The following is a 144,179-nucleotide window of genomic DNA, read 5'->3' on the forward strand; positions in this document are numbered from 1 at the left end:
TAGCTGTCCCAGAGCTTGTTCTGTAGACCAGGCTGGCCTCAAACTCACAGAGATCCACTTGCCTCTGCCTCCTGAGTGCTGGGATTAAAGGTGCAGGGGCATGTACCACCACTACCTGGTGAGAATCATATGTGCATGTGCACATGCCCACACACACACACACACACACACACACACAAATGTAATAAAAAGTTAAATATTTTTGTGCAAAGGATAGAGAAGAAAACTTTTAACTGGACAAAATATTAGTAAACTATCCTGTTTGATAATAATCTAATATCTGAATATATGAACAAGTCTTATAATTCAGTAGCAAAAGAGACACCCCCTATTTAAAAATGGTCAGTGTGGAGACATTTAAGAGAAAAGCTACAGATAAGAAACAGAAGATATGCAAAATTATTAGTTATTAAGGAAATAAAAATCCCAACAGTCATGAACCCACTTCACACCAACTAGGACGGCCATAAGACAGTAGAAATCAGAATTCATTGACGAGGCTGCAGAGAAACAGGAGCCCAGATGCTACTGGCAGCATGGTAATTTGAAGAACAGAATCACCACATATCTCAGCAGTGTTTGTGTATACTCTCAAAAGATTGTGAAACAAGGCATTAAACAAGTGTGTACACAATCCCAAAAAAGTGGAAACAACCCACTCTTAAGAATTACTTTCTATGAACAGTATGGTGTATATATAACATATATGTGTATGGACAGGTGAATGCCCATACACATATATGTAAAATTCAGTTATAAAAAGGAATACCTGACATGTACATGGATGAACCTTGAAAATCATGTTAAATGAAAGAAATCCAACATAAGTCATAATTGCAGTGGTGTAAGATATCGAGAGTAGGCAAATCCAGATGAAAGGGGTTAGTGATTTCTGGGGGCTAGGTAGAAGAGTAATGGAAAATAACAGCTCCATAATGGGTACTGAGCTTCTTCTGTGATGATGAAAATGTCCTGAAACTACACAGTGATGATAACTGCACAACAGTGAATACACTAAAAGTCCCAGTTGGATATTTCTAAATGGTTAGTACGGTAAATTTTACCACAATAGAAAATTAAAACTAGAAAGTTAAGAGAGATGTTATTACAGGAATTAGAGGGTAAAAAGATGGTTTTATAGCTTGCAAAAGTATTAAGTTCTAATGTGTCTAACAGCATACATTCTTATTTTCTATAGAAAAATCTTATAAAATATGTTGGGTTTTACTGTGCTAGACATTACTTCTAAATAGTAGCTCTAAGTGGACAATGTGTCCATTCAAAAGAAGTAATATACTTTATTCTAATAGTAGGAAGAAAAAAATACTTTAACAAAGTGTAATATTTGAACCAGATAACTATTCCAATGTAAAACAGGGGGATTGCTTTTTTCTGTTTTTTTTAAAACAGTATTTCTCTATGCAGCCCTGGCTGGCCTGGAACTGACAAAGAAATCACCTGCCTCTGCCTTCCAAGTGCTGGGATTACTGGTGGGCGTCACCTACACTTGATCTAAACCAAGGTTTTTGTAAGCAACTGGCAAAAATTCTTTAGTGAAGCATTAGAAAAGGACGTTTTATAAAGTATAATTACACAAAGTTCCATTACCTTTGGGTCCTTCTTAAACGGTTTTGGCAGTTTTATGTAAATGAGACAATGAAATATGCAGCATTTTTGTCATGTGCAATATTAAACAATGTGGTCATTAAAACAGACAAATACAACTAAAGATGTGTGAAACAAGACACAGTAGTCCACAGCTGTAATCTCAGCACTTAAGAGCCCAAGACATGAAGATCATAAATTAAAGGCCAGCCTGGGAAATGCAGGAAGACTGTCTCAAAAAAGAGAGAAAAAAAAGATTTATGGCTACTAGGATAGAAAATAAACTTGTCAATCCTTTACATATACATGACTACAAGAATAAACTGTACAAACACACATGTAATAGGAATTTCAAGTCTATGGAAAGATGGCATGTTAAGACCATTCAGCAGACTCAGGAACTGAGTTAGGAAAATACTGAGTAATATCTGTGATATGTTGTTCAGAACAGAAATGATAAAAAAATATCAAGCACCGTAACAAAGTACCATCTCTTCTTCTCCTTCCAAGTCCCACCTAAACTACCTTCATACTGACATTATGAAACTGCTCACTTTGACAGTTTGACTGAAAAAAAAAATGTTTATATTTGTGCTTGATTGGTGCCAATCAATGCCACTAGTGTAATTGACTACTTTAAGAATGCTGGAAATTGTACTATCCTTTGACTATAACCTCCTCCATAGTATCTCAAAACTACCAACAAAACAACAAAGAGAAAGTATAAAAATAATTGAATGTGAACCGTCAAATGTGAATTAAGGAAGTCTTTAGGAAGACTTTGTTTTCTAGCTTTCTATTTTCTCAATATTTGGAGTTTAAAAATCTTCCCTCAGAAACTTTTTTTAAATAAAAGTTTTATTGGAGAAAAATAGAACCACCACATACACGGGGGGGGGGGAAGCACAAAAATTCAAGTGATACAGAACAACTGAAATTCACAATTATCCAACGTAGTTTGCCATCACTTTTCAGTGTTTTAACCAGCTTCCCTTAATAGTCTGGCTAGTTTTTCTGCTGAGACAGCATCAAATTCTCAAAGAATTAAGAACCTCAGAAAAGGGACCCACCTTCAAGATAATGAAGATGGTTATCAAGAGCCTCCTAGTAGAAACAACTCCACCTAAAAATTCGGTAACTAGTGAGTGGTGTAATAGTCTCCATACCCCAGAGACCAACAGGCATGAATTACAACACTGATGTTGATGGTCCAGTAAACAGAACAGCCACATTTCCTTGTCAGAAGAGCTCCTGTAAGGAAATCAGGGAGGAGCTGAATAAAAATATACGAAATAGCTGCTCAAAAAGGAATTGGGAAGTTAATTCTAAATACTATATATAGTCATACAGTGTGCAAGTTGATGCATTAAAGAGAAATGGGCAACTTAAAGTACAGACAGCTGGCCACAGGTCTCTGAGAATTCAAGAAAACCATCAATAGTAGACATAAGATCTTGGTTCATAAGATCTGAACCAAGTTGAAGGTTCAGATCTAAGCAGCTCCCCAATGGCTCCAGAAAGACAAGGACATATGCTTGTGAATGAAGCACTGAAGAAGTTCTGATTTAAAAGCAAACACTAAAACTGTCTGCTTCTCTCCAGTACTCAATTCCCTTCATAGAAATAGAAACCAGAAGGAAAAGCAAAACCCTCTGGTAATGAAGTCTCACATTTTGAATTTGAAGAACAATACTTTTGTTATTTTTTGTGTATGAACAATTTGGGGACATTTCCCTGAAAAGCAGGTGTCTAGTGGCTATGAGAACTTTTAAATTCAAGCAATTAAAAAAAAGAATCCAGGACTTGACATTTTCAAATAGGGAGTGTATAAGGGAGACAAGGGAGAAGCATATGCAGAGTTTCTGCAAGTCAGGAGGTGGATGAAAGTTAAAGCTTTGTTTACCAACAGAGAAGAGATGCTTCCAAAAAAATTCCCACTTCAGTAGAAAAAACTGGAATGCAAATCCTAGGAAGCCTCTAATAACTGACAATTGGCCCAAGTTAAAGACAAATGATCCAAACAACATTTAAAGACTGAAGCATGATGAAAAGTAGCTGGTGATTTTTGTTCCTGTAATCTACAAAACAGGTTGATTTCGGTCTCCTGTGATTTTCATACTGTATTCATTTTTAATAAAAAGAACTGGATTCCCCCCTCTTACTATGTTCTTCTAGTGCAAGGTGGTCAGCAATTTTTCTATTTCATCTATTTAATAAGTACCTGTTAATCAACTCAGTAAATTTGGGGCTAAGTCATGTGTACACATCCCACACTCATAAATGGAAACCTTTAGGATGTGACTATATAAGGTATTATGGAAGTAACTGTCACCCTACTTGAAAAATTTGTTTCCAAATAAGGATTCTTAACCAATCCCTTCAGTGTAACAGAATGCCAACAGCAATAACAACTTATTTTTCTTTTCAAGGGAAACCACAAAATGGGTGAACAAACAAGTTCAGGGTGGTTTTTCTATTTGATAAATACATCCAGAACTCTGTACAGTAAATAAAGTTTGCATGCAGTTTAAGTATCTTTAAGTGACTTTTAAGCAAATAAACCTTTTGTTTCATTGATGATGTTTAAGAATCCCCCTCCCCCCTTTTAATGGCCATAGGGGTCTCTTCCCCAGTTCCAAAAGGAATCATGAAGACCAGGAACTTTCTTAAAGAGTTTTCTGCACATCATACTAAATAACATGCAAAGAGTTCAACAACATTCTTCTTAAAGATTAAGTATTACTCTTTAAAATGGGCATGTTAACCACTGAGAAAAGTCCACGCAACTATTTCCATTACACTGCTTCATTTGGTCATTGGAAGTATAAAAAAAGTCAAATAACATGAGATTCAACAAGTTAGTTTATCCAATGGCTACGGCATATGACAACAAATGTTCCAAGGCCAACATTCTATGCAATATAGTTGTACTGGTTTGGGTTTTCTTTATCTCTTTCCATGTAGTCCCGATCGATTAGGGATTCTATTCTCTTCTTTAGATCTGCAGGCTGTAAGAGAAAATATATTTTCAATGCAAAGCTCATAATCACCAGTATAAGCCCATCTACCAACATCCCATCAAAATAGAGAACAAAGGCTAGGAGTAATTGAACAGAGGCAGGCAGATTGCTGTGAGTTTGAGGCCAGTCTGGTCTACATAGCAAGTTCTAAGACAGCCAGAGCTACACAGAGAAACATGATCTTTAAAAAAATGAGGGGGAGCAAGAACAAAAGCAGGTATGGTGACACCTGCCTATAACCCTGCTCAGGAGGCTGAGGCAGGAGAGTCACAAGCTTGAGGGTGGTCTGGAGCTTGTCAGTCAGCTCCTGTCTTAATCCCCCACCAAGATATCTATTTACACACTATATAAATATTATAATATCATAGTTCTATCATATCATTATATAATATTTCCTACTAATTTATTTTTACTACGTTTTTAGATTTACTTTTATGTTTTGCTTGCATGTTTGTCTATGCACAGCATGTGTGCAGTATCCATGGAAGCCAGAAGAGGGTGTCAGATCCTCTGAAGATGGAGTTCAAAAAGATATATTAGCCACCATGCATACTAGAAATCAAACCCAGGTGCTCTGAAAGTACAATCAGTGCTCTTTCTTCCTTCCTTCCTTTTTTTTTTTTTCTCCGAGACAGCATTTCTCTGTGTAAGAGCCCTAGCTGTCCTGGAACTTGCTCCGTAGACCAGGCTGGCCTCAAACTCACAGAAATCTGCCTGTTTTTGTCTCCCGAGTGCTGGGACTAAAGGTACGCTTGGCAGTCGAATGTGCTTTACTGCTGAATCACCTCTCCCAGTCCTACTTTTATTGAACTATCTCCAGCCCCTACTTTTATTTTAAAAATATATTCTGAGAACCAGATAATTTCTATAATAAATACAAAAAACTCAACTCATAATTTCACACAGGAACACATTTTAAGTTAGAGAAACAACATTATTCAGTTCAATAAAGATACCTTGAAATGGCAAGTACATCATTATTAACTCAAGGTAAAAGCTAGTTCTCCAGTTTTTATTTTTATAAATTGAAGTTTAAAACAATACTAAGCTGGGAGTGGTGGTACACTTTAAGTCCAAGAACTCAGGAGGCAAACAAAGGCAGACAGATGTGTGTGAGCCTAAGGCCAGCCTGGTCTACATAGTGAGTTCTAGGCCAGCCAGAGTATCATAGCAAGATCCAAATTAAGAACTAAGTCTCACAATAAACTGACATGGTTCATGTCAAAAAAAAAAAAGAACTAAGTCTCAAATTAAGTTAAATTTAATTAAATGCAGCTGGAGCACTGTTATGTACTTCTATAATCCCAGCAAGTGGGAAGCCAGAAGCAACAGGAGTAAGACCTGCTTGGGGTATACAGTAAGACACTGTCTCAAACAGACAAACAAGAAAAACACCTGAAATTAAGTAACTAAACAATACAAACAAATTTAAAAATGTATAAGAGAATCTATTACATAAACTAAATGAAATATTAGACCTACTGAGAAATAAAGACTGTGAGTTCAAGAAGGTTGGCAAAAACAAAACAAAAGTGGAGGTGGATGAGACTTTTTCTTGATGGTATAGCACTTGTCTAGCATATGCAAGGGTCCTACGTTACATTCCCCAGCACCAAACATCCATATAACTACATGAAATTTGATAAAATATCACATTAACTCACACCTATATATTTTTGGCTAACTACAAATTTTAACTACATATACAAGTGATTTGGATTTCTGAATCTTGTAGTTAATTTAAAATTTATGACAATTTAGAGCTGGGCACGATAGAGCATGCCTATATTCCTAGCCTCAGCTACAAAGGGAATTCGAGTCTCACCTGGGATGTACCAAATTTTCTCACAAACAACAACAGCAACAATAAAATTATAGGGCTAGAGAAATGGTTGCAGGGAATATTAGTGTACACTATTCTTGAAGAGGTCCCAAGTTTGGTTCCAGCACCCACGCCAGGTGGTTCACAACTGCCTGTAACTCCAGCTCCAAGTGGAGCAGACACTTCTGTAACAAGTAAACACCCACACAGACACATAATTGAAAATAAAATCCTTTTAAAAAATTATAACCATGCATTGATAATTATACTCATCACTTGAATAAAAAAGCTACTGGTGTGTGTATGTGTGTGTGTGTGGCATTCTTTCGTATGAACAGGTAACTGACTGGTTCTAGAATCCTGACATACCCAAATTTACTAATGTTCAGTATTTGCATATAACTTACTGCTATCATCCAGCACAATTGACAGTGCTTTCAGCCAGCTGTACTGACACATACATACAATCCCAGCACTGGAGAAGTTGAGGTAAGAGAATTATGTGTTTTGAGGTCAGCCTGAGTTATAGTCAGACCCTGATATAAACACACAAATATTTTCACATCACTTACAATATCCAAGATTCAATATAAACATATAGAATTTTCTTATACTGTTTTAGTTCAAATATTGAAAAGGAAAAAAATGAATATTCAATATCGATGCAATTTTTTCTTAAGATGAGAATCATATTACATTACTGAGGCTGATCTCAAACTCCTGGGCTCAAGTTATACTCATAGCTGGTAGCTATGAGTACACACCACTGCACACAGCTAATGCATCTGTTTGGCTTTTGGTTTTGTATGTTTTTTTTGAGACAGGGTCGCTCTTTGTAATTTTTGCTGTCCTGGAACTCACTCACTCTGTAAACCAGGCTGGCCTCAAACTCAGAGATCTGCCTGTCTTTACCTTCTCAGTGCTGGTATTAAAGGTATTCACACTACTATAACCAGCCAGCTAATGTATTCTTTTGTTTGTTTTGACTTTTCAAGACAGGGCTTTTCTATATAACAGTCCTGATTGTCCTGGAACAAGCTGGTCTCGAACTCACAGATATTCACCTGCCTCTGTCTCCCGAGTGCTGGGATTAAAGGTGTGCACCACTACCACTTGGCTTAGCTAATGCATTCTTTTTTTTTTTTTTTTTTTTTTTATAGTAAAACTAATGCATTCTTAAAGGATGTTTTTAACATTTGATTTGTTGAAGTCACAGATATAGAATTGATGGGTGTGAAGGGCTGATTTCCAAGTCAGCCTTGGAACACAGTAAGACCCTAACTCAAGAACAAAACAAAATAGAAAGCAAATGAGAAAAATAGGTACGTAAAATTCCATTTAGTAACACCAAGATTTAAATATCAAATGGTTTTGGCTTAGTTATGACCTAAGTTATAGAGTAAATGATTTCCTCCATTCTAGTATCAGTAAGTGCTCTTGCTGGAGGTAAAATGATTAGGTGAGCATGTAAGTGTACTAATGAAGCGACAGTTTGAGGTTTGAAGCAGCATCCTACCTTCTTAGAAGTAATAGCTACTACATACCTACATGCATACCAAACTTAATACTGACAGTTTTATACTTTCCATCCCATTTAAGTTCAAAATAATAGTAAGAGTTAAGTTTAATTATCAATTGCAAACAAGTTCAGCAATAGTAAATGACCTAAGTTGTTAGGAATCTTAATAGCCAGGAGCCTATTATTATTACAAAAGTTTAGAAATGTTTTTTATTTTGCTTTTTGATACAGGGTTTCTCTGTAGCTTTGGAGTCTTTCCTGGAACTTGCTCTGTAGACCAGGCTGACCTCAAACTCACAGAGATCCTGTCTCTTGCCTCCTGAGTGTTGGGGTTAAAAGCCTGCACCACCACCACCCAATCTAGAAATCTTTCAAAATTTGTAAAAAAGTACAACACCTCATTGTCTAAACACCTTTATTACTACTGGACATTTGCATTGGAACATACCAATGCACAGACTAACTTCAGCTTACTAGAAATATTATTAGACATTTTCAAAAGACACTAAAAGTATTTTACCACTAAGATACACCCAGGAGCTTCTTACAAACTTGAGAAAACATTTATATAAGGTAAACTAAACAAGATAAAACTCAATCTAATAACCAAATATGTCAAATGCCAAGGTATCTTCAAAAAAGAAGATTCATAAGATAGGTAATAAATAAACTTCAAAACTTTCAAAGACACATTTACTCACTAAACTTTCAAGTACAGGGGGAGTTATAAATTGTTTCCCCCAATTTATCAGTTGCATACATATACCAACAAAAGTTCTTTTGTGAATCACATGCATGGTTATAGGAAATAAATACCTGTCATTCCAAATGGCTTTAAGCTTTTCATCTATATTTGCAAGATTAGGGTCTAGAATCAAATGTATTCTCTTTCATTTATAACAAGTCCAGTATGGAGAAAGAGAAACACCTACTTTTACTGGAAATTTTAGCTGATTGTAGACTTCTGAAACAAGAAGATTGTGGCTAAGTGTTTTCCTCATCTTCATAATTCGGACAATCGCAGCATCAATTTGGTATTGTCTATCTTGAAATACTCTTTCTGTAGTGCTTGCCTGTTCTTCAACCTAAAAAAATTATCAAATGAAGTCAAACTTAATTATTCACACAAAATGTACATTAGGAACATAACAGTGTTTCTGTTCTAAAGGTACTGACTTATCTAAGTGGGACCTTATAAATACAGATGCAAGAGGAAAAAAAAAACTTGACAAATATAGCTCCCTTCTGTTCTAATCATATTGCCCTGTACCAATAAAGCAAAGCCTATACAGATTAAGATTAAGAGAAAAATACCACCTTGGACTGTGGTGATAAGACTCGGTTGGTCAAGTACCTGCCTACAAGCATGAGGACCTGATTTTTAAATTTAGATTTTCATGAACTCATGTAAAACCAGTTCCTTGAACTCAATACCTAGCTGGCCTAGCCTAATTAGTGAGTTACAGGCAAAGAGACTACCACAAGAAACAACAAAGATAGTTCCTAAGGAATGATACTGGAAGTTATTCTCTGGCCTATCCTAAAATTTAAAATATTCATACCCATTGGGCCAAAAAATTTACTTCCATAAATTCATCTGAAGAAAAAGATGAAAACGAAAACAAACAAACAAACAAACAAAAGTCAGGTGGTGGTGGCACACACCTTTAATTCCAGCATTTGGGAGGCAAAGGCAGGCAGATCTCTGTGAGTTTGAGGCCAGCCTGGTCTACAAGAGCTAGCTCCAGGACAGGCTCCAAAGCTACAGAGAAACTGTCTTGAAAAACCAAAGCAAACCAAACAAAAACCAACCAAACAACTATATTGACTGCCAACCCTATTATATTGATTCCTCAATAAAAAGAAACATAAAATCAAATACTGAAAAGTATTACCTTAGTTAAGAGTAATGGCAGCATTAGAAAATTAAACTGTGGGACTGAGATGACTCAGAGGTTAAGAGCACTGGCCTTAACCATATGGTGGCTCACAATCACTATAAAAAGATCTGGTGCCTTTTTCTGGTGCACAGGCAGAACACTGTACACATAATAAATAATCTTTAAAAAATTAAACTGTAAATTTTGGGGCTGGAAACATGATTCAAGCAGTTAAGAGGGCCTGCAGCATAAAATTCTCAGCACCATTCACAGTTATTCCAGCTCTAGTGGATCCAATGCCCTCTTCTGACAGATGGGGCCCAGGCCTGATGTGATGCAGACACACAGGCAGGTAAAACACTCAAGCATATAATTTTTTAATCTGTAAATTTCTTCTATAAACAAACATAAACCTAATACAGTAGGATGAGAGCACAAAAGGTTTACCGTTTCTTTCATTTGGATTTGATTGATCTTAATCCTGAATAGTTTGTGTTTGAAATCGTCATTACAAATGAATTTGTCACCATCTTCGATATCTTTGCCCTTTGGATTTTTAGCCAGAACTCTAGCTTTGCCACAGGCTAGTGACTGCAGTGTTCTCCTTAATTCTCCATCCTCTGAAGAAATAATGGTTAGTCATTTATTTGTTAGTAGCATGTAGAACACTAGATTCAACATCAATTTAATTTTTACACATTATTAAACTGTCTCCCTCCCCCAAGGTCATCAAAAGCTGCTCTTTGTGCTATCCAATAACATGTTTTCTAGTTGTCTTCTAAAAGCATTTATTGTCACCCTATGAGGACAACTACCACAACTTGTGATGCAACATTTCCCTTCTCTCAGGTCAATGACTAAAATGACACACCACTTGGCTACTATATTATCACTCCAGTATGTTGTATTCTCCATTAACCCTCTGGTTTCATTGCTAATGATACTACTACTAACCTAATCCAGTGAAAACCCTAGAATCATCTTTTAAGTCATCCTTCTCCTTCATTTCGCTATGGTTCTAGTAATTTCATTTCTGTTAGAATCATTCTAACAGAAGCCCCTTAGGATTGTATGCCAGAATTATCTCTATAGTTTCTAAACAAGACTTTTTTCTGTTCCAGATGGCTGGCCCTATCAATTCCAGGTAAGTTGCCCAAATAATTTATTTCCTTTAAGTCATATACTTTGAGTCACTACAGCATAGGCTTTAGCTATATTCATCAGTCTATCTATACATCTTACCTACTGAGTTTTAGAGCTCACCATTCTAAGCTACAAACTTTTCATGCTCCCTACCTACAATGCCCAAGTCTTTCGTACACTATTTCCTTTATTTCATGTCTTCCCTCCAACCAAAATTTGAAGGCCCAACTCAAGTCCCACTCCGTTCCACAATCTTGTTTCTCTTAATACATTTTTTGTTAGCACTACATACTGATACTTACTGGTTTTGAAATTATCAATACAGAGGAGGGAGCTGTAGAGACATCACACTGTTGAAGAGTACTTTCTGGTCTTTCAGAAGACCAGATAGATGTCAGCTCCCAGCACCAACGCGGTGACTCACAACCACCTAATTCAAATTCCAGGAGATACAATGCCCCCTTCTGGCCTCAACAGACTCCTGCACATGTGTATTATAGATATACTCACACAGGCTCACAATACACACATAAATGAATGAATCATTTTAAAAAGGTCTACAGGAGAGGATTATTTCCTGGTATGTATCTGAGCTCTGAACAAACACAGTGACTACAACACAGAGCAGAGAACTACAATTGCTTGCTACTTGACAGATGCAATACAAACCTATTCCGGTAGCTTGCTTGATCTCTTCTAAACTGAACTCCTCCCCTTCATTAAACATTAGCAGCACCAGGGTTTGAAAAAGAGAGACCTGAAGTTCTTTTTTGCCCTGTTAAAAGACAGAAGTTAGCCTATTCATCAAAAAATCTTATAGGAAAAGCATTTTTAAGATTTATTTAATTTTTTTTTCATTTTATATACTAAGCACAGCTCTCCCTCCCTCCTCTCCTCCCCTTTTCTCACCACCTTGCCCCACCAAACTCCCATCCACTCCTCAGAAAGGGCAAGGCCACCCATGGGGAGTCAACAGGAAAAGCATTTTTAATTATTGAGTTAAGAAGCACAGATTAACAGTACCAAAACCCTGCTTCAGGTAGCAATAAATTGTGCACTTTGAGGTTTAGGTTTGATTCCACAGAAAACAAGGTGAAGGATTAGTTTGCCTATTAATAGTTTTTTTTAATAATCCTTATTAAAAGCAAACAAAGTAATGAAAATAACTCAGTCCTCTGTGTATCATTATAAATATTCACGATAAGCAGTAAGGAATTACTATTCTAAATGCATTTGTGAGACAGGGTTTCATGCAGCCCAGGCTAGACTTAATTGCTTTTTAAACAAATATGTGTTTGAACTCTCAATCTTCCTGCTTCTATCTCCCAAAGATTACAGCCCTGTGCCACTATGCTCCACTTTCAAATGGATTTTGACTTGGCTAAGATCAATAATGTACAGCTGTAGGAATTTTTATTTAAAGATGGACATTGTTTGCCTTAATCTCCCACTCTGTTCTCCAGTAACATAATTTCTGACAAGATAACGTGTTCTGCATCCACAGCAAGAGAAATTATTGCTTTTAATTTTAGACAAGAGCCAACTCAATTATTGAAAAGGTGATCATTTTAAAAAACACACAAAGTTATAACAAACTGTCACTGTTGCCATGTGGTGTCAAAGTCACATTTATAAAACAGCAGCCTGAACCTTCCAAACAAGGGACATGACTTCCATATTAAAGATGAAGGCAGAAATTAAGCTTTGGGAATATCCACTTACCTCTTTAAATTCAGCTTTTAGCACACAGTGTCCCAAAGTTGACTGCCACTGGAGTTTCCTGCCACTGTGTTTGCCTAAGTAAAATGTCTTGAAAATTTCTTGAAGCTTTACCATCTAAAGCAAATAAAAGTAAGTGTTTCTTTAAGCTGCATCTGCAATACCACCTTCAGTACTTTTTAAAATTTATTTATTATTGCCATGATCATGAAGGTCAGAAGACAACTTTCAGGAGTCATTTCCCTATTTCACTTTGTAAGTCCTGAGGATTGAACTACAGAGCTGAAGCTTTGGTGGCAAGTAGTGTCTTCACCCCTGGGCAACTTCAATGACATTCCTCTCACCTCTCTTAACCCCATCTGACATAACTTCTGAGAGCTTTCATGATTATCCAGTAAGTATCAATCACTTTAAGGTAAAAATCTACCCAATGTAACAGGGCTTAGCAATCTTTACACTCTTTTAGCTTTCTGCTCTATTGAATCATTCCTTCACTTCTGGTGACTTTGGCTTCTATTGATTCTACTGTTTCGCTTCTCTCACTGCTGCTTCTGCCCAAGTTTCTTTTGTAAGACCTCTTCTTACTATCTGTTAAATGTGAGCCTTTCTAAAGTTCAAGTTCTGACCTTTCTCTTCATCTTCACCATATTCTTCCCTTATTAAGGGAAATCTACTCTCTGGGCCGTCCAAGATACTTTCATAGAGGACTCTCGGTATCTTTCTCTATTCAACATTCTAGGTTTTGGTCCTGAGTGGGACTGTTTCCAAGGCATTAGGGGATACCTAATTATCCATCATATTCACCAGTCCTGACTTAAGGTGAAATATATGGGCAACATTTTTTTTGACAGCTAGGAAGATTAAGGGGTCATAATCTAAGAAATAGATGAATTGGGGGAAAATAACACTAAATTTGGAAACGTACCTTCATTAATAATGTGCTCAAATGAACTTGGAAATTGAAGTAAAAGAATAAATTATTAACATTCATTCTGTTGATATGTTTGCTAACGTAAGTCTTTAAAAGGCACATATTTTCAAATGAAAAGCAGAAAAAAAGTGTGATTTCTATACCTATAGCTAAGGTCTGAAACAGTTAATCTTACCTCTGGTGGCAAATGGACCTCCATAGGTACATAAGTTGGCCAGTAACCCATTGTCAGGATATTCACAGTTAATTCAATATTGCCAGGTACATTCTGGTTCTGCATATACTATAAAAAGATCAATATATACACTGAGATCAACATATATACCGAGAAGTATACATGTCATACCATAATATTGACTTTTTTTTTTATTTGTTTTTTTCGAGACAGGGTTTCTTTGTAGCTTTGAAGCTTGTCCTGGAACTCACAACACAGATTAGCCTGTCCTTGAACTCAGAGTTCTCTGCCTCCCAAGTGCTGGGATTAAAGGCATGTGCCACCACTGCTCAGTTTGATTCATTTAAGAATTTGTTTATTCTAAAAATATGTGTGAATACTAACCATATTCACACATATATGTGAATATGAAAATAAAGTCAATTAACTATTAAGACTTGAAGATTATACAAAATGGAGTAAAAAAATATACTCTGATATACTGGCATGCAAAAATCCCATGAAAACATCCTAGGCATTATTAACTCAATTTCTCACATATAGCTAGGCTGTTACAGAATCTCTTCTCCATTCTTTTCCCCCAATGCTACCTGGAGTCTCCCCCTTTGGGAACCCCTACATGGATTGGAACACCTTGCACCAACTCCCACTCCTCACCCCACCAGCCAGCCCAAGTGTTTGGTTTTTCAACTGCTCCGTTCCCTGTTCGAAGGTGGTGACATGAAGTGGGAAAGGAAGAAAAGGAAAGGACAAGGCAGATAATCCTATTCGGCAGTTACTATAAGATCCATGATCCTACTGACTGAACTTTCTTGAGTCCTTCAGCTTTATTTACTACCTTCAATACAGTGATCAAGAAGCCATGACCAGAAACTCTGAGAGTCTAAAATCTAATTTTCATCACTATTACCTAGTTGTTGCTACTGCTGCTGTCTGAGACAGGGTCTCACTCTGTTGCCCATATCCATTTCAGCATTCAAAGCAGCCAAAACTGCAGTTATAGAAACTACATCTAGCTATGTTCTTATAATATTTTAAAATAACCTTCTATCAATTCAATGTCTTCAAAAACTATAGCTTCAGTTTCTCACCCCAAATGTCCCCAGAGATATTATACACCACCCCCACCTTTTATCACCTCACCTCTCTCACATTACAAGCTCTGAACATGCAAATCCTCCAACTGATTAGACATCAAAAAAAAAAAGCCCAATCTTATAGTGTAGCTATAGTTCTTCTTATGCTAACTTTAGTCTAATACATTTTACTTGTATTTCTGTCTTATTCTGGGTGTTTCCTAACATTTTTTGTGGTTTTTCGAGACAGGGTTTCTCTGTAGGCCAGGCTGACCTTGAACTCACAAAGCTCCGTGTGCCTCTGCCTCCCTAGTGGTGGAATTAAAGGCATGTGCCTCCACTGCCTGGCACTCTAGATATTTATTAAGACTAAATCCTGACTTAGGTCAAATGTACTTACATTTTATTAATGATCTTTTTCTTCTACTGTATCGTTTAAGCTGCTATGAAGTTATTTGTAAAAAATATATGTTTCTATTTATCCTCTTCAATATGGAGTGCCACGAAAACTTAACTCAAATATCCTTAAATTCAAGGAATCAAGATTTTTAACTCACTTTACCTGTTTGAACTGAATCATGATGTCTTTTGAAAGTTCCATGTCTTTAAACATCCCTTCAAGCTTGCTGGTGAATGCAGCTCCACATTCTATTGAAGATATTTGTATAGTTACATTTCAAGGTAGTACAAACAAAGAATTTAAAAATTAGGAAAGAAAATGAAAATCTTACTCGGGCATAAAATATGACCTTTAACTTTTGGTAAGAATGAAAAGAAATTCTTATCCCCAGTGTGTGCCCTAATTCAGAGGCAAACTCTTTAATCCTATAGTAAGCAACCTTATCCACTTTCAGGTATTTCAGGAACATTTTATACACATATACAGAAGAATAACTTCTTATTTTTTAAAAAAGTCAACAATTTTAGACATTAACAAGAGGCTAGGATCCTTATAAGCTCACTTAAAATTTATGGGTTTGTGTGTGTGTGAGGGTCAGGGATGTGTATACAGGTGCAGGCACTCATTCATGCACCAGAGGACTGGCTGTCCTGCTCTACCACACTCTACCTTATTCCTTTGAAACTGAATCTCTCGTTGTATCTAGGAGCTAGGTTGGTATCCAAGAAGCCCCAGTGATCCTCTTGTCTCCCATTCTCACCTAACTCCTAGTCACTGGGGTTACACATATACACATGGCCTTTTTACCTGGGTGCTGGGGAATTATTTATTTATTTATTTCCCAGACAGGGTTTCTCTGTATAATAGTCCTAGCTGTCTTGGAACGAGCTCTTATAGACCAAGCTACTCTCAAACTCAGAGATTCATCTGTAAAGGTGTGCGCCACTACCACCAGGCCTGCTGGGATTTAAACTCAGGTCCTCACACTTGTGCAGAAAGTGCTCTTACCCACTGAGCCACTCTCCCCCACCCCCTTAGTTTGTTTTCATCATGTGTATATAAATTGATTAACAAGAAAGCAATCAATGAAAATAGTACAATCAATCCAGCATTTCTCTCAACTATTAAAGGAAAACTGAAATAATAAAAAGGAAAGAGAATGGCAAACATACCATGTTTCAGTTTAGACAGCATTGATTTTTCAGCATCTACAGATGCACTCTTGCCAACTAATAGGCGTTTGGCTAAATCTTTCTTATAGAAGGCCTCAAAAACATCTTTGCCTATTAAATAAAAATATAACACTCATGATAAGCCAAGTAAGGTTCAACAAATGGGCTTCAAAAATCTTAATCACAGTACCTTGAGTTATTTTACTTTATACATTTCATTCAAGTTTAGTAAACTTAAGAACACTAGAGGTCTATGCCAGACATTTCAAAAGTTATTTACTGTAAAACTATTAATAAAAATATTAACTTTTCTTCAGAAAAAAAAAAACTTTAGTACACTGGTACTGGTTAGCACCAAAATTCAAGAGATTTAAAACAAGCAGCAAAATCCCAGCTTCTTAATAGTGCAAAGATCAAAGCACAAGGTAATTAAGTCACATTCTTCAACTATTTTTTTTTCCTCAGTTTTTCGAGACAGGGTTTCTCCATGTAACATGGCTGTCCTGGAACTCGCTCTATAGATCAGGCTGGCCTTGAACTCAAGAGATCTGCCTGCCTCTGCCTCCAGTGAGATGGTTTCCTCAACTCTTGTTAAAGGAATTAAAGATATGCAATTAATGAAATGCAACCTCCAGCCCCTAACAATCTCTCCAGGTTATATAAACGTTTCTAGATCCTCTAGGAATGCTTTGTTTTTTTTTTTCATTTGTTTTGAAACAAAGCCTTGCTATGTTGCCCCAGTGGCCCTGATTCTCACTATGTAATCTATACAGCAATGCTGCCTCAGCTTTCTGAATTCTGAACTACAAGTATCTACCACTATGTAGCTCAGAGAGCTTTGTTTTAAAAGAAAATCATGAAAGCAGTAATAGCCAACACTTACCATAGATAAATCTAAATATAATCATAATTTTATCCAGCATTTTTTCAAGCTCTTCATCTGTAGCTTCTTTATTGCCAGCACGAAGTTTTGAATCTACATACTTAGCTAAAAACGGAGAAACAACATTGCTGTTTAGTGACCATGGGTGTCTAAAAGCTGCTGACCACTACAATACCAAACAGGACTATAAAATACTCTTCAGCATTTCTGCTACATGTACATGCATTTTATAAGTCTCCTATATAAGAAAGATCAAGTTAACTATCAATATCATGGGGATAATAAATACCACAACCTAATAGCATTAAGTCTGACTACAGACAGAGTATACTTTCTGATATATCAAAATGGGGTATTGAAGGACTACATAATGTAGCTCTATGGTAGAGTACTTGCCTATCATGTACAGGACTCTGGGTTCAGACCCAAGTACTTCAGAGAAGAGAAGAGGGGAGGGGAGGGGAGGGGAGGGGGGAGGGGGGGGAGGGGAGGGGAGAGGAGAGGAGAGGAGAGGAGAGGAGAGGAGAGGAGAGGAGAGGAGAGGAGAGGAGAGGAGAGGAGAGGAGAGGAGAGGAGAGGAGAGAAGAAGAGGAGGGTAAGGGGGAGGGGAGAGAGAGAGAAAAGAAAAAGAAATTTTACACAGATGGTCAGCATTCTTAAACATTACTTAAATTTCAAGAGGCCCGTTTCCTGTAGCTGTAACTAGAGACCTTTAGAAAATAGTACTCTGTCCTATTTATAAATCACTATAGGCTTGGAAAGCACAGAATCAAGCTTACTCACTAAAAGTAAACAGGGTCCAATGTTCTATCTCACAAAGAAAATATATCTTGTTTAACACGAAGGCTTTGAGAATCTATTTAGCTTGAAGGAATTTATATCTTACACCCATGTCCTTAGAGACAATTTCAGACTTGGTATTACTACCTAAGCAACATCAAATATGTAAGATATACGTATAATATGGTTTTACTTCAGAGTAGATGTTCTTTTATAAACTATCAATAAAAGAACATCATACAACCAGAAAAGACTGTGAAACATACCTATCAGTTCAGCTGGTTTATTTGGTCTTTTATTAATGAATGTTTCAAATGCTTCTTTCATTGCATTGATAAATTTTTCATTTTTCAGAAAGCAGGTATCAATTATATGGTCAACTTTATCTTTAAAGTCCAACAATTCTTGAACCATGGTTTTATCTTTTTCAGGATTAATAACAATAGTACTTCCAAAAGCCTGAAAATGAAAATGGAATGAGAATAACCATCAAATCATGTTCTAAGTTGGCACATATATTTAACAATCTTAAAAAGGTACAGCTGTCTTTGAGGGAAAAACACCTAAACAGGCAATATTCACTTATAAACACAAAAGTGAATAACCATTGGGTACACATGATATCCTAATGGGGTGTCATCACAAAACTCTAGAAGCTTTTTCTTATTGTTAAGGAAGTCAGATCTGTACTTTTAAAAATAGGAATGTGATGAGGAAGGGAGGGAATAAAGATGAGTGGTTCAAACTTATTAGGCCCTAGACTTCATTCTAACCAGAGTGCTAACTGCAGAATGCTATCAATCCCTTAATTTCCCATATTCACTGATTTAATTCTTAGAGCTAGAAATCCCAACCAATATCACTCAAGTTTTATTGCTGATATGTCACACAGCTACATTCTCAGGCTGGTATTTCAAATTTTTTATTTTTTAAAATTCCTTCCTTAAAACTGAATAGAAGACCCTGATATCAATCCACACATCTTCAAGCACCTGATCTTTGATAAAGAAGCAAAAAATATCAAATGGAAAAAAGAAAGCATATTTAACAAGTGGTGCTGGCATAACTGGATATCAACATGCAGAAGAATGAAACTTGACCCATATCTATCACCATGCACAAAACTCAAGTCCAAATGGATCAAAGATCTTAACATAAAGCCAGCCACACTGAACCTGATAGAACAGAAAGTGGGAAGTACGCTTAAATGCATTGGCACAGGAGACCACTTCCTAAATAATAACCCCAGCAGCACAGACACTGAGAGAAACAATTAATAAATGGGACCTCCTGAAACTGAAAAGCTTCTGTAAAGCAAAGGACACGGTCAAGAAGCCTACAGAATGAGAAAAGATCTTCTCACTAAGCCCACATCTGACAGAGGTCTGATCTCCAAAATATACAAAGAACTCAAGAAATTGGACACCAAAAGATTCCAATAAAAAAATGGAGTACAGACCTAAACAAAGAACTCTTAAGAGAGGAATCTAAAATGGCTGAAAGACATTAAGGAAACATTCAACCTCCTTAATCATCAGAGAAATGCAAATCAAAACAACTCTGAGATTCCATCTTACACCTGTAAGAATGGCCAAGATCAAAAACACTGATGACAATTTATGCTGGAGAGGTTGTGGGGAAAGGGGAAAACTTTTGCATTGCTGGTGGGAATGCAAGGTGGTACAACCCCTTTGGATGTCAGTGTGGTGATTTCTCAGAAAATTAAGAAACAACCTTCCTCAAGAGCCAGTAATACCACTTTTGGATATATATCCAAAGAATGCTCAATTGTTCCACAAGGATATGAGCTCAACTATGTTCACAGCAGCTTTATTTGTCATAGCCAGAACCTGGAAACAACATAAATACCCCTCAATCGAAGAATGGATAAGAAAAATGTGGCACATTTACACAATGGAGTACTAGACAGCAGAAAAAAATAAAGACAGCTTGAATTTTGTGGGCAAACGGATGGAGCCAGAAAACATTATTTTGAGTGAGGTAACCCAGACACAGAAAGACAATTATCACATGTACTCACTCATAGGTGGTTTTTAAACATAAAGCAAAAAAAAAAAGCCAGCCTACAAACCACAATCCCAGAGTACTTAGACAACAATGAGGACACTAAGAGAGACTTACATAGATCTAATCTACACAGGAAGTAGAAAGTAGAAAAAGACAAATTCCCTGAGTAAATTGGCATGGGGACCTTGGGGAAGGGTTGAAGGGGGGGAGAGGCCAAGAGGGGGCAGAGAAAAATGTAGAGCTCAATAAACATCAATAAAAAAAAAACTCTTCCTCTCCAAGAAACTACCAACTGTCAATAACACATCAGATAGAGGTGGCCTTCATGAGCCTCTTTGAACAAATAAAGAAAAGAAAAAAAAAGAAAAGAAATTTTTCCTTAAAAATGCATTTAACAAGAAGTACTGATATTCTTGGTATATAGATTACAAAATATTCAAGAGAAAGCTCAACAGGTCAACGGTTAATACCTTGATATACTCAATCCACTGCTGTAAGAGAACCTGAACTCCACCTCGAACTCTACTGAAGAGCTGATACAGAAGAGACAGATCTTGAATTCGATTTTCATCAAGAAGGTTATTTAAACCTGGTTTGAAACATTTTGGCATTAAAATAAGAGAATCAAAAAGTGAATAAAATTGTCATGCATTTTAATAAAATGTAAGTTGAAATTACTATTGTGATATACTGGTCAAAACTATATTAAGTTTATCCTGTAAGAACACTAAGTTTTAAAAGTTCTTGGCTCTACAATGCTAAGAAACACCACACACACACACACACACACACACACACACACACACACACACACAGAGAGAGTTTGAAATGCAAGGAATACCTTCCTTTACTGTATTCTTACATGTCCAAATTGCCACTGTTTCTCCTTTTGCTTTGCAGTACTTTGGATGAACTCAGGGCAACTCACATACACTAAAATGTTTTATCACTGACTCACTCCACCCAGCTCAATTTCTTGACTGGTGTTAGTTAGCAGAACTCTCTTCTCAGTTCCACTTTCAGTCAGGAAACTGGCAACAACAGAAAGTTTAGGACAATGAACAGGGGAAAGACTCATCAGTCTTCAGAAACGCATTACATGCTTATCAAGTTCTAGGTTTTTCATTAAATTCAAACTTTTGGTCAAGCTGTTTTCATAAAATGATTTTGAACACTAATAACTTAAAACTGCTATACAAAAAACAATTCACAAAAATTCTCCTTTCCTTCTGATGCTTAGTTATTAATAAGCAGTTTTTACTAATAATGGTCAACTGAGACAAACAGTTCTGAGACCATTCTTCCACCACTGATTAAGACTAGGGAGGCAGAGGCAGGTGGATCTCTAAGTTGGAGGCCAGCATGGCCTACAAAGTGAGTTCTAGGACAGACAGGGCTACACAGAGAAAGCCTGTCTCAGAGAAAAAAAAGACTAGGATGGCACATGTTAGGGATAATAATCGTTTGAACTTTCTGAGCAGACTTGATGATGACCTTATCTAGTTTTTTCATTTAGATTTTAATTTTTTATTTTTTGTATGTTAGAGTTATGCGTTATTTCTTATGTTTTGCCTGAATGTATGTGCAGTGGGAATGCTTGGTGCATAGAGGACAGAAGAGAGTATTGGATCCCCTGAAAACTGGAATTTTCGAGGGTTATGAGCTGCCATATGGGTACTGAGAACTGCTAGAGTCCTTTGCAAAAGCAACAAATGCCCCTATCCACTGTGCTATCTCTCCAGCCCTAGTAATCTTCTACAAATTGTCAATTACCTTTCTGAAGTATTGCTGTTAAATGTTCACCTAGAAGTTGTTTCTCAACAGAAGCAATTAGTGACTTCCTAAAAGGAGGAAAACAGAATTATTGAGATAGGATCGTCCTGAAACTTCAAAGCTTCTAGAGAAAAGAAGCCAAATATTTCATTTTACATTAATTTTGTCATTTCTATTGTATGTGTCAAGTTAATAGTGCTGAAGATTTATTTTGCATTATGCCTAGAGGAAGAAAAGTAATGCGTATTTCAGGATTTGCTCAAAGTTATGTTTTTCAAGGTCTTCCTGTGTCTAGCTTTTTACTAAGGTAAAACAGTTATCTATGCTGCTTAATGGAACTACTTGGTTAGTAAGACTGAAAAGTACAGAAGCAGTTTCTCTCTGAATGCCCACTTACTGAGTTTTAATCATTAAAAAGATTTTAAAAGCCGGGCATGGTGGTGCATGCCTGTAATCCCAGAACTTGGGAGCTGGCATGGAGTAGTGTTCTAGGGCAGCCTGGGTTTTAGTGAAACTCTGCATCAAAAACACCAAAAATTTTAAAGATCAACCTCTAATACTATTTTGAAATTACATACTAAACACATCCAACCAATAATCAAACCCTTAATTAAGTCTAATTAGTTAAGGTAGATAATAACTTGAAGTTTGCATTATAAAAACAATTGTTAAAGACTAAGTCAGACCTGGAAATTATTACTAACATGTTTAAGATGCTTAAAGTGTTTTACCAACAGTTTTAAGACTAAGCATGTAATACTTACTGGGTGGTCTGATCTAAGTAAGTAATAAGTCTGTCTGCTTCTTCTTCTAGGCGTTTATTAACATGATGAAGATACTCAGGAACCTACAAAGACAGTTTTTTTATATTATTGTTTTCCTCCCCTTAAATCACTCAGAAAATGTCAAGTCCAAAAGATCCAGGGATCAGCCCCGTCAAATGTGACAGGGTAGAATCATATGTAAAATTAGAGGTAGAGTTTATGATCCAGAATTCTGGCCTTTAAGAAGAGAGAAAAGAAAGGAACACCTAAGTGAGAGAAGAGCATTACAATGTTGGGAATATAAATACAAAGGGAAGTTTGTGTTCTACAATGTAATATCTATTGTAAGAGGTGGTGGATTTATTAATCATGATTTTTAAGTACCTCTCTTTCTTGCATTAACTTTTGACCTTCAGCTGCATAAAGCCGGTTAGTTTCTTCCAAAAATCGTTGTTCAAAAGAGTCTTGGTAAATCTAGGAGGGAAAAAAACCAAAAGTATTTTTTTAGTCATTAAATATGTACTGAATGTCTTCCATCTGAACTCTATTTGAAAAGCACTCTGACTGTGAATTTCAAACATCAAATTAGGAATAGGAATAGGAATAAGATTCGTAGGCAGCACAGTGAGTGCTAAGTGTAACTTACTTGCAAATCAGACAGCATACTTAAAAGGCTTCGAAGTAAACTTCTATCAATTGCTTCACCATTCCGCTCTCTCTCAATCAAGAGAAGGATGCCATCGATTGTTTTTGTCTGAACTTTTTGATCACTTATAATATGAGCCCTAAATAACTCTAATCCCATGTCCCTAAAATTAGAAGAAAAAAACATCATCTAAACTGGCAATACAATGTCTGAACAGGCTTAGTTAACTTATCTCATGTTAACTAGAGCCCCAGACTTCGAAGCAGTGATTATAAAAGAACAAAATCCACATTTAATTTTGAGTAACATTATGAAAGCGTACAGGAAACTCATTTTGTCTTTAATGGGAACTGAAACTGAATCCCTGGCTTCCTCCATAACTATTTTTAGTGTCTTATTTCCTCTGGTGGCTACCTTTTCTTAGTCAAATCAAAGATAAAACTAGTTCAAAGACATAAAATAATTTTCACTCTACTGGATTTGAGTAATTTATTTGGTCATTTATTATCTGGCTTCAGAACTTGAAAGTCAGTGAATTTCAATCATTACTGTAGGTATATGCAAAACACCTGATAAGGGACCAATTCATCATATTATTTTATTTTCATGAACAAACACACTTTTCAGTATATATTCACAAGTAAAAAGAAACCTTAAATGATCAGCAATAACAAGATTTAGGCACAGAAATTCTATAGTAAACTTTCATCTTCATACATTACATAGAAATTTCTTCATACACTATGACTAAAAGTTAGCTTTCTACCATATTAGAACAGGCAAAAAAGCTAAAACTTAAATGTGAAATTTTAGGAGAATATTCTGAATACATCTTGATCTCTTTCATCATAATAGTGTTATATAATATATAACAATTTTTTCATAATAATTCTCTGGCATCCTTACCAAATGGAGGGTAGCATGGAATTCTGAAGAACATAAGTTCTATCCAGAAACAAAAAAATGCTCCTGATCATTATCTGTCAAAAAAAAAATCAAGCAATTTTTGAAATTTTGAAACTGTAGCTCTTAATGAGAATTGAAAGATTTTTATACTAAACAGACTATTAGCATCCAACATTCAAATAAATACATCTAGCTGAGAATCTCTCATATACTTATCTTTAAACTATTGTATCAATCTAGACAACAGAGAATTAAGATGGCCCTCTGATGTCTTTGCTACTTAAGAAGTAACTGAAAAGGGAAACAAGAGGGAGTACTGGGGTGCATGCCTACAAATCCAGCCCTCAAGAGGCTAAGGCAGGAAGATCTTGAGTTTCAGGCCAGCATGGGCTAAACAGTGAGAGTCCATCTCAGGAAAAAAAAAAAAGAAGGAATCCAAGGTACACTTAGTCCTTCCTTAGCAGCAGTGCTAGGAGGTAAAACTGTCTTAAACTGTACCCATGGCATTTAGGGAGTAGGAAGTGAACTTAAAGACTTCTATTTACATTAATAGAGTAATACCAGACTAGGGAGAATGAAGAAATGCATCATCTAAATAAACTAAAATACCAACTTTTATAAGTAGCCAAATAATCTATGGGGATATTACCAATAAGACTAATAGGGGAAGATGCAACTTTAATGAGAAATAATTTGGGGTCAATAATTCAGAAAAAAAGAAAGAAGTCGGGTGTGATGACTGATGCACATAATTCCCAGCACTTAAGACATTGAGGCAGCAGGCTTTGCCATGAATGTGAGACAGTGAGTTTGAACTAGTCCGGTTACAGAGCAAGACCCAACCTCAACACAAAACTACTATCAACAACAAAGACTCTAGAATGGAAATCATTCTGAAATGTTAGTTTACCTATAATTTGCAGTTTTAAAGTAAAAATCTAACCAAAATAAGCTTCCAATTTAGAAAAAGAACAATTATAGAGCGCCTCCCGGTTCCAAAGGTTTTTTATTCACCAATTTTTTTGCAACGTCTTACCATGTAGCCCAAACTGGCCTAGAATGTATAATGTTTCTGTCTCAGCCTCCCAAGTGTTGGAACTCCAATTGTGTGCTGACACACCTGCCTATAAAGGCTTTTTTCTATCACTATATAATGCTCAGGATATATGCCAGGGTCAGGCTAAGCCAGTGCTTTACCACTCAGCTACATGGTAATTCCTTCAACAAAATTGTCAAAACATTCTAGCACTTGAATTTGTTTGCAATGAATTATGTAGTACAACTTACCATTTGCCTACAATGATTTTGCCAGCATTTATCAATCTTTTTTAGAAAAAGAACACTATCCAATGAATCCCTGAGACATATGTTAAGGATATTTTAAAGTGTTTCATACAAGCAATATGTATATCTTTTGTCTTATTTATTTTAAATATATAATACCCATAGAACAAATGAAATTAAATAAATCATAGAACATAATTCTATTTCTTAAACTGCAGAAAATTAGATCCCACTTAGCCTGCCTTTAAATCTAGTCTTTTTAAAAAAAAAAAAAAGATTAATTACGTATACACTGTCCTGCCTGCATGTATGCCTACAGGTCAGAAGAGGGCACCAATCTAATTAGGGATGGTTGTGAGCCACCATGTGTGTACTGGGAATTGAACTCAGGACCTCTGGAAGAGCAGTCAGTGCTCTTAACCACTGAGCCATTTCTCCAGCCCGCTAAATCTAATCTTTTTTTTTTTTAAAAAAAAAAACCTTCTATAGTTATGGACTTTTATTTAAGATTTATTCATTTATTATGTATACAGTATTCTCAGTGCTCTGCCTGCAGGCCAGAAGAGGGCACCAGATCTCATTACAGATGGTTGGGAGCCACCATGTGGTTGCTGGGGATTGAACTCAGGACCTTTGGACGAGCAGGTGGTGCTCTTAACCACTGAGCCATCTCTCCAGTCCCCTGCTAAATCTAATCTTAAACATAATTGAACATTATGTTTTCTGTTTAAGATTTCCCTCAATGGAAATCTGCCAGAACAAAAGGTTAACAACAGGAAATTTTTACTTAAATAAATACCACACATGTAGATATTGACCCTAATTAAAACTGAAATTTCAAAACTTTGTTTTTTCTTTTAGAAATAACAGAAAAATAGTCTATAGGCATTCCACGTCTAAACAGAGATATTCAAGAATAAAGAAATTTAAGATATTCTGTTTTGAAAAGGATATTCTCTGAATTGATGAATCTGTGCTTTGATGTGATCTTCACAGATCTGTCTCAGCTGCATATACAAATTTGCAGAAATCTTGTAAGAGCAAAGATTTTCTACAGCCTGTAAGATAGAATACATAATTCATTACGACAGGATAGAGTAGGGGAAGGGGTCTCAATAATCACATGAAGGCATTATTTTGTTATATGCTACATCAGCTCATTGAAACTCTTGTCCTTTGTTTTTTTTTTTTAAAAAAAGTATAATATTAACCCAGGAGGCTGAGGCAGGAGGATCAGAAGTTTGAGGCTAGCCTGAAAAACCTTAGTCACATATACACACACAAACACATACCCCCTCCAAAATAGATACAAAGTAAAACAAGAAAATATACTAATGTGGGTAAAAAACCTTTTCAATACCAATGTACTACCCCTAAATGTCCACATTTGTATGCTTACAATTGTTATACCAAAAGTTAAGGATGAAGGAAATCAAGTCAAGTTCTACTCTGTGAGGATATCCAATTCAGAGCAACTACTACATATAAATGTTCTTATTACAAATGACAGTAGCTTTTATAAGCTGAGTTATCACTAAAATTTAAAAATAATTTTGCCTGTTGTTTATGTATGAGATGGGCCAGAAACAACTACTACAACTCAATTAAAACTTACTTATACTTCCCTGGATTTTCCTGAATATAGTAAAGTAGAAATTATTGCTAGCAGGATTAAAATTAGTATGATATAAATACTATGAAATTTTCTCCAGTGTTTCAATTTACAAAACGTTTCAATATAGGGGCTACAAATTGGGCTTAGTGGTTGAACACCTGCCTACTCAGTTTGAGGTCCAAGAATTCATACTTTGAACGACAACAAAAAGAACATATTTTTCCTTCATTAGAGTACTTGAATTTATCCTCAAATCTTAACAGGACACGTTCAGATTCTGTGTTTCTTATTATGTGTATCAAATCATAAACCTTTCAAGTTTAAAACAACAGGTATGTTAACTCTCATGATAATCCATAATTGGTAATGCTCAAGAGTAACACCAAGATTCCTTTCTCAGTATAACAGAAGACAAAATCCCATATTAAAAGGGACTTGGAGGGTCCAAGTTCTATTGGTCTGAGGGGAATTTTGTAGCTAAACGTCATATCGGTAGAATTCAAGTCCAGTAAACAAGAAAAAAAAAAGAAAAGAAGGAGAAGGAGGAGGAGGAGGAGGAGGAGGAGGAAGAGGAAGAGGAAGAGGAAGAGGAAGAGGAAGAAGAAGAAGAAGAAGAAGAAGAAGAAGAAGAAGAAGAAGAAGAAGAAGAAGAAGAAGAAGAAGAAGAAGAAATAGAAGATTGTGCAGTGTTGGTGCACATCTTTAAATTCCAGCATTTAGGAGGCAGAGGCAAGCAGATCTCTTGAGTTAAAGGCCAGCCTGGTCTACAAAGAAAATTCCAGGATAGCCAGAGTTACACAGAAATCCTGTCTCAAAAAACAACAAAACTTATTCCACTAGAGGGAAATCAGTAAGCCTCAGGAGGAGAGGGTAGACCCATCAGATTTAACAGCTAAGGAGAAACAGGAAAGTTGAGTCTTCCTTGAGAACGACTAGGTACAGTCAATGTAAACCTAGGGTTAGGTCACAAATGCCTAAGGGTGCACTTGCTTTTTTCCTGTGTTCCTCTATTCACACTGGTCCTAGATGGGGTGGGTTGTCCTCCTTCTTCCTTTATAGTACTTCTTAAGGTATTTAAGCTCTTTATGAATGACTGACTCATTTTCTCAAGCATTTCTCATTCCCTACTTAGGTTGTCAATACGACATAATATATACTTCATCTTTTCTACTTTCCCTACTTCTGTTACTTTAATAAGTCCTATTTATCCCACTTCCTTTTGTGTTCTTTTATCTCATAAAACAGTTCTTGACACCTTCATTTAACTTCTCACATAAGATACCACATTCTCTGTTACTATTCAACTGGGTACTGCTTCTTCAAAATAAGGTTATTCCTTTCACTGCCACAGATTTGCCTAATGCTTCTATCCATCACCCTACACTGACCTGTCACGAAATCAATAACTTTCTTTTTAAGTGTATACCCGTCTCCTTGACTTTACTTATCACAGAGTGATCACAGAGTCATAAGTTATTTAATAATTTGAGTTTCAAAGTATGTGTATGTGTGTATTTGAGAGAGATTACAACAATACAAATACATCCTGCATATTAGAAGGGACATGATCAAAAAACTTTAGTGTGAGCTAAGTGTTGTTACAAGAATAATCAGAGATAAGACTCTCTACCACAGTCTTTAGGAGAGAGACATGAAGAAGTCTCCAGGGCAGAATCTCAACCACCCAGAGAGAAAAGGATAGAGCACTTGTGAGAATAATCAGAATCAGAAAAACGAAGCTGAGCTTTACATGCTGTCTAATTTATGATTAGCTGAAAGGTGGTAAAGTTTCAAGTGGGCTAGGGTAGTATAGCTCAGTGGTAGATTGTTTGCTTAGTATTCATGAGGTCCCAGGTTCACAACCTAGCAACTTAAAAGATGAGGGTGGAGGGTGTAAACACAGGGTCTTTGAAGGTAGTCAGGCATAAAATACAAACATTTAGCAAGCTTTTAACCCTTATTCCTCTAGCCCCTATCCTCCCAAACCCACATACCAAATTAAAAGCACAAAATAACCCACTCCAAACACTTGCTTGAAAATAATATATAAACACAGAAAATGAAATGTGCTTCATAAACAAAGACTGTAAGAAAGATAAAGAATTCCCACCAAGGTGCTGAACTCTTGCCATAGGCCTGTTAAGTATTATTTTTCAAACTTTTATATTTAAAGAAAGGAAAACAATTGGCTGGTGAGGTGGCTCAAGCCTATGATCATCACTTCCACTGATGAACTGACAAAGCTATCCTCTGACCTCTACAAGCATTCTGTGACATGTTCCTCCTCCTACACCATCATATATAGAGGCATAAACAAATTAAAAATTAAAGTTTTCTTTAAAAAAAGGCCTTATTGTGGTAAATAAAGTTTTTGAAAAAGACACCAGGTTGTGGTGACACATACCATATATCTAAGTTCAATAAAACAAGTGACAGCTAGCTCATGCTGGTGTGGATGTGGAGTAAGGGGACAAGTATGTAGGAGGCAGAGGCATGTAGATCTCTAGGAGCTCATGGATAGCCTAATCTATATAGTAAGTTCCAGGCCACCTAAGGCTATACAGTGTGACCTTGTCTCAAAAAAAAAATTAGAAAAAGAGAAGAAACTAGGTATGGTAACATATACTTGAAGGTCAGCACTCAGGAGCCTGAGGCAGGAAAATCTCAAGTCTGAGCATGAGTACAGCTTGGGTACAGAGTACAGAGTAAGATTTTGCCTCAAAAAAAAAAGAAAGAAAGAAAGAAAGAAAGAAAGAAAGAAAGGAAGAAAGAAAGAAAGAAAGAAAGAAAGAGAAATAACACTGTAAAAGTTTAGCAATATACAGCAATAAAATGCAAATTATCTTTTACATTTGGTAAAAAAGAGTAAGATACAGAACAAAGTACTAAGAATTTGCAGGAAGGAAATCAACCATAAAATGAAACTTAAGATTGTTTTTGTTTAATCCTTTTTACATTGTTGCCTAAGTTTTCCCCATTCCATCCTGCAGGAAGCTCCTTTAAGCAGAAGGGTAAAAAACTCAAAATAGCTTCTGGAAGTCCCTGAAACTGACCCAATTTACTAGGCCCCTCCCTGACAAAGTGTACAATAAAAGCGGAGTCTAAGACAGAAGGAAGCTGGGCTGCAAAAGATTCTGAGACCAGATCAGCTGCGATTTACACCAATAGAGGTTTCTGGTAAGGACTCTGCAGGCTGTGAAGTGTGCTCCAGGCTCCCAGCTTTGTGAGCTGTCTGTCACCCATGCTGGGCTGGGCTTTGGTGATACAGCTATCTTTGCTCCTGTAAGTAACCCCAATGAAACTCACTGGTTCACCAAGCTGGTCTTTGGTGGTATACTTTTTCTGGGGTGAGTAGACCTATGTATTTCCTGGCTCTCCCAGGAAAGTTTTGTCACACAACAGGATGTAGCAAACAGTGCTTCAATAAAATCAAAAATTTTCAAGGACTTTCATTTTGTGACTGCACATTTTAAAAATGATCAGTGACTACTAATGATTCATTAAAAGATGGGAGAAAAGGCCAGACAGTGGTGGAGCATACCTTTGATCCCAGCACTCAGGAGGCAGAATCAGGCAGATCTCTGAGTTGGAGACCAACCTGGTCTACAAGAGTAAACTCCAGGACAGTCAAGGCTACACAGAGAAACCCTGTCTCCAAATACAAAAATATCCAAGGAGAAATATGTAACAGAGTACGATCTTAAAAGTCATTAAAGGAGCAAGTCAGATATGGTGCTAATGCCTGTAATCCTACACTGAAGCAAAAAAGATAATCATGAGTTAAAGATCATAGTGGGCTATGGAGTTCTGTCATCCTGGGTTAGAGGGAGTCCCTATCTCAAAAAATCCAAACAGGGCTGGAGAGATGGTTCAGTGGTAAAGAGCACTTGTTCTTGCAGAGGACCCAAGTTCCATTTTCAGCACTCACAAGGCAGCTCACAACTGTCTACAACTCCAGTTCCAAGAGGATCAAATGTCTGCTTCTGGCCTCCAAGGACACTGTAGACATGTGGTACACAGGTAATCAAGAAGACAAAATGCCCATATATATTAAATTAAATCTTAAAATACAAAAAAATAAACAAACAGGTGACAGCAATTAAATTTTGAAAAACAAATAGCTAGCTATCAAAACTATTAAGAAATTTAAGTTTTCTTAGTTTCTAAAATAAAAAAAAATTCTCCTATAATATTGACTGCTTGAAACAACCGAATTTTACAACTAATTATAATCTATACTGAGAGATGCATAATTTGCTTCAAGTCTTGTGGTCCATCTATCTATAAACAGAATAGAAAGGAACATTATTTAAGGTCTTTTTCACAAAAAGTTCACCAGAATTCTTATTAATGTCAGATAAAATAATCTTCATCAGAAATGAAGAATAGACTAAGTCAACCTGATCAAACAGTAAGACCCTAACTAACAGTGGGATTCTGTCTCAAACAACAACCAATCTTTACTCAAAAACAGGCTAATCAACCCAAACTAGTGCATTTAAACATAGCCCTATTTATAATAAACCAAGATCAAACAATCAAACAAAAATCTTACCCAAAGTATGAAGCATAGCTTCACTCTCCAAGGATTTCAAGATTGTTAAGAAAGGTAATTTTAAAATTCAGGGATAATTATCATTTAAAGTACTACTTTAAAAATATAACAGGCAAAAAAAAATATACAATAGGCTAGGAATGTGTTAATCCCAGCATTTGGGGGGCAGAGTTAGGTGGATCTCAGTGAGACCAGCCTGGTCTACAAAGTAAGTGTCAAGATAGCCAGGTATTTGTCAAATAGTGAGATCCTGTCTTAAAAAATTTAAAATAAAAAGCCCTGTGTGGTGGTACACACCTTTAATCCCAGCCACCTAACTCTTCATAGTGAGTTAGTTCCAGGACAGTCAGGGCTGTCTCAAAAAAATAAATAAAAAAATAAATAGTAAGTTAAAAAACAAGAAGAGAATATGTGTTTACTGAAAACAGAATGGAAACATTGTGTTAAAAATTAAACGGTATCTCTGAATAATCTAAAGAACAGTCACAAAATAAAAACTTAAAAATTTTATTTTGAGGCAAGGTCTCCCTATATAAATCAGTCTTCCTTGCACTCAAAATCCTCCTGCCTTAGCCTCTGAAGTGCTGAGATTACAGGCATGTCCTACTATTACTATGTACTTGTAACTTTAGGACAAAGAAATGCAACAGCAAGTAAAATTAAATACAGGAAAGCAAAAATAGGGGCTGGAGAGATGGCTCAGAGGTGAAGAACACTGATTGTTCTTCCAGAAGTCCTGAGTTCAATTCCCAGCAACCACATGGTGGCTCACAACCATCTGTAATGAGATCTGGTGCCCTCTTCTGGCCTGCAGGTATACACGCAGACAGAACACTGCAAATAAAATAAATAAATAAGTCTTAAAAAAAGAAAACAAAAATACACACAAAAAATTTAGGTATGTTCTTTAAGCACGCAAGGAATTAAAAATCAACATATCAAAGAAGATATCATCAAATCAAAAACTCAGGGAAAATATTTAAGGTTAATAGGGCTCATTAATATCTACAATGAATACATGTCATGAATTGAAATATACAAATATCTTACTGCAATTACACTGGCTGTGCACCAGCATACCCAAATAAAGACTACATATACAAATGGAAACACGGGGCAGCTGTTCTGATAGTTTTTTTCCCCTAAAGCTGCTTTGAACACTGTTGTACAGTGGGTATTTAAGGTGCTGTGGTGTTATTAGTGAAGCAGCACAGTAGTAGAAAATCAATTGGAGTTAAGAATAAAACATCTTAGATTAACTTTCCCTGTTCAGCCAATAAGTAACTTTGGGGGGGGTTATTTAAATTCTGAGACTCAGTCTCCTTGTTGTTAAAATGGTGATAAAAAACTATTGTTTTATAGATTTAAGAGTAGAATGCTTTAAATGAACTACTAGAAAATGGATCTGCTTTGCAGGTTTTATCATACACAGTAAAGTTTGACTCTTTAAGAACTTTCTGACTCTAATTTCTTAATTCTACTTTTGTTATTTTACAGTTCAGGAGGCAAGTCTAAAATATGCCAAGAGTCAAATGAGGAGGACTTACCCTACCGTCACCACCAGCTGACATTTATACAGCATCTCTACCTGCTGATGACTGCTGTGTTGGGCGTACACTGACTAATTTAATTTTCACAGCAACAGAAACCAACAATCTCAATTTAACATAATGTAGATTTAAAAAAAGGTATATTGTGGTTTGTAAAAAATATGACTATAACTAACATCAGCTCAATTTGTATATCATAGTGCTTCATTAAGGTGTTGTTTTCTTTTACAAAATATCTTATTTGATTATTAGATTAGTGACCCAGAGAAAAAGACAAGGCAGGTAGTAGTTTGCCTGTTTTATAGTGGAGGAAAGTAAAGCTGAGGGTGTTTACTGTTGTGTCCAAGATTAGAAAGGCAGTCATCGTGATAATTAGATCCAAATATTGCCTCTAACTCCTGTGCCAGAGTTTGTCATCAACAGACTCACACTCTACAACTAAAACACAAAAAATACAAATACTGAGATATTGAACACTAATTTCTTACAAGTTTACTAAACAGAAGTTATTTTTAAATACAAATGGCTGATGATGTAAGTAAGGAAAAACAGCTTCTTAAATTAGTTGTGTCAAAACTGCAGTGAGGAAAACTCTTGGAAAATCAGGAAAAACAAATAAGAACCTCAAGTTAAGGTATTGGACTATATATACTCGCTGCTCATTCTGGAGAAGACTGACAGATGGAAAAAACTCAAAAAAGTACAAAAAGTTATTATTAAGAAAGAATGAGACTGGGTAGTGATGGCACACGCCTTTAATCCCAGCACTTGGGAGGCAGAGGCAGGCGAAACTCTGTGAGTCCGAGGCCAGCCTGGTCTACAAACTGAGTTCCAGGACAGACTCCAAAGCTACAGAGAAACTGTCTTGAAAACAACAACAACAATAATGATTATAAAGAAAGAAAGAAAGAGGCCCCAGGCAGTGGCATCAGACACGTTTAATCCTAGCACTCAAGAGGCAGAGGCAGGAAGATCTCTGTGAGTTCAAGGCCAACCTAGTCTATAGAATGGGTTCTAGGACAGCCAAAGCTACACAGAAAAGTTTTGTCTGGAAAAAAAGAATCAGATAGGACCAAGGAGATGGCTTATCAGGTAAAGGTGCTTACCACCAAACCTGCCTACCTGAGTCTGATACCTAGGACGCCCATGGTAGAAGGGTTTAATTTCTTCAAGTTGTCCTCTGACTTCCACATGTGTTGTGACGCAGATGTGAACTAAAACACACACTCTCTCTCATATACAGACAATTTTTCTTTAAATTAAGTTCTTTTTAAAAAAGATTTATTTACTTATTATGTATACAGTATTTTGTCTGCATGTATACCTATGGCCAGAAGAGGGCACCAGATCTTATTATGGATGGTAGTGAGTCACCATATGGTTGCTAGGAATTGAACTCAGGAAACTCGGGACCTCTGGAAGAACACAGCCACTGCTCTTAACAACTAAGCCATCTCTCCAGCCCTAAATTAAGTTCTTTAAAAGAGGTGAGGGGTGGCAAGATGGCTCAGTAGGTAAAGGCACTTACCATCAAGCCTAATGACTTGCATTCAATCCCTAGGACCCACAGGGCAGAAGGAAAAAACTGAATCCCCTAAGTTGTCCTCTGACTTCCATACATGGTTTACCCACACACATATACACACAGAATAAATGTATTTTTTTTTAAAAAAAAGAATAAGTCAGAACAAAGGATGTGAGAATGTGATGAGCTGCATGTCTTGAGGCCGTTCTTATAGGTGGGTAGCAGAACTAAGCAAGAATGCCACAACAGAAATGACATCCTACAGAAAAAACTTTAGGATCTCTGTTATAGCATTATAGTCTAGCTCATACTTCTACTATATCAAAATGTAACTGAATTCTTATCAGAACTGCCCAATTACGTATCCCCAGTTTAAGTAAGGCTATGTGCTGTGACCATAAAATGAAAGGTACCAATTAACTAGTAATGAACCAAAGAATCTACTATAGAACATATTTCAGAAAGTTAAAACACAAGGCTATGGAGAATGGATCAGCAGTTAAGAGCACTCCTCCATGACCCAAGTTTGATTCCCAGCACCCACTTGTCAGGTAGCTCACAACCACTTAATTCCAGCTCTAGAGGCATCCTAAGCCTCTGGTCATCATGGGTATCTGCACTCACACCCGCGCATGCTTCAGCATGGACACACGAACACACACGCAAATCTTTATAAAGAAGGAAGAAAATACAAATGCATGCCATCTTGACTAATATTAGTCAAATCTGGTTTTATACACTAATACATACCTGGTAGAGTTCTTCTAAATTGTACTTAATTGAAGTACTATTCTGAATAGCTTCCACTGCTTCTTTCAGCTTCTGCCATGTCTCATCTGTATAGTTTTCTGGTAATTTAGGCTTATCTAAATAATATGCAAAAAATTATTAGAAAAATATTCAGGATACAGTAACTAAACAACCATAAAATAGAACAGCATTGCTATTTTAGGATCTTTATTATACCTTAATATTAAAGTAATATTGAGTATTTTTTATAACTCAATATTAAAAATTCAGTATAGGCAAAATTTAAGATGCCAAAATACTAAGTCATTTTGACTCACCTATGAAAACTAAAGATAAAGGCTTTTTTTCTCCTATTGATTGTATTGCTTCAAAAAAAATTCAAGAATGACAGATAAAAATAGCAGTCCTGATCTCATTTTAGCATGTGTAAAACTGAAGCAGACATGAATCTTGTGGTGAAGATTTAAAATATTGAGTATGTAATATATGAAAAGTATTTTAGAAACTTCTTAGAAATTCTCCCAATAAAATGCCCACAGTGAATATTAACACCTCTATTTTACAACTTAAGGAACTGAGTCCCGAACTTATTTGGCCACCATAGCTAGTCAATGGCAAAGTTGGGATTCCAATCTAGGTCTGTTTGACTCCCTAATTATGCAGCAATCACAGAAAAGGAGGTAACTGAATGAAAATTTAAAAACGAACCAGCACCCAAATGACTCCAGAACCAATAAGGTATTTTCAGACTGAAAAGAAATCTTAATCTAGACTTTAAACTTTATTCACCAGTTAAACTTTATTTAACTTTCACAAATTAAAGTTTCCAAATGCCTTAATGCCTTCAGGAGAAAGAAAAATAAAGTCGCTGAAATTAATTTGCAAATGCAGTTAAGATCAAAGCTCATTTCTTGAAAAAAATCCTTCCCTATTAAATCATTTATCTTTAAGTGAAATAATGAATGAATTTGTAGATACAGCTCATATTCACTTTAGAAAGCTTTACTGGTAAATCAGAAAGAATGTAACTCGAGAGCCTGAGGATGGAAAGAGTATAATACAAAAAGAGAAAGAGTTAAAAACAGACAATACTTTAAGTCCCTTCGCGGGACTTAATGTTGCTCTTTTCCACAGTAACATTTCAAACACAGGCAACAGAGTAACCAATTCACCCCATGCTAATACTTAGGAACAGGACACTTTCTGGTAAAACCTAAGTTCATTCATTCACTTCCCCATCTTTAAGAAACATCCTAGCACCTATTACGTGCTAGCAGCGGATGGTGAAAAAAAAATCAGAAAAACAGAAATACATTCAACAGATAAGAACTTAGCTCAATACATTTTAAATGCTAACTTTATGTATTTTCACTGGTGCCTACACCACACTCCCAATCAGTAATCTCAAACAAGGCATGCTCCAATTTCCTAATAGCTGCAGGTCAACCCTTGAAACGCACGTTTTCGTGAGGAAAGATGTAGTTAACTATTTCTAGCTTTCGTGGTCGAGTCCCTGCTGCTGTGTATACATAGCCGTTTTCACTCAGACTTTACCTTTGGGAAGAAATACAGAAAAAAAAAAACCAAAGATTTTTCACCAAATACTCCTCCCACAGTGAGTTTCACAAACACAGTACTCTATACTAAGAACCTAACTATAAATCTCATTCGAACATAAAACTCTCAACCTTGTACCTGCATTTTTAGGGGCTGGAGTATGTGGCCTATAAAAATAAAAATCTCAGTAGTACCAAGACTCGCTATGCACCTAAAATGTTCCTCTTTCGACAAGTTTTTCACCTGTAAAATCCACACCATACTGTGTTTTAAGGAACAACAGATAAGATATAATGGATTGAAACAGACCTCAAAAACACTGCACGGAAACATTAAAGAGTGTGCTTCAGAGCAAGGACACAAACACCCCAGAAAAGGAACCCGCTACCAAAAATAGGGCCTCCCTTCCACTAACTGATTATGCATAAAACATTAGGCGACCTCTATACCGTTTAATATATTAACATAAACAGCGCACGTGACTGCTCAAGTGTCAAATTTTTAGCAAGTGATTATGAATTTTGGCCTTGGTTACCTTTAAAGTTCTTGATCACTAACTTCTTAGCTGAGCCAGGCTTGCTGTTAGCAAAGCTAGAGACCGTGGTAGATGATTTAGACAGGCCGTTTGCATGGTGCACTGAAGCCACAGAAGAAATTAATATACTCTTATTTTTAAGTTGCTGCTGCTGCTGCTGCTGCTGTGAGGCTGCAGCAGTGGGCGATGATGAGGAAGATGAGGAGGAAGATTCCTCAGCCATTTTCGTTTCAAACCCTACAAACTCCAGGGTGTCTTCAAAACGCAGCTTCTTCTGTATCGGTACGTGGCTGGAAGTGGCCACTGGAACCCCGAGGCAGCAGGACGAGGTTGAAGGGGACGCCGAATCTCTAGGTTGTGGAGGGGTGGAGGAGGAAGAGGTGGAATCAAAGTCTTCTCTCTCGTTACTACTGTTACTGCTGCTACTGCTGCTGCTGTTTAACTTTCTCTTCTTGGCAGAGGTGGGCGGAGTGGTGCTGGTATTACCATCAGTGGCTGATCTGACCTCCTGAGCAGCAGCAGAAGCAGCAGAGGGATTGGGGGAAGAAAAACCTGTTGGAAACATGAAAATAGCGGGGTCAACAGGCAGAGGAGCATCAAAAACCTACGTTTATGTGCCTGCGTGCGTGGAGGAGAGGTGGCAATGCTGGAGGGGGAAGGGAAGAAAGAGGAGAAACACAGAGGAGAAGGAAAGTGGGGGGGGGCACACCGGGGGGAATGAGAGGGCTTGGGAAGGCAGATAGGCTGACACCGGCAGTGAGAACGAGGCGGGGGAGGGAAGCGAAGGAGGCAGACAGGTAAATGACCGTGCCGTGCCCCCTCCCCTGCTTGTCGGCCTCTCTCCCCCACTTTCTGCTGGAGAGACTCAGGGAACCAGTGAAGCTAGCAGCTCCTCCTCCTTTTCTCCCTCTCGGGGAGGGGAGACGCCAGGCTGGAGGGGGAGGGGGGAGCGAGCCGAGGCTTGTTATTGTCAATAGCACAAGAGGCTAAAGATGGCGCCACTTCCGGTCACGCGGCGCCCGTGGAGAGGCGGCGTCACCCTCGCGGAGTGGGGGGGTGGAGAGGAGGACCCGAGTGGCCCGGGAGGCTGCGGTGCCGGCTCGCCGCGAGGCGGATCAAGAGCCCGCGAAGCTCGCTCGCTCCGGGCAGCTCGCTCGAGCTCCCGCTCCCGCACCCCTTCCCTGCCAGGACCCTCTTCACCGGGACTCCCTCACCACCAGTCACCCCTTCCTTAACGGTCCCGCGGGGAGCTTCGCGCCACAGCGTCCTTACCGGAAGTGCCTGGGCAGACACTTTTCATAGCTCTCAGATCCAGAAGCCTTGGGGTCCACTGGACTTGAGGTGGGGGGGGTGGGGGAGGGAGCACGGGGGGTAAAAGAGGTGGATAGGGAGGACGGGGCGGGTCCTGGAGACACCTTCGGCCCTCTTGATTGGAGGTTTCTGAACCTGAGGAGGGCGGGGAGATAGGTGGGGGGGACGGGCGAAGAAGCGGGAAGGCTCCCGTGAGGCAGGGTAGGTGGTGCATGCTAGGGGCGGGCTGAACTAGCTGGGAAAAGAAGAGGGTGGGAAGAAAAAAAGTAAGTGGATGGGAAACTTTGAAAGAGAAACGGGACTGAGGAGGAGCCGCAGGGCCACGGGAAGAACCCGAGATCAGGAAAGCCTAAGTCTGCCTCCGCTAGAGAGGGCTAGCCCTGTGTTCAGAGAGCAGAGGAGGCAAAGAGAAAAGTTTCCGACTCGATGGAGCAACACATGGCTGGGTTTTGTCTGTGACACAACACCCCACAGGGCCCGCATTTTGATTGTCTCTATAATAACACCAGCTGTAAAGCCATGAGCATTTTTAAGATGGCTGGTGAGAGGAGGGGTACATTCTAAGGCCAAGTAACAATCCCACCCAGCACAATGTCAGGGTCCGCCCTCCCAGCCCATCAGTCAGTAACTCGTTAATTTGTATCCCAAAGCTAAGACTTACTTCCTCCACTTAGAAACAATTACAAAAGTCTGCTTCCTTACCAGTGTGTTTCATGAGACCAAGTTTTACATGTGATTCTTGGCAGAATCTTGGCAAAAAAAAAAAAACCCACCTCGCGCCAGGTAGTGAAAGTATGGCTTTAATTTCTCTGCACTAAAGAGGCAGAGGCAGGCGTATCTCTGTGAGTTCGAGGCCAGCCTAGTTCACAGAGCAAATTCCAGGACAGGCTCCATAACTACTGAGAACCCCTGTCTCAGGGGGGAAAAAAAGCCCTCCAAATTTGATTAAATTGCCAGCAATAAACCTGTCAGAGACCAGTTTCACAAAAATACCACTTATCCGGGTAGGGGGCCTGGGGATTAGAAAACTTGTAAAGTCCTTAGGACCTAACTTAATCTGGGGGGCATCCTTAGCACTGACAAATCCCTGTCTTTCCAGCATTCTGGAGGCCAAGGCTGGAGCAGAGCTACTGTGAGGCCAGGTAGGACTACACAGACTCGCAGAAAACAAAAGTTAATCTTAGGGTATTCTCAGCAGGAGAGACAAACTCAAAGAAAACTATAGTTGCCAGTGTATTGTTTCTGTGTTGTAAGTGCAGAAATAGTAAGCAGCTTGTATGGAACAGTTCACATGCTCTATGCTGCCCCAGAAACCCACCTTTGAAAAGTCAGAGAAGGAAAAAGTCTCAAAACAAACTTCTCAGATATTGGTTTTTTTTTTTAAGGGCTAGAAATTACTGTGGGGAAAAGCACATGTGAAATAGTCAAGACAAGATAAACACAATGTTCATGCTAGATCTCAAAATGGGAGTTGGCAAGAGAAGAGAGGAAGTGTAGTTTTCAGCTGTGAAAGGTTTTTGTTTATCTAATGTAAAGAGCAATGAGACTAAAGCTAGGATGTCAGGTTGAAATATGGAAAATGAAATTTCAAAAGTGCCCGGGACCGCTGTGGTTCTACATGTTTGTAATCCCAGTGTTTTGGAAGAAGAGGCAGAAGGCTTGTCAGTTTGAGTTATATAGCCTAAAACCCTATGCAAAAAAAAAAATCTGGTACACCAAACATTTGGTCTATCCTATAGGAAATGGTGGGCAGCAAGGCGAGGCTTTCATATGGAGAGAACAGCTTCGAGTGGTAATTAAGTATGAACACTGCAAGAAAATAGCCTTTCTAACCAGAAGGCCACACACCTCGGTGTCCTGAAAAGCCCTTACTATGCAAATTCTCCTGGAAAGTTGCCATCTTAAGCTAAGTATGACAGCTCACATTTGTATTTCCAGCACTAAAGAGGCTGAGGCAGGAGGATTGCTTTGAGTTCAAGCCCAGGCTGAACTAAAGAGAAGATATCTCAATGAAAAACAAAACTGGCCAGCACCTTTGTGCTAGTGGCTGATGGCCTGCTGAAAAGCGCTAATGGAATTTAGGCCCCAAGGGCCCATGAAAGATGAAAAGCAGGCCTGCAAGGTGACTTGGGGAAAGAATCTGTGTTTCAGCACAGGGCAGTGCTTGCTAATTGTCACTCTTTCCCCAGCAACCATTAACTGCTAGCAGGACCTCTGGGAGGAGAGGAATCTCACTAGCCCCACCCCCAGCATCTGTGGACCGGGTCTGGCTAAGTCTCTCAGGCCAGACTTTAACTTATTTGGTAGCTCAGACAGTATTTCAATTCTCCTGCCTCAGTCTCCCAAGCAGCTTACATGTTGAATGACATACTTGTGGAAATTCTCCAAGAAATATCCCTGAGTGTTATGAAAAAAATCTTTTTTCTTAAATGACAAATAATTATCTTTCTTTTCACATCTTATAACCTAATAATAACCTTACACATTTAGCATATCTTAATAAGAATATGGAATTTTAATAGTTTTTTCTTAAGTGTACATTTTGTCATGCAAATCAACTTAAATAGCACTGTGCATGAGAGGACTGGGTTTTATTCCTAGACCCTCAGACCAATTTTAAAAAGAGAAAAAATAGTTGGGTGGTGGTAGCGCATGCCTTTAATGCCAGCACTCTGGAGACAGATGCAAGTGGATCTCTGTGAATTCAAGGCCACCCTGGTCTACACAGTGAGTTCTAAGTCAGCCAGGGCTGTATATTATAACAGGCATTAATATGAAATACATTTTGCTTTGAGTTATAGGGGGACCAGGGAGATCTGCTTTGTCAGGGACATCAGATCATGTGTACCTCCTCAGCCCCTCTCCACTCTCAGGGATAAAATGGTTTGATACCCTCAAATGTGTTTTTAAAAGAATATTTATCAGAATGTATGTGCACCGGGGTGTGTGCACGTATACCACATATGTGCAAGTGACGCTGATGTCAGAAGAGGACATCAAATTCCCTGTGACTGCAGTTACAGATGGCTGTGAGCCTCCATATGGGTGCTAAGAACCAAACTTAGGTGCTCTTAACTGATAAGTTATCTCTCCAGCCCCCCCAAAATACATTTTGAGGTTGAATTCACTAACCACATAAAAGTCAAGATGTGTAACATAGAAAAACATACACTTAAAACATGTTCCACATAAAGAAGCTTGTATCTTGTGAGTTCAACTCATTGCCTCAAAAACATTCATTAAACTTTACAATGTGCACTTATTACAGTGAGGTACAAATGTTATTGGTATTCTTTTAAGCAGTCTTTATAAAAGTAACTATATGCATACAAGAAACATAAACAAAGACTATTTTTTCTACTGTCCATTCCCTTATTTCTGTAATACATATACACATACACACACATTTTGTTGGCTTTTCGTTTGGTTGGTTGGTTTGTTTTTGTGAGATAAGATGGTTTCATTTTGTAACCCAGGCTAGTCTTGTTCACAGCCCTTTGCCAACCTCAGCCTCCTGGAGGCTGGGATTATAGATGTGAACTACCACACCTGGCTTGGTTGTAGGCCCTCTCAGACAAATCATACTTGCTATCAATCAGACACTTGTGGAAGTTTTGTTACACACTGAATGGGATTTTCCTTGGAAATAAGAGATTGCTTGTTCAGGAGATGCTGAATGCCCCTGAAGCAAGTCTTAAGAATATGTGAGACACAGTGCTTGGGGTTTACTATGATGATTTGCATAGATGTCTTATCTTGTACTCCCACAGTTTCAGAGTTAAGAATTCAAGACTCAAGCTGGATGCTAGTGATTATAACTAAGGACTTATGCCAAATATTTGGGTGCTGTGCTACTGAGTTACCCAGCATGGTAGACACTTCATTATGCTTCAAAGTTGAAGGGCTTGTATGGCAACAATATGAAGTTCCGTGGGATAGAAGAGTAAGCATCATCAAATTGATGTTTTTTTCGTTATAGCATTAAAATATAAATTTCTACCTAAAAAAAAGATATGTGCGTCAGGAGAATCATGTGATTGAGGCCAGTCTAGCTATATAGGCCTTTGTCTCAAGACACATAAAGAGACACAGGAGTAGAGGTGAATACTTGTAATTCCAGCATTTGGGAACCAGAGGCAGAAGAATCACGAGTCCAAAGCCAACCTCAGCAATACAGTAAATTTCAAGTCAGCTTGGGCTTTGTGATACCTTGTCCTAAAACAAAATAAGAACTATAAAAATAAAAAGGACAGATAATGAAGGATCATGATCCACTATTTAGGTAAACCCCTTTAGATGATAAATGTAATGCATGTAAACAATAAAACCAGAGACTGAGCACTGAAAACATTTGAACCTTTAGCCTCTCAACTCAGAGACTTCATCAGTCATGGCTGTGGACCGCTGGAAAGGCAGATTTATAAACTGAAACAGCCAGGCCATTCTCCCCGAGGATTTGATGGAGGGGAACTAAACCAGTCACAGATTAATTCTCCCTGTGGTGATGCCAAGCACTCACTTACCCTGGAGCTGCTGGGCCCCATTTATACTTCTGCTCACTTCATCAATGATTACCACAATTCCCCACCCCCTGCTTTAATGTTTGCTCTTATAATGGGTTCCGAGTTTTTGTCTCACAAGCAAGGCCAGTTTAAATTTAAATCAGCTGTTCCCTCTGATTTCACAATAGAATCACCTGGGCAAGTTTTGGGGGTTCTCTTGTTGTTTTTTAAATCTTGGACTGGTAGAGCACTTGCCTATCATGTATGAAGCCCTAGGTTTGATCCCCAGTAGCACAAGAGAAATGTTCTGCCATGATGGACTCAGTCCGAATGAGAACAAACCCTTCCTTCCTTAAGCTGCTGTGTTTGCTGTGTGTTGTCACAGCAATGAGAACAGAAACTAATGTGAAGACCAAACTTGCATGCAGTTCCCATCCTTATGAAGAAGGAACATAGCAAGAAATATACGTATCAGCCCAGAGTGTTATTTTGTTCTAGACAATCAGTTCATTCCCTGGCTAGACCTTCAACCAGAGGGAGGGAGAAATCAGCTCCTCCTCCTCCTCCCGGCAAAATCCAGGTAAATGCTGAGTAAACAAACCTTGCCTGAGAGCCCATTAGAGTCTGGTCATAGAGTACACAGAAACAACCCTTGCTCTCAAACTCTTCTCCGTTGGCCTAGTGGGTGAGGGAGCCAATTACTACCAGGCAGTTATGAAAGGAATTGTGCTATAGACTCCTGGCTCTGCCTGAGGCAGAAATGGAGACTGATGGGATGAAGTGGAGAAAAGAGGCAAAACTGAGCATCACCTTCTAAGAAAGAAATTCAGCTGAAAGCATTGGAGCTGATCAGGCAGGAATGAAAGGGAGTTGAGAGCACCAAGGAAGAACATAAGGGACACATTTAAATCCTAGAAGAGAGGGAACTCAGCAGAGCCAAATATCAGGAGTCGAGTTACTAAGGCACAACTTTCCATCCTAATTAGATGCTGGAGCACTAAAGAAGGGAAGCAAGGTCACATCTCTCGCCTGTCTGCTAGCAATTCCTAGGCCCCTTAGCACTAATGCTTAGTCATAAATCCTACTTTCTGTTGAAGCTGTGGCCTTACATGAGTTGCAGTGGTTTAGGAATCAAGCTGAGACCCTCCAAAGGAGAGAAAGGATAAAATATGCAAAATAGGACCTGATAAAACCAGAATACTATGCTACTAATGTATGAGAAATTCAAATGAACAAAATCATCATTTGGAAAACTGTGAGCAGTAGGCCAACTCTGGCTTTTTGCTGTCTGCGTAAATAAAGTTTTACTGAATCATGGCTATACTCATTCCTTTGCATATTTTCTGTGGCTGTATTTGGGTTAAAACAGAGTTCAGAGTTGTACTTTGTTGTTGTTTTGAGACGGTTTCTCTGTGTAGTCCTTGCCGCCCTGGAACTCACTCTGGATTAGGATGGCCTCAAACTCACAGATTCAAAAAAAAAAGAAGGTGCTTTAAAGCATGCTAAGGATTTTTTTTGTAGTAGGGATGAACCATTTTAAGGGTTGCATATTTCCATAATATACTGCTAACACTTCAGTGTGACACATGCCTATAAACAGTATTTGAGAAGCAGAGGCAGGAGGATAGCCTGTGAGGCCAGCTTGAGATAAGAGCAAGCTCCTGTCTCAAAACAATTAAACAAAAGTTACGTTGTATTTAATCTGGAAAAGATCAGAGTTTATTTAAGCACACTGTATTTTAAATATCTTTACAACAACCAAAACACTATCTAATGAATCTTACACAGGATATATTTGAAATCAAATTAGATCAAGTGAAAGGTGTATTTGAATTTGTGAGAGATCATCATATGATCCCTCAGAAATATGTTAATATATGACTCCATCTTTTGATGACTGCTGATTGGCTCACACAATAAACAACACAAAATTTCATTAAACTTTAAATAACAAAAGCCTAAGTGTCCTTTGTCGGTCCTCCCCTGGGGAAATGCATTCCCGCCTGTCCTTTTGTCATTTTACCATTCACTCCCTGCTTAGATGCTTGGGGAACAACCACATGGCTGTAACTACGGTTTTTACTAGTTCACTCACTGTTATCTTCTGAGTTGGAGTCATTCTCTCTTCTTTCTCTAGACCTAGTTGAACGTGGCATCCTCTCTTTGGGAGCTGTGAGAAAACAGAGAACTCACTGGTAAGGCAGTTTTAAGAAAATCCTCAAATTTGGGTAGACTATTCATCTGCTCCCCCTTATTGCCTTCCATTACTTTGGCTTTTCTTACATGCTGGGGCTGAACCCCAGGCCTCATGTCTACATTACGACTCATATAGTTCATTTTCCTCTTCCATGCAAAGATGATCTGAAAGTAAAATATGTTTTATTTTTAATATCTGAAATTGGAATTCCAACTCTAGCCTGCTGTTTTAAATTACAATGCCTAGTCAGACTTGTATAACAGGCCTTTAATCCCAGCACTTGAGACTGAGGCAGGCAGATCTCTGAGTTCAAGGCCAGCCTGGTCTACAGAGGTAGTTCCCTAGGGCTGTCACACGGAGAAACCCTGTCTCAAAAAGTACAATAAGCCGGGCAGTGGTGGCACCTGCCTTTAATCCCAGCACTTGGGAGGCAGAGGCAGGTGTATCTCTGTGAGTTGGAGGTCAGCCTGGTCTATAGCGCTAGTTCCAGGACAGGCACCAAAGCTACAGAGAAACCCTGTCTCGAAAAACCAAAGAGAGAGAGGGAGGGAGGGAGGGAGGGAGGGAAAGAGGAGAGGAAGGGAAAGGGGGAGGGGTGGGGAGGGTGGGGGGCACGAGGGGCAGTGAGAGATGGGAGGGAGGGGGAGGAGCCTGTAGATACCGGGGTGGGGTCAGGATTAAGTGGTGGGGAGTGAAGGGTTCGGGGTTCTTCCATACTGTTCAGAGTCAGAGTCGCTCCTTGACTAGACTACTAGTTGGTTGGGATGGCCCAGGCATCCTCCTGTCTCCACCTACCCAAGGGAAGAGTTTGGAGAAGGGGACAATCCAAACTCAGGTTCTCCCATTTGGGTTTACCGAAAACACTTTCCTGACTGTGCTCTCTTTCCAGTCCCCCAAGCTTCTTTTGACCTGTCCTCTGTCCTAAGATACTGTTGTGACTGAGAATCTTTCTGTGCCAGAACCTTGGCTATGGGCTTTCCCTCACATAACACTCTTAACTGATTCTAAGAAGTTTCGCCCTAACTTCTTCACATCACCAATAAGGCATGACTTCTAACATACCACTTTTAACATACCCCTTTTAAACATTTAGATAATGACAATGAAAATAAAAAGTTAGCTCAAAATCAGGCTCCACTAAGAGGCCCTAAATCTGGCCCACCTTCCTAGTTTCTAAAGGAAACATTTTCACTCTCTCAGAAGGCTTGTTTAACTTACTTATATTGGAGGAACAGCAAAAATTGATTTGTTCTATCATTCATGAGATTGAGATCGCACACCTTGTGGAGGATCACAGACACCTTCGCAAAGATGTCCATTGATGAATGAAACCAGGACAGCGCGTAGAACAACAGACTGGTGTCAAACCCCACCCACCCACCCACGCTACGTACATAAGTACTCTCTGATAACTGACAGCAGAACTGGCCAATCCATACAGGATCATGTTTCTGAACAACAAAGGGTTTGTGTGATGTCATAGCCAATCAAAATGAAGCCTTGCACGTGTGCTTGAGTTAATCCCAGCATTCAGTGCGAAGCTGAAGCAGGAGACTGATGAGTTCGAGGCCAGCCTAGAATACACCAGCTACATATTGTCTCAAAAACCAAAACAAAATAAAAACCCAGCAAACATAAAATCTCTCAGAACAATGCGATAATTTGATATATTCCCAAAGACTGATTTATACTTGTTCTCACAGTACTGTAACCTTGGGGACACCAAGAGTTCACCAAGCTGTTATGTGTTTTGACAAAGTTCCTAAAGTGACAGACAAGAAGACAGGTGGCTTCATTATCACTGGGAGAGTAATAAATCTTCACTATTAGCTAGGTCTCCATTGACACAATGGTAAGCTAGAAGGTAGGGGACACTGGGCTCCTTACAGGGTCTCCACTGAGAGCTAAGGATGGAGGAAGACACAAAGTTGGGATTCTCATAGACTTCCACGGGTGTGAGTCTAGGGCTCTCCAACTCATCCACAAGTAGATCGTGTAAAATTTTTCCTTGGCATTTGGCTGGAGTTTATCAGTTCTAAAATTCTCTGTATTACTAGCATACTTCTTGCCTGGTCCTTTGTCTACAAAGAGTAGAATTTTCTCAAAGTTTTATCTGTGCCTTTAGCATCTCACATACACTCCTTTCATGTGCAAGAATGTGATACATGGTTGGTTATTGCTTGGATAAGGGAAAGATTGCAATAGAATAATAGAATTGTAAGCAGAAATGGTGGTGGTTATATCAGTGTTTGCTCTAATTTAATCTTTTCAGCATGTTTGAAATGCTTTATAATAAATGTTAGAAACCAAAACAAAAGGGAGATTAATGCCTTAACAATGGTCGGCATCACACTTGATCCCTCAAATTTGGACCAGAATTAAGAACAAAAAATAATGTCTTTTCATTATAACTTAAAAAAGAAAGGCATTTTATAATGATTTTATAATGGATGTATGTATATATATATATATATATATATATGTGTGTGTGTGTGTGTGTGTGTGTGTGTGTGTGTGTGTGTGTGTGTTGGGGGGAGGGGGAAACCATGAGATTCTGATGATCTCTCAACTAATTTGTATTTGTTGGGATTTTTTGTCAAGTGCCAGAAATCCAATTTGAATAAGCTTAAGAAGAAAATAAAGTTGATTGATTTATATATCCGACCACAAACCTCAGTCCCAACTAGATCCAGGAACTCAAGTACTATCTTGGTTCACACTCCATCTCTTCATCTCTTATCTCAGTTTCTCTCTCTATAGCTTTATTCTCTTAAGAGTCTTTGTTTCTTTTGGTTTTTTGAGACAGGATTTCTCTGTATAGCCCTGGCTGTCCTAGAATTAGCTCTACAGACCAGGCTGGCCTCAAACTCACAGAGATCTTGAGATTAAAGGCATGTGCCTCCAAGAGTCTTCGGTAGATACGCCAGGGTTTCTAGCAGCCTTACTTTACAGTTGGAAGCTGAAGAAAAAAGCTGGTGTGATGACGCCTGCCAGAATGTGGGAAGCAGACACAGGAGGATCTGCAGTTCAAGGTCAACCTTGGCTACACAGCTGGACCACACAACACCCTGTCTCAATACAAAGCAAAGAAATTCAAACCCAAGAGAGAAGGACTTCTCTATTCTGATTTAGAAAAATGCAAAGTCATATCTCTAGTCTGGGTCTTATCTCTAATCCTTGAAGTTGCTACAGGGTCTAGCAGCATTTAATACTGTGGCTATTTCATCCTGGGGTAGCTGCCTTGCTGTGAGGTGTAGGGTGAGGAAATTGCCTGTCTGAGCAGATTTCCAAAGGCAGCTGGCAAGCAGAAATGCTAGGCAAATCTAAATAATAGACGCCTACTCTGTGGAGTTCAGCCTTAATAGGAGGGGAGGTGTGCAGTCTTACTGCTTCTTGATATGCCATGTTTGGTTGATATCCATGGGAGGTCTGCCCTTTTCTGTACAGAAACTGAGGAGTGGGTGGGGGTGGGGGCAGAAGGGAGGAGATGGGGAGGGACTGGGAGGAAAGGAGGGAGGGGAAACTGCGGTCAGGATGTAAAAAAAATTAAATTGTACTTCTAGATTTTGAATGCATATAATCATATCATTGCAAATAAGTACACTTTTCTTCATTCTTTTATTCATTATTATTGCTATTTATTTTAAGACAGGACAATTTTATGTAGCCCTAGGTGTCTACTGTCCCAACCAACATTGATCACTAATCAAGAATATGCTCTACAGACTTTCCTAAATGAAGGCATTTTCTCATTTGAGGCTCCTCTTTCCAGATAACTCTAGCTTGTGCCATGTTGACAGAAAACTAGACAGCACAGAGACTCCTGGCTTACACATGCACACACATGTGTACATACCCACATATATATATATATACACAAACATATACACACACATAAACACAATAAGTAACTATCCTTCTCTGGATTACTGGAGCATCTTAGAAAAATAGCTACTAATAACTGAATATAGCGGCATCTTTCCCACACCCATGGTTGCAATAGTAGCACGGTTGTTATGGGCATAATCAAATTCCTTCTGATTGAACTTAAGACCACTCTATAAGTAAACACATAGATGATACTATAAATCTAGTCAAGAACCCATAGTTAGGAAACTCACAGGTCCCAGAGGAGAACCTATTATTATTCTACAAAATGGGCATCATTCCAAACTTTCTCAAAATTCATATGTGTCTACACATAAATTAATCCTCCTCTCAGACTTCAATAGAGAAATTTCTTTGTGCAGTGAATGGTGGTTAACACAGAAACCCAAAACTGAACAAATTTCAAAGAGAGTCAACGGAGTATTCAGCTACGAATGGAACCTAGGTATCACATCCCCAAGGCTGAGGGACCACTGCAGCAGAGGGGTTTGGTGGAAAAATTTATAAGAGCCAGAGGTCGAGGAGGACAAGAGTGAAACAGTGTCTTCTGGACATGAACACTCTGCGACACTCGGAACTCATCATATTCTGGCCACCTGCACAAGACCTGCACAAGATCAATGCAGACAACATTCAAGCATGAGGTGGGAACAAGCCTGCATCCTAAACTGAGGACCTATAGGCATCTCACAGCTTCTGGGTGAGGGGGTGTCAGTTTTTTATGGGTATGGCTCCCGAAAGGTTGATCAATCCACAGTGATGGTACCACATCCAGGAGATTATGGGCAGCACAAATTGGAGTCCATGAGTTATTAAAAACATATCAAGAAACAAATAAACAACAGTTGGGGCTGGAGAGTTGGCAAGCAATTAAGAGCACCTTTGGCTCTTGGGGAAGATCTTGGTTTGGTTCCCAGCACATACATGGCAAGTAGCAACCCTATGTAACTCCAATTCTGGGAGATTTGACACCCTCTTCTGACTATTATGGGAACTTCATGCATGTGGAACACACACATGTGGGCAAAACACCTACATAAAAAATTACAAATATTAAGACAGGCCATGATGTTGGAGGCTGGGGAGCTGAGGTGGATCTGGGAGGTGTTGGGGGTCAGGGCTTGAGGTGGATATGATCAAAGTATGATATATAAAATTGTGAAAGAATTTTAAAAAATTAAAAAGCATCTCTCTGTCTTTCTGTACAACAAAGACCAGTCTCTCTTCCAAGCAGGCTGAACATCCAGTCAATTTTTTGGGACCTTATACTAAATATAAATGGATCATCAAGGATTTGAAACAGTTCAAGGACATTTCCAATGTGAAAGCCAGAGGCTAAAGTAGCTAAACAGAAAGGGAGAGCATGGAGAAAACAGATACAATGCAGGAGCAAAACCTGTAAATATGCTGGGTGCTGGTGGCACACACCCTTAATCCCAGCACTCAGGAGGCAGAGGAGGTAGATCTCTATGAGTTCGAGGCCAGCCTGGTCTACAGAGATAGTTCCAAGACAGCCATAGTTCAGCATATAGAGTTTCAGGCCGGCCAGAGCTGCATAGTGAGACTTTCTTTGAGAAAAAGAAAAGTTAAAAAAGTAGAACCTGTAGGATGAGGGGCCCAGTAGGAGTAAGCAGGTCACTGGGAATGATTTTTGTAGCAACTTTGTTCCTGTCACGTTCTCTCTGCTCCTTGTAATGTGAAAAGCCTCTATCATATGCTACTGTAGCCATGAACTAACTGAACTGCTTCTCTGTTCCTTCTCCATGATATGCTGAAAACTTCTGCAATGGTGACTCAAAGTAGAAGAATTCTTGTAAAAACAACAGCCGGGCAGTGGTGGTGCAAAGCTTTAATCCCAGCACTTGGGAGGCAGAGACAGGTGCATCTCTGTGAGTTCGAGGCCAGCCTGGTCTACAGAGTGAGTTCCAGCACAGCCAGGGCTGTTACACAGAGAAACCCTGTCTCGAAAATCCAAAAAATAAAATTAAAAAAATAAAATAAAAGTAAACAAAATGGGGGACAAAAAACAAAACAGATATCAATATAACCTGGACCTATAGAAATCACAGGAAAAAACAATGCAGTTTTGATCAGAAGAGAAATACATCAAAGTCCTCTAGTGCTGGTATAAAAGAAATGAAGGAAAACCCTGTCCCAGCTGTCTGTGTCTTTTCTGCTCACTCACGTTAAGTGAAGCCTAACAGGTCAGTACATGAGTAGTGGTTGACTAGAGTAGTATAGGTTAAATTTTGATGGATTTGACAGTTTTGATGAGTTTGTTGAGATATTTTGTAGAGCTTGTTTTTGTCTAATGTGTTTTCATAACGAGACAGGAGTTATGGTTCCTGTGAGGGGTCTCTGCAAACAGCACAGCCAGCAGAGTATCCAGCAGAGTGTTCCATCTGTTAGTATTTAGGTGTCTGTATTGGCATGCCTTTAGGGTCCTGACAGGATACCACCATCCATGCAAGGCAAGAAAGAAGTACAGTTCAGCACAACTCAGCGGCTGATGTTGGTTCAAACTTCGAGAGTCTGACACTGGGCAGTTTATTTCACACGTATTTAAACACAGCGCAATTTGGGAAAACAGCTTCAATCCTATGTGTACAACAAAGCTTAAGACATGACTTCATCAAAACTCTTAAAAGTACAAGTGACATCTCCTATAAAGGTGTGTTCTATAAATTAGGGAAGTAGGCTCAAGGTAAAAAAAATGTTCATAAGGTCTAGGGGAGGACAACACTATAAACTGAATGAAATACATGTAAGAGTCTGGGGGAGCCCATGTGTCCTGACCATACAAATAGCACAGAGGTCACCAGGCTATTAACCACCTCTGTCCCTAGCCTTCTAGGCAGAAAACAGGTTATATATCTCTATTTGAAGAGACACCTTGTGTATTTAACATTCCTAGTTTCCATAGTACTTATTTGTGAGCACATGGACCTCTGTGTTTCCTACACAGTGGTTCATTCCTATAAATCTCAGCATTTGGGAGGGTGAGACAGGAGGACAATGACTTTAAAGCCATCCTGGGCTATACAGGGAGACTCTGTGTCTTGTCAGGTGATAAACTGCTGTATCTTGGCCTTCATCAAATGCATCCTATTGTCCTTGGACCTCCAAGACTATGAACCAAAATAAGCTTCTTTTCTTTAAAACTTATGTTTGTGGCATTATTTTAGCTACAAACAAATGGACTTGAACTTACCAACAATAACAAACCAGCAATGATAGCTAAATAAGAAACAAATTCCTATTATGTATAAACTACCATGCCTTAGATATTTGGTTATGATAGCACAAACGATTAAGACAAGTATCAAACTCATGGACATTCTGTGGTCCTCAGATCACACCTTGAGAACCACTGGTGTCTGTGTATGTATCTACATACATATATACGTATGTCATATACATATCACACACACACACATCAACAAGAGAAGGACAGAGTATATGAGCACAGATGCTGGTATAAGTGGGTAGGTGAAGTAATAGGAGTTTGTGGGAAACACTGGACATTGGAAGTAGCTAGACAAGTAGCAAAGTAAATTATCTAGACTACACTGTCTATCACATAGCCACTAGCCACATGTGATTCGTGATTTAAATGTGGCTAATATAACTAAGGAATTAATTTTAAAGAGCCACTAAATTATTTGAAAGTAAATATAAGTAGCTGTATGTACTTGTGGCTACTGTTTTGAGTGGCACAAATTATAGAATGTTTCCATCACTGCAGAAATTTATATTGAATAGCAGTACTAGTCTAGTGATATATAATATGATTGGCAGGAAGCATTAAGAGACCACTTAAGAGTCACATTCATGAATTTAAAATGAAGCCAGTCAGCATGGTTCTGTTTTTCTCTAGCCATCTTCAGCTACCTGGACCTAGGCAAAATGGGCAGATGGCATAGATTGGGTATGTCTTAGTCCATTTTCTGTTGCCATAACTGAATACCATAAACTGTGTATTTTACAAATAAAGGAGGTTTATTTAGCCTATGCTTTAGGGAGTCTAAGAGCAACATGCAGATATCTGGTGAAAGACTTCCTGATGGGTGATTGACGTGGCAGACAGCATTACACTGTGAGACACAGCAAGCTTGTTGTAACTTGGGTCTTTCTTTTCTTCTTTTGTAAAGCCACTAATACAACGTGAGGGACCAATCCTAAAACCTCATCCGATTCTTAATATCTTCTAAATGTCTCATAGCCAAATACCATCAACATATGTGACAGTGGGGAGTGTTGTGTAAGTTTCAGTAAGGAACAGGGCAAAAACCTAGTCCCCTACTCCCGCCTCCTGTGGGAGAAAAAAAACAAATGTAACTTAAAAGCTGCAGAGAAAGCACTGATTTGAGGAAGGATCCAGGCATCTTCAAGAGTAAGACGAAGGGAGCCAGGGAAAGGGAACTGAGATATAGGTTTTGGTCATGATGATATAGTGGAAATATGTCAGTAGTTAGGGAAACCTGGGAGATGGGGACAGAGTGGAGGCTCTACGGAGCCAAATGGACATGAATGAGGGCTCGATGCTGGGTCATTACGGAGTCTGGGGCATCTTACGGCGACTAACAAGTGGCGACAGCTGTTCTTTTTCCTTTTTTACTAAGTGTACAAATTGATGGGTTTCCTTCTGACATCTGTATATGTATAACATGGCACTCATATTCATCCCACAGTACCCTCATCTGTTCTCCTCCCCCCTCCCACTGGCTCTTTCTCTCCACAAATAGCCCCTCTTCCTCCATCATAGACTGATCTAATGAGAACGGTTGCTGATGAACTCAAGGTGGACAGTGACGATGAGGCTATAGGGAGCAGAGAGTGTCTGGGACAACACGCTGACTTTTGTTGTTAAGGGGGAAATGGGTGATGAAGTTTGGCAGTTGTTCTGCTCTAAGACCATAATTGTAGTGCATGGGTCTCCACTTGGTTGATGTTAACAGAAGGGAGAACCTTAGGGTAGTATGGAGAATTTTATTCTTTGAGAATTTCGTGCATGCATACGATACATTAGGATCATGTTTACCTCCCATTCCTCCTCTAACTCTCCCAAGACCCTCCCCAACATGTTTCCCATCCCAATTTGATGTCCTTTTTCTTTGAAATCTCCCAGAGAATCCAATTAGTGCTATCTCTCTATGCATGGGTGCTAAATATTTATGTTTGCACCCACAGACCTGGGCTGCTTTCAAGCTTGATCAGAGAAGCTTCTTTTTAAAAGAAATACTCAACATTCATACATACATATAATGTGTTTGGATCCCATCCACTCTGCATTCCTTCCCCACCCCATCTCCAACCTTCCCCTCCAAACTTCACATGTATGCCTGTTTTGCCTGTGTATATGTATCTATGTGCCTGGTACCTGCAGAGGTCAGAACAAGGCATTAGATCTCCTGGAACTGGAGTTGTTGATGGCTGTGTGTCACCATGTGGGTGCTGGAAACTGAACCCAGTTTTTCTAAAGAGCGGCAAGTGCTCTTAATTATTGAGTCGTCTCTCCAGCCCCAATCAATCTCCCAATCTCGTTTAGAGATTCATGATTTAATCATTTATGATTTAATCTAAAATCGTTTAGAGATTTAGAGCTGTATGTACATGGGATGTGGGACCATCTGCTGGAGTCTCGCAGGGTCCACATCCCTGAATGAAAATAACTCTTTCTCTTTCTCTCCAAGAAACTACCAACAGCCAATAACACATCAGACAGAGGTGGCCTTCATGAGCCTCTCCCCATCCATGCTGGGATTTAGCTGGCTTGGTCTTGTGCAAGTCTTGTGCAGGCAGTTCCAGTTGGTGTGAGTTCATGTGCACAAATGCACTGTTGTAACAGGCAAATACAGTTTCCCTAAAGCCATCTGCTCCCTTTGGACCTTACCGTCTTCCAAGATGTTCACTGCGGCTTGTGGGGAAAGGGTGTGGTATAGCTGTCCACGGTCTGCACATTGGTTGTTGGTCTCTGTGTTGATCACCATCTATGGCAAAAAGAAGCTTCCTGAGCAAAGCTCCATGGACAGACTCATAACTGGTCAAAGGGCAGAGAGTAAGTGGCTATGAATGCTCAGTCCTAAATGGGATGGCTTTATCTCCCTTGTCATGCCCTTTCTGCAAGGCTCAGGGAAACTGCTAGAAAGGGTAAGGCGGCTAGAAGAGGCAGAGGAAGGAGAAACGTGCTAGGACAAAAGTGTTGTTTTAGCTTCCACACACAAGTTTCGTCTTGACTTCCCTCTTCCAGGGACAGGGCTGGATATGGCGCACACACTGATGGTGCTCCAGTTGGTGTAGTTGAGGACTTCTAAACTAACATGGGTAGGTGTCAGAGCATAGGGCTCTCACCCCAGAACTTGAAAAGGCCAGTTTAGGAGAGCAGGAGTGCTGGAGTTCTGTGACTTCATTGGACCTAACAGACTTCTTTGTAGAGGCCGGAATAACTGCTGATATAAAAGAATTGGATAGTTGGCAGGGTGCTCAATCAGTTAGAAGCCTTTGGCTCAATCTCTAGCTGCCTATAAACTGGGTGTGGTTGCACACGTGTATAATCCCAGCACTTGGGAGGTAGGGGGATATCAGAGTTCAAGGTCATCTTTGGCTGCCCTGTAAATTCAAGGTCAGCCCAAGATACCTGAGACTCAAAACAACAAATCAAAATAAGAACCAGAAAAAGAGGAAGTGGGGGTGAGGGATGAAATGGGAGAAGGGAGTGTAGTGATATTTTGTTTATAATCTAACAAATAAAGCTTGTCTGAAGATCACAGTGCAGAGCTAAACCACTAGTTAGCCATAGAGGCCAGGTGGTAGTGGCACACACCTTTAATCCCAGTACTCAGGAGACAGAGGAAGATGGATCTCTGAGTTCAAGGCCACCCAGGGCGACACAAGATTGAATCTGTCTAAAAGAATTACAGAGCTCTATATTTCAACACTAGGGAGGTGGAGACAGGAGTGATATGACTGGGCAGAGAGAGGAATATAAGGGGATGAGACAGGAGCTGAGATGCAGTCCAGGGATTCAGTCTGAGCAAGCAGTCTGAGGATTTGTAGAAACAGGATTATGTCTTCGGTCTGAGCATGGGCAAAGGTAAGAACTCTCTAGTGGTTGGTTGCTCTGCTTCGCTGATCCTCAGGCAAGCTTTTATTTGTTAGATTATAAGAAAAATATACTACAAAGGAGACAACAACAAAGGTAGGGAGAACTGATTAAATACATTGTGGCACACATACTATGTAATGCCTGTAGCCACCCAAAACAATCTTACTAATTTTTCTTTTTATTTCTCCTATCTGACATGAAAAAAAAAACCTCCAAGATGAATTTTACCCATGAAATGAAAAAAGCAAAATACCAGTAACCTATAATGTTTGGGGAGTCTGTTAGACAACCCTGACCAACAACTGGTAGTTGGGGTTTTTGTTAGCTGGTCTTTGACTCTTGGAGGGAGCATTGTCAGCCCAGATTAGAAAACCTCAGTTAGCTAGGCAGTGGTGGCGCACACCTTTATTCCCAGAACTCAGGAGGCAGAGGCAGGCTGATTTCTGAGATTGAGGCCAGCCTGGTCTACAGAACAAGTTCTAGGACAGTCAGGACTACACAGAGAAACCTTTTTCTCAAAAAAGAAGACAAAAGAAAATCTCATTTAAACTAAGTATGTATATTTATACATAGCCTTATGTGTATTGTGTTTTAAGATAGTTAATTGTATGATTCCGCATGACTTTTTCAAACATCCTTCTGCTATTTTACTGTCTTTCTTCTATATTTATTTCCTTTCTCCTCTTTAATTAAAGACACCCCTCCCATTTTCCCCTTTGAATCACTTGTACCCTGCTATCCCTGTCTCTATTGCCACCACTGCTGCCTATCACCATGGTCCTCTTTTACCTTCCTGTTTCCTGCAGATTTTTTAAAAATATGTACAGATTGCATCCTCACATTTGAACATTAGGAGCTAGGAACCTGACATGAGAGAAAACGTGTAATGTTTGTTTTTCTAAGCCTGGGTTACCTCACTCAATGATCTTTTCTAGTTTCTCTATTTACCTGAAGCTTTCATTATTTCATTATTTCTGAGTCATAGAACTCAGTCCCAACTAATAGATCTACAACACAACTCCTATACCTAAGGCTCAGGGATCACTGGGAAAGAGGGGAGGAAAGATTGTAAGAGCCAGAGGATCAGGGAGTTTGTGAGGTTGTGTGTACTAGAATTATCAGAAGCTATGCCCATGAAGCCTTTCCAACAAGGCTGCTTAAACATGACCTGAACAAGGACGATATCAATAGACATGCTAATGTGAATGGGGGCAAACCTCGAGAGGCCTCAACCCTACACAAAGAACTATAAGCAACTAAGGAAAGCTGAGGGCAGGAGAAAGTCTTTCCCATGGAAAAGTGCACTAATTATTTATCCAATACCAAATGGTCAGCTCTGAAAACACATACATACAAGTAATGTTATACAGACTGAGCAGTTATATTATTGAGGAAATATATATATATATATATATATATATATATTTATATATAAAGCAAAAGAAGGGAGAGTACATGGGAGAGTTTGGAGGGAGGGAATGTAGGTGGAAATTATGTCATTATATTATAATCTCAAAAAAATAAAAAGCAGAATTACATGTGTGACATGATCTCATTTGTGCACTCCTGTTTCTTTCTCTTTCTTTTTGGGATATGGTCCCGTTGTATATGCCAGGTTGGCCTAGAATTTAGAATCCTCCTGCTTCAGTCTTCTGACTGATAGGATTACAGCCATGCTCTATAAGGCTTGGAGTCATTTTTATTTTTCAAAAACATACACCAGGACTGGTGATATAGCTCAGTGGTTCAAGTGCTTGCCTTGTAAGCATGTGGTACTGGGTTCAATTCCCAGGACAGCCAAAACCAAATAACTGCAAAAGCATATGTACCTCATATATTGTAATATCTGTCTGTCTATCTATCTATCTATCTATCTATCTGTCTGTCTGTCTGTCTGTCTGTCTGTCTGTCTATCTATCTATCTATCTATCCATCTACTTATCCACACCAAAAGTTTCTGGAAGATACACATAAGCCTACTATAAATGAGGATGAAAGGAAATAGCTTAAGAGGGGTGGGAAGTCAGGGCATAGAGGGATGTGGGGTATGATTTAAATGATAGAATTTAGGTAGGACCAAGTTATAGTTACTCGGGTTCAAAGTCAGGTCCTGGAAATTCCTAGCTAGGGAAAATTGAGCCACATTCTTCTGTTCTGTACCCACAAAGTAAAGATGTTAGTTAATATCTACTCTGAGGATTAACTGAGCTAATATATGGAATTACTTGCAACAGTGCCTCACTGAGGGCAATTACTCCAAAAACACTAGCTTTTTCTTTCTGAGTGTGGGGCATACAACCCAGGGCTTTGTATGTTTTAAGCAAGTGCTCTATTACTAAGCCATATCACCAGCCCGAGATGCTAGCTTTATTATTGCTATTATACGTTTGTGTTTGTACATTTTATAATATGGAAATAGCCACATATTTTCTTTAAAAATGCAAAAAACAGTAGCAAGATTTAAAAAATAACCAGAAGTGAGAAGGCTCTATGTAAAGGTGCCTATTGCCAAGTCTGATGCCCTGAGTGAATTTGATCCCAGGGCCTCACATGGTAGAGGAACTGCCTCCTACAAATTGTACTCTGGCCCCCAGTCATACACCACATATATATGTGCCCACATATATACATTCCCACACACTCACACATCCACAAATTAATAATTTTAAAATGTAAAAATAATAATAATAAACTACAAAAAGAGAGACAAGGGTGTGATGTCACATGTATGCTGGCACTTGCATATAGCCCTAGTACTTGGGAGGTAGAGGCAGGAGGATTTCTGTGAGTTTGAGGTCAGCCAGGGTTACACAGACAGACCTTGCCTCAAAGAGAAGAAAAATAAAATACAAAAAAAGAGGTACTAGTAAGTTGAATAAAGCTATTGAGGAGACGCATCCCTGACTGGTGTCTGCAAAGGGATAGTGTTCATTTCAACAGTAGGAACGAGTGGCTATGAGTATATGGATATTTCTAGTTTTCTAGTAGGGATTGAATTTCCATCTGGAGATTTCCATCTTATTTTCAGGGAATGAATTATTTGGGGCAGTTGAGGTGAAGTGTTGAGGAGTATGGAGCAGTGTATGGGAAGTACCATTAGGAAGGAGAGAACTGCGGGAGTATGGCTGTGTAGGAGTATATGTATGTGAACACACTGCCATGGTGTATGAGTGGGGGCCAGGGGACAACTCGTAGGAGTCAGTCCCTGGGATCAAAGTCACTCGGGTCATCAGCCTTGGCGAAAGGCAAGGAATCCACAGGCACATTAGAGGCTGTGCTGGCTAGTTTTATGTCAACTTGACACAAGTTAGAGTCATCTGAAAAGAGGGAACCTTAATTAAGAAAATGCCTCCATAAGTTCTAGCTGTAGGAGATTTTCTTAATTAATGATCGATGAAGCAGGGCCCAGTCCACTGTGGGTGGTTCCATCCCTGGGCAGTTGGTCCTGGGTTCTATAAGAAAGCAGTCCACAAATAGGCATTTTGGAGCCAGCCAGCCGGCAAGCAGCACTCCTCCATGGCCTCTGCATCATCCCCTGCCTCCAGTTCCTGCTCTGTTGGAGTTCCTGTCCTGACTTCCTTTGATGATGAACAGTGATGCAGACATGTAAAGAAAATAAACCTTTTCCTCCCCAATTTGCTTCTGGCTGTGGTGTTTCATTGCAGCAATAGTAACTCAGCTAACACAGAGGTCTCACCTGTGGATTCGCCATATCTTTCAGCTTCATTGGGTGTTTTTCTTTTGCAGGGCTTCACAAGCCTACAGAGGAGAAGGCTGGGCAGCATGAAGCAGTGTCTTTGCTGAGTCAGTATAGGACAACAAAGAGGGTAGAATCAAGGTGTAATCAACAATTGTGAAACTCAGCAGAAGAATCAGGGAAAAGGACTCAGGGTTTACCTGAGGGTGGAGATGAATTGTCTGGACATCACCTTGTGCCATCAAGAAGGAACACGCCTACCATCCTTGCTGACTCCCACTTCCTGACTGCAGGACAGTGGTGGTGCTGCTATAAACCACATTAGTTGGGAAAGGATATAAGGGAACTCACAGGAAAGTCAAGAATGCCAGTGGATATTCAGAGATAAGGATGGCAGAAGATGGGGCTGGAGAGATGGCTCAGAGTTTAAGAGAACTGGCTGTTCTTGTAAAGGACCTAGGTTCGATTCCCATTACTCACATGGCAGTTCACAACCATCTCTAATAGCCTCCGTAAGGACTGCATTCACTTACTGCACATGCAAGCAAACACTCATACTCACAAAATTATTTTTATTAAAATCCTTTTGTTTGTTTGGGTTTCTTTTTGATACAGGGGTTGTCTGTGTAACAGTCCTGTCTGTCATGGAATTTACTTTGTAGACCAGGCTGGCCTCGAACTCACTGAGATCTGTCTGCCTCTGCCTCTCAAGTGCTAGGATTAAAGGCGTGTGCCACCACCACCTGGCAAAATAATTAAAATCTTAAAAAAAAAAGGATGGCAAAGAGCTTGCTAGTGGTGGAATGGTATCCCCCAGGGAGCATATCAAGAGCACCTGGGCTCATTTTTTGTTTCTTCTGAAACCAGGACTCATATATCCCAGGCTGGCCTAGAACTAGCTGTGTAGTTGAGAATGATTGTGGGCTTTTTAGCAAAGTTTTAGAATTCATTTAAAGGAAGAGATTAGCAAATTTTAAAAAAGCCATCATTTCTTAAACCAGTCTAAAAATATCCAAGGCGTATGTGTGTCTTTTTTCAGCTATAAAACTATGACAGAATTTTGTTGTTTCTGGATATGTATGTATGTATGTATGTATGTATGCATGTATTTTTTACTTAGGACAATAGTGACAGTTTTTGTTGGCTTCAGTTCTGTAATCCTCTTGCCTCTACCTCTCAAGGGCTGGGATTCCAGGAATGTATCCGGCCTGCACTTTTTAAAAAAAATGTGCTGGACGTTGCGCCCTAGGCTGTATGCATGCTAGCCAAATGCTCTCCGACTGAATTACCTTTGCACTCTAACACCTGGAATGAAGGGAGACATGGGAGATCAAGTACCGGGGAAGAGAAGCACAGAGAAGTGTGTTAAAGTGGAAGATGTAACAAGGAAGAAGAGGAACAAAAATCTTAAATAGTTTAACCCCACTCTGAATTATCTTCTTTAGTACTCTGTAAGGGACACAGGGGTCCTTGTGTTCACAGGCAAGCACTAGGGAAACCAGGAATGTTAAGAATGCAGGGTTGTCTCTTCAAAGACAGAGATGTATAACCTGTTTTCCACCCAGAAGGCTGGGGACAGAGATGGTTAATAGCCAGGTGACCTTTGTGCTATCTGTGTGGCCAGGCCTCACCAGATACCCCAGACCTTTATCTTGTTTGTCTCAGTCAATCTACAGTGCTGTCCTCCCCCAGACCTTATCATGAGCTTGTTTTTCTTGAGCCTGCTTCTTCACTTAATCTATAGAACCAACCTTTCTGGAAGGTGTCACTTGTACTTTACTAAGCGTTTCAAAGTAGTAATGTCTTTGTTGTGCACATGGGTTTGAGTTAATTGTCACCAGAAACTTTTTTCCAAATTGTGCTGTGCTTAAATATGACTAAAATAGTCGAGTGGTGCTGGCACAGGCCTTTAACCCAGGACTCAGGAGGCAGAGGAGGGCAAATCCCTGTGAGTTGGAGGCCAGCCTGGTCTATAAAGTGAGTTCCAGGACAGCCAGGGCTGTTATTCATAGAAACCCTGCCTCTGAAAAAAAAATGCCTAAGTTAAACTACTTGGGATCAGACTGTTGAAGTTTGAACCAACACCAGCTACTGAATTGTGTTGAACCGAACTTCCTTCTTATCTCCCACAGACTGACACTCCATAGTTCCCCTAACATCTTCATTTTAGAGATGAGATCCCATTCTAGAGATGAGAACACAAAGTTTAAATAACTTCCCATTCTTACAAGTAATTTGTCCCCAGAGAGTTTAATTGAAGTTACCCTACATAGGGGATTATTCTCATCACAGAAGCCATAGGTTGCCAAATAAATATATCAGTGCCAGTTTGGGGGTAACTCTCCTTGAGGCTATTGTCATTACTCTTGGTTGCCCATCAAAAGCTGAAGGAAGACTCTATCACTGAAGAGAACACACACATTGTCATAGGACATGGAGAAAGCAAGTTGGCACTGACCAGGAAGCTTCCTCACCGCCAGTTAGTTTTCATAATACTGAAAGATGCTATGTACACTGGAAGGAGTCATCAACCATTTTACCCAACTGTGAACCCTGTTAACTGTACTAACGACTGGGGTGGTAAGATAGTCCCATATGTGCAATTGTGGCATGGATGTTATAAAGTGCCCTGGCTAGTTTTATGTGACTTTGATACAAGCTAGAGTCATCTAAAAGGGGGGGGGTACTTTAACTGAGAAAATCCCTCTATATGATCCAGGTATAGGGCATTTTCTTAATTAGTGATTAATGGGGGAGGGCCCAGCACACAGTGGGCAATGCCATCTCTGAGCTGGTAGTCCTGGGTTCTATAAGAAAGTAGGCTGAGCTGGCCAGCTGTGATGGACAAGCCAGTAAGCAGCAGCCCCCAACAGCCTCTGCATTAGCTCCTGAGGCAGTTCCTGCAGTGTCTGAGTTCCTGTTATGGTTTCCTTCAATGATGAACTACAATCATAATCATTACTACAAGTGTAAGCCAAATAAATCCTTCCCCCCAAACTTGCTTTTGGGTCATGGTGTTTCATTGCAGCAATAGAAACCTTAAGGCATTAGCCATTTAATAAATGATAACCAATCTATAATCCATAGATCCAGAGAGCTTAGGTATAGAGAAAAGCACTAGGGGATATATTTGTATCTATCTGGCAGGGGAAGTAGAACCTATTTTGTGGGTGACTGAGGGTGTGGAGGGGGGTTAGGAATGGGAGAAACAGGTGAGGAGGAAAGATAGGGTTGAGGAATGGAATGAAGGGAGAGACAACTGGAACTGAGGAGCATTTGAGGAAAGTCTGGAAGCCTAGTGTAATGGAAACTTTCTAAAACATATGAAGGTGATCCTAATGATGTCACCTAATAATAAGGGAGATCAAGCCTCAACTGGGCATCTCTTGTCACCAAAGAAGGCTTCTGGTACTGGGACTAAGTTGCATTCAACTGAATTGTTGACCGAAGAATATCCCATGGATATCCCCAAACAACTCAGGTTGTTGCCAAGACAATGGGTCACTGTCCAAAAACTGACTGTGGGGTCTTATTGCTGAGGACAACACCCATACAACTCATTGAACATGGAAAAATTGAGCTGGTGCCTACACAGAATCTTCAGCCATATCCTAGTGTGTTTGGTATGGGAAGGTACTCTGCAAGCTGCAAAAAGAGAAACACAAACACCATACTCAACCACAAACCTTTTGACTTACAATCTGTCCTGCTTGCAAGATACACTAGGCAATAGTGTCTTAGAACTTGTGGGAGTAACCAACAAATAACTGATTTTACCTAAGGCCCATGAGATGGAACCCATATTGACACTGATTGACCAAGAACCTGAGACTAGATAGCCAGGGACCTAAAGAAAAACCAAATGGTACTGGTCTAGAAAAAAGAAGAAGAAGAAAAAGAAAAAAAAACTGTGGTGACTCATAATGATATTCTGCTATCCTCACAGATCAGTACCTTATTCAGTCATCCTCAGAGAAGCTTCCTCCTGCAGCAGATGGGGAAAAATACAGAGACACACAGCCAGACATGGAGGGTGTTTGTCTTACATGCTAGCTAGCTTTATGTCAACTCGATACAAACTGGAGTCATCTGAGAGAAAAGAACCTCAATTGAAAAAAATGTCTCCGTAAGATTGGATTGTAGGCAAACCTACAGGGCATTTTCTTGATAGGTGATTGATTGATGTGGTAGAGCCCAACCCATTGTGGGTGGGGCCACCCTGAGCTGGTGGTCCTGGGTTCTATAAGAAAGCGACTGAGCAAGCTATGAGGAGCAAGCCAGTAAGCAGCTCCCCTCCATAGTCTCTGTATCAGCTCCTGTCTCCAGGTTCCTACCCTGTTTGAGTTCCTGTCTTGTCTTCCCTCAGTGATAGACTGTTTACCTGGAAGTGTAAGCTGAAATAAACCCTTTCCTCCCCAACCTGCTTTCTGGTTGTTGTGTTTCATCACAGCAGCAATAGAAACTCTAAGACATGGCAATAAGCAATTGCTTTCTAATTGGACTTAAGCCCTATTTCACAGGAGAAAGTACATATCTGGTACTGTAAACCTGACTAAACCTATAGTTGGAAGGAGGATCAGGGTAACATGGGCATTCTTAGAAAACAGGAACTGGCCCCTTTAAGAAGAGCTGCTTCTTGTTTTGGGGGTTATCCTACCCTCTCCCCTCAGGAGATTGCAACTGTCCCTATTCCGTGGAACTCTAGATGTCACTTCCTTTCATTGGCCCTTCTCCAATTGTCCCTTCACTTCCCTGCCTCAGTCTTCTTTCCAGGGCATACAGGACAAACCTAGGTATAACCCCTAGATAACTACCCCATCACCCAAGACCCCCACAACAGCTGGAGAATTCACAGGCCCCAGGGGTGAACCTGCTAAATGGATATAGTATCAAATTGCTCTCTAAATTCAGTTTTTTACTCAAAGAATAATGTAGCCCTTAGACTTCATCCACGATGTTTCTTTGGGCAGTGAACAGTGGTTAACATGGACACTCGTAGCTGGTCTAAGTTTGGAGAATAAGTGCCGGTGGAGTGTTGAGCCACAAAAGGGACATCTCTATTAGACTCCTCTCTAGAAGGCTCAGTGAGCATAATGGAAGAGGGAACAGGGAGATTGGCGAGGACTGGTGAAAAAAAAAACCAACCAACCAAAACAAACAAACAAAGAAACAAACAAAAAACTCATCTTCTGGACATGACAGAACCTACTGAACTCAGGAACTCACAGTCTCTGTAGTTGACAAGACCCACAGAAGCTAATCAACATTCTAGGATGGAGTGGGAAGGGGCTCCCAGTTTTCACACCTGAGGCCTATGGACAATGGATAGCTTCTGGGGAGAAAGAATCACTTTCCTTTAAGGGTGTGTCCCCTGGGACAACAACCCGCTTCAGTGGATGGCCCACATCCAGGAGAGCACAAACTAGAGTCAATTTTGTTTTGTTTGTTTTGTTTTGGTTTTGTAAAACAGAGGACAGGAAATTGGTGGGGATGGCTGGCAGACAGGGAGGAGTTTGGAGCAGGAGTCGGGAGTGAATGTGACCTGAAAGCATTGTGTGAAATTCTCCAAGCAAAAGCAACTTGTTCATAGTCCCAACAAGTCAAACTGGGCGCTTTCATGTTTGGTAGTGATAGAAGAAAAGGGGTGTGAGTGAGGCACCATGTGTTTGGCTCCTTACCAGTCTTGCTGTTTGGCGAGTCCTGATAGTGTTCTGATAGATATGAACTCTCGGGTCTCCAAAAGAAGCTGTGTTTGTGACTGGAGGTGGGAGCTGTTTATTTCACTGAAGTGACATATGTTGCTTTGTGGAGGAAGATCTGGACAAGAAGTACTAACGTGCTTTCTTACTTACGCTTTTCAGAGTTGGTCGGGGGCACTGGGGGAGTGTTGTGATTCTTAGGTGTGTTTTGATCTACCAGGGAATACAAAGCCAGGCTGCAGCTGCCTCTAAAGCAGAAGGCTGAGAGGCAGTCTGTGGGAAATATGAGCTGACGAGGAGACTTCACAGACTATAGATTCTGAGAGACAGGAGGCCCAGCAAGGGTCTGGCAGTGGCTCAGTTCTTTCTTGCAGTGAAAGCAGTTTCTCCACTGTTCAAATTTGTGCCCTGTTTTCTAAGAAAACCTTTTCTTTCCTCAACTCTCTAAAGGGTCTGAGTGCTATGCTTATTGCTTAAGTAGTGCTTCCTTGGGTTGCACTTAGAGCCTTGTATCAAGATGAGTCTGTAAAACATGCTCTAAACCCTAAGTGTACAAACACAACTATGACATGTTTAATGCTTTTACAGCTTTTAGTGAAATACATGACTGGCTTGGGGATTAAGTCCTATCCTATGTGGACATTGGGGATCTTATAAAATAAGATGCAGGGAATATTTATCAATAAATTATAGGACAGAAATCATGTATATCAAAATCATAAAAAAACTTTATAACTGTTTATAGCACAAATAAATAAACATTTCCAGGGTTTGGATTTAGTTGATTTTAGTTAAGGTACTGTATCACTGTATTACCCAGGCTGTTCTTGAACTTGCAAGGCTTTATTTTCTTGAGTGCTGGCATTACAGGCCTACACCACCCCATCTGGCCTGGAGTTCATTTTTCATTTTTCTTTTTGTATTTTTGAGATGGTCTCACAGCTTAGGCTGGCCTTAGACTTCTGATCCTCTTGCTTCTGCCTCTCAAGTGTTGCACTTACAGGGCTGAGTCATCATTATTTTAATTTTATTTTTTCAAGACAGGGCTTCTCTGTGTAGCTATGGCTGTTTTGGAAAAAGTTCTGTAGACCAGGCTGGCCTTGAACTCAGAGATCCACCTGTCTCTGCTTCCAGAGTACTGGGATTAAAGGTGTATGCTACCACCACCCAGAAGAGAATAATTTTAAAATACATTCCCTGTGGCACTGACTTGTTATAGCAATGATTTACTTAAAGGTGAGTGCTGGACCAGCAAGATGGTGCAACAGGTAAAGATGCTTATGCTAAGCTTGATCACATGAGTTTGCTTCCCAGGTTCCAAAGGCAGAAGGGACAAATTGACTCCTAGAAGCTGCCCTCTGCTCACGTACACACTGTGGAATACACATGAGCACACTGCACATCACAATACAATAAATAAATAAATAAATATAATAATTCTTCCTCAGGAGCAAACTCTAAAATATAATCTTGGAAAAGTAGAATCCATTTCATTATTATACTACATATAACACTATTTTGTTATTTTTTTTCTGGGGTGATACACAGAAACCCCTATCTCTCCCAGAGGAGGCAAGGACAAAACAAAGAAAGAAACAATTTGGGACTGGAGAGATGGCTCAGAGGTTAAGGGCATTGGCTGCTCTTTCAGAGGACCTGGGTTCAATTCCCAGCAACCACATGTCAGCTCACAACTGTCTGTATCTCTAGTTCCAGTGGATCTGACACCCTCATACAGATATACATGCAGGAAAAACATCAATGCACATAAAGTAAACAAAAATTAATCGTTTTTTAAAAAAGAAAGAAACAATTCAGGGCTGGAAATATGGCTCAGTGGTTAAGAGCTCTATTCTAGAGGTCTTGAGTGAGTTCAATTTCCAGCAACCACATGGTGGCTCACAACCATCTCTAGTGGACTCTGATGCCCCCTCTGGCATAAAGACATACATGCAGATAGAGCCCTCATACATACAATAAATAAATAAATTTTAAAAAGAAAGAATTCTTTCATGTCTCCTTTGGTAACTAATGATATAACAGGTGTCTGAGGGTGGGGTGGGTGTGTATGCATGGTACATACTAGGTATGCGTTATGCCACTGAATCATGTGGCAGTTGATGCCTGTAATTCCAGCACTTGGCAGGCTGAGTAGGAGGACTTCATGTTTTGGGTCAGCCTGAGCTACTTGGTGAATTTCAGGCCAGTCTATGGAGTAAGGGTCTGCCTCAAACAAAAACAGCAACAACACAAAATAACAATAAAAACTCTAAGCAACCAAGCAGCAACTACCACTCACAGTCCGCTAGCAGTGGCCTATAATCTCAGATACCCAGGAAGCTGAGGAAGAAAGAGCTCAAATTCAACGCTGGACTGAGCAACATAGTGAGACTTTATCTATTTCGAAACTTAAAAACTAAACTGGGCGGTGGGGGCACTTGCCTTGAATCCCAGTACTCAGAAGACAGAGGCAGGCGGATCTCTGTGAGTTCAAGGCCAACCTGGTCTATAAGAGCTAGTTCCAGGACAGCTAGAGCTACACAGAGAAGCCCTGTCTCAAAAAATCAAAAGAACAACAACAACAACAACAAAAATCAACCTAAAAATTAAGATAAGAGGAATGAGAATGAAGCTCAATGGTGCAGTGCTTGCCCAGTGTGCACAATGCCTTGGGTTCCATTCCCAGTACCACCACAGTTACATAAAAAAATAAAATCCAAAAACCCAAAGCCTCAAACAAAACAAAAATGCTAACGACTGGGTACTGGCAATACATGGTACCAGCTCTAGCAGGAGAATGAATGCATGATTAAAAAGTTATTATTTCTAGTAATATGAATTTTTGAATAAGTATAAGGAGTAGTTTTTAAATTATTATTTTCTTATGTGTATGGGTGTTCTTCCTTCATACACACCTGGTGCTAATGGAGGCAATAGGGCTTTGGAGCCCCCAGGAAAGGAGTTATAGATGGTTATGAGCTGCTCCATGGGTCCTAGGAAGTAAACCCAGGTCCTCTGGAAGAGCAGCCAGTACTTTTAACTGGGGAAACATCGCTCTAATCCCCTTAGTAAATTTTCAAATAAAAAGCGCAATAAACTAATAAATTCGTCCACTTATTACTAATTTTGTTTTGTTTTTTGAGATAGTGTTTCTCTGTGTAACCTTGGCTGCTCTGGAACTTGCTCTATAAATCAGGCTGACCTGGAACTCAGGGGTCAACCTGATCAACATAAGGAGTTCCAGGTCAGCCTGGGACATACAATGAAGTCCTGACTCAAAAAAAAAAAAAAGAAAGAAAAAAGAAAAGAAAATCACACAAGCAAAATAAATTTTTTCTCTTTTTATTTAAAAATTTATTCTTCCCGCTTATATTACACCCCGGCCACCATTCCCCCCTCCCTCCTCTCCTCCCAGCCCACCCTCTCCCCCAGATCCACTCTTCCACATTTCCTTTTACAAAATAGCAAGCCTCCCAGGGATATCAACCAAACATGGCATAACGCATTACAAAATGACTAGGCACAAACCCTCATATCAAGGCTAGACTAGGCAACGCAGTAGGAGGTAAAGGGTTCCAAAAGTCGGCAAAAATAGAGTTATAGACAGCCCCCGCTCCCGTTATTAAGAGACCCACAGGAACACCAAGCTACACAGTCATAATATATAAGCAGAGGACCTAGGTCAGACTTATACGGCTCCCTGATTGTCACTTCATTTACTGTGAGCCCCTATGAGTCCTGGTGAGTTGACTCTGTGGGCTGTGTTCTTGTAGTGTCTTAATCCCTCTGGCTTCTAAAATCCTTCCTCCCCCTCTTCTGCAGGATTCCCTAAGCTCTGCCTATAATGTTTGGCTGTGGGTCTCTGTGTCTGTTTCCATTAGTTGCTGGTTGAAGCCTCTCTGTTGATGATTATGTTAGGCTCCTATCTATGTGTATAGCAGAGTATTATTAGGAATCAGAAAAATAGGTTTTCCTTCCTTCCTTTCTTCCTTTTTTCCTTCCTTCCTTCCTTCCTTCCTTCCTTCCTTCCTCCTTCCTTCCTTTTTTCTTTTTTTCAATTCGCTCTGTAGACCAGGCTGGCCTTGAACTCACAGAGATCCACCTGCCTCTGCCTCCTGAGTGCTGAGATTAAAGGCATGCGCCACAAAATGGATTTATCTCTTCATTTAGATTATGACTATTATTACTGGTCCAGTGGTCTTTTTATTCTTTAAGGAAATTACCCATTTTAAAATTTCTGTTTTGTTTTCTTTTTGAGATGGGGTCTCAAGTTTCCTCCTGCCATTCAAGTGCTGTGAATATGGGCATGTGTTAACCATGTCTGACAGGAAAGTGTACTTTTTTGATTGTTTTTATTTTTTATTTATTTATTTTTGTTTTTTGAAACAAGGTTTCTCTATGAAACAGTCCTGGCTGTCCTGGAACTCGCTTTGTAGATCAGGCTGGCATTGAACTCACAGAGATTCAATTCCAGCTGCTTCCCAAGTGCTGGAATTAAACGTGTGTGCACCACCGCCCAGCTGTTTTTGTTTTTGAGACAGGGTTTCTCCGGGACCCTGGCTATCCCTAAACCTAAACTAGTACTGTAGATGAGGCTGGCCTTGAATTCAGAGACCCACCTACCTCTGCCTCCCAAGTGCTGGGATTAAAGGCTAAGGCACCATTCCCTGCTACATTCTATTTATAGTTCAGTTTCTAAGTATCAGAGTGAAGCAGGGGACAGCAACCTGGTGACTTATTTGATAATTCTATGAGAGCATTTCACTCACTAATGACTAGTGCTGCCAGATTTTAAAAAAAAAGAGGTTGTTTAACTAAATTCAGATAAGTAGTTCTTAGCAAAGTCATGTTCAAAATGTAGATGAGATATACTCGCAGTAAAAGATGTTCACTTAACTTGAAATTCAAATTTAATTGAGTGTCCTGTAATTTGAGGGTCACCTAGGTTCGTGCTGCTTGGTAAGCACCAATTCTCTAGGTTGCCTCAGACAGAAAACAAAAATCATTGTCATTACAAACTATTTGGTACAGTAATGGGTAGCAATCAAATGACCAAAGAATCTTGACCCTTTGAGGAACCCGTAACTGACGCAACTGCTATAAATGCTGCTTTGATTGATTCCCGCCCTCCTCCATTCTTTTCTTCCAGCAACCAGAAAGAAATGCTTGAGCACTTCTAAAGTCCCGCCCTTTCGGCTACCCCCAATGGAGAGTAAGCTGTTACTCAAAAGGAGGCAACAAAAGCGTCAACGTGGAGTTGAGAGGAGCGGAAGTAGTCAGATTTCGCTGAGGGCCGTAAAGCGGATAGTATTTTCGCCTTCCGGATAACGACAGCAGCTCCTACTGTCAGTGCCGGCCTTCCTCGTGCCGGACCCTTCCTAATTCAATTTCCTTCCCATTCCGGGCCCTTCCCTATCGTCGCCCCCTTCACCTTGGATCATGTTCAAGAAGTAAGGACACGCTGTGGCCTCCGTCGGCTGCTCACAAAGGCGGTGGGGGTGGGGGTGGGGAAGAGGGCGAGAGCAAAGGTCCTCTTTCTCTCCTCCGCCCCTGCCATCCTGACTCCCTAAGATTTTTTTAATATGTATATATATAGTACTATGCTCTCAGTTAGGACTTGGAACACTTCTTTAAGCTTTCCATCTCTAGTCCTCAATCGGGGTTTGGCTCTCCCGCTCCCATTTTCTTTCTCCTTAACCCTGTTCTGCCCCCTCCGGCAGTGCTATCTTCATTCCTAGGTTTCTACCAATCACATCCTTGCATTGTGATTTAGGGGCACATCCTCCTTAGTTGAGAGGAGAGCCCTGCACTCGCTGCCATATGTTTATTAGTTATGAGCTGAAAAAGGGAAGGCTTGACTTCCTGGGTCATGGCAGCGAAGGAGTCTGGGTGACAGGAAGCAGGCAGTTTGTCAAGCCTATTGCTTAGCTGCCAGATTAACCTTGTCTTGAAAACAACGAGATAGTCCTGTGTGCTAGTCAGTGTAGGAAGACAAAAATTCCTTGGAAACCTACCCAGTGGGTTTATCTTCCAGGTTTGATAGACGCGAAAGGCAAAGGGGAAACATGGGAAAAGGAAGGTGGGTTTCGTGCATGAAAATTTGAGCAGATCTTGCAGATCTTAAAATTATCACCAACATTCTTAAAAAAAAAAAAAAGTCCCAGCAGACTCCATAACCTGCCGGGGCTCGTTCTTTTGTTATGCTGGGTGGTCTTTTGTATTTTAACGTGTGAGGTTTTGTTTAGATTTAAAAAAAACCCACAGGTTTTTATTATAGATGGAAATCTATTTTTTTCTTTGAGCAAGAATTTTTAGTAAAAGGCATTTATGTAGCTGATAATGGATTCTAGCATAACAATTGTTCTGCCCTCATTAATTGCAACAGGCATGGCAGTTTATTCTAATAGTTTTAAACGTTGGTTTTATATTGTATAAGACAAATGGAAATTGTGGTATTTTAAAAGCAATTTACTTCATGATTATTTTAAGCATGACTACTTGCTTGGGAATAGATGATGAATTAGAACCTTACTTTTAGATTTTCTGATTCTTCTGCTTAGCAATGCCCTCTTTTTTTTTTCCTTGAAAAAAAAATCATTTGCCAGATTTGATGAAAAAGAAAATGTGTCCAACTGCATCCAGTTGAAAACCTCGGTTATTAAGGGTATTAAAAATCAATTGATAGAGCAATTTCCAGGTATCGAACCATGGCTTAATCAAATCATGCCTAAGAAAGATCCTGTGAAAATTGTCCGATGGTAAGTCCTTGTTTTTCTCCATATAAAGATTAGAGTAGCTGACTATCAGAGGTTAGACTGTTCTCATTCTAAATGGAATTATTTCCACATTAGCTATTGATAGACTAATAACGAGAATAGACAGAATTAACTCTAAACTTGTTAGCTATCCATAGACTAATGATGAGAATGGACAGAATTAACTCTAAACTTGTCAATATTTCTATTTTCAAATCTTATCTACATATTAAAAATGTGTATTCTTTTATCAAAGACTTGTTTTTATAATTGAATTTATTTCAGTTTGCTCTTGAGAGATGTATTTTATTACTTGACAATGCAATTACAATAATAAACTGTGGAATGAAATTGGATATAGCAGGTCATATTTCCTCTCTGTCCTCTATTGTTTTCTCTACTGGATAGGTATTTTTAGGTCAGGATCTTCACTGGATTAATAAGCTTAATGTGTTTTTCTATGTGGCTATTTCATGTTATAATTTTATAGGATGATTGACTTATATTCATTTTGGAAAGAAAATATCTAACTTGGTACTTTATGACATTTCTCTTACAGCCATGAACACATAGAAATCCTTACGGTAAATGGAGAATTACTGTTTTTTAGACAAAGAGAAGGGCCTTTTTATCCAACCCTAAGATTACTTCATAAATGTAAGTCTTGTTAGAAATATGCATTTGGGAATATAAAAATACACAAAAGGAGTCAAAAACTATAGGAGTGGAAAATTACTTCTGATAGTTTGTTATTTATTTGTGCTAAGTAATGAGGAATATAAAAATAAAGTGGATCCTCATCTTGTGGTAAGTCTGAAAAATGCAAACTCTCTTATGTATTAGAGAAAGCCCTCCCCCTACAAAAGCATTCATTAGTTCATCCATTCAATAAAAGCCCAGTGTGGTGGCTCACAGAGGTAATCACAGAGCTTGGGAAGTTGAGACAAGAGAATGACACAATTTTGAGGAGAGTCTGGACTATCAGGTGATACCCTCCTCCAAAACAAAGACCCCAGAAATATTAATTCAATAATTATTTAGTGAACTTCCTATATATTGGCACTAGGGGCTAGTGCAATTGTAAGCAAAGACAGACATAGTCCCTTGTCCTTATTGTACTTAGAAGACTAAGTATGTAATTGTAAACATATATATTCATAAGCTGATAAGGGCTTTGAAGATTTTCATTTTAGTTTATTACTAGAGTTCCCTAATAGAGATAATTCTGTATATGGAAAAGCATTAGATAAATGTGGAAGTCCCATTTATTACTAATTGAGTACATGAACAGATGTCATGAAATCAAATAATGTTTATTTCATGCATACATTTACAAATTGTTAAACTGACTATATTACAAAAAATGGAGGAAGATATAATTCTAATGAGCAAGAACTTTCCAAGTGGGAACTAAATTTTTGCTTTTTAATTTGGTATTGTTGTCAAGAGGCAAAAGGAAAGATAGTGATTTATAGGCACTATTGTGATGGGTAGTGGTGATTGAATTTATCTCCTTGTAAAAAACCAAATTCATCAAATCACAAGGAGATACAGTTTTAATTGCCTGGCCTTACAGAGGTCAGGAGTAGCAAAACTGTTGGGCAAATCTTAAAGCAGGTGAAATATTAGTATATACTAGTTTATAAAACTAATTATAGTTATTCAAATAAGCTATTTTTAGGTTAAGATCTGATAGAAATTAAATTTGGATGCAGTGGGAATAAGTTGTTGTTGTTATTGTTCTTTGTGACAAACACTAGGTAACCAAGGCTGCTTTTGTATTTCTAATTCTTCTACCTCTACCTCCTTGATGCTGGGATTATAAAGCTGTGCCACCATATTTGGCTACTGTCATTATTTCTAGGGAGCTTAGAGAAACTTAAAAACTAGAGGGACTGGAGAGATGATTTAGCAGTTACTGGCTACTCTTCCAGAGGTCCTGAGTTCAATTCCCAGCACCCATATGATGGCTCACAACTGTCTCTTACTGTAGTCCCATGGAATCTAATGCCCTCTTCTGGTGTGCATGCATGTAGACAAAACACCCATAGTCCTAAATTAATTTAAAGGAAAAAAAAAGCCACTAAAACCTCCAATCCTCGAGTCATGATGTGAAAGCCTCTAGAGATTCTTTAATTGGTGGTTTGTAATTTATTGGTATATATACACACAGATACTTTTGTTTAAGATTACAAAAAATATATGTACATAAATGTGGGAAATCACAGGAATAGGAAACTAATAAGCAAGTGTATTCCTATAATCCAGAGTAAACTATATTTAGTTCATTGGTTTATTCTCATCCACTTTATTTCCTATGTTGTATACAAACACTTTCAGTTTTGTTTTATTTTGTGCTAGAAATTGAACCCAGGACCTCGTGCATGCTAGGTAGGCTTTATAGTGCCGAGCACAATCTTTTCTGTTCTTTTAAAATTGAGCTCTCTGCTACTTAGTTTTCTCTATTAAGATTTTGCATTGGTAAATCATATGCACTTGCAGTTGGTGAATCATTATTGATAGGATTATTAGTTATAAGAGTTTTTTTCTTTTTATCTTTTTTTTTTTCCCGAGACAGGGTTTCTCTGTAGCTTTGGAGCCTGTCCTGGAACTAGCTCTTATAGACGAGGCTGGCCTCGAACTCACAGAGATCCACCTGCCTCTGCCTCCCCAGTCCTAGGATTAAAGGCGCGTGCCACCACCACACAGCTAGAGTTCTTTTCATACACTTCTATCACTCTTCCTCTTTCTAGTAACCACTGATTTTTTTTATTTGATTGAGACAGGGTTTCTCTGTGTGTAGCCTTGGCTGTCCTGGACTCACTTTGTAGACCAGGCTGGCCTCGAACTGAAAGAGATATACCTCTGCCTCCTGAGTGCTGGGATTAAAGGTGTGGGCCACCATTGTTTAGCCAGTGATCCATTTTGACAGTATTTTATTTCTGCTTTTTTTCATTTACATGTTGTATTGTGAACAGTTTCTAGGCATTAGATATTTTCTAAAAGCATGGTTTATTGTAGACTTATACTTTTTTTTTTTGTTCTTGTTTGGTTTTCGAGATAGGGTTTCTCTGTGTAGCTTTGGAGCCTGTCCTGGCGCTTGTTCTGTAGACCAGGGTGGCCTCGAACTCACAGAGATCCGCCTTGCTCTGCCTCCTAAGTGCTGGGATTAAAGTCATGCGTTACCACCGACTTATACTACTCTTATTGACATATCTTCCCTCTACCATTTGTTAGACGTTGTGATCCATCTCAGTTTCTTTTTTTATATGTTAGTGATGGAACACATCTTTCTATCCAACATACTGCACATTCCTCCTTATTCTTTAGGACAGACTCAGAAGTAGAGTTACTGGGTTAAGCATAGAATTCTTTTCAAGGCTTTTAATCTGTGCTGCTAGTTGTTCTAAAGGAAGCTTACACCCATTTGCAAGCTATTTGGATGAATACTCCTATACTCTTTTCTTGAAAATATTTATCAACTTTGTTAGTAAAGGACAGTGATTTGGCTTTTATTTTGCAACCATAAGAGTATTGTAATTTTGGAAAATACTTGTTTGTGTTCTTTGCCATTATCTTGAGTCTTCAGTCATACTAATTTATATAATTTATTTCTTCTCTTGTAGATCCTTTTATCTTACCACATCAGCAGGTTGATAAAGGAGCCATCAAATTTGTCCTCAGTGGAGCAAATATCATGTGTCCCGGCTTAACTTCCCCTGGAGCTAAGCTTTACCCTGCTGCCGTAGATACTATTGTTGTATCCTTCCCAGGACTTAACCACTGAAAATTGTTCATTGTTTTCTTGCCATTACTGAAATACCTAGCATCCAGAAGAATATTATGTGTTTTTAATTTTTATTAGTATATTTTCAGAAATTGGAGTTTCACTCTGTAGCCAATTGAGCTTGTAATTCTGCTGCCTCAGTTTCCCCATCTGTGCTTGGATTACAGGCATGTGCTACCACACCCTGTTGAAGAAGACTTGTAATTTTGACTAAGAGAAATGGGAGATAAACTCAAATCAACCAACCTTGAATTTTTTCTCTTCTCTCTTCTCTTCTCTTCTCCCCTTCCCTCCTCCTCTTCTCTTCTCCCGTCCCCTCCTCCTCTTCTCTTCTCCCCTCCCCTCCTCCTCTTCTCTTCTCCCCTCCCCTCCCCTCCCCTCCCTCCCTCCCTTCCTTTTTCTGAGATATGGTCTTACTATGTAGCCTTGGCTGGACCTCAGACTCAGTATGTGGTCCAGGCTGGTTTAGAACTCACCATGGATTCCAAATTGGTCTCAGATTGATCAGAATTCTTCTACCCCTGTTTCCTGAATGTTGGGATCATAGGATTATAAGATGGCATATTCTTGACCATGAAAGAAGTGAGAGAAGAACTGGAATTAAGCAGCCTTTTTATTTCTTTTTGAGAAAGTGTCTCATGTAGCCTAGGGCGGTCTCAAACTTGTAGCCAAGGATGCTCTAGAACTCTTCCTGCCTCTACCTTCCAAGTTCTGTAATTATAGGCATGTGCCCCATTCTTCCCTCTCCTCTTTGGTTTTTTCAAGGCAGAGTTTCTTTGTGTACCCTTAGTTGTCCTGGAACTAGCTCTATAGACTAGGCTGGCCTTGAACTCACATTGGTCCACTTGCCTCTGCCTCCTGAGTGCTGGGATTAAAAGCATGTGCTCCATCACTCAGCTAGCTTCCTTTTTTCAATTTTTTTCTCAAATAAATTTCTTTAAACCATTTTACACATGTATGCAATGTATTATGATTGTATTTGTATTCACTCCTCTTACCCCCAATTACATTTTCTCTCCGTTTTTTTTTTTTTTTTGAGACAGTCTTACTATGTAGCCTTGCCTGGCCTAGAGCTTGTTATACAGACCAGGCTGGCCTCGAACTCGCAAAGATCTGCTTGCCTCTGTCTCCTGAGTGCTGGTTTTGAAGGGATGTGCCACCATACTCACTCTCTTGTTTATTTCTATCTATCTATCTATCTATCTACCTATCTATCTATCTATCTATCTATCTATCTATCTATCTATCTATCTATCTATCTATTTTTGGGAGACAGGATCTCACTATATATCTCTGACTGGCTAGATTTTACTGTGTAGCCCAGACTACCCTTGACCTTTCTGTAATCCTGCTTCTGCCTCTTGAGTGCTGGGATTACAGATGTTTACCACTATTCCCAGTTCCCTTCTTCTTTTTGACAGTCTTAAACTGACCTTGAATTTACTATGTAGCCAACACTATTCTTGAATTTCTTATTCATGGGTCATACCACGGGCATATACTGTCATGCCAGATTCCTTTTTTATTTTTATTTTTAAGTTTTCTATTTCTCTGTGTGTGTGTATGTGTATATATGCATATGTATATGTATGTGTAGGTAAAAGAACAACTTCAAGAGTCAATTCTCTCTTTTTACTGTAGGATCTTGGGATAGCACTCAGCTCATCAGGTCTGTATCTTAAGCACTTCTACTTTCTGGATCCTCTTGCCCTCCCTTTTTATTTCGTGATGATAAATTGTGTTTCATTTTATGTGGATTCATAGAAGGTAATTAAAAAGTTATTAAGGAGTTCCAGTGTCATTGCAGCCTGTTTACAACCTATTATCAGACTTAGGATGCAGTCTGAAACTTGATTATGAATAGGTTATAGGTGATCTGACTGGATCCTCTTTTGCACATAAACTTGTCACTTTAATGTTTAGTTTGACTCTCCAGATAGAGTGTGTAGAAGTTAGCTCAATTCGGGACCTAACTTGGTCCCACCTCTTGAAGATAATTAGTTAACAAAGCTTCCCCATCAATAGTGGAATAAAAACATTCAAGAAAGAACTGAATTGAGGCAACAGATATAGAGTGTGTGTGTGTGGGGGGGCGTATTTTGTGTTATGTAGCCTGCATTTGCCCGGAACTCTATAGGTAGGGGGTGGCCTTGAATCTTCCTGTCTCAGCCTCCCAGTGCTGGGTTTGCAGGCATCTATTAATGTACCAGCCTAAAAATTGACTTTTAGATGGTTGGTTTAGAACTGAGAACATATTTTTTCTAAGAGAAATGTGTATTTTTATATTTAAAATAATCTTGTTATGCAACACAAGCTAGCCTTGAACTCATGGTGATCTTCTAGTTCAGCTTTCCCAAGTACTAGGATTACGGGTGAGCATCACACACATACACTTAGAAAACATTTTAAGATTTTTAGCATATTCAACTTGAAAATATATAAGTAGAATTTGTTTCTTTTTGAGAAAGAGTCTATTCTAATCTTGAATTTTTGGTGATCTGCCTGTATCAGCTCTCAAGTATCAGATCACAGAATGAGCGATCATGTCTAGCTAGGACTTTTATTTGTTTTTTTGAAACAGGGACTATCTTACCTAGTCCTGGGTGTCTGGAATTTATATATGAACCAGGCTTACCTCACAGAGATCTGCCTGCCTCTGCCACCAAGTGCTGGGGTTAAAGGCGTGTGCCACCACACCTAGCTAAGAATGAATTTTTGGAAGGACTAATATTCCCAGATTGACTGTCTTAGTTTGTGTTCTTACTGGTCTCATTAGAAAAAGAAGGTGGCAGATATTAATAATGAATGTGATAGGTCAAATAAATGCATTTAGAGGCATTGCAATGTAGTTTCAAACAAGGAAAAAGTGAGACCTTAAATAACCACAGGCCAGTCAATGGTGGCACACACCTTTAATCCCAGCACTCGGGAAAGCAGAGGCAGGCAGATTGTTTGAGGCCAGCAAGCCTGGTCTATAGAGTGAGTCCTGGATAGTCAGGGCTACACAGAAACCCCGTTATGAAAAACAGAAAGAAAGAAAGAAAGAAAGGAAGGAAGGAAGGAAGAAAGAAAGAAAAGAAAGAAAGCAAAAAGAAAAGGAAAGAAAAGAAAAAGAAATAACCACAGGAGCAAAAAGCCAATATAACCTATTCAACTTTTTAAAAGAAATGCACATGGACCTATAAGCAGTGGTATGTACCTGTATTCCTAGAATCTGGGAAGCTGAGACAGGACAAGTGCCATGAGTTCAAGGCCAGGCTGGAGTACGTGAGACTGCCTCAAAAACAAACCAGAAATAGAAGAACTAGTGATAAACCAAGACAGCTTCAAATCAAGGAATAGTCTTCATGTACAGCACAGCTTATTATGTTGGACTTTTTATTCGTTTTGAGACAGCAGTTCACTATGTAGCCCTGGTGGCAAAGAAGTTGCTATGTAAACATCAGGCTGGCCTCAAATTCACAGAGATCTTCTTGCCTCTGCCTCTTAAACATTGGAAGTAAGGGTGTGACCACCACATTTGGTCATGATTGTCTTTTAAGGCACGATCAGTTAATGATTCCTATTATTTTTGTCTAGGGGTTGCTAGGGAGGAAACTCACTTTTTTAAACTTGTTTTTGAGACAGGGTCTCATGCAGCCCAGGCTGGCCTGGAACTCTTGATGATCTTCCTGCCTCTACTTCCCAAATGCTGGATTACAGGTGTGTGCTACCATGTCTGTCCTCTTTTCCCACCCCACATTCAGGATCTTACTAGGTAGTTCACACTGATTTTGAACTCACAATCCTGCTCCAGCCTCCCAGGTGCTGATATTCCAGAGGTGCACCATCGCAGCCCTGCTTTATACTGTTTAAAGGATATTGTTTATGCCATGAATAGGACTAAGTGATTCTGCATCACTTCCAATTTGCAGCAATATTTCATCTATATTATCTATTAAATAGGATTTTGTTCATTAGGAAAGGAATCTATCTTCTGCTTTATCATAGACAAACTGGTCATTTGCCTTAGGCTGAGGAAAGGAATAGTAATTGGTGCATACAAGGAACTCACTATGAAGTGTTGGGTTGCATTTAAAGGTGTGTTTTAACTGGATGTGTTAGCTTAAGCTTATAATCCTAGTACATGGAAGGCTGAGGCAAGAAGACTGCCATTAGCTTGAAGTCAGCCTCAGAAACAAAAATGCCAGGGTGTAATGATAGGTGCATGCTTTTAGCACTCAGGAGGTATCTTTGTGAATTTGAGACCATTCTGGTTTACATAGCCCAGATCCGCCTGGGCTACATAGTATGACACTAACTTTCAAAAAACAAAAGGTGTATTCTGTGTCTTGTGCTCAAAAGAAGGCTTTCTCTTTTGTGGCATTTATACCTAAAGGATAGAATAAATTATATATGATAGACACACATTGTATTGATGTAGATACGAGTCACTTACTAGGTGTTCAAATATTTGTGCTATACTGAATGGACCACTGGAAAGTCAATGGAGAAAAATATTCTGTGAGGACAAGGTTACATTTTATGTTTATAGATTTAAACAATGGTATTTTTTCTGTTCTGTATTTTTCCTTGACTGGAAGGTTTTCCTAGTGCCTTAACTTTACCATCACCCCCCACTCCCTTTTGAAGATGAAGTTTCCTCATTTGAAGTAACAGATTTACAGAAATTGCAAAAAATAGTAGAGAGATTCTGTGTGTATTTGAACTCAAACACTGCAGCATAAAACATGGAAGCTTCAAAGGATAACTAAAATCATTGTTTTAATTGTATAAAGGCTGAAACTGTTACAAGGGGCTCATCAAAATCGAGTGGAAATCTAGTATATTTTTGAGACAGTCTTATTATGTAACATAGAGCTGACCTTAAACTAGCTATGTAGCTCAGGGTTTACTAAAATTTATGGTTTTCCTTCCCTAACTTTCTAAGTACGGTGATTATCAGCGTGTACCTTGCCCAGCTGGGAATATAATTATTATCTTATGTGTTAGTTATATAAAGCTACCATTTGGTTGTAGAAATAACTAAGGCAGTTGATAAATATTTCACAGATTTTAGTATTTATCTGTAGTAAGTTTTATCTTTTTGCCTGACTTTCTGGTTTGGTTCATAGGGAGGTGCAGTACTGATATTTGGCTTGAAACTAAAACGATCAATTCATTGAGGATTTATTGGCTATTCACATTGTACCCAAAGACCGCTAGGTTCCTGCTCGTAAGGAATCAATGGTCTAGGGGAGAACAAAGCAATCATTCTCATACTTCCCTTCCCCAAACTGAGAAATAGTTTTCTTAGCTTGTTTTCAGGCAATCATGGCAGAAGGAAAGCAACATGCTTTGTGTGTTGGTGTCATGAAGATGTCTGCAGAAGATATGTAAGTCTCATTTTAGGTTCATATAACTGAAACATGAGTGACGTTTGATGTCATTCATAACACATCTTATAAATATCTAAGCAAAGTAGCTTATTTCTTATTTTTCCTAACATTCGGAAGCCATTACAACTCACTTTGTCTTCAGGGTTACATTCTTAAACATTTTGAAACGAAACGTGCTGAAACAGGTGTTATACCTATCTATGTATGTGATACTTTAGGATTTTCTCTTTAGTGCCTATTTAGGTTTAAATTGGTGATAGAGGGTGTGTATTTTACTGCTAGTTTTGAAAACACAAATACAGCTGGGTGTAGCAGCACCTGACTATAATTCTAGCACTTTGTGATGTGGAGGCAGGGGGATTATGAGTTTGAGGCTACTTGAGACTACAAAGTAACAGTTTCAAAAATAATATTTTACATTCTGACCTGGTGATAAAAGAAATGTAGCATGTTTTCAACATATATAACCAAAATTCTATTAATTTTGCTTTGAGATTTAGGGTGTTGATGTTTGCATATTTTGTAGGTATTGTTCTGTTTGTATTTACTTTCTGGGTTGTCCTCCACTCCAGACAGGGTTTCTCTGTGTTGCCTTGGCTGTCCTGGAACTCACTCTGTAGAACAGGCTGGCGTTGAACTCACAGAAATCTACCTGCCTCTGGGATGAAAGGCATTGGCCACTAACACCTGGGTATTTTTGGGTGTTTGAGACAGAGTCTCTTGTACCCCAGGTTGATCTTGAACTCACCATGCAGTTGAGGATGACTCTGAATTTGTGATCTGCCTCCAGTCTGGGATTATAGGTGTATGCTACCACTACCACACCCAGCTTTAGAATCACTTAAATATGAATTTCAAGAGTGATTATGTGGCTCAATGGTGGAGTGCTTGTATAGCATGCATGAGGCCCAGGGTTTGATTTTGTGGTACCACAAAAAAACAAATAGCCAACTAAAAAAGAAGTCAGATCAACCAAATCCCCAAACCTCACAAATTGCCACAGAGTACTGTAGTTTAATGTAGACAATAATATAATAGCAATACATTTCCTACATGGTGTTCACTGATTGTAAAGTAGCACGACACTTTAGACTGTGTTTCTCATAAATGATTAAGCCTATAAAATTCATAAAACCAGCTTATGTATTTTTTTTCTTTTTACAGTGAGAAAGTCAACAAAGGAATTGGCATTGAAAATATCCATTATTTAAATGATGGGCTGTGGCATATGAAGACATATAAATGAGCCTCAAAAGGAATGTGCTTGGGCTAAATATGGCTATTATGCTATATCTGTGTTTGTGTCTGTGTGTAGCAGCATGAAGACAATGCCTCTATGGTTATGCCGAATAAATTCTGCGGATGCTAAAATTCTGTTAGCTTCAGAAATTATTTTAACTTAAACACAAATTACAATTGGGTAGCAAACTTGAACATTAAAGGGTATCTGGTAAGTAACTTAACAGAGAACTCAATGTCCTATTTAGGTTGACAGAAGATGATTTGGTAAATGTTTGCCAGTTTATGGTAGATTCCTAGATAGTTTGTCTAGTTATGGAGCTAGAAGCTAGATTTGGAATTTTATTCCATTATTCAGAGGCACCCAGTAGTGCTCTTGTGTGTAAGTGTCTGTGTGTGTGTTTGTTGTTTTAAATTTCACTATGGACTATTCCAAACATACTCTAAAATACGGGTAATAGTATAATAGGCTTTCCTTCCTTCATCACCCTGATTCACTTTATGGCTAATCTTCCTTTACCTATGCTTCAGTTTTCTTCCCTATTTCCTAGTTACTGTGAAGCAAATCTTAGCCTACTATTTCACCTGTAACTACTTTAATATGTATCTTTTAAAAATATAATCACAACACCCTGAAAATGTTTAAAAAGTTATTTTCTGATATGATCAACTATCTAAACTTGTCAGATTCCCTCAATTGTCTCTGTTAGTTTCCATGAGTTAGGGACCAGATTCTTATATTGTATATGGTTGATTTGTTTTTATATTAAATTCATTTTCTTTTATCTTTTTAAATCATTTAAGAAATGTAGTTTTGTCTTAGGAAGTTTCCATGTTCTTTATCTTTTTTCACTGTATCACTGCCCTTTGTACACAGGAAAATACAGTATACAGTTCTATAAAAATCAGGTTTCACCAGATTAAGGCTTATTTATAGAGCCTTCTCTTGAGTCAGATTATATCATTTAAACTTTCAGCTTTGTGTCCCACTATATTGCCTTCAAAATGTCTATCTCCTATCCTGAGGGCAATGGGCCACTATAGAAAGAAGAGTAATTTGTTTTGGAAGTAAAAGAATACTTGCAAGTTTTAGTGATAAAGGCTTTTCTTCCCAGTGACCTTGTTATGCTAGTGTCTCAGCCATCTCTTTTGGTTATTTACCAATATTGACTGTGATTTTATTTTTCAGATGGATACAGACATTTACAAGATTGTGGTGACCTGTGTTACAGTTAGAAGTTGGTGACAATGGTGAGGGTGGATAGTAAAGAGAGAGATCATTCAGCTGGCTATTTGTTCTAGCTGGGCCTCTCAGGATATAACATAGGTGAATACAGATATATAAGATCTGATCCTCAGATTGGCAAACCATTCGCCATTGATGGACCATGTAAGACTTGGAGATTTCCCAGTTAGGATATAAACATTAATTTGTGTAATGGGCCTTTATAGGGCAAGCAAAGGTTAGTATCTTGGGATAATAATATTTTATCTGTGCCAGAAGGTGGTGGCACATACTTTTAATCCCAGCACTTGGGAGGCAGAAGCAGACAGATCTCTGAATTTGAGGCCAGCCTAGTCTACAAAGAGCGAGTTCCAGGACAGGCTCCAAAGCTAAAGAGAAACCCTGTCTCAAAAAACAAAAACAACAACAACAACAACATTTCATCTGGGTTGGGTTAAGGCTTAGAGAATATTTGTCCTGCTTCTTCCTGAATTAGAATGCTTATCACTGCCAAATCTTATCTTTCCTAGCCTGTAGATATGCCCTGATATTTTACTTCCTATATCCTTTTCAATTTTTTTGTCTATTAATTTCTTCTTGTGACAGTTGTATTTTATAACTTACCATGTTACTTAATTTTGATAGTTATTAATGGTAGATAAAAAAGCCTTGTTGGGTGTGGTGGGGCATACCCTTTATTCCAGCACTCAGGCAGGAGAGTCTCTGAGTATAGACAGCCAGGTGTATATAGTAAGATCTTGTCTCAGAACATTTATGCTGACTTACTGATTTCAAATTCATGTCTCTCATTCTGAGGCAGAAGCACCCATTTTGATGCCTATAGCTTCTTATAGTTCTAAAAATAGTATATGTGCCACTTGTACCAAAACCAAGCTTTGAGTTTTTATTTTTACTGCTGAAATGTTAGTTGACTAAGGTTGTCTGTGTGGTGCAAACAATCAAGAGCACAACATATACAAACATAGATTGTAGAAGTTAAAACTTTGTTTTGCCGGGTTTCTAGAATAATTTATCCTTGTACATAGCCACTGTCACAGTGGGTGTAGAGAATACTTTTTCTATTATGCTAAGGTACATTGACTGTTGCCTTGGTGAACTAAGTATGTTGCCTGCCTTTCCTGAGTTTGAGGACTCATCAGTTTTAACCAGGGATGCCAGCCTACTTGTGCAGGCCTTTTCAGTTTTTGTTTTCCTTTTTTTTTTCTTTGATTTGAGACAGGGTTTCTTTATAACAGCCTTAGCTTTCCTGGAACTAGCTCTTATAGACCAAACTGACCTCAAACTCAGAGATCTACTTGCCTCTGCCTCCTGAGTGCTGGGATTAAAGGTGTGCATCACCATGCCCAGCTGGCCTTTTCAGTTTTTAAGCATGTATAGAAGCCAACTGAGAGATGCTAAACTAGCAGAAAAATGAGCCACTTTATGCAGCACGCTTGAAGGAAAATTTACCTATGTTCCTGAGAATAATATAGAGAGGGCCTGTTGTCGTTTGAGCAAACACCAGTTTTAAGTTTCAAAATGAAATGTTTCAAACTTAACTTACATTCCAGTTATTCTTGTGTAGTTAGCTCATTTTTACTCAGCCCAGGTCAGCTGAGCTCAATAGGGTATTGTTTCTATATAGAATGGCACAAAGGAAAAAAATATACAAGTAGGTATAGGAAACTTCATGAAGAAAAAAATTTGGCAATGGTGATAGTCCAAAACCAATTTATAAAATCAGTATTTCCCAATTTTAAGTCACCGGAATGTGCAAATTTGTGTCAGGTATTGTGGCTCACTGTTTTAACCACAGCACTTTGGAGGCAGAGACAGGTAGATTCTGAGTTTGAGGCCAGCCTCTAAATAATGAGTTTTAGGATAGCCAGCGCTACATATTGAAACCCTGTTTCAAAATAATGTACAAAGTACATGTAAACGAACTACAAAAGTATCTCTTACATTGTATCCAGTATGGAATTTTTAAAAAAAAATCTAAATGTAAGAATGGAGAGATAGCTCAGTGGTTAAGAGCACAGGCTGCTTATTGTAGTGATTTCCACGTGTACCAGGCACATGGTACATAGACATACATGCAGGCAAAACTCCTAACACACAATAGATTAATTTTTTAAAATCCATATACTCTGGGCAGTAGTGGCGCATACCTTTAGTCCCAGCACTCTGGAGGCAGAGGCAGGCCGATCTCTTGAGTTCGAGGCTAGTCTGATCTACAAAGCGAGTTCCAGGACAGCCAGAACTGTTAAGCAGTAAAACCCTGTCTCGAAAAACCAAATAAATAAATAAATAAGTAAATAAATAAATAAATAAAAGGAAAAGAGAAAAATCTATATGCTTTGGAGTTGTAACGGTTCCCCATCCCAGGTTAGATGGTTTCCTACAGTTCAGTGCCTCACAGCTTGAGCCACCAGTCTCTTCTAGCAGACTCATGTTGTTTTGCTGTTCTGTTAGCAGCTGCCATCTCAACTCCCCAGTTTCTGCCTCCCTGTAGTAGAGGTTGAACCCAAGACTTTGTAAATGCCAAGCAAGTGCTCTGACACTGGGCTATATCTCTAGTCTTCTTTTATTTTGAGACAGGGGCTCAATAATTTACCTAAACTAGCCTTGAATTCATTCTGTAATTCAAAAGTACTTGAATTTGCTTCAGCCTCCCATGAAGCTAGGATTATGGGCTATACCACCAGGGCCAGCTCATGGTTTCTTTTTTATCTCTTTTTTAAAAAATGAGATGGCTCAGAGGTAAAGAGCACTGACTGCTCTTCCAAAGGTCCTGAGTTCAATTCCCAGTAACCATATGGTGGCTCAAAACCATCTGCAATAAGATCTGCTGCCCTTTTCTGGCCTTCAGGATACACGCAGGAAGAACCCTATATATATAATAAATAAAAATCTTTAAAAATAAAGTAAAATTTTAAAAAAGTTATCAACTTCAAACAAGACCAGCTGGATTTATTCCAAGGGTAGTCCTGAGCATTTCCAAATTGAGGGGATTGATATTCCCCCAATAGAGATCATATGCTATTTGTTAAATAATAATTCTGTACAAGCATCTAAACACATCGTAACTGAGAATACACTATTTCTAGGTATAGAAAGAAGAAGGTAAACAAAGAACAGTTGCTAAATTTGCAGAGGTATTTCATTTTTTTTTGGTTGGTCATGGTAACAAACACAGCAATTATGTATTAATGGAAATATGGGTGTATGCCCAAACAAAATGTGGTAAATATTTTAATTTTGTTTATCTAGATTCCTTAATATTGAGAACATCTTTCTCAGTGTTCTTCAGGAAACTCAAAATTATTCCAATTTCTAAATGAGTATCTACAAAAATTGATTTTGAATGAAAGAAAAAGAGTGAAAACGTAAATCACATGTCAATATAACACTTCTGAGCTCTCATGCAACCAGAAACTTGCCATAAGGGCAGGCCATTAAAATATTGTGGAAACCCTTTAGACAATATACATTAAATATGTTATAATCCTATCACAGCAAATCCCAAATATAACTTTACTTTTTTGGTTTTATTGAGACAGGATTTATCTCTGTAGCTTTGTAGTCTGCCCTGGAAATAGCTCTTGTAGAACAGACCGGCCTCGAACTCACAGAGATCCACCTGCCTCTGCCCCCCGAGTACTGGGATTAAAGGCATGCGACACTGCCACCCGGCAACTTTACTTTTAATATCATAGTCTTGCAACAGTTTGTAATGAAGCCATACCAGTCTGTTAAAGACTGATGCATGTAAATGAATGATATACTTTTATATTTTGTATTTTATGCTTTCTGTGTATATTTTTAGTAAACTTTTTATGGAAGGAATAGTGAGATTTACCAACTATAACATCAGTTTGTTTAGTACTGTATTAAAAGTAATTAATTCCTAGTAAATAACTATAGTGAAATTAGACTGGGGTGAATGAACAAAACTGAGGGTCAGTTTTAAAGTAAGCATTAGAATTAAGAGACTGAGTGTAGTGGTACATGTTTGTAGTCCCAGCACTTGGGAGACCTAAGCTGGACTACCATAAATTCAAATCCAACTCTGTTACTTACAGAGAACTGCCTGAAAAACAAATCAAAAAGAAGCCAGGTATGGCTAGTGCTCCTCTATAATTGCCTCTTCAGCCATAACTGCTGGTAGTCCTGCTTCTGAAGGCAGATTGAGGCTTGGAGAACAGTTTATTTCACCTTGTCTCTAAAGCCAACCTTTTAGTGAATAAAATCTATCATAGAACAGATTAAGGAAGAAACTCTCAGGAGCTTCTTCTGAAATTGTTTATTATGAGCAGTTCATTAATCCCAGATAAATGTGAGTTTTAGGCTAGCCTGGACTACATAAATGATATATCCAACAACAGAACCCTGAAGTAAAAGTTACAGGATGGGGGGGGATTAACATTAGCTATAGAATAACATTTGAAGAACACTAAATTTTATCCTTGAAAACTGAGAAATAAAAGACAAACTAATAAAAATAATTCTCACTTAAAACCCTAGTTGGAGAGAATGGCATGTCTCACTACTAATGTTCAATTTAAAGAAAATATCAGTAGTTATTAAAATAGAAGTATAGGTGTCAGTTTTATGTGGAAGACTAGTTCAAAAGCTTATGATGTGTAGCAGACTTACTGTTAGAATTTCTATATGTATGAATGTTTTGCCTGCCTGTACGTGCACTACCTGTATGTTTGGTGCTCAGGGAGGTCAGAAGAAAGGATCAGATCCCTGGAACTGGAGTTAAGTGAGCCACCATGTGCATTTGGAGAACGAACTTGGGTCCTTTACAAGAGTAACAATTGCTCTCAACCACTAAGCCATCTCTCTAACCCACTACCGATTTCTTAATGTCAACATGCACAACATTGGTTTTTCTTTTAGTCAAAACCAGAAAGAAAAACAAGTCCATCAAACCATCCAAACATTTTCAAGATTCTCTTCCCCCTAAGGAAAGGTCTTGCTATGTATATAACCCAAGCTGCCCTGAACTTCTGATCCTCCTGCCTCAGCCCCTTGAGTACTTGGATTACCAGTATGCACGACCACCCCAGCTTTTCAAATACTTAATTTCAGTCAGGGTCAATGGGGAACAATAAATGATAGGGCATAATAAATTGTTTATTCTCCTCAAGTTCATGTAAGTATTCTTGGAATTCTACCACATGAAAAACATCTAGGTTTACAAGATACAAAGCTTTACCTTTTCCTATTTTAATCTTTAATCATACAGCTTGTCAGTAATAATTGCCAACTAACATTTAGTTTCCTGTACTGTAATAAGTAACTTCCTACATAGCATGTGGGCAAAGGACTTGGTTTTCAGCAAGACTGGTTATAGCTTAGCTCTTGTTTGGAGAGCCATTTTAACATTAAGCCTTCAACACAAATTCAGTTTCCTTGAACTGGGTGGTGGTGGCACACGCCTTTAATCCCAGCAGCACTCTAGAGGCAGAGGCAGATGGATCTCGGTGTGTTGCAGGCCAGCCTGGTCTACAGAATGAGGTGTTGGACAGCCAGGGCTACAAAGAGAAACCCTGTCTGAAAACAAAAAACAAACCAAATCAAACTAAAAACAAACAAACAAAAATCGGTTTCCTTGTTCATCAAAGGAAACAGGACTGGGAAGTCCACAATCTGGCAGCCCATTTTTCTCTCTACCAATTTCTGTTCTTTGTCTCTCAAGATTAAGGTTGCCTTATGCTGGTGCCCTGAGGCTTGGAAACTTGCAAAGCAGTAAGATGATTGATTTTGTAACGAAACTGCATAGCTGTTAGGCACTCAGTGTACATGAAAATCTTGAGCCCTTAAGTTAGAAAGTTTTTCTGGCATTAAAGATCAAATGTAGGGTCTCAACAGGGATGCCTAACATCCCTGCTAGGCAAACACTGTTAAGGATGTCACAGACCGGTGGTGGTAGTCAGAGCTGCTATATAGCCTGGACTAGCCTTGATTTTATAATCTTGCCTGCAGAATTCTGGATAACAGACTGGAGCTAACCTGACTTATAGACTGCTCTTAGGGATGGAGAGGGAGGAGGAGAGGGAGTGGGGGGAGTGGGAGGGTGTTGGGAGGAGGGGCAGAAATGGAAACTTTTATAAATTAATAAACTTTTATAAATAAAAAAATAAAGAGCTATTAAAACTTTTTTAATTTTGCATCCTTATTCTTCAGGACTTAAAAGCTTCCGCTTCTGTATATTGACATTCTTAAGTTTCTAATGATGTGAAATATTTTCTGGGTAGAATGCTTTTTACCTATTCAACTGGTGCTTCAGGGGGCTGGCAAGATGGCTCAGTAGGTAACAGTACTTCACTGTCCAGGCTGACAACCTGAGTTCAGTCCCCAGGACCCACTTGGTAGAAGGAGAAAAATGACTCCCTTGAGTTGTCCTGACTTCCACATGCAGGTGGTGACATGTGCACACACACACTAAATAAGTAAACGTAAAACATTTTTGAAAATGCTGTTCTATTAACATTTTAAAGTCAAAGTTCACTTCACTTGCACATCTGACTTTAATTAATGAGGGTGAGGAGTATTTTTTTATCCTTTACCTTCTGGGCAGTTTTCTTAAAGTGCACAACATGTTTTAATATGACCAAGTTCTTCCTTGTCTTTCCTCCATTTTCCTTCATCTCCCTTTCCCTTTCCATGGAGCCTCTTGTAGCCCAGGCTAGGATGTAATTTACTTTGTGTGCAGAGAATGACCTTGAACTTCTCAATCTCTGGCCTCCACCTCCAAAGTGCTGGGACCTAAGGCATGCACCACAAGGACCATTTTTAATGCAGTGCTAGGGTTCAAATGCAGGACTTCTGTATACTAGGGGAGCACTGTACCAATTAAGCTACATCCATAGTCCCTAAAGTTTTTTTGTTTTACGTTTTCTTACATAGGTATTTAGACTTAAAATTCAGTTTAAAGAGCATTATGTTTTGGAGACTGGAGAGATGGCTCAGAGATTGAGAGCACTATCTGTTCTTCCAGGGGATCTGAGTCAATTCCCAGCACCCACATGGCAGCTCACAACTGTCTGTCTTCAGTCCCAGGGCTTCTTGACACTCTCATAGACACATGCAGGCAAAACACCAATGAACATAAAAATAATTTTAAAAGTATTATGTTTTTAAAAATTAAATATATTTGAATATATTTAAAATAGCTTCAATTATCATAATAGCTACATCTAATACATCATTTACTAAATAGCTTTCAAAACATGACTGGAATGTATTTTTTCAGATAACTGCTTTGTTTTTAAAATAGTACAAGATAAACTATATTAGAAACTTTTACTTACGTTGTATTTCACAAGGTTAAAGTTATTTATTTATATGGAGAGAAATTCACAAAGTAATTGTTTCTTGCTCCTGAATGAAGTCTGAGAAGAGGCGCATGGCTTACCCTATGTGTGTTACCAACAGTCATCTCCCAAGTACCAGCTGCTCAGAAGCATTTATCAGGATGAAGGAGTCTCATTTATGCAGTATTTTCCCTCCAATATGAAGAGAAACTTCTTGGTTAAAGTGTGAGAAATAAGAACCACGTTGATTTAAGGAATTTGGGCTTCAGAAATATCTAATTTACTGCGAAAGGGAAACATAGTCTAAGCTTATGCTTTTAAAAGTAATCTATAGCTTACTGCTGAAAATATTTGTCTAAAGGTTTTTAGGAAAAACTTTTATCACATAGCACCTGTTAAATGTGCAGATGTTATCTTTTTTATTTGGTTTTTTGAGATAGGGTTTCTCTGTGTAACAGTTCTAGCTGTCCTGGAACTGACTTTGTAGACCAGGCTGGCCTCGAACTCAGAGATCTGCCTGCTTCTGCCTCCTGAATGCTGGGATTAATGGCATGTGCCACCACTGCTTGGTCAGATGTTATCTTTAAACTATTCCCCTATTATTTTGAATATTCAATACCAGCTGTTATTTAAATCAGTGGTTTAATATTTTACCATCAAGATACTTAATCCTGCCAGGCGGTGATGGCACAAGCCTTTAATCCCAGCACTTGGGAGACAGGGGCAGGTGGATCTCTCCGAGTTCAAGGCCAGCCTGGTCTACAGAGTGAGTTCCAGGATAGCCTCCAAACAGAGAAGCACTGTCTCAAAAAAAAACCCCAAACATATTTAATTCTAAGGACTGATATATGATTAACCATTTAGAGTACTAAATGTGTCCAAATAAGGAAAAGGGAAATAGTATTCCCCAGATGTCCACCATGCACAAACTCTTCTTACATATTTTCATTAGTTTTATGATTATGCAGCTTTTAAGGTTTTTACAAATGAGGACACTAATACTCAGAGGTTATTTATGCAGAGCTAGTAAACAGCAGGAATGGAATCTGTACCTAAGTCCACTCACCTGCAAAGCCAGAAAACTTTCCCATGATACTCCATAAATGTTAATCTCAGCCCACAGTTGAATCATCATTTTGGGTCATGACATGAGAGGGAAGTGTATTTTGGTTATCTATTTCACAGTGGGATAATAGTGGGTAGGGTTTGTACGAGGTGTGTGCCCACAATCTTATGCTGCTGACGGGATGTTCCTTTCCTCTTCGATAGCAGGATGTCCTAGGAGAATCCTTTGAAATTGAACTTAGTTCTGAGAGCTGAGCTGTTCTTACTACTCGATCTTGCCTTGAAGCCAGGTGCTTTATAGCCATTTAAAGGTTGTGACATTTAGAGGCTTTTGTTGGATCCTTAAAAAAACGATATAAGGGAATAGCTAGTTATGTGGGAGCAATTCCAAAACTCGGGAGGGAGGCTGAGGCAGAGGATCTCTGAGACTAGCACACGCTATGCACTGACTGTCTTTTAAAAAGCATGGCAATTAGAGAAGTGTGCAACGTGCAAGGACAGGCCTAACAATTGCTTTGAAGATAGTTGGGGGAAAATATTAATGATAATTAAAGTTAATGAGTAGTTTGGGTTCATTTATATAAGGGGAAAAGTTGAGACGTCTAATTGATGTTTTGCTTCAAATACAATGATTTCATTTTGAAGGGGATGGTCCTTGGATTGAACTCAATGTAAGGTGATGGCCCGGAGCCTACTAAAAGTCGGGTTCCAGTTTCTATTTCATTCAATACAACCCCAAACAGGACTTTTGGGTGTTTTCTCCCATTCACATTTAAACACTGGCACATTTCTGGAACTGTGTAGCCCTCTGCTATGCAGTATGGTGGTCACTAGCCATATGTTGCTACCGAGCACTGGAAATGTAGTAAATGAATTGTTATGTGTTATAACTATCAAATACACACTGCATTTCAAAGACTGAACTAGAAAAGATTGTTACCTGTAATTATTCCTGTAGATTACATGTTGAATTGATAGTACTTTAGATATATTGGGTTAAATAAAATATTACTGAAATGTAATTTTACCTATGTCTTTTTACTCTTTAATGTGGTTACTAAAAATTTTAAACTGTAGGTATTGATGTCTAATGTATGGACTGCAGTGGGCTCATGTAAAGGCTTCCTCACATATACTTTAGATAAATACAGGGAGAAAAATGATCACTACCAGTATTCAGCTGTCTTTGTTCTCACTTATTTAGTACTCAGGGTACCTAGGTGATGTATCTTATCAGATCTAAGAATTAAAAAAAATATATTTATTGGTGTTTTGTATGTCCATGCACCGCATGTGTGCCTTTGGTGCCTGCAGAAGCCAGAAGATGGTATTGGATTCCCTAGAACTATTGTTACAGCTGGTTGTGAGTCACCATGTGGATGTTGGGAACTGAACCTGGGTCCTTTGCAAGAGTAGTTAGTGCTCTTAACCCACTGAGTCATCTCTCCTGTCCCATCCCCAAAATTAATAAAACCAAAAAACACAAACCTTTAAGTCCTGCTCTTCCTGCCAAAACTTTTGCCAAAGTAATAATGCAATGGCATAAATGGCATGGCTATTCTTGTGTGGAATCACTAAAAAAAAACACCCCCAAACATGGATATTATATAAATTTAAAGAAATAGCATCTCTCATGCTCGCTTCGGCAGCACATATACTAAAGCTGGAACGATACAGAGAAGATTAGCATGGCCCCTGCGCAAGGATGACACACAAATTTGTGAAGAGTTCCATATTTTTTCAAAACACGAATACTCCTGCCTTAAATTCTACTGTATTTGTTCCCAAATGAACTCTCCTTTTTGTCTTGGAAAAAAAAAAGAAAAAGAAATTATCTCAAAATCCAGGATTTTTAAGACAAAAGGACTTTAAATATTCTTATTTACTATATTCTAATTTTGTGTGACTTTTCTTAAGGAGATGAACAAATGCATATTTACCTCATATAGGGTACCAAACTACAGACCAAAGAAGATTTCAACCCTGTCTAGCATGGTGAACCAGTGAGGTTAATGGGCATTACTTGCAGGAACATGGACAATTTATGCCTATTCTCTGGGAGGCTTGGGGATTCCTGATTTTCCCTCATCAACTCTTAACTGCCTATTCTTGGCAGTAGAGGGGTGTCCTGAGCCCCATCCCCTGCAACTATTAACTGCCTATCCTTGGTGGGGTAGGGAGCTCCTGGGTCCCGTGCTCAGCAACTGTTAAACTGCTATCTTCTGGGAGCCTTGAGGTCCAAGTTTCTCTTCCAGCAACTGGTAATTGTTTATCTCTCCTTGAGTGTATAGTCCTCCTGAGACACCCCAAGCAACTGTTAATATTCTCAGGGAAGAGTGGGGCCTTGTGCGTTGCCCCCAGTAAGCAACTATTAACTGTCTATGTATCTTTAGGAATAGGCGAGATCTCATGAGCCCCTCCCCTTACGATATAATTAATGGACCAAACTCTGAGTCTCCTGAGGGTAATTCCAGCTGCTCAGAGTTCAAGGGGGTAATGGCCATGACATGCACAGAGGACAGTGTTAAACAATGGTTTGTCTTACTGCTAGTACAAACCTTATATAAATCGATTGAATCCCTGTAATGAATCATGACTTTGGGTTCTTGTTGCGTCCCTTGAGGCACCAGGCCTAGCATTCAGCTAAAAAATGCTTGGTATGTAAAAGGAAAAATTTGTAAAGATGCTACATGATACAAGTTAAAATTTTCTTTTTGTAAAATGAAAGACTCCCAGATACATGTTTTACTTTCCACACAAGTCATTCCCCACCACCCATTAAATGTTTTATTATATTTAATTTTTGGTAATGATGCATGTTGAATGTGATTATTTTTGTTTGTTATTTTTTTGAGATAGGGTCCCACTATATAGACCTGACTGTCCTGGAACTTGAGGCTGGACCCAAACTCACAAAGATCTGCCTGCTTCTGTCTCCTAAATGCTGGAATTAAAAGATTGCAACACACTTGGCTGATTTTTAATATTTATTTTCCTTATTTTATCACCTGCAGAGGTTAGGAAACATTTTGTGGGAGCCAGTTCTCTTCTACCACATGGGTCATGGGAATTGAACTCCCATCATCAGACTTAGTGGCAAATCTTTAGCCAGTAAGCAATCATGCTTAATATAATGACTATTCAGTTTCTGAGACAGGATTTCATTAAAGGTTGGGCTCTAACTTGAGATCTTCCTGCCTCTGCCGTTCAGCTGGGATTATAGGTCTGAGCAACTAGACCCTAATACATCAATTAATTTTTAAATATTGGGGAAAAAGAGCAGGTAAACTTTTAAAAACTGTTCCTATGCTAAAATAAAGCTAATTTCTGCTAGAGACTATGTGGGCCAAGGGAATCTTGGGGAGGGGGCAACAACAGAGTAGGCTGGGGGATGACACAAATATCACACATTTTTCTCATGCTTGGAATTCTGATTGTGTGTGTGATGAAAGCAGAAGGAGGGTTTTGAGGGAAGGAGGAGCAAGAACAAGCAGGCAGGATGAGGAAGTATACTGGGAGGGTGAATATGAGCAAGGTACAATGATATATTTCCATTTTTTTTGGTTTTTTGAGACAGGGCTTCTCTGTAGCTTTGGAGCCTGTCCTGGAACTAGCTCTTGTAGACCAGGCTGGCCTCGAACTCACAAAGATCTGCCCACCTCTGCCTCCTGAGTGCTGGGATTAAAGACCTGCACCACCACTGCCCGGCTTATTCCCATTATTTTAGACTCAACAAAAAATACTTGTGAAAAGCCAGGTATGGTGGCTCATGTCTACAACTGCAACACTTAGGAGGCTGGGGTAGGACAAGCCTCTTGAATCTGAGGTCAGCTTGGGCTAAAGAAAAAAAAAAAAACAATGCTAGGGAGGAGATGGTTCTGCAGCTAAAGGTGCTTGCTGCCAAGACCTGAGCTTAATTCCCAGGAACTCACATGGCCAAAAGAGTGAACAGACTTCTACACATGTGCTGTGACAAATGCCTGTGCATCCACACACACAAATGTGATTAAAATATTCACACTCCCCAAATGGGCTGGAAACATTGTTATGATTTATGGTGCAAGCGACCCTTGCAGATCCCACAGAGGTGTGGGGGACCGCGCCGTGGGTAAGGGACAGACAGATAAGCCATGCAGAGAGTGGGGGGGGGCCTTGGGTATACAGAAATTATTTAGTGGGTATTGTAAGGGTTTAAGAGTAAGGGGGATGGGGGAAGAGAGAGAAAGAGAGGGACAGAGAGAGAAAGGGTGAAAGAGAGAAGGGAATTGCCTACTTAGAAGAAGGGAGGCATTGAGAAGAGGGTACAGACCAGCTTGCCTAGGCTGGGGGGCGGGATTGGAGTGGGCAGAGCTTGTCTCTTAATGGGACAGGGTACCCAGGTGATAGGGCAGGCTCAGAGTTGAAGAGCATGTTCTGTTTGTTCTTTTTGAAAACAAGGACCTGAGTTCAGTTCCCAGCACTCACATCAGGTGGCTCACAACTGCCTGTAACTGGGGATCTGACAGCCTCTCCTGGCCTCCAAGGGCACCTGCTCTTACTTGCACATAGCCACTCATTTACACACCATTAAAAAAACCCTAGAATACAGGCCAGGTGGTGGTGGCACAGGCCTTTAATCCCAGCCTTTGGAAGGAAGAGGCAGGTGGATCTCAGTGAGTTCAAGGCCAGCCTGGTCTACAAGAACTAGTTCCAGACAGCTAGGGCTACATAGAGAAATCCTGTCTTAAAAAAAAAAAAGAAAGAAACACAAAAATAAAGAACCTAGAAAACAAAAACGCTAACTTCTATAAACACACTCATCAAGTAACCACCCATGCATGCATTGAATGCACTGGATTTCTCACCAAGAACACTTAACAAAGGAAGCAGAAATGCATGATACCCTACCACTAGACTGCTTTCTATAATCATTCTAATGTAGGTATGTTTTGTTTTAACAAAACCTGATGGGTTTATTTAAATGCATTCCAAAAAAAAACCTCTTGGGTCTTATAAACCAGATTTGATACACATTAACTTTTTTTTGCCATATCAAAAAGAAAAAGTCAAGAAGTATAATTTCTTTTTTATCCTAGACAATGTTTTTATTTTTGAGGAGGTTTCAGTTCATGTAAGGAAATGGTGTGAGGTCTGCTAAAGTTAGATTCTAGTGTCCACTTAAGACAAACAGAAAAATAAATACAAATTCAACTTTTAGAAGACATCTACAAGCCAGGCGGTGGTGTTCAAGGCCTGAGTTCAAGGCCAGTCTCGTCTACAGAGTTACAGGAAAGCCAGGATTACACAGAGAAAACTTGTCTTGAAAAACAAAAAAGTTTTCTCTCATTTACATCTTAGCTGTGGCTGGATGTGGTGTCTCACTTTCTGATAGTTAATAGATAAACTCATGTATCTATTATGTTAGTCATTAGCCATATGTAAGGATATTCACACCCATGGTTAATTTGCATCGGACCCCTATTTTTCCTCAACTCACTCCCGAATCCCTGAGTGTGGCTAGGGGTGGGTTCTAGCTACTAAATGTGTATTTTTACACATAAAGTAAAATGACATGTATGACAAGTGTATCTGTATCTACAGCTACAGTATTACAATTTTTTTGTTAGTCACCTTTAACTACAAATCTGGATATACACATTAATATCAAAGAGGCAACATACTATTGGAGACATTTTATATCCAGTATCATGTTTAAAAACTCAATTAAGCATAAATTTTATTTTAGGTGCCCATGTTTACCTTGTCATCTACTGACTGGGAAGTCAAAAGGATGCATTCACTGACATTTATTTCATTATTTTTGTTTTGTTTTTGAGATAAGGTCACTCTATGGAGCTCTGGATGTCCTGGAACTCAGCACCTACACCAGGCTGCCCTTGAACTCACAAGGATCCCCCTGTCTCTGCTTCCTGAGTGCTAGGGCCTGGCAATTTAAATGCTTTGATACGCTAAAGATTTTATATTTTTGGTTTTGAACCTAGTCTTTAGTGGCTAAATATCTTTCCAGCCCAAAGATGAAAATTTTAAATATGCTGGTGCTGGCAAGATGACACCAAAAAAAAAATAGAAATAAGTATGTTTTACATGTATACGTGTTTCTGTTGCCATGTGTGTGCAGGTATCTGCAAGGGCCAGGAGGTGGTGTTGAATACCTGAGTTACAGGGAGTTGTCAGCCACCCAATATGGGTACTGGAAACTTAACTTGGGTCCTCTGGAAAATGGGAAGTGCTCTTAAATACTGAGTCATCTCTCTGGTCTCTAAAACAGAAAATTTTAGGTGGCTTAGTGGGTAAAGGTGCTTATTTTGAACACTGACAATACAAGTTCAATCCCCAGGACCAACATGGTCGAAGGAGAACTGACTCTCACAAGTTGTCCTCTGACCTCTACATGTGCACTCTGGCTTACATAACACCCCTCCTCTCAATAAAATAAATGTAATAAAAATGTAAAAATATTAGTGTTGGGGTAATGAGTCATATTCAGAATCTGTATCATTATACTCACACTAAACATGACTTGATCTGTAGAAATTGCACCTGTAACCACATAATAGGGTGCCTATTAAATGGGATTTATGATTCTTTGAAAATTAATAATGCTTCAGGTTAACTGAAATTCCCAAGGAAGAAGGCCAGAGAGCATTTAAAACAAAGACTTGACATACTACCTTGAGGATCAATACTCTGAAGCTCAAAGCCTTCCTGAGGAAATTCATCCCGCTTTGCTAGAGCTGAGGCCAATTACAAGAAATACTGTATCTAAAAATAGTCTCTCCTAAAGGGCCTTATGGATCGAACTGAAGACAGCAGCCTATAGGACAGGCCAGATCCACGCATATTACACATTTATGAGGACAGGAATAACTGTTTCCACAATAAGTAGATATTTCCGGTAGTTACTTGAAATGAAGCAAATAATATGGTAATCCAACATTGATGGTGAGGTTAGTGCCTGCCCAGCCACAACAGAAACAAAACAAAATTGGTTATGTGTGATGCAATCATGAATCAGAGGAAAACCTCAGAACTTGTACAAATAACAAAAAAACAAAACAAAACCCCACATTTAACTTAGATAAGTGAATCAGCCAAATGAGCAAAAACAAGTTCTTTTTCCAAAGGAGATCTGCATAGAATTCACTGTCCAGTAGGCATGAATAAATCACAGGTCATATATTTAATCCAAGCGGCACCTCAGAGCTTAAGGGTGAAACTAGTTAAACAGCATTATAATTTTCATAGCCGCCATTCCAAATGCATGCTCTGAATGCTGGCGTATAGAGTAAAAGCAAAGTGTGAATGCTCAGGAATGCCCCTTAATTAACTTTCATGAATATTACTTAACCTACGTAATAACTTGCGTGTTATCATGAGGACAGAACTGAAGTCTTAAAAGTGATAACGAACACTTCCTTAATTGCTTTGCTGTTTATTTTAGGAGAGTAAACCAGTTGGCATTGATGCGGCTTAGAGTACAAATCTACATGCAAACAAAGTAAAGGAAACAATTGGGCATAGTGGCACACACCATTAACACAAGCACTCAGGAAGCTAAGAAGAACTGCCATGCCTAGGCCAGCCTGGACCACACAGTGAGATCCTGCTCCTACCTCCTTCAATCATCCCTGTCCCCACAGAAAAGTAAAGGAAACGCAGGGCTAAAAGTATTATTTTAATCACAAATTCACTAGAGATCTCATTTGCATATATTAGGAAGCTAAAAAGATACATTAAAAATTTAAAATCAATAAGCAAAGATACACCACAGATTTTAATGTCTATAATTTAGTCTTTGTCACATAAATATAATATTTATAAATATGTATTTGCAAAATTGCTATTCTTAAAACATTCATTTCTAACACATTAAAATTTCTCACAAATACCATTCCATTTGAAAATGTACAAGTAGATGTCAATGTGTAATTATGCCAGCGTGACCAGAAAAGAAAAAGAAACACACTACTATGTTAGATGCCTTATCAATTAGAAACCATGGTAATGTGTCTTAATGTGCTTAGCAAATGCATGCTCTTGCTTTTTGTCAGTCATTCTCAGACCCATTTGGAGGTAAGAAAACCAAGGCATCGTTGAAAACATGTCCAAATGCCCTAAGCCGGTACACCCCATACATCATCACATGCATCTGATTAGGGGACAGTCCGTTAAAAGTAACAGCCATATCAGAACAGCATCCTTCTACTACCTGGTTTGGGTGGTTAGTCATTGCCTCTTTAATGAAAAGCCCAACAGATTTGGTGTTAAATACATCTTTTCCATAGGCGTCTTCCGCATTCTCTGCAAATACTCCGGCATATTTCAGGCAGATTGCTAGCTGTTTATCTTCAGATAGCTTCCAAATCATCCCTCCTTGTTCAGGACACTTTTCAGGAACACTGAGAAGGCTGTTCAGTCTTTTCATTGATTCTATGCTTAAGACAATTCCTCCATCTATACTCACATAATCAAGGTCTCCAGATTTCACAGCGTGTCCTAAATAGAAAGGTTGTGATGGATCCTTTTTTAACAAAAAATATTTTAGATTTTCAATAACAGCAAAAGTAGTGGGGCGTGCAAGGAAAAACCAGTTGTATTGGTCTCTGTATTTATCAAAGGCATATTTGTAAGCTTTCCTCATCATCAACCACATGTCATTCGTGTCCACATTAACTGACTCAAACACTTTAACATTTTCAGAACTGAAGAACTCTGCTTTGTCACAGTGTTTGGTCCAAGTCTCCTTCACTGCAGCCCAAAGACTCACATCTTTGGGTTTTACAAGAACAATACAGTATACCCGGAAGCTCTTACTGAGCTCCATGCGGTCAGTCTCTGAGATTTTCGAGATATCGTCCTTGTTAGGAGCTTGCAGGTGGTGATGCTCATGGTGGTGTGTTCTGTTTCCGTGACCAATCCTAATGTGGCCTAGCATAGTGATCAAGGCACAGAAGATGCTTCCAAGCATCACCCCCTTCAAAAATGAACTGCTTTCTGAAAGCATTTTTCCTGTAAAGAAAAAGACTTTCTTTTTCAAACAGTCTAATAATTTCACTTGGTTATTTCTTACATACTTACAATTTGCCCTTACTGCTTAGAAGCGGGGCCGCATGCTTGAAATCAGGTGAGTAGCATACGGGACAACTACTCTTTGGTCCTTCCACCGGCATTTGGTCACCCTTAGGTAGAAACTGCAACATTGTAGAAACTCCTTCATGGAGGAGAATTTGAGGTGTGGTGGGACAATTTTTACACACCATCATTTATTTAACCAAGAGGCAAATCAAAGCATTAGCCTAGAAACCAATGTTATAGACATTGTTTTCCCATCATTCTCTAAAAACTCTGTATTGCAAACTTGCACTGTTTTGAAGTACCTCTGGCCATTACAAAACAACTTTTAGATCAAGATTTTATGTTGAACAGATACTCAATTTAAACTCAATTGTCTTTTTTCTGGCTTCATTTTTCTTTCTTTTTTCAAGACAGGGTTTCTCTGTGCCGCCCTGACTGTCCTAGAACTTGCGCTGAAGATCAGGATGGCCTCTACCTCAGAGATCTGCTTGTCTCTGCTTTCTGGGTGAAATGCTGGGATTAAAGGCATGCGCCACCACCACTACCAGTCTCAAATTTCTCTTTCCAACCTAGTGCTTTATTTAACAGGTGGTTAATGTCCTAAGTTATTTTAAGCAAAAATATTTAAGCACATTTCTTGTAGTTAATATCACATGTTATTATCATTCTGCCCAAGACTAAATGTCTTACAATACAGTATACCAACTGCTGATGTAATAAAAGCCCACAAGGGAAAGTTGTTTGGAGAAGGAAGTCAACATAGGTATATTTGGGGGACAATCATGAATATTTTTATCTCCTTAAAGGATATTTTCTTCCTTCTGCATTTTTAATTTCAATTAGAAACTGAAAGAAATGCCAATGTAAATGAAATAGTTGGAAAATACTATGATTTACATTTTTACTAGTAAAGGTTGAACGTTTTCCGATTTCCTCCACAACTCCACAAAGTTTCACTGTGCTCCTTAGATTTGTACTTTGTCTCTTAAAGTTGAAAAGGACCTTAGAAGCCTCCTAATGCCATTTCTCTCATTAAAAAAATATGTAGTTATGTATCATTTAAAAAAATAAATGGTGTTGGGGAGCTGGTTCAGGGGATAAAAGCTTGTTGTGCAAGCATGGGGGCTTGAGCTGCAGTACCAGTACCCATAGAAAAAACTGAGCAAGGCAGGGAGTCATCTGTAACCCCAGCACTGTGGGGTTGGAGACAGATCACTGGCCTGCAGGCCTTCAGCATATTCCTGGTTCAGAGAGAAAAAAAAGGGGGGGGAGTGACAGAGCAGGTTACCTGAAGTCTGCCTTCCTCTGGCCTAATTCCCAACTATGCGACACCCCCCACTTCATGCCACACACCTATTTCCTTTAAGTAGGGAAATGGAGGACCATAAAGGTTAAGCGACTGACCCAAAGTCACAAAGACCGTCAGTGGTAGAAGTGACCTACAAACGAGAAATGGAGATCCACTAAGCATAACTGATGCCTGCCCCAACTTCCACTACAGAGCTACGGGCACTACACTGACTGCTTTCTTCTTTTCTTTTTTGGAGACTGCGTCTCATATTGTAACTCCAGCTGGTCTTGAACTGGTGATCCTCCCACTTCATTTGCCCATGTGCTGGTATTGGTGTGGCACCATTTCTGGCTCCTACTGCTTTCTTATAGAGGAAATGAACTTTGATTTCTACCACAAAGACAGCTGTGTGGCGGGCAGGTGCAATTCCTGTGTTTGGGGAAGTGGGTGGGGAGAGGCAAGACAGCACTTACTTTCCCTGTATAATCCAGAGCACTTGGTCAATAAACAAATCCCAGAGGAAAGGAGGAACAACAGAACAGCTATGCCTCGAAGCAGTGTTGACGGGTGCAACCTAATAGTAATTGTTATAACTGCGGTTCTCATCACACAGTCATTATTTCTGGCCAACACACAACAACCCAGACGAGTCCCTTCGCTTGATTTTGTGTCAGAATTTTTCCTGACAAGGATACTCCTCCTGGTGGCAAAAAATACTCTTAAAACTCAAAACGTCTACGAATCTTACACAAAATTATTTGCACAAACTATTCTAACATTTTTCCTCCGTCGAGGAATAAGAAAAAAATTGCAACACCAGTGAGCCACATGATAGGGTATTTCCTACAGGGCAGCAGGGAACTTACAACGTCACACACTGTGAAGGCAGAAACTTTCAGATCGACCTCCCTTTAAAAAAAAAAAAAAAGAGAAAGTGGATGGAGATCAAAATGGAGACTAGACTGAGTACCGGGATGGGCTTGACTATTTCAAGAGCCCCCTGAGGGGCCGCGGGAGCGCCTCGGGGAAGGCTGCTCTCCGCCAGTCCCGGGGCCCTCCAGCAGCACCTGCCAGGGCATCCCGAGTGGGGCATGCTGGGAATGGGCTCCGGCTCAGGCCGTCCCCAGACGGAGGAGGGGGACGGGGGGGGGAGCAGTCGCTCCGGGTGGCGCTTGGTGTGGGGGACCGCGGTCTTGGCACTCACCGCATCTAGAAAGGCTCAAGGGCAGGGAAGCACAGCCTGACGCTGCTTTCCTCTCACGTCCACCGGCCACTCAGCTATGCTCCCGAGAAGGCTGCTCTAGACGCAGGGGGTGTCCTCTCGTTGGTTTCATTATAGACAGGAAGCTGAAAGGGGGAGGGAAGAGGGGGTGAGGCATGGGCTCTGGAGCACAGAAAGGGCCCGCCCCGCGCCGAGTTCAGGCCGGACGTAACCGGCATGCTCAGTTGTTAGCCAATAAGACGCCCCTAGGGGCGTGCTTACTATAGACACGCCCACATGCTCCTCATTGCCCGCCTACTGGGCGTGGAAACCGCCAGAGTCCGGAAGCGAGTTGCCCTCTCTTGTAGGTTACTGACTCATTTCTCTAACCTAGTCAAGTGTGTTGGTGCCCTTGTGGGAACAGGAGGGTGTTCCTCCCAGATTTCTGGCCTGGAACCCAAATGCAAGTCGCTGAAATAGTAACCACTTTGGAGAGAAAGAAATGGCTCTGGTTTCTGGGCTGGTGGGATTTGAAGCCACGTAGACTAGTGGCTGTCTCATCTTGAGCCAAGTCCTTTGATAGCCTGGAGAAGTGACTGCGGTTAGCCTATGCCTCCGTTCCTTCCTTTGTTGTGTTTGGAAAATATCACAGGAGTGCCTCACAGGTTATCAGTTAGTGTACATAACTCCCTTGCCAAAAGTTCAAGTGTAAAGTAAGCATTTAGGAAATGGCTCTTTCTATTCCACCCTGTATTGCTAGCACACAGTACAGCATGCAATAGACAAATATTTGTGGAGTTAATGAATGTTAGAAATACAGGTGAGAAATCAGGTCCAATACAGGATAAGGGGTGTTTGCAAAGGGCTACCCAATAACTTAGATGCAGACGTGGGTGTAGAATTCAGGTCTAGTTAGGACTACAGAACCAATAAATACAGTCTCTTGAAGTTCTCTTTTGTAGCTGGTGCTGTTGGGGCCACTAGGGAGGCCAAGGGAGGAGGATTGAAAGTTAAAGGCCAGCCTTATAAGCTATTCAAAATGTACTGCCATTAGATTTGGCTCAAGTAACATTGACTAGTGACTTGGGCCCAAGTTCTTGAAAACACATACATTTGAGCGGTGCCTGGCAATGACTTACGTTAAACGTAATGAACAGTTTGAGAAATACTGCAATGCCTCCTAGATTGCAGGAAATTATCATTCTTCGTCTGGGGGCTGTTTTCCTGCCAAGCCTTGTGTTTTCAGGGGGAAGCATGTTTGTGTTTAAGGTAAAGAAGTTCAAAAAGTGCAGTGCTGTTCACAAGGTGAAGGGAAAGCGAGTGCTTTTGGCTTTGTCCTCCACACACTCCACGTGGGCTTATTTTTCTGCAGAGATTCTTTCAAGATTGCTTTGTCTTTATGTTATGCATGAAGGACATTTTCTTTCTTCTCTTTACTGCAGACGCCCAATTTATTCATATCCTTAAAAAAAAAAGAAGAAAGAAATCTCTCCAGTCTCTCACTTACCTCATCATCTTCCATCAAGTCTGGCCCACGTCTTCATCATCTTCTGCATCTTTTCCATCAGCATTTGAAGAGTTGCTCTCAATACCTTCTGTTTCTCCAGAGACTTGTGAAAAGCATGAACGGGGAAGTTGTCAAGGTTGCCAGACTACTTTGTTTCAGTCTCTCCAGTAATTTCTTCTCGATGGCATTGCCGTTATTAATGTCTTTCTTCTCGTCTTCCTTTTTCTCCCTGCCATCTTATTCAAAGGACCAACTGTCCTCTATTCCAGTGAAAGTTTTTTGATTTGAATTAGGTACTGGATTATCTTGCCAAATATTTACTTACAATTGTGTCGAATGAAGTAGAGCTGGCAAATTCAATTTTCTTCTATTTGCTGCTCATTCTATAACTGTCATTTTCTCTTTAATGGTAGCACACGATTTTTCCAGGGGACAAGGATGATTCATTTCACAGTCCAATCAGATTGTATTCATTTCTACAAGAGCCCTGCGTGTTGGCTGTTGTTTTTCTCTCTGTGTGATTATGTTTAATTAAATGCTATATTAGAAATGAAAATAAACACAAGGAGCTGCAAAAGCATTCAGCCTCATAAAGAGTGCAGCAATTGAGGCCTCCTTTGAAGATGAAAGATGGCTCTCCTTGCAGCAAGTGAAAGGCCTACATCCCCAAGGCCGGCGATGGAAGCTTGCTAACAGGGGAATTTCCACATCTGTCGGAAGTTGAAAAGCACATTTAGGGCACATTGTCTACTGCTGATCTCTTAGCCAGTAGTATGGTTGAGAAGCCATCAGTAAGTGCCTAAAATTCACAAACACACAGGTTTACAGGCCAGCCAGGATTGCATAGTGAGATTCCATCTCAAAAAATAAATAAATAAGTAAATAAATAAATAAATAAACAAACACTTTTGTACACATAACAATGGGGGTTATTCAAGAATTGGGAAGTTTGACTGTTATGTTAGAAAAGCTAGTTGAGAATATCTGAACTAGCTAGTTCAAAGAGGCAGTGAAGGCAGTGAAGCTAATTCAAAGAGGCAGTGAAGGAATTATGATGAGCTTTTATTTATTAGAAGCATTAAATGGAACATAGTTAAAGCATTTGGTAGGTATAACTTAAAATAACTTCCCAAAGCTTTGTTGTTGTTGTTGTTATTGTTTCTCTGTGGCTTTGGAGCCTATCCTGGAACTAGCTCTTATAGGCCAGGATGGCCTCGAACTCACAGAGATCTGCCTGCCTCTGCCTCTCAAGTGCTGGAATTAAAGGCGTGTGCACCACCACCCAGCTCAAAAAGATTTTGACAAGATGTCACAACCATATCTCAAATTTCCTTATTGAAGGGACATTAGCCCAGTTGAACATGTGGTTTTGTCAGGCCTTGCCCTCCTCTACATTCCATCCACCTTGCTAAAAACCATTAGATTGTATTCCTAAAGCTTGCCACCAAGGTCTAGTCCCTTATTTGGCTACCTCTTCCTCATGAAACTGACTACCAAGGTCCAGCAATCAGAAGCCCCTTTTGGCTCACCTAATTGACATGCCTAATTATAATGACAGAGCATTTAGATGGGGTTTGTGAGTAAAGTGCTATAGTTCATTTGATGGCCACTGGATTCGCTGTGTGCCTAAAAGGGGAGCATTGTGCACAGCTCAGAGACACAACTGACTCATAGGCATAAGCTGCTTCGCCATGCTTGTGGTGCAGTGTGCACGGCTCAGAGGCATGAGAGGCTCCGCCATGCTAGACTGGGCAGGGCAAACAGGCAGTACCTGTATTTGACCTAGGATTGTCATAGCTTAAATTCTTAAGAGCTTAGCATTTTAAAAGCACAAAGCTAAAGTGTTCCTGGACAGTAAAGAATTACACATTCAGAATAGGACAGATTCAAGACATAGGCTTGGGAGAGAGAAGAAAAAGAGTATAGAAAGTCATAAAATAAAGTTAATGCTTTTACAAAAGGGTAAAGTCTTTAAAGAAATAGAGTACAGATAGTCATAGATTAAAAAAATAAGCCACATAAAAATGGACAATTCACAGAGAGTCTGGGTTCTCTGTATTATTGTGTTTTCTTTGAATTTTTTGACTGTGAAGGAGCTAACTACAGAGAGACATTTCATTGTGTGTGCTGCTAAGATTATTCAGCATCTATATTATAAAGGTATCTTGACTTCAAAATTTGGGTCTAAGGATACGGTGCTTTGGAAAAGAGGTTCTTCTTTTGTTTTCACAGAGGATGAGACCCTATGAATTGCTTCTAGACCAAATGGTATGATAGACCATGCCCTCCTGAAAGGTTGCTGTGAACACCTTCGAAAACTTACTTTGCTCAACTGCCAACTGAGATGAACCTGGCACACAGGATACACCATAAAAGACCTAATTAACAGAGCCCCCATTCAGCAGGAAGCAGTTTGGAAAGAAAAAACTGCACCCATATTCCCAAATATTGTTTATAAAAGTTCTTTTACATTTAAAGGGGGATATGCTATAGATATGAATAATTTGCATTGGTATAAATCTTGATCTATGAATACAAATTTAAGGTCAATTTTGTTTTATGTATATGTATTTCCGATCTTGATTAAGGTATTGTGATTGTGTGGTTCATTTAAAAATGTAATGTATAATTAGGAAATATAGGTTGTTAATGAATAATCATCGATAATCGTCAAGCTTGTAGTCATGTTAGTTAGGTTTTCTATATATAGAGAGACATATTTCAGTTAGATAGGCATTCTTCATTTCTTTCAAGTGTACAGAATATGGCATTTAAAATGTTTTAATAGCTTAGGGTTTTTCATGACAATGCAACACGTCTAGACCTGGCAGCACAAGCTACTTCAAGAGGAAGATGGGCATCAAAGAGGCTCCTTATGGAGTTTGATAGCCATTTGGGCAAGAAACTACTCTTGCCTGAACTGATGCATAAACTGGACATGCAGTACCCATAGAGAGATGTCTGCTGAGATTGCCTAAAGGTGAGATGGTCCTTTGGGGTTCCTGCTTCATGAAAGAGTCTGTGAGACATTCTTCAGGATACAGAAGAAAGTGACTGAACTGTCTTTAAAATTTCCTGTTTCATGGAAATGTCTACTGGATACTATGGGCCCGTAGGCTGAAGGTGGATACCCCAGTGGTACATCCATTTTGGTGACTGTCCAGGAAGCGAGATGTCTCTGTCATTTCTCGAGTTTTGCTTATAATGCAGTTCCTGTTTACTTAAGTAATATTATCTCTTTCTGGAGTCTTTGATGGAGTTGAAGAATTTATATAGTTTTCCTTAGTTATGATAAAAGATAAAGTAGATATAAATATTGCAACTGTAATTCTTGCTTGATAACTGTTTTGTTATATGTAATTTTACTTTGTTAAAATTAAAGCCTTCCTTTTTGTTTAAACAGAAAAAGGGGAAATGGTGTAGGAGTTTCTTCTGTCTATGTGTTGCTTTCATTGGTTGAATAAAGAAATTGCCTTGGTCTTTTGATAGGGCAGCACTTAGGTAGGCAGAGTAGACAAAACTGAATTCTGGGAGGAAAAAAGCAGAGAGAGTCAGAGAGAGAGCCGCCATGGAGCTGCCAGGTCAGACATGCTGAATCTTTCCCAGTAAGCCACAACCTTGTGGTGTTATACAAATTAATAGAAATGGGTTAAATCAAGATGTGAAAGTTAGCCAATAAGAGGCCTGAGCTAAAGGGCCAATCAGTTTGCAACTTAGGAAGATCTTTGTGTGATTTCTTTGGGGATAAATGGCTGAGGGAACTGGGCAGGACAGAAACCCCACAAACAGGCTTGTCATGCTACAAAACACCTCATCCTAACACAGGTTTCCCCCTTTACCTTTATAAAACACCATTTGCCTGTGTGCCTGGTCTGTCTTTTCTCTATCCAGAGGCAGTCATATTTGTCCTTCTGGGACAAATATCCCTGCCTCCTTTCCCTTGTCCCACTCTCCCTCATTCTCTGTCTCCTTTACAATGTATCTTAGCTCATTCTAACACAGACCTCTTTTTTTCCTCCTTTTTCCCTGCTTAAGAATGATACCCGCACCTGGCAGTGTTGATGCCCACCTTTAAATCTCAGCACTTGGGAGGCAGAGGCAGTTGGATCTCTGTGAGTTCGAGGCCAGCCTGGTCTACAGAGTGAGTTCCAGGACAGGCTGAAACCCCATCTCAAAACCAAAAAGGGAAGAAAGAAAGAAAGAAAGAAAGAAAGAAAGAAAGAAAGAAAGAAAGGAAGGAAGGAAGGAAGAAGAGGAAGAAGAAGAAGAAGAAGGAGGAGGAGGAGGAGGAGGAGGAGGAGGAGGAGGAGGAGAAGAAGAAGAAGAAGAAGAAGAAGAAGAAGAAGAAGAAGAAGAAGAAGAAGAAGAAGAAGAAGAAGAAGAATGATACCTGCAAGTACATTTGCTACTGTTTTTCTGCCTGAGTCAGAAACCAGCCACTTTAACTTTTCTTTGCTGCTTAATAAAGGGTCTCTCCGTGAAAACAGGTGTTAGGTGTGGTTTGTGCCTAATCCCAGGCCTGAAAGGGAGCCCCCAATATGAAGGAGTCCCCTTTACTTCTAGCTCAGGATTGCCTTGAATTTACAGACCTACTAATCTTAGCCTTCCAAGTGCTGGGATTGCAAGCATGAGCCATGCCTGTCTGAACACTGTTGTTGTTATGTTTTGTGTGTGTGGATGTGTATACAGAGGTATGTATACCATGCGTGTGGAGGCCTGGGGACATCTTTGGGTGCCATTCTCAGGAATGAACCCTCTCTCTTTTGAGGAAGGGTTTCTCATTTGTCTGGATCTCACCAATTAATTTAAACTGACTAGCCAGTGAGCCCCAGGGATCCTTCTGTCTCCACCTCTCAAGGACTGGGATTATAAACACATGCTACCATGCTGTTGTGTGACAGACTTTTACTGGAGAGATACAACGTGTGTGTGTGTGCGCGCACACACACACACACATCTAGTTATACAAACACACATAGAGATACATACACAGACACATCTAGTTATCCAGACACACACAAACACACAGACACACAGACACACACAGACACACACACACACATCTAGTTATACAGACACACACAGAGATACATACACAGACACATCTAGTTATCCACACACACACAAACACACAGACACACACACGCACACTCATTTAGTTATACAGACACACACAAAGACACAGAGACACATACACGTGCACATCTAGTTATCCAGACACACACACACACACAGACACATACACCGACACACAGACACACAGACACACAGACACACAGACACAGACACACACACACACACACACACACACACACACACACACACACGCACATCTAGTTATCCAGAAAGGAAACTCATGAGAGACCAAAGAAATGGCTGCACCAAAGTCCATCTTGATAAGCCAACCGACTTTTAACACGGTTACTAACAGAACATGGTGAGGGCTTACTTGCAAAGAGCACAGATGTCTCAAAAGCAGCTGTGTCATTGCAAAGCCCACTCCCGAACAGGTGATGACTCATGAAAGCTGCAACCCTGGAGCTTTGTAAATGTAACCAATTGCACAGTGGAGAAAGTGCTCCTCCTTGCACGTCAGCTGTTCAGTTTCCTCGCCCGCAGTTGTTGACTCCTTGTCATACTTCTGGGGGTGGTGGCAGATGGGAAGAATCTACCAGGTTTCTGTTCTCGGGGCATGACCTTTAGTTTACCCCTGGAGTCTCAGGAGCCTCTCTCTCCCTTCTTGGAGGAAATGTTTCTCATTGGAGATAACCGCCATACAGCACTTGCTTGGCATTTTTACGAGTTCTAGGTTTCGTCAGGTTCCCACGCTTGTGAGACTATGAAGCCAAAACCTCCATCATTCCTTTATTTTATTTTTGAGGTAGAATTTCATGTAGCCCAGGCTGGCTTCTCATTCACCATATAGTTGAGGCTTGCCTTGAATTTCATCCTCCCTGCTTCCACCTCCCAAGTGCTGAGATTACAGGGTTGGGTCACCACACATAACACTGAGCTCTATTTTTAAGGAAATAGATCTACTTTAGGATTTTGACTCCCTTTCCTCTCAATAGATAATGCCTTAGAAATAGGAAACTCTGAATATCCCACCCAAATATTTAAAAAGCAAGAAACAGAAGACAAAGGATAAATTATTTTGACATTTCAAAAGCATGTTTTCTTAGGGACATGACGAAGCGAGACATATTTTATAAAATAATAAATGTTTGCAAAAGATCTAAAGGAAGAAATACACAATGAAATCTCTAAATTGATGACTATATTAAATTCTTTGTGAATAATTCAAACCGTGTTGACAAGAGGAATAAGCTATAAGGAAGTCTCATGAGTACGGGCTTAGTTATATTCACTGGTGGCTATAAATGTTGACTATAGTTCTTGCTCTGAAACTGCTTACAGATATTATGAAGACCTTGCATGGTGAAGCTGGAGACATTAAGGTTCATTGCTAAATATATAGATAACCTACATTTGCAGATTTAATGGCGTGTAAATAAAATATGATAGTGGCTGGAGTTTGTTGGAGTAGGAGACCAGGAGAAAAGCATCTTCTCCTCTGGAAATACTAGTAATTGGGAAATAAGGGCAAATACCTAATACCATCCTCTTTCAGCTATCAGCTGATTTCAGAACTCCTGCCAAATCCAAATCCGAGGATTCTTAAGTCGTTTTTATAAAATGATGTAGTACTTGCATATAATCTACTTGAATTTATCTGTGAACTTTAAATCATCTCTAGTTTGGCTATAGTAAATAATACATCATAAATAGTTCATAGTTCTTGTACTGTTGAGAGACTAATGACAAGAAAAATAGTTGCCATTTTATTCCTTTCTTTCTTTTCTTTGAGGCAGAGTTTCAAACCCCCAATGTAGACCAGGCTGGCCTCGAATTCACAGAGATCTGCTTTCCCTCTGTTTTCCAAATGCTAGGATTTAAAGAACCACCACACCTGGTCTTCAGACAACATCTTTTTTTCAAGGTTTTTTTTTTATCCTTAGTTATATGAATATGGAACTTTTTATATAGGGCTGATTGTATGACCACCCATAATCTATCCTGTCAGTGCCTTGGAGAGAGTGTGAAATGTAACTTCAGTGGACAACAAGAGTAATCCACTCTCCGAAGTCTTCCTTCTCTTTTCCAAGGGGACAGATAAAGAAGACTCGGTGTGTGTGTGTGTGTGTGTGTGTGTGTGTGTGTGTGTGTGTATGTGTGTGTGTGGAGAGGGGGGGGGCTCAATGGGTAAAAGTGCTTCCAGCTCAAACTTAAGGACTTTAATTAGAGTCCCATCCTGACTCAGTTATCCTTTGACCACCACAGATACCCCTTAATAAAGATAATTAAAATATGAAAAAATTAAAAAGAAATTAGAATCAGAAACTACTGACTCTTTAACTTTTGTTAAGAGTTTTTTCTGCTTGTGTTTGAAGGAAGGAAATGAAATGAGGATATCAAGTTCTTGCAGTGGCTCAAACTGAAGAGCTAAGGATATATTGATGGGATTTGCGTAGAATTTTCGGACTCAGCACCAAACAAAAATGTGGAGCGCTTATGAATTGTAAAGTTTCAATGGGTCCCATCAACATCCTGTCATGGGAGGAGATGGGTCTTATAGGACACTGCTCCTTCATGATATGTAGATAGATAATGGTTACTGGGAGAGGGGGAGACCTATTCTTCAGTGGTGTAGCCACTGGCAATGTGTCCATGTGCTTGTAAACTATCTCCCACTAATACCCATGAAAGCAATCCTAACAAAACCTATTGTGGCACAGAACAGCATGAAACTGGCTAGTTTTATGTCAGCTTGACATAAGTTAAAGTCATTTGAGAGTAGGGAACCCCAATTAAGAAAATGCCTCATGAGATCCATCTGTACAGAAGCCTGAAAGGTATTTTCTTATTGATGGGGGAGGGTCCAGCCCCTTGTGGGTGGTGCCACAGCCTGGGTTGGTGATCCTGATTGTTATGAGAAAGCATGCTGATAATGAGGAACAAGCCAGTAAGCAGTACCCACCCGTTCATGGTCTCTGCATCAGCTCTTGCCTCCAGATCTTGGCCCTGCTTGAGTTCCTGCCCTCACTGCTTTTGATAATGAACTGTTAGATGGAACTGTGAGTGAAATAAGCCCTTTCCTCCCCAAGTTGCTTTATGTCATGGTGTGTCATCACAGCAATAGTCCCCCAAACTAAGACAGGGACGTAGGTAAGAAGGGGATCAGTGGGAGAAGACAAGAGAGGGCAATGAGGCATAAATATCATCGCATTGATATATATATATATATATGTATATATATACATATATGCACATGTAGAAATAATTTGATAGTATGAGATTCAACAGTGGTGATAAAAAAAGAATCAAATCAGTGACAAGAGAGCATTAAACCAAACGTGAACTCCTCCAAGAAATGGGCCTCTGTGTGACTGCATAGACTGTGTGTCCACAAAGTCCCCTCCCAGGAAACAGGTGTCATGACGGCAAAATTCCACAAGGATAATAGAGAAGCATAAATGTGAGTCCAGATCATCTACAATCCCACCACCTAGAAATAACTGCTGCTCTCATTTTGGTGTATATCTCAGAAAGCTTTCTCTCTGTACACACACACACAGACATGTTCATATAGTTTCTAATGTTATAGAAATGGTGGGTTGTGGAGTATAGCTCAGGGGTCGAACAATTTCCTACCCTGTGTGGGGTTCTGAGTTCCATACTCAGCATTGGGAGGCACACAAAACAAAATACACCTAAAAATGTTTCTAAAGCTATCGGTGTTTTGTAATATGAATGTTAACTACTTTAAGAACATAGTCTTTTGTTTGATGCTTGGTATTTAGTTATGTAGATGTTTTGCCTTGTACAGTTAAGTTGGCCCATCTTTTTCTTTAGTATTCTTATTTTTTTTTATTTGAGAGACTGGTTTTCAATCTGGATCATATGGAGGAATAGACATTATTTTTACCAGGAGGGAAGAGCATGGTAATATTGATTAAGAGCAAAATATTGGCCATTGTCATTTCAAATATCTCATTTAATCATCGCAGAAACCTGTGATTAAAGACAAATTTCTCTTGATACTAAGCAAGTTTAATCCCTTACCTCCTCTCTCTTGTGCCTCTGGGAAGGTTTCTGTCTGGCTTCAAAAGATTTTTTTACACCCCAAATCATTTTCTTTCAGATGAAAATTTATAATAACCAACTCACATTATAGTTTGAACTAGACCCCCAGGATTCACCACAAGACAGATTCTAATTGGATAAAAAAACGTTTTATTTTTCCCACATCTTTATAATATAGCGTAGACTCCATTTCATCAAAATTGGCTTCAGTGTTTTCTGAGAATAAAAAGTATTGTTTACTAAAAACACAGTATTTATATTAATATGTTACGTGTTATTATTTTAAAATGAAATAGCAATCTTAATATTTTTAATTTATTCATTTTTAAGTTTCAAAAGCTTGTTTCTTGACCTTCAAGTAGTGGGAATGTTTTTAAGAAGTGGAGATGGAAGCTAGCCCTCCATCACGGAATTTTATCCCCAGCCTTTTTTTCAAAGTTGGAGACAGGGTATCATTAAGTTGCGGTATTAGTGACTTTCTTGGTTGCTGCAACAAAATACTGGACCAAAAGGTTCCTGAGAAAGGAAGGATTTATTCTGGTTTACAGTTTGAGAGGAAATTCAAGATGGCAGGCAAGGTGTGCTGCAGGAGTGTCACAGCTTATCACAAGGCATTCATAGTCAGGAAGCAGAGCGAGATGAATGTCTGTGCTCAATTACCTCTCTCCTTTTTATTCTGTCCAGGACCCCAGCCCATGTGATGTAAAGGGGATGATCCCCCCTCAATTATCCTAGTTCAGAAAATCCCTCACAAACAAGGCTGTTACAGTTGCCTTGACTCTGTAGAGCATGCTGGCTTCCTGCCTCAGCCTCCAGAGTAGCTGGTACTGCAGGCCGGGCTCTGGCCTGACATCTTCCTTCAGATTTTTCTCCCTCTCCCCTTTGTACAGCCCTTTCTGAAGAATGTGTTTCTTTGCAGTTGACTGCCCCAAGCTAGTTCATCAACCTGTTTTGCAAGTTTTGAACAGGCTTCCAAATCGCTGCTGTTTTATCTGTTGAATACATCAAGCGTCTTCAATGCGGAGTCCTGCTGCTCAGCGATCTTTCCAGGGTTGATTCCAAACTTCAGCTGTAATCTTACATGTCCAGTATATTTCCCCAGCTATGGCAGTGCCGGCTTCTGCCAAGGGACAGTTTAATGCTGCTTTTCTAGCGAAGCAGTGATGTAAGGACTTCCTGATTCTTACTTCCAAGGTCTGCCAAGTGCTAGCATGCCATTTGTTAGGTATCTGCCGTAGTGTAGGCAGAAGGCAGAAGGACCCCAGCAGAAGAGACCGTTTAATTCAAACAGCAAGGGGCAGATGCTCTCCTGTGGGAAAAGGGGTGCCTATGAAAGGGGAAGGTGAAACTTGGAGTTTATATAGGCGGTTTGGAGAACGGGAAGTTAGATGCAGCTGCAGAAGCCTGCAGTTTCTACTTCCTGGAGTTGCTTGTCCAGACAAGGCTACTTTAGCTTTAGAAACTGCCCTTGCTCTGGCTACCAGGATGCGGGTGAAAGTGGGTGACTGAGTTAGGCAATGGCCTGAAATTTCGACATAGGGGCACGGGATTTCAGCAAGCCTTAGGAGACTAGAAAGTTGTTTGGTCAGGGTTTGAAAGATTTTGGTGAAGGTTTACTCTGACACTATTGAAACAGACAAGCACCCCAGGTAATCCCTATCACCAATCGCTTTTTATTTTATAGGGTGAGGCTCAGGACCGTGCCATCCATGATGGGCAAGTCTTCTACCACTGGGTTACACTATCTGTCTACCTGCTGCCTTTTCCATCCAATTCTGAAAGGTGTCCAAGGGGAAACAATGCATGGAACAGTTTTCTAAATAGGCAAAACCTCACAAAGTTGGTGAAGTCTCTCTTTCCTTAGCCCTATTTGGGATATGTGGGTATGTACAGGCATGTGTGAGCATGTGTGCACGCATGTTATGTGTGGGCACACATGTATGCACATGCATGGGGAGGTCAGAGGTTCTCCTCAGATGTCATCTCTCAGGAGCTCTCTATCTTGGTTCTTTAAGAGTCATTCCCTGAGTCATTCCTTGGTTCTTTAAGAGTCAAGTCCTGGCAGGGACTTGGTCATTTGACTAGGTTGCTTGGCCAGTGAGCTACAGGATCTGTCTGCCTCTCCTGCCCCAGAGCTGAGATTACAAGTACATACCACTGCTTTTGGGCTTTTTTAAAAATGTAGCTTTGGGGAGAGCAAGATCAGGTTGTAGCACTGGAGAGCTCAGTGGCTAGGGGCACTTGCTGTTCCTGCAAAGGACCCTTGTTTCCCAGAACCAAGGTTACAACCCATCTGTCACCCCAGTTCCAGGGGATCTGATGACCTCCCATGGGTCCCTTGGGCATCAAGCATGGATGTAGTGTATATACTTACATGCAGGGGAAATACTCATACTTTAAAAAAGAGATTCCTGCTTTAAAAAGGAACACATAAACAAATTCAGGTCCTTGTGCTTGTCAGGCAAGTATTTTATTGACTAAGCCATCTTCCCAGATAAGATTTAATAATTAGCTCAAAGACAACCATGGACATTGGTGATCCTCTACCAAGTGGTCTAGAGGTTACTATTAAGATAAATCTCTTTCTCTCTTTCTCTCTCTCATTCTCTTCCTCTTCCTTTCTCTCCCACTCTCTCTTCCTCTCTCTCCTTCTCTCTTCTTCCCTCCTTCCTTCTCCTTCTCTCTCCTTCCCTCCCGCCTTCATCTCTTCCTTCTTCCCTCTCCCCCATCTCTTCATGCAAAGAAAGATAACCCAACATTTCCCTTTTTCTGAATCTGCTCTCTTCTACAACGAGCTTTCCCCTCTCTGTTATATATGCATTTATTCAGCTAAATACTAATCTTTAAACTCACTGCCCATGTAATCTATGTAGATTGTTATAAAACATCTATCTCTGGGTCCCATCTAACCTGGACATCCAAACATTTTCTAAGTAGTTACTCTATATTAGTTGTAAATCTCTATTTTAAGCTAGGTACAAAGGCAATTCATGCACCCTGCTCCGTGTAGCTTATAACCGTCTTAGAGTTATATTGCTGTGAAGAAACACCATGACCATTGCAACTCTTGTAAGTAAAAGCATTTATTTGGGGCTTGCTTACAGCTTCAGAGTTCTAGTCCATTGTTGTCACGGTGGGAAGTATGGCAACGCACAAGCAGAAATAGTGTTGGATAGGAGCTGAGAGTTCTGTATCTGGATTCACAGGCAGCAGGAAGATAGAGACAGTGGGCCTGGCTTGAGCACCTGAAACCCCAAAGCCCACCCTCAGTGACAAGTGTGTCACTTGTGTGACAAGGTCATCACACCTCCTAATCCCTCTCAAGCAGTGCCACTTCCTAATGACTAAGTATTCAAATATTTAAACCTATGGGGCTATTCCTATTCAAACTGCCACAATAACCAAAAGGCAAAGAGAGATTTTAAAAAGCTGTAATTCAGCATGAAAATACAGAGTTTTTGTGTGTTGTGATGTGTACGTGTGTGTGTTTGTGCTCATATACTTGTTAGTGTTTGTGTCTGTTATGTGTGGGGGGGATGTTGTGTGTGTAACTCTGTATAGAAGCCAGAGATCAATGTTAAGTGTCTTTTAAAAAAATGTATTTGTTTTATGTGGATGTCTGAGTGTATGTCTGAGCATCATGTGCGAGCAGTGACAGTGGAGGTCAGAAGAGGTCATTGGATCCCCTGGAACCACACCTGGGTCCTCTGCAAGATCAGTAAGTGTTCTTAACCACTGAGCTCTCTTTTCACTTCCAATGTTGAATGTCTTTTCTTTCTTTCCTTCTTTCTTTCTTTCTTTCTTTCTTTCTTTCTTTCTTTCTTTCTTTCTTTCTTTTGATTGTTCTCAAAAAAAATCTTTGTTTTTTGAGACCAGACTTGTTGGCCAATGAGCTTCAGAAATTTTGTGTTTCTGTGTTACCTCCCAAGTGCTGACTTTATAGGCCCTATATAAACCAACAGTTCCTCTCAGAGGGCATCAGTAAACTTGGCTGGGGTATAGCTTAGTTAAAGTTAGAGCACTTGTCCAGGCAGTGTGAGAGCCTGGGTTGTACGCACAGAACAGCGGGAAAAAGAGTTGAGAAAAAAATAAACATTTTTAAATAATGCAGCCTTGAAAGTTATCAGTAGTTGTATCATTTTGAGGCACTCATTCATTTTTAACATTTAAGGTATACCTGTTTTCTCAGTCTGCTTTTCTTCTTCCTGTGGTGTGTTAGCTCAGATCCGGGGCCTTGTCCGTGGTCTCTAAGAGCCCTGCTACTGAGCTGCACTGATTCTTTGTTCTTCCCTCTTTGAGACAATGGCTCACTAAGATGCTCAGACTAGACTGTACTAGAGAGAACTAGAAAAATAATGGCATAAGTACAAAGGTATTTTGATCAACAAGTCCCAGTTTGTATAGGACTTGAGAGTTGTATGAAGCCCGCGGGTCTTTTAAAGCAGGGTGACTTACAGTGGTCTTTCCGGTCCCTGATAGGCCAGGCTCCTTCTGATCTTGGAGCCATTTTTCCTGTTGTTTGCTTTACCTGAACTACTTCCGTGTTCATTGTCCAGCTTACCCTTTCTTGGGGGAACCTCTGCCCCACAAGACTGAGCCGGCCCTGCACTTTATCTTTTTTGCGCAGCACTCGGTGCTTTAGAATGAATTGCGATTCTGTTTAGTTATCTAGTTTGCTCTTCCTCCTCCTTCCTCCATCCTAGGGATGGAACTCAGAGTCTAAGGAAAAAAAATCTTTCTTTTTTGTTTTTGACAACAGGGTTTCTCTGTGTAACAACTCTGGCTGTCCTGGAACTTGTTCTGTAGACCAGGCTGGCCTTGAACTCACAGAGATTCACCTGCCTCTGTCTCGGGTGCTGGGATTAAAGGTATGTGCCACCATTACCTGGCTAACATTACTTCTTACATAGTGAAGTATGATGAATATTTTTATAGAATTTGAATTGTATTAAATTTTTCTTTTGTGTGTAGGTGTTCATGTGTGAGCAGGTATATAGATATATGCGTCTGTGTTGGTGTGTGGAAGCCAGAGGTCCACCTTGATCTTTGTGTGCTTGTGTGTGTGTGTGTGTGTGTGTGTGAGAGAGAGAGAGAGAGAGAGAGAGAGAGAGAGAGAGAGAGAGAGAGAGTCTCTGATTGGCCTGTTGTTCACTGGTTAGACTAGGCTGGCTAGCCATTGACACCAAGAGTTCTGCCTGTCTCTGTCTCTCCAGGGAAGGAATTATAAACTTGCCACCATGTCTGGCTTTCCCCCATAGGTTCTGGGAATTGAACTCATGTCCTCCTGATAAGCACTTTACTGACTGGGCAGTCTCCCAGGTCCTGGTGTTAAGTTGTATAAGTAACCTACTTATGTAGTAAGTTACAGATGATTTAAAATATGCAGGAGGGGGAGGGGGGAGGAACTTGAACTTCCCACAGGGCAGGAAACCCTGACTGCCCTAAGGGATGAAGAGGGAGGAGGAGAGGGAGTGGGGGGAGTGGGGGGGGGGGTGTTGGGAAGAGGGGCGGAAATGGAAACTTTTATAATTTAATAAAATTACTTTCAAAAAAATATGCAGGAGGTTGTGTACAGTTCATAGTTTATTTGGAATGCCACTCTGAAGTGTGAATAAATTCTGATGTCTATGGAGGTTTCTGGAACCAAGCTCCTCCGGTTGCCTTCTACAGTGACCTTATTTTCACCTGAGTGCCCTCAGTTTTGTCATTCCTCCTTCACCGACTCCTCCCTGCTGCCAGGCAGTCAAGATCTGAAGCACACGTGTGTCCATCTTTTGTATTTTTCTCCACTTCTGGGAAGCCAACACCCAAAGATATATACGATTTTAAGACTGGGTCTCGATATGTAGCCCTTGCTGTTCCTGAACTCACGGCTTTTCAGCTTCAGTCTCTTGAGTTCTGTATGCTGGGTTTGCAGGGGTCTCCACCACACTTCACTCCAAGATAATTCTTGAATGAATGAATGAATGAATAAGCGATAGACCCAAGGAAAAAAATGGAGTGGTAAATTCTGCCATCTTGTGGCTATTAGTCTTTAGTGCTGCTATTTCACCCCCCCCCCCCACCCTCCTGCCAGTGTTGAAATTTAAAAAGTGACACAGGGAGAGAAAAAAGCTACTATGATGAAGTGGAGTTGGGAATGTCGCTTTTGCTCAGTGCAGCCAAAGTGTGGTTACTCATGATAGTTTACAAGAGAAAACAGAGGTGATAGGGAACCAGCAACCAAGTAGAATGGATAGCAATGGACTGAATATAGACCCGGGGAAACTGGATTAGCATCCTCAGGATCTCTGATCCAAATGCATCAAAAGAGGGGGAACACGACCAGTCTGGAACTCTGATCAAATGACCAACATAGTTATTTAAGGGGATTTATTACTAAAGCTTCCGTAGAAGTCATCGGGTGAAGAGAATGGCTGCAATTGAATTAACAGTCAGAGAACTCACTTTTAGTTTTGCTGAGCCACCTGGTGTAAAACGTACACCCTATCTCATCTTGGTTTGCTCGTCAGTTAAAGTGCCAGTCAGGTTGCTGCCAGAGCTCTTTATGAGACTGGAGGCATGAAGGGTCTTAGAAAAGGGTTTTTTTCTTTTTTAGTTGTTGTTTTTTGTTTTGTTTTTTTGAGACAGGGTTTCTCTGTAGCTTTGGAGCCTATCCTGGAACCAGGCTGGCCTCGAACTCACAGAGATCTGCCTGCCTCTGTCTCCCGAGTGCTAGGATTAAAGGCGTGCGCCACCACCACCACTTGGCCCTAGAAAAGTTTTAAAGAAGTGGCACACACATTTACCATTTCCATAAAAGAAAAGCAATGTTTATAGCTACCATTTGTACAACGCCTAACTGTCTTCAGGCCTGTGATCTATTTTTGAGACTCACAGCAGTCCTAGAAGGTAGGAATGCAGTTGGATCACCCTCAATTTTCAGATGAAGCCCAGAAGTTCCATTCCAGAGTCAACACACATATTGGGGACCCGCTTCATGCCAGGCATACTAAGAGGTGATTTCCCACGCTAGAGAAATTCATTGTCTAAGATCACGTGGCTGATAAATGGTAGCCTGTGCCACATCCCAGGTCACAGGACTAAGAAGCCCAGTGATCAAGCACTAATGTCTTTACAGGGCTCTAATTCCTCTTCTAAGGAGATTTGCATTTTATTGTTCTCTTTCTTCTGTGAAAAGAAACATTTAGTTCCCTCTGAAGGGTATTTAAGGTCTTAGAAGTAGGTGTATCCAAAAGCACTTGGTGTGGCCTGCAAGACTGTGCTTGAGGCTGTGGTTTGAGCATGAGTTCTGTGTTAATATCACCTGGGGACTTCGGAAACCATTGCCTACATTCTGATCCCACAACAAAGCAATTAAATCAGAGATTCTGGGCATGCTATCTAGGGGAAGGTTTTTTTTTTAAAGCTAATTTTAATGTGCAGTCAGGACTGAGAACCATATTATAGCTCTAGCAGAAAGGTCAGTGCCCTGACAATCTAAGAGGCAACCCAGCTTTCCTCAGATACTCTTGATAGTCTCAGATAGTCTTGATATTCTGGCAAATCTCAAGAGCAGCCATCCAGGCAGAGGGAAGAAGAACAGAGAAATAACCTTCCAAATGTCACTTGTTGGATCTGATTTCCATAGTGCAGCTAAGGAGAGTGGTGGTAGATTTGGGCGAATCACGGAAGCTAAAGAAGAACCGGGGAGGAGGACACAGCTTTCATTGTGAGTTCGAGAGAGAGGACTGGCAGACAATTCTTCACAGGCACTCTCATGCATGCCCCTAGTCATTCAGTCACTCATTAATTAATGAAGCATTTACTGAGCAATTGCTATGTAGCAAGCATCATTCAGGGCACTAGGGCTATACTGTGTACAGATTTAACACTCATGGAGCGTACATTTAAGCTGTGAGAATAGGGGAATGGCTCTTTTCATGATGTTCCAGTGACCTTGACCAAGCTCCTCCTGGGCACACAGCCAAGGTTCAACCACAATCTGCTCATGTCTTGGAGAAATACCCTGCGATTTTCCGTGAAACATGACGAAATAAGCGATACCATGAAAAACTCTTATAAAGCCGTTTCTCATCCGTGTTCCCATCTCATGGGATGCTTCTGAGGCAGTTTCTCATCTGCCCCAGAGCTGCAGTCAGGCATAGAGCTCTCTGCCATCGCATAGACAGCACTTTCTGTCTAGTTGGAATATAAACTGCTTGGCATTGGCTGCTCCACAGAGAAGGAATACACAGCTCATGCCATCCGTGATGGGGCCTCTCTAATTCAGCGTCATCCTATGGGACCAAGGATGCCATGCTGACTTTGTGTTCACTGCTTGTGCAACAAATGGCATCTGTTTGGGCTAATTGTCTTCTTCCTGGCTGAGTTAAGGGACACGTGGTATGCCAACCTGACAGCTGCCAGGGCACCATTGCTTAGGGACTGCTTGACTGTTTGATAATGGACACAGACAACCAGATGGGGAGATCAAATTTATTATAGATTATGATAAATACAATGAGCCCTAAAGTGTCATCACCTCAGGAGCCCAGAAGTCACCTAGCCATTGAGGAGAATAGGTGGGTGTTAGGAATTTTCCCTAATACGAGCTCTCTGTCAACGCAAAAATCCCAATCAAGCCAAATCACAACAAGCCAAATTAAAAAATTAATGGGATTCCTGTGCTCTCGGGTGGCCCTGAGGGGGAACCGGGAGGCCACAAACATGACCACGGAGTGTGTGGTGGGGGCGGGGGGAGACCATGTGTTCCTCTTTTGGGAGCTCACTTAAATACCCTGTGGTAGTGGTATGCTAGGATTTGGAGTCCAGATCAATACAACTCTCAGGCCTGGGGGCTGGACTGGATGTAAGGGACTGGGGCCTATGCTCCCAATTTAACAGTAGGCTTATAGAAGAAATACAGTTAATGTAGAAGGACCAAGAAAAATACAAAACCCCTATTAGGCAACACTGGAATTTGTGTAGCAAGATTGATAAAGATCAGTGTATGATTGGGGATACAGTTTAATTGTTAGGGTGATTGTCTAACATATACACAGGCCATGTTTTGATCCCTAACACTGAAAATAAAAATGAATGGAAAGCTAGGTATTGTGGCACATGCCTGTAATTCTGCCACATGAGGGACTGATTCCGGAAGATCACAAGTTCAAGACTAGCTTGGTCTACATAGTGGGCTCCAGACCAGACAGGCAGGTACAGAATGACCCTATAAAAATATTAGTAGATTGGGCTGGAGAGATGACTCAGCGTTTTAAGAGCACTGGTTGCTCTTTCAGAGGACCTGAGTTCAATTCTCTGCAAGCACCTGGTGGCTCACAACCATCCGTAATGAGATCTGGTGCCCTCTTCTGGCCTGCAGGCTCACATGCAGGCAGAATACTCTACATAATAAAAACGTCTTAAAAAAATATTAGTGTGTCAATCTGTCAAAATGCAGAGAACAGGGCTGGAGAAATGGCTCAATACTTAAGAGCACGTGTTGCTTTTCCCAAAACCTGAGTACAATCCTCAGCCCCCATGTTGTGCAGTTGACAGTTGGGCAGTTGTAACTCTAGTTTCAGGGGAATCACTTAATGCTCTCTTCTGACTTCTATGGGCACTGCACACACATGGTATATGAACTCAGGAGCACAAAATAAATCAATTTTTAAAAACCGCAAAGAAAAACAGATCAACCTGGCGGTGGTGGTGCACACCTTTTATCCCATTACTCAGGAGGCAGAGGCAGATGGATCTCTGAGTTCGAGGCCAGCCTGGTCGACAAGAGGTAGTTACAGGTCAGGCTCCAAAGCTACAGAGAAACCCCGACTGGAAAAAAAAAAGAATAACAAATCAATCCCAAATAGTACATCTATAGCATAATTCCCATGCTTAAGTCTCAGGGACTCTCCGAAAGAGCGCAGAACGATTGTATGATAGAGAGCCAGGAAGTTTGCTGTGACATGAAGTCTTCTACATATGAGAAGGAACTGCACCTATGAAATCTCAGTATGTTGGCAGAAAAAACACCAGCATAATGACAACATCAGCTGACATGCCAATGTGGATGGGGGAAATCTTCCAAGACTCTACCCCTAGATGGAGAACTACAGCCAATTAATGGTCGCCAAGAGAGGGAGAATCAGTTTTTAGGAGCAAGGGCCCAGATAGATTGTCTAATCACAAATGGTCAGCCCTAAATACATATGAACACCCTAAATGGACTCTGCAGGATGTATACAGTTGTGCAGGCAGGAGGAAGGGGTAGAAATGATAGAAATACATGACCAGATATGAAATTCTAAAACACAGTCAGGAGAAAGTTTGAGAAAATAAAATCTCTCTGAACCCTAAAACTCAAGGCCAATATAACTATTAAATATGAAGGAAATTAATCAATTGGAAGCCTGGAGAGATGGCTCAGCTGTTAAGAGCACTTGTTGCTCTTTCAAAGGATTCAAGTTTGGTTTCCAACTCACAGCTGCCATTAACTCCATTTTCAGGGATTCTGACATCCTCTTCTGGCCTCTTCAGGTACTGCATGCATGTGTGTGCGGACAAACACGTAGGAAAATCACTCATGCACATAAAAATTGCTGGACTTCCTTTCTTCCTTCCTTCCTTCTTTCCTCCCTCCCTCCCTCCCTCCCTCCCTCCCTCCCTCCCTCCCTTCCTTTCTTCCCTCCTTCCCACCCTCCCTCCCTTCTTTCCTTTCATTCTTTTTACTTCTCCCAATGTGGTACGTGCTCCTCCCATGGGGAGTCAACAAAGTCTAGCACATTAAGTTGGGGCAGGACCGAGCCCCTCCCTGCTGCTCTTTAAGGCTGAGCATGGCATCCCACCATAGGGAATGAGCTCCAATAACCCAGCTCATGCACTAGGGATAGATCCTGGTCCTACTGCCAGGGTCCTCTCAGTCCAAGCTTTACCACTGCCCCCCACATGTGGAGGACCTAGTTTGGTCTCATAGAGACTCCACAGATGTTGCTCTAGAGTTTATGAGTTTCCACGAGCTTGGTTCAGCTACCTCTGTAGATAAATTTCTCCCTCATGATCTTGACCTCCTTTGTTCATGTATTCTCTCATCCCTCTCTTTGTTTGGATTCCCGGAGCTTGGCCTGGTGCTTGGTGTGGATCTCTGCATCTGGTTCCATCAATTACTGGCTGAAGGTTCTATGATGATAGTCGGGGCATTCACCAATCTGATTACAGGGGAAAGTCAGTTCAGGTACCCTCTCCACTATTGCTAGGAGTCTTAGCTGGGGTCATCTTTGCTGATTCTTGGGAATTTCGCTAGCCCTGGGTCTCTCTCTATCAAGCGAGAGAAAGAGAGAGATCTTTCATTGTTCTCCCACTCTGTCCCTCTCCCTCCTCGACCATCCCATTCCCTCATGTTCCCATCTCCCCTCCCCTCCCCTTTACTGCTCCCACGGCCCCCAGTTTACCCAGGAGATCTCATCTAATTCTCCTTCGCTGGGCAATTCATGTGTTCCTCTTAGGGTCTTCCTTGTTACTATTTTTTGAGGTTCTAATTACACTGTTTTCCCTTACACCTTTCTCTCTCCAAGCCCCCCCCCCATACCTACCTTCCTGCCCCTTTTCATTTGTATATGCATATTCATAAACGCATACACACCACCTGCTGAATCTGTATAGTGTTGCGTGCATGCATCCTTTCAAGGTTGACCACTTGCAATTGGATACCTGGCTGGTGTGCGGTTTTCTGCAGAAGACGCTCTCTCCCATTCTCAGTGTTCCTTGCTTGTCTATAGTTACTTGTGTGAGGTTGAGGCCTCATGGAAGTTTCCCCCATCCAAGCTAGCACGCCATTTGGTGTTATCTTTGTTCGGCTCAGGTTTAGGCAGTCGTATTGGTGAGACTTTAAGGGGTGTAGCTTCTGACAGAATCTCATAGCAAACTTCCCCATCCTCTGGCTCCTAGGATGGAAGGGAGCTCCTAAGAGGATGGCTCCCTCTTCCATGGTGATCCTGACCCCGAGGAATGGGAGTTGAATTACAGATTTGCCAATTCCACGGCTGTTCTTTTTGATTTATTTTTTTTAAAGAAAGTCAAGGAACATACATAGACTTAATCATGAGAGAAAGGCAGGTCTGTTTTCCGAGGTCAGAGTTCTTGTTGGGAAAGAATCCATGACCCTTCTGGTCTGGATGGACTTCAAGGTCTGAAAATCCGAAGCTCCTAAATTTTTCAGAATCAACTGAGCTTGTGGAGGTGATGTTGTGTCCCTTCTGAAGAGCTAGCAAGCCCCATTCTCTTAAGACAATGTAAAGGAGGCCAACCTCTTATAAGACACCCTACTGTTCTCTTGAATGTAGGCCAATAACAGGATCAAATCCCAAAGTAATGCAATGGGGAACTTGATACGCCAGCAAAGTCAGAAAAAGAACAAAACTCTGATAAAACTGCGACTTCTTGTCAGCAAGTATCCTTGGGGTCTGGGAACAAGGCATGGACAAGCAATTTGATACTGCTGAGCCAAGAGGGGGGTAGAATTAAAATCTGAAAAGAGATTCATTATACATAGTATAATATAAATATATATAAAATATGAATATTCTCCTGAACTCTATAGCCAAACCCCCTAGCAAGGACCTGGAGAATGTACAAGCGTGCTTCTAAGCTCGATCCCAGAAGCTCGGAAATCTGTTTGCCAGAACTGGCGGACAGTGAACTAGAAAGACTAGGAGATGGACACGTTTCAGTAGACATGCGATGTCAGATTCTCAAGGGAGCCTAATGCTGCATGGAAAGATTATGGGGACACACAGTTCACCACACCATGAGGAATGTACTAGTAAGAGGGGTTACACCACTCAGAAGTTCAGTGTGGTGGTTCTCTTCAGGCCAGTGTGGCCATGGGAACACAGAGGTGTGTGCGTAGCTGATATATTAGAGTTCTGGAAAGGAACAGGACTGATAGAATGAATACATACTAAAAAGAGCTAACTTGCACAGCATAGGCTGGGTAGTCCAGTAATGGTCATCTGAATTGTGATGAGGTAGAGATTCAAATAGCGTGCCCAGTCCATGGGGGCTGGATGCCTCAGCAGTGCTAGCGTGGTACTGAGGGCCCGGAAGATTTACTGGTCTTCAGTCCACACTGGAAGGCTGAAGAAGCTGGGCTCTGATGACGTCAGGGGATGGCAGTAGCAGCCGTGGGAGAGACGAGGTCACCAGCGAGAAGCCAAGGTTGCTCTTTAAGCAGCACTGGTTTTCTCTTTGGACCTCTTTATATCTGGGCTACCACAGAAAGGTGCCGCCCGCTCTGAGGGAGGGGTTTCTCTTTCCCAGAACTATTCCCACAGACCTGCCTAAAGGTCTTTGCTGATTATGGATCCAGTTAAGTTGACAATCAAGATTAACTGTCACGGCTAGCAAAAGGATTGATGGGGAAACCAAAGGAACAGAGCAGACAACTCAGATAGAATCTAGGTGGGCACAAAGGTGGTCATGAGAAGATGAGGAAGAATGGCAGGCAAGGGGCCTGGCCAAGAGGGAGATGGAGTTGGTTAAGAGAATGTGGCAGTGGGTAAGAGACATGGCTCAGCCATTCAGAGAACGTACTGGTCTTGCAGAGGACCGGAGTTGGGTTCCCAGGACCCCCATGGTAGCTCACACCCACGTGCAATTCCAGTTTCTAAGGCATCAGATGCTTTCAACCTCCACAGGCTCTGTATGAGTGTGGTGTCCATGTGTACACTCAGGCACTCATTTATATACTACAAAAGTAAATAAATAAATATTAAAAAAAGAGCCTGGGCATTGTAGTGTACACCTTTAATCCCAGCACTTGGGAGTCACAAATATGTGAATCTCTGTGAGTTCGAGGACAGCCTGGTCTACATAGTGAATTCCAGGACAGTCAGAACAATGTGAGAGATCACATCATAAAATAAAATACAAAAAAAGAGAACACGGTATTCCTAAAGGGGAAAATGTATAGACAGAATTTTTTCTTCCGTTTCAACATGAACTAGTTTTTAAACTGAAATTCATGGATCAAATGGCAGCAGTGTGGGGTGTTCTAGGTCCCTGGGGGAACGAACTGTAAAGCGGCATTAAAAGGACAAATAGTAATGACTCATTTTGGTCTTTCTCCAAGGGCATCATGACCCCTTTGTTTTGGGCAACTGTATGGCAGAGAAAGTAAAATGCTCACACTTTGGAGAACTGTTGAATTAACTGACATAGAGGTATGGATGGCTTTTCCTGAAGGCATTTTCCAGACATAGCTATGAACACTAGCTTTTATGGAAAATGACTATATTCCAGGAAACTAATTGCCTAAAATAAATCATGAAAGAGTCCATGAATTATGGAGCTACACAGAGATTGTAATGGGAGAGTTTCAGATTAGGGAACTGGAAGGGTGACTAATGAGAGCAGAAATGAAGCAGTGCCAGCAGCGAGATAAGCTTGCAGGCAGTGCTGAGAGGTAAACAACATTTAGGGCTGTTTTTGCTGGAGGAGCAGCAGAATATTGAGTTATATAGAATTAAGTGGCAAAACCAGTTGCAGTGTTTTGCTAGGCCAGGTTTGTAAGCAAGGGTTTTAAAAACACAGTATTGGAAATTATAAAAAAATGGGTACATTCAATAGGTAGACCCAGGAATAAACCATTAGCAAATTCAAAGGCCTAAGAATAAATTTTCCAGAACTCATTTCCTGTAGAACACTGCTCCTTCTTAAGCTTACTGTACTCTGATCATCATTTCCTTGTATTTTATTGCCAGGATTTAGGAGGCTAAACATTGGCCAGAGGTTCTGTGGTTAGATAAACACTGACTCAGGCCTTCCAAAGGCTGGAGGCTGGAGAAATGTGCCTGTCTATATTATCCCTTGGCCTACTTTTTCACAAGTGTATCGATAGATATGATACTATAAATTTTGTCATTGTTTCTTTCTATGTCTCTATGGTATGCTGCTTTTATTTATTTTATTATTATTATTTAATATTTATTTTTCTTGAGTTTTAATTATTTACTTTTTTGAGGTAGGTCAGCTTAGCCCAATCTGGCCTTGGACATAGCTCTCGCTTCAGATTCCTAAGTACTAGAATTATAGGCTTGTGCCACTATGCCCACCCTAGTTTTTTTATTACTATTAAGAAGCATTTATTTACTTTTATCTTATGTGTATGGATGTTTTGCCTCAACCCAGTAAGTACTGAGGTTCTAAATATATGTCCCCAAGACTGGATGGTATACTACTTTTACTCCGGTTATAGTACTGAGTTGTCTATTATAGTTAGGACAAAGCAAAATAGTGATATGTGTCCCCTCTAGTCTGTCGACATGTTTCATTTGGCTAGCCACGTACATATTAAAAAGTAGTTGCCAAGTTTTCAAAAACAGGGACATTTGTTTTTTTTATAATGAAATCATTTTATTTTATTTTTTTTCAGTTAGACTTGTTTATTCAAGTATCCGAAAACACTCTTTCCACTTCCTCCCCTCCTCCCAATACCCTCCCTCTCCCCCCACTCCTCCCACTCCCTCTCCTCCTCCCTCACCATTCCCAAGAGCAGTCAGGGTTTCCTGCCCTGTGGGAAATCCAAGCCCCCCCCCCCTCCAGGTCCAGGAAGGTGAGCATCCAAACAGGCCAGGATCCCAAAAAGCCAGTCCATGCAGACGAAACAAGACCCAGAGCCATTGTCAATGTCTTCTCAGTCTTCATTTGGACCTTGGGGGCTCAGTCAGCCCCCATGTCAGCCACATTCAGAGAATCCGGTTTGATCACATGCTCGTTCAGTCCCAGTCCAGCTGGCCTTGGTGAGCTCTCATTTGATCAGTCCCCTTGTATCAGTGGGTTAATGCACCCTTCGCGGTCCAAACAGGGACATTTGTACAACGGATTGCTGACTTCTGAAACCACGGAGCCTGGTACAGAGTCGCAATTTCCTTGTGGCAGCAACTACCTGAAACTGGTCAGTGGCTGCCATTATCATCAACTTGACTTGATTTGAAAGTCACTTCCTCTTTTTCATGGACCTGGCAGTTCTCTTCTTAAGAAAGACGTGAATTATTTTTTTATGAAAAGTGAGAAGTGAGGGTGTGGGTTAGTGTAGGGTGCTTGTTTAGGATGCTCACGGCCCTGTGTTACAGCTACATGAAAACAAAACAAAACAACAATAACAGCAACAAAGAAACCAAAAGGGAAAAATTGTTGGAACTCACTTGAGCAGAGAGGGGGGAGACTGGTTATATTTCGAGAACTGAAGGCCACAGATGTCTTAGGCGTGGGAGCTTGGTTAAAATGGTTGAGATGGCAAAGTGGGAAAGATGGTAAGTAGTTAGGTCATTTCTCTTACTGTTGCCAAACTCGAGTTAATACTGGCTAATGGAAAAGATCAATTATTTGAGGAAAGTTGTTATACAACGAAGAAAAACATTTAGTTGGAAAACTAACAGAACAAAAAATAATCATGGAAGCTATTAGCAACAAAGAATAACTTGCCTCCGGGTTGTAGGCACAAGAACTAGTGGTGATTTTTTTTTTTTTTAAGAAAGGCGATGCCAGAGCTAGGGTATTTACAAATTATGGTATTGTTATCTGTACATCGCCAGATGTCCTGGGTTCTGCAAATCTTAAAAGAAAGTTACTGATTAGAAGTCATGACTCATGTTTTTTTAATTCATTTTCCCAGGAATAGCTAACCCTACAGTTAATCATTAAGATACAAAAGACATCTTTCACTGGGGAACAAGGCAGAGAGCAGAAAGGCAACCTTTATGAAAGAAGATAGTTAATTACCACTATGAAAGAGTAGTGTTAACCCTTTAGGGGGCTTCAGTCTGAAGTGTGTCTATAGGCAAGGCCAGGGGCAAGCAAATCACATGCTGCTCAGTTGCATGCATTCCAACATCAGTGATGTCTTAGTACTTGGGAAATGCTTTATCAGTGTCTTTAATAAAACTCTCTCTCTCTCTCTCTCTCTCTCTCTCTCTATATATATATATATATATATATATTCTTTTAATTTTATTCTGCCAAGAGGAGTCTGGTGTAGCTCAGACTTCCTCAAACTCACTGTGAAACTGAGAATGACTTTAAACTCTCTATTTTATTTATATATTTACTTATTTAAGACAGGGTCTCACTGTGTAGCCTTGGCTATCCTGAAACTCACCATGTAGACCAGGCTGGCCTTGAAATCCAAGAGAAACACTTGTCACATGCTCTGCAGTGCTGGGATTAAAGATGTGCGTCACCAATGTCAGGTGATTTTTAAACATCTTTTTAGTGTCATTTTCTAAAAAAATTTATTCTTCTCTCATATACTACATCCTGATCACAGTTTCCCTCTCCTTCCTCTCCCCCAGCCCCTCCCCCATACCTCCCCTCTCCTGCAGAGCCACTCCTTCTGTTTCCCTTCAGAAAGGGGTCACTCTCCCAGGGATATCAATCAAACACGCTTTATCAAGTTGCAGTAAAATGAGGCACATTCTTTCATATTAAGGCTGGATGAGGCAGCCCAGTAGGAAGAAAGGGTCTCGTAAGTTTGAAAACAAGTCAGAGGTAGCCCCCATTCCTATGGTTAGGAGTCTCATAAGAACACCAAGCTACACAGTGCTGGCATATATGCAGAGGACCTAGGTTACACCCACAAAGTCCCCCTTCCCGATCGTTGATCTAGTTTCTATGAGCCCCCAAGAGCCCTGCTTAGTTGATTCTGTGGACTTTATAAACTTTTGATCCTCCTGCTCCCACCTCCCAGTTGCTGGGAGCATAGGCATGTGTTAGCAAGTCCACTGTAACCTTCAATATTATTTCTATATGAAAATAAAAAGAAATTTAAAATTTCTGGAAAAAAATCAGTGACTTTGAAAATGTAAAGGAAAGTGAAGGCAGTGTGTTTCTTCAGAGTTTCCCAGGGTTGTGTTACTAGAAATTTTACTGGGAGTAGGTCATTTCCAGGGCACACTTGTACTGCTTATCTGTACCCCTGCTGGGAGATGACAGCGAGAGGATCAGGAGTTCAAGGCCCCTGTCAGCTATCAGCAATTTGAAGGCCAGCCTGGGCTACAGGAGATCCTGTCTCCCATCTGCCTCTCCATACCCAAAATAAGAACGTTATGAGAGAAATTAGGAAGGTGATAGAAAACAAGGAAATAACACTTAAATTGGGGCCTAAAGGGTAAGTACACATTATTCAAACAAAGGCCAGGAAGAGAACTTAGTAGCAAAAAAGTGGAGCTTAAGAAAAATTCAGTCCCCTGTATCTAGAGATTCAATCAACCACGGATCAAAAGTATTAGAAAACATTGCATCAGTACTGAACAAGCACAGACATTTTTCTTGTCATCATTTCCTAAATAATACATTATAATGATGGTTGGCATAGTCATTGCACTGTTTTGGGTCTTATAAATAATCTGGAGTTGATTTAAAGTATACAGGAGGATGTAAAAAGACTACACTGTTTTCTATAAGATATCCGAGGGGAATCCTGGAACCCATCTTTATCAGCTCTCTCCTGTTCCGAGGCATGCCTATCCCATTGCTGTGCCACTTTGTCGCCGAATGCCCTGATAGCTGTCCCTTTGTTCACAGCTCCTATGTCTACTATTGTCCAGGCTTTCTAAGACGGCCATGGCTGTACTCAGATTGTGCATTGTTTTTACATGTCTGAAGCATCTCTGGAGGGATAAACAAAGAGTTGATATCATTGGGATTGGGGTGATCAGTATATAATCTTCTGTACCTTTTGATATTGCTATAAATATCACATACTAGGTGGGTTAAATTTATTTTCTTATAGTTTGAGAGGGTAGAAATGCCACATGAAGGTGTCAATGTGATTGGTTTCTTCGGAGATTGCTTTTCTTAACTTACACATGTCCAGCTTCTCTTGTGTACTTGCACAGCCTTTCTTCCATGCATGTAGAATTTTTTTTTCGAGACAAGGTTTCTCTGTAGCTTTGGAGCCTGTCCTGTAATTAGCTCTTGTAGTCTAGGCTGGCCTCGAACTCACAGAGATCCGCCTGCCTCTGCCTTCCGAGTGCTGGGATTAAAGGCCTCTGCCACCACTGCCCAGCCTTTTCTGTGCATTTAGATTCTTTGTATCTCTTTTGTGTGCATGTGTTGGATACATGTGTGCCCATGTGTGTACAAGTGAGTATGCCCGTCTTGCACTTGTGGAAGTTGGAGGTAGACAGATGTTGGGTATTATTTCTCTGTCATTGTCCATCTTATTTTTTAAGGTTTATTTCTTTAATTAAATCCATGTGTACTTATTTGTGACTGTGAGAATTTATGTGTACCACGTGCATGTAGGAGGCCACAGGGCACCCGATTCTTTGGCATTGGAGTTAACAGGTAGTTTTGAGCTGCCCATTGTGGGTGCTGGGAACTAAACTCAGGTCTTTTGCAGAAGTGGCAAGTGCTCTTAACCACTGTGCCATCTCTCCAGTCTTTTCCACCTTAGTTTTTGAGACAGGATCTCTCATTGAACCTGGAACTCATTGCTTTGGCAAGACTGGTTGGCCAACAGGCATCCAGTATTTGCTTATCTCTGTCCCCGATGCTCCAGTGCTGAGGATACTGACGGACATGCCACTTCGCTCAACTTTCAAGTGGGGGCTGGTTATCCCAATTCAGGTCGTCGTGCTTACGAAGCAAGCGTTTCCCCCACTAAGGCATCTCTCAGCCCCTTGGGGTATCTCTTCTGCAAAATTAGATTTTCTCCTCGCAGAAGTGAACTGATGAGATTAGCAAAGACTTATTAGAGGACCCTCCTTTGCAGCCCTCTGGGTCCTTTCCTCTGCCTAGATCTCCCCTTTCTGCTATTCTGTCCCACAAATAGTAGCTACCCTGGCATCCCTGATCAACAGTTTCTGTCTCTTCAAATCAACAAAACTACTTGGCTCCTTCCCCAAGTGCTGCCCACTGGACATTGCTTCAGGGCAGTAACTTTGAGCAATTGGGAGGCTCACCTTGTTTCCCGGTGCCTGGGTTTACACTCCTCCAGGGGTTGCTGCTCAGTGTCTGAAACCAGTTTGTATGTATTTAGTAAATCTAATCTTTACTGCTTCATCTTGGCAAGAAGGATTGAAATCATATGAACTGAATTTTAAGTTCAGTTAAAAAAATCCTGTTGTTCTTTGCTTTGAACTGACTAGGTAAACAGAAAAACAAGGCTGCAGACAGAAGTTAATTTAAGAAATAAACTTATAGAGAATGTTCTAGGTAGGATGTTATTACTTTTTTGAAATGAGATCTTGCAATATAGCTCTAGCTGTCTTTGAATTACTGGCCTTTGGCAATTCTGTCTCAGCCGGGATTATAGGTGTATATCATTACTCTGGGCTAAACTTTGTAATCGGTAATGTTTTCCTTTCCCTACTGTTGTTTCCTATTCCCCTGTGTTGGTGGTTCTTGTGGTCTATTATTCCTTACAACCAGCCCCTCTTCTCCATAGACACCATGCTCTTTCTGGCTCCAGACATCAGAAACTGAGCTCTGTATTCTGTGTTCCCGTCAGACACAAATGGTCCTAGAGCTCGGATATCTTTGGCTGTGCTTTTCACTGCCCTTTCCTATGGCCTCCTGCTAGTTGGCCTTCTCACTGTCTTTGAAGATATGGCATTCCTTTGGAATTTTAGGTCTGTGCTTCTGCTACTGCCACAGTGGGCAATGTCCCTTGTTCTCACAAATCTTGGCTTCCCTTCAGAGATCAAAAGAAGTTGCACGTGGCCATGTTTGGTTTTGATTATATCAGGCATACTCTTTTATTCTGGTTCATTCGTTTGGACATTTCATGCCTTGCCAGGATTTCTAACAGCCTCACCCACATGTACATTTTATATCCATGGCGTAAGCTCCTGAAGGGTAGAGAGTACTTACAGGTGCTTTTGTGTCCTGCTTTCTACTTCTCCCCCTCCCCTGTTCCAAGTATCTCATGGTTTTATGCGCATAATAAAATAGGGGCTAAAATATTTTTGTACGAATAAATGAGTGGAAGAGTAAAATAGCACTGTCCAAATCTTTAAAAGGAACAATAACATAAGTTTGAGACTATAGCTCAATTGGTAGAATGCTTGCCTACCATGTATAAGTTTAAGTTGGGTGGTGTGGTGGCACATGCCTTTAACTCCAGCACTCGGAAGGCAGAAGCAGGAAGATCTCCATAAGTTCGAGGCCAGCCTGGTCTACAAGAGCCTAGTTCTGGGACAGCTGCAGATGTTACACAGAGAAAACGAGTCTTGAAAAATCAAAACCAAAATCAAAAACAAAAGAACAAATCCCTAAGTTTAATCTCCAGAATTGGTATGGCTAAAGTAGACATGGTAGCTCATGCCCATAATCCCAATCTTAGTGGAGTTGAGACAGGGAGGTCAGAAGGTTATATGAGACCCTGACCCAAAACCAAAAGATGAAAAAAAAAACCTTAAGACTTATGGAACACATTCTGTACTAGGATTTTGCTAGTGACCACACAAACTATCTCATTTAATTTTCTTTCTCTTTTAGAGGGCTTGCCATTTCATTCCTTTCTAGTTATTATAGGGAAGCCAGTTAGAATATATCCATCAATATATCTATATACCTAGAGACATGAAGCCAGAGGTGAAAGTGGGGACACAGAGAGGAGCACATTGCATGCCTGAGCTCACATGGGAAACCGTAAGCTTCAGTAACTTCACCATGGAAATTGCAAGAGACTCTTTTTAAACTGTGCTTAAGGAGAGCAGGCCCAATGGACAATGGGAAAGTCCTCAGGAAGGAGAATGCCACTGTGTTTCAATAGCCAGTTCCTTTTATTTTTTTTGGAAAGAGAAACCACCAGCACCACCAGCACCATCACCAGCACCACAACCATCACCACCACCCCATCAACATGACTACCGTGACTCCCTCCACCCACCCACCAAAGCCCCTGATCTGTCTGTGACCCAGGTGTCTGTCTTGTCTTTGATGTTTTGGGGCATTACTGGCAGAGGTAGTTTCTGCACTCTTGGGAAGGGGTGGGTGGTGACGTTTTGTTCCTAGTCCCCTGTCTAATATTGCCAGCCCATCTTCTCTTAGTTGTTGTGTGGGAATACATCTTTAACTTCTTTCTGGAGTCTGGTGAATGATAAGCCTGAATTTGAAGAATTCTGTCATAATCCACCCAGGCCACTATAGCAAAATACCATAGATTGAGTTGTGTATAAACAGCAGAAATTTATTGCTCACCGTTCTGAAGTTCCAAGATAAAGTCATTATCAGGGTTAGGGTTAGCAGAGAGCTAACATCTTGCTATGATCTCACAGGCAGGAAGAAGAGAAGAAAACCTCTGGAGCCTCTTTTAGAAGGACACAAATTTTATTCATTGTTCATGAACTGACTAGCTTCTGAAGACTCCCACTTGTAAATACCATTACACTGAGGATTAAGTTTGAGCATAAGAATTTGGCATGGATCCAAACAGTGTACAGGCGGTTTCTAAGGAGATGGATTTCTCTTTCTCTCAGCCTTTTTTCTTACTCCTTTCCTCTTCTTTTCTCCATTTACCTTTTTTCTTTTCTTGCATTCACTCCCTTCCTTTTTTTTCTTCCAAGTTTCTTGGGGGCTCTTTGTCAAGTTAAGATTATGGTGGGTACTGATTTATTGGTACCTCAGATGCCTGGCCTGCCTCATCTCTTCTAGTTGGAGTAAAGAAATTTTCCTTTGCCTGTGGCCGTTAGCCTTTTACTGCTTTTCAGGTGGTCCTTCTCTGGTCTCCTGGTTTTTTTTTTTTGGTGGGGGGGATAAAATGAAGAAAATGTTCATATGGCCCTAGAGTGTTCAAGGATTCCCTGTATTCACAACAAGGGGTTTTCTTGGAGACACCCAGAGCCTCTCCAGACTCATGGCTCTTGAAGGAGGCTGTTGGGATGGGACTGCATAGTAGAAAGGTGACCCCATGTTACTAGGGGTTAGGGGAGGAGTTACGTAAAACTTCTCACTTAATTTTTATGGTTAACGCATGATAGCTAGGTTTGGTCATTCTTTATTTACTGATCATGAAAGTGAGTCTCAGAGGAGCTAACATTTAAAACCATACAACTAACAAGTGTGAGTAAGAGATCTTTACTCTTTAATTAATCTTTAATTAAGATTGGCTATTTCCAGAGCCTGTATTCTTCCCACGAACCACAATCTTCCTTCCTTCCTTCCTTCCTTCCTTCCTTCCTTCCTTCCTTCCTTCCTTCCTTCCTTCCTTTCCAGACAAAAGTCTCTCTCAAGTGGCTTTGAGATCACAATCCTCCTGCCTGTGTTTTTATTTTATTCTTTTTGTCTCTCTACATAGCCCTGGCTGTCCTAGAACTCACTACGTAGACAAGTCTTGCCTCAAACGCACAGGGATCCTCCTGCCTTTGCCTCCCAAGTGCTGAGATTGAATTAAAGCCACGTGTCACTGTGTCCAGCTGAGCCTGTTTTTAACTAGTTTTGGTTAGGCAAATCTGATTGTAAATAAATAAAGAATTGAAAGCCCCAGAACAGCAAACACAGCTTTTCTTGCTGTTAACTTTAGAAATTAAGAAAGTTTTAAAAATTTAAACCAAACATTGTAAACATTTAGTGTGTGTGTGTGTGTGTGTGTGTGTGTGTGTGTGTGTGTGTATGCACATGTGACATGGTGCTTGTGTAGATGTTAGAGGACAACTTCTGGGTGTTGGTTCTCTTGTTTGAACCCAGGTTGGAGATGCCATTATCACTGGGCCATCTTCTCTGCCTAAGGTATTTTTTAAAGGGAAAAAAACAACAACTATGTTTTCTTTGAATTTGAATTCTAGTTAATTTTTAGAAAAGTTTCTAAGACTTTACCATTTTTAGAGATACTGTTATTCTCCCTGAATTGTGTCATTGTGGATGGGAACTGGGCAACTCACTACTGAACTGTTCTGGCAGATGTCACTGGGACTCCTGCAGGGAAAGGAATACTTGCCAGTTGAATGAGAAGCACAAGTCACTGTGTTCTGGTCAGCAGAGTCACAGGAAGTTCAGATGCTATCACAGCTAGTAGCTAATGTAGGAGAAAGACTTTGGGACAAAGTTCTTTTTGTTTGCCAAAGGCTTTCCTGATGAGACCAAGTCTGGACAGTGTTTCTTTTCTTAACTGAGTAAGGAGCTTGGCGTGTGGGCATCTGGCTTCCAGCAGAGGCCTGCAGCCCACTTCTAGAAGGTGCCAGCCAGAGCTGTCCTGTGAGAACAACAATTACCAACTTATTACTGGAATGGGCTTTGGAAGAAAATTTGTTTAAAGGGTCATATCCTGGGAATTTGTGCTCTTACAGTCTTATTAAAACCTAGTTGCTGTTTTCCAAATCAGGCAAATGTTAGAGGAAATGAAATATAAACAAAGGTTAATTTCAACTCTCTGACATTTGATTTACATGAGCTCCAAGTTCTATTATATTTCTTTAAAAGCCCAACTCTAGAAAGTAAACATACATATTGATTTTTCTTTTGAGACTGATAATGAACCTCAAAACTCGTATCTCAGACAGCGTGGATATGGACTCTGTTTGCTTCTACTTGTCTAAGTGATATATTCTCGAATGCATTTTTTTGAGTAGAAAACAACCACTGGACAGATCCTTGCATGCAGGGCTGGACTTAGTTATGGAGGAGGCTACAAAAAGCTGTCACTGGTGACTACTTCAGCAATTTCCCTCCATTTCCCCATCACCACTTATGTTCAGATTGTTCCCATATACGAGCTCCTCCACCACCCTTCCCTATGGTAGCAGGCCGGTTTAATTGCCTAATTCCTTTCTTTTGAGAACTTAACACCCGGTCAAGTGCCCAGTCTCAGAGCTTTCTTCTTGGCCTTCTCCTACCATCCTCTTCCTTTCTTTGTAAACTAGACCTGACTCCTTACTATTTCTTTTGTTTGGTATGTATTCTACACTGATTAAAACCTTGCTATAACATATTGTTATATGTTATATTATTATAATTGTGTCAGAGACAACAATAAGTGTTCAATAGATTGAGAAATTCTGAAGTTCAAATGCCATTTTCATTATTACTCCTAAGTTCCTTTGAGATGAAAAATCTCAAATATACCAAAAAGTACAGAAAGCAAATAATACATGAGCCAGTTTTAACGGTATTCAACATATAGCTATTATTCTTTAATTCATGTGTTTCCTACTTTCTTTAAGTGAATGGAATTCAGACCAACAAGTGCATTATGGGTGTCATGGTCTGAATATTTGTTCCTTCTTTCCCACAATTGCTATGTCGAAACCTTATCACTAATATGATATTATTAGGAAGTGCCCAGAACCATACACAAAAGGGAGCACATGTGTAGTATCTTTCTAGGGCATGTCCCTAGTGACTTAGGTTTTCCAGTTAGGCTCATTTCCTAATTTTCTGCCACCTCCCAATAATACCACTATACACACTAAATCCACTAAGGAATGAACTCACAATTTAGACCAGAGCCGTCAAGTTCAAATCACCTTTCTTTTTCCTTCCATTCTTCTTTTTCCTTCTTTCCTTCTTTCCTTCTTTCCTTCCTTCCTTCCTTCCTTCCTCCCTCCCTCCCTCTCTCCTTCCTTCCTTCCTTCCCTCCCTCCTTCTTTCCCTCCCTTCTTTTTTCCTTCCTTTATCAAGACTGGGTCTCCATATGTATCCAGCTTGGTCCAAAATTGAGATGTTTCATTTTCTACCTCCTGAGGGCTGGCTCAGACATATGGCACCATATCTGGCTCCCAATCATTTTTCTTTATCTTTTTTTTATTAATTAATCTTTTTCATTTGTTTTACATCTGGACCTCAGTTCCAATCACTTTTCTTTTTTCTTTTCTTATTTAATTTTTTTCATTTTACATACCAACCCCAGTTCTCCCTCCCTTCCCTTCTCCTGCACTCCTATGTCCTCCTCATCCCCCATTCACTTCTTAGAGGGGGTAAGGCCTCCCTTGGGGAGTCAACAAAGTCTGGCCTACCAAGTTGAGGAAGGACCAAGGCCCTCCCCACTATATCAAGGCTGAGCAAGGTATCTCAGGAGGGAATGGGCTCCAAAAAGCCAGTTCATGCATCTGGGATAAGTCCTGGTCCTACTGCCAGCCCCGCAACAGATCAAGTCACATAACTGTCATCCACATTCTGAGGGCCTAGTTTGGTACTATGAAGGTTCCCCAGCTGTCAGTTCAGAGTCTGTGAGCTCCAACTAGCTCGGGTCAGCTGTCTCTGGTTTTCCCAGTCATGATCTTGACCCGCCCCCCCCCCCCTTGCTCAGATGATCCCTCCTCCCTGCCTTCAACTAAACTCCAGGAGCTTAGCCTAGGCTTGGCAGAGGATCACTGCATCTGCTTCCATCAGTTACTAGATGTAGGTACCCTCTCTACTATTGCTAGGAGGCTTTGCAGAGGTCATCCTTGTGGATTCCTGCAAGTTTCCCTAGCACCAGATTTCTCCCTAACCCCATAATGACTTCAGGCCCCAGGAAGGAAAATAGTTAAGCTCTCCTGGATAAACTGGGAGTGGGGGTAAGAAGGGAGTGGATGGGGGATGAGAACATGAGGATTTGAGGTGGCTCATTTGGGGGAGGTATGGAGAGGGAGAGCAATGAAAGAGATATCTTTTTTTTTCATTCAAAAAATTACACTTCCTCCCCTCCTCTCATTCTCCTCCTGCTCCCCCACTCACCCTACTCCCTCCCCCTCCCTCTCCCTCCCTCCTTAAGAGAGGGCAGAGTATCCTGCCCTGTGGGAAGTTCAAGGCCCTCCCCCCTACATCCAGGCCTAGGAAGCTTTGCATCCAAATAAACTAGGATCATAAAAAGCCAGTACATGCAGTAGAAACAAGTCCCGGTGCCTTTATCAATGACTTCTCAGTCAGCCCCCATTGTCAGTCACATTCAGTGTTTTGTTTGATCGCATGCTCATTCAGTCCTGGTCCAGCTGGATTTGGTGAGCTCCCATTAGAACAGGCACACTGCCTCAGCGGGTGGACCAACCCCTCGCGGTCCTGACTTCCTTGTTGTCTTCTTCCTCCTTCTACCCTTCAACTGGACCTTGGGAGCTCATTCTAGTGCTCTGATGAGGGTCTCTGTTTCTATCTCCATCTGTTGCCAAAGATTCTATGGTGATATTTGAGATAATCATCAGTGTGATAGTGGGGCAAGGACAGTTCAGGCACCCTCTCCTCTGCTGCTCAAGGACCTAGTTGGGGACATCCCCGTGGACACTTGGGATCCCCTCTAGAGCCAAGTCTCTTGCCACCCCTAAAATGGCTTCCTTCTTCCCTGCTCCTATAGCCGCCTTGCCTCCATCTCCACCCTCCCACTCTCCCAAGCTCTCCCCAGTCTTTCCTTTCTCCCTTCTCTCTCCCCCTTTCCCCTTCTCCCAACCCCACTTCCACCCCTACCCCCACTCCCATACTCCCAACTTTTGCCCAGCAATCTTGTTTGCTTCCAATTTCCAGGAGGGTCTATATATGTTTTCCTTTGGGTTCACCTTGTTATTTGGCTTCTCTAGGTTTGTGAACTATAGGCTTAATGTTCTTTGTTTGTGGCTAGAGTTCACTAATGAGTGAGTACATACCATATTCATCTTTTTGAGTCTGAGTTATCTCACTCAGGATAGTGTTTTCTATTTCCATCCATTTGCATGCAAAATTCGATGTCATTGTTTTTTTTACTGCTGAGTAGTGCTTTAATGTGTATATATTCCATACTTTCTTTATCCATTCTTCCATTGAGGGGCATCTAGAGTCTAACTAACCCAATTAAAAAATGGGATACTGAACTGAACAGAGAATTTTCAACAAAAGAAGTTCAAATGACCAAAAGACACTTAAGGTCATGCTCAACCTCCTTAGTGATCAGGAAAATGCAAATCAAAACAACTTTGAGATACCATCTTACACCTGTCAGAATGGCTAAAATCAAAAACACCAATGATAGCCTATGCTGGAGAGAATGTGGAGTAAGGGGAACACTCATCCATTGCTTATGGGAATGCAAACTTGGGAAACCATTTTGGAAACCAGTGTGGTGGTTTCTCAGGAAATTGGGAATCTACCTACCTCAGGATCCAGCAATACTACTCTTGGGAATATACCCAAGAGATGCCCAATCATACTACAAAAACATTTGTTCAACTATGTTCATAGCAGCATTATTTGTAATAGCCAGAACCTGGAAACAACCAAGAGATATCTTGATAGAGGGAGTTAATCACTTTTCAATGACTATATGTACCAACTGAGGATCAAGCCTTCAACACATGAGGCTTTTGGATTGATATTTCATATCCAAACTATCACAGTTTTTATAATCTTTTTTTGAAAGTAATTTTATTAAATTATAAAAGTTTCCATTTACGCCCCTCTTCCCAACACCCTCCCCCCCCCTAGTTTTTATAATCTTGTATGGAAACAAACAACTATATTTTCCTTACCCTCTAACTAATGTTTAATATTTTCTTCTATAACTAACATGAGCATTGGACGACAGTAAACATGTTTAATTAGACAAATTGCAGAGGCTACAGAGCAGTGGTTTTTAACTTGTGGGTTGCAACCTTTTTGGACATTGAACAACCCTTTCACAGAGGTGGCGTCTCAGTTATCCTGTATATCAGCTATTATACTGTGATTCATAACAGTAACAAAATTACAGTTATGAAGTAGCAACAAAATAATTTCATGGTTGAGGGGCAGCACAGCAGGAGAAGCTGTATTAAAGGGTCACAACATTAGGAAAGTTGAGAACCACTGCTCTAGAGTGAACGTAAAAGGTTCTAAATAGCTTCTATGATCATCAGTAATGTTTTTCTTTGTTATTATTGCTGGGGATAGAATCTAGGGCCTCATGCATGCCAGGCAAGTATTCTCCCACTGAACTACATGCCTTCTCTTATCACTGTTTTCAAATCATGGCTGTTATGAGCGTCACCAGTAGATACTGCTACTTATAGTGTTAATGAGGAAACACATGTTGCTATATCATCTGTAAAACTGCCTTATACTTCTATAGAAATGCTGTTCTTTTGAAGTCCATTATGCTTTCTTTTGTGCATTCAAAAGATTTTTCTTTTCTTGGGGGCTGGAAAGATGGATAAGAACAGTTGCTGCATAGGAATGAAGGTCGGTGCTGGGTGTTGGTGGTGCATGCCTTTAATCCCAGGACTTGGGAGGCAGAGGCAGGTGGATCTCTGAGTTTGAGGCCAGCCTGGTCTACAG

General features: G+C 40.1%; 3 protein-coding genes, 1 non-coding gene and 1 pseudogene across 11 annotated transcripts; 2 read left to right on the forward strand and 3 right to left on the reverse strand.

Annotated features, from left to right (window-relative positions):
- Positions 1–4,449: 4,449 nt before the first annotated feature.
- On the reverse strand, positions 4,450–104,491 carry Cul4b (cullin 4B). 7 transcript variants are annotated; one of them, XM_085685085.2, is made up of 24 exons: positions 104,357–104,491; positions 55,405–55,501; positions 45,522–45,596; positions 38,886–39,059; positions 37,614–38,165; positions 35,522–35,637; positions 26,481–26,584; positions 25,530–25,599; positions 24,243–24,316; positions 23,337–23,499; positions 23,075–23,164; positions 22,691–22,773; positions 21,927–21,994; positions 20,624–20,742; positions 18,392–18,584; positions 17,346–17,450; positions 16,463–16,573; positions 15,453–15,538; positions 13,815–13,922; positions 12,712–12,825; positions 11,659–11,764; positions 10,294–10,466; positions 8,899–9,051; positions 4,450–4,613 (listed from the first exon to the last, which is right to left on the reverse strand). In XM_085685085.2, exons 2-24 carry the CDS (start codon positions 55,499–55,501, stop codon positions 4,518–4,520), a joined length of 3,030 nt encoding a protein of 1,009 aa, XP_085541211.2. In that variant the 5' UTR covers positions 104,357–104,491; the 3' UTR covers positions 4,450–4,517. The 7 variants fall into 7 exon arrangements, with proteins under 7 accessions (XP_085541211.2, XP_048295251.3, XP_085541213.2 ...); XM_048439294.3 differs by lacking the exon at positions 55,405–55,501; XM_085685087.2 differs by lacking the exon at positions 38,886–39,059.
- On the forward strand, positions 71,138–83,303 carry Mcts1 (MCTS1 re-initiation and release factor). 2 transcript variants are annotated; one of them, XM_048439296.3, is made up of 7 exons: positions 71,138–71,462; positions 72,047–72,091; positions 72,618–72,770; positions 73,327–73,424; positions 76,394–76,527; positions 81,862–81,929; positions 83,097–83,303. In XM_048439296.3, exons 1-7 carry the CDS (start codon positions 71,452–71,454, stop codon positions 83,176–83,178), a joined length of 591 nt encoding a protein of 196 aa, XP_048295253.1. In that variant the 5' UTR covers positions 71,138–71,451; the 3' UTR covers positions 83,179–83,303. The 2 variants fall into 2 exon arrangements, with proteins under 2 accessions (XP_048295253.1, XP_048295254.1); XM_048439297.3 differs by lacking the exon at positions 72,047–72,091 and having other exon boundaries at positions 71,140–71,462.
- On the forward strand, positions 94,420–94,526 carry LOC125403729 (U6 spliceosomal RNA). The gene has a single exon (XR_007233031.1). It is a non-coding gene; the product is annotated as a U6 spliceosomal RNA (small nuclear RNA).
- C1galt1c1 (C1GALT1 specific chaperone 1) lies at positions 100,203–104,495 on the reverse strand. Its single transcript, XM_048439295.2, has 2 exons — positions 104,357–104,495; positions 100,203–101,795 (listed from the first exon to the last, which is right to left on the reverse strand). Exon 2 carries the CDS (start codon positions 101,788–101,790, stop codon positions 100,834–100,836), a length of 957 nt encoding a protein of 318 aa, XP_048295252.1. The 5' UTR covers positions 101,791–101,795; positions 104,357–104,495; the 3' UTR covers positions 100,203–100,833.
- LOC125403693 (protein MAK16 homolog) lies at positions 104,431–107,601 on the reverse strand (annotated as a pseudogene).
- Between the last annotated feature and the right edge of the window lie 36,578 nt (positions 107,602–144,179).

The sequence above is a fragment of the Myodes glareolus genome, chromosome X (genome assembly GCF_982192425.1).
Source record: "Myodes glareolus chromosome X, mMyoGla1.1, whole genome shotgun sequence".
NCBI lineage: Eukaryota > Metazoa > Chordata > Mammalia > Rodentia > Cricetidae > Myodes > Myodes glareolus.

Bases quoted from the DNA above. Each gene is read 5' to 3' on its own strand.
- Cul4b (XM_085685085.2), bottom strand. From the start codon at position 55,501: ATGGTGATCAACACAGAGACCAACAACCAATGTGCAGACCGTGGACAG. The intron at 35,638-37,613 runs GTAACCAAGGCC...CATATTATTTAG, and splicing joins AGTGATCAAGAACTTTAAAG to ATAAGCCTAAATTACCAGAA. The intron at 23,500-24,242 runs GTAAGGATGCCA...TTCTAATTTTAG, and splicing joins TCCATGCTACCCTCCATTTG to GGACATGGGATTAGAGTTAT.
- Mcts1 (XM_048439296.3), top strand. The intron at 72,771-73,326 runs GTAAGTCCTTGT...TTTCTCTTACAG, and splicing joins CCTGTGAAAATTGTCCGATG to CCATGAACACATAGAAATCC. The intron at 81,930-83,096 runs GTAAGTCTCATT...TTCTTTTTACAG, and splicing joins AAGATGTCTGCAGAAGATAT to TGAGAAAGTCAACAAAGGAA.
- C1galt1c1 (XM_048439295.2), bottom strand. From the start codon at position 101,790: ATGCTTTCAGAAAGCAGTTCATTTTTGAAGGGGGTGATGCTTGGAAGC.